The sequence below is a fragment of the Miniopterus schreibersii genome (genome assembly GCF_964146895.1).
Source record: "Miniopterus schreibersii genome assembly, chromosome: 7".
Classification (NCBI taxonomy): Eukaryota; Metazoa; Chordata; class Mammalia; order Chiroptera; family Miniopteridae; genus Miniopterus; species Miniopterus schreibersii.
Window position 1 is genome coordinate 30,628,330 of NC_138108.1, and position 144,179 is coordinate 30,772,508.

Consider the following 144,179-nt stretch of genomic DNA (forward strand, 5'->3'; position numbering starts at 1 on the left):
AATGCTAGTATAGGATATAACACTTATGAGGTCAAGTAAAAAGACCCATGGTTTGACTTCAGGGATCAGCATTTTTTAAGTATCTACAAGTGCAAAACCAGGAAAATACTACATACCTGGTAATTCTTAATAGAAAATCAGATTGTCATGGCTACCTATGATTTTAAAGGAAAAAGTTTTAATTTAAGTAAAAGATATATGAATAGTTAACATTTGTTGAGCACTTACTATATGCCACACACAGTATTACCTGTATTAACTCGGCTACTCCTCCCAAGTCTTATTAGATGGGTATTATTATTATTATTTTCATGCCCTCCTTACCAAAAAGAGAACTGAGGCACAAAGTTCTTAAGCAGTTTTCCCAAAGTCACACAACTAACAAATGGAAGCCGGGCAGTCTGCTTCAGAATCTGAGTTTTTACCCCTAGCTACACTGCCTTAATCATGAATTATGAAATCTAACAAAAAATATAATCAAGACTTCAAATCACAGACTTCCTAATTGGTTTTCCTTAATGCTTATATCAGCATTTTTAGCAGTGTATGTTAAATAACTAGTTGACAGATTGATTTTGTTTGAAACGAAGTAAATGGCAGTTACTAAAACATGTGGTAAAGACTGCTGTTCACATGACAATTATTCATTCTTCTCTCTCACATTAATACAAATCCTACTTTAAGATGGACATGTTGCCAAAAGACCATAATATATAACCACATTTGCAGCTATTTGGTCATGTGACTAAGTACCTCCAGTGAGACCTAAATGGAAATAGGATGGTGACTTCTGGGAAGTCTCCCTAAAAGAAAAAGGGGACCCCTTTCTTCTCTTTCTTCATCCTGCTCTTTGGAGTATAGATGTGTTGGCTTCCATTCCCTGAGCTGAGACTCACACTTAAGCAATGTAAGGGCAAAAGCTGAAAGCATTGGGATCTTTTTTTCTTTTTTTTAATATATCTTTATTGATTTCAGAGAGAGGAAAGGAGAGGGAGAGAGAGAGAGAGAGAAACATCAATGATGAGAGAGTCATTGATGAAGCCCACAACCCGGGCATGTGCCCTGACCGGGAATCGAACCCTGATCTCCTGGATCCTAGGCTGACAATCGCTGAGCCACGCCCGGCTGGGCAGCAGTGGGATCTTTTTAAAAAAATAAAAAAATAAAATAAATAAATATAAATATAAATAAATAAATATAAATATAAATATAAATATAAATATATATATATGTGTGTGTGTGTTTTTATTGATTTCAGAGAGAGGAAGGGAGAGAAAGACAGAAACATCGATGATGAGAGAGATTCATTGATCAGCTGCCTCCCGCACGCCCCCCCATCGGGGACTGAGCCTGCAACCCGGGCATGTACCCTGACTGTGACCTCCAGGTTCATAGGTAGACACTCAACCACTGAGCCACGCCAGCTGGGCAAGCAGTGGTATCTTTGATGATGAGAAGCCACTGCTAGCCTTGCTTGGGGTAGCTTTCTCCAGAATTCTTTTTACCGGAGAGAGTAATGATCTAAATGTTTAAACTACTATCTTGGGGTCTTTGTTAAGTTACTTATAGCTGAACTTAATCCAAACTCATATATAAATCTACGGTTACCTAATTTCCATTCAGATTTGTGGGACATCAAGTATCATTTAAAGACTTGCTAATTTAACTACTTCTCTTATAAATTTAATAAGGAAGTAACTGAAAAAGACTTTATCTAAATGACTATCAATTCTTATAATGGATTTTTACTGCATCTGTTTAAGGCAGTGTTTCCCAACCGTTTTTATGATGTAGCCTCTGGCAAAGAGCCGCCTGTTTTAAAGGGTACTATACAATTATAATTTCTTATTATTCACCTACTCATCTATTGGTTCTATTTTCAGCAGATTTCCTTGACTCTGTCTTTCAATTCTTGTACTAAATTTTTTATTATATTTTTAATTTCCAAGAGCCCTCTGCCCTGTTTTCTTTTGCTTTTTTGTTTAACAACAGATTTTTTTTTCTTCCAGTTTTATTGAGAAATAATTGACATACATCACTGTATAACTTTAAGGCATATAGCATGATGGTTTGCTTTCCTGCTTTTTTCTTAATTGTTCTTTCATCACAGCATTCTGCTTTCATTTTATGTATATAAGTTCATAACTTTTGAGGCTGTAACTTAGCATGTAAACAATATTTTTTATTCTCTATAGTTCCCTCTTGTATTCTATTTTCTGTTATCATATTGATGCTTCTGCTTTAGGTTAGAGGTTGTCTTACATGCTTGGTGGTCTTTATTTTTATTTTATTTTCCCCCCATTCATATTTAAGAATAGGGTACTAAAAAGCTGATGAGAAACTCTACGTGGGTGGGTAGCTGTTATAGAGTGATGGGCTTTATGATGATGGAGAAAACATTTTGTTTCTTTTCTGGGGCTGTTTAGCTTTTTCAGAAAACATTCCTCTAATTTCTTTTCTAGGGAAGTGACTTTTAAACATTTTTCAAAGTAAGAAATGATTTTTCATCACATCCCAGTCCATACACGTACATGTATAGATATATAGATATGCAAAACAGTTTCATGAAACAATATTTACTTTTTCTAAATATAATGCACTCTGTTTTCTATTTAGTCTTTTGAATTTTATTTTCTTTAATATTTGTGACATACCTTGTAATGTACCAATCAGATAGATCCCTTGTAATGAAGGACTGATTGCCCAGTCACTGAGATTGCTACTGGTGGGCAGTCTTTAGCTGCCAGCCCCTTCAGGGACTGTCTCAGTGCAGAGAGTGGCCATGCCCAAGGCCACACTTCAACCAGGGGGGTTGCATTAATTTGCTAGGGCTGCCATAACAAAATACTACAGACTGGGGGACTTAAACAAGAGAAATTTATTTTCTCACAATTCTGTATGCTAGAAGTCCAAGACCAGTAGTACGTTTTTCTACTGGGGCTTCTCTCCTTGGCTTGCAGATGGCCACCTTCCTCACATGGCCTTTTCTCTGTGTTTGCATGCCCCTGGTGTTTCTTCCTTTTCTTATAAGGACACCAGTTACACTGGGTTACTGCTCTACTCTAAGGGCCTCATTTTAACTTAATCACCTCTTTAAAGACCTTAGCCCCAAATAAGGTTAAAAGGAATAAATGCCTGGCCATCTTGGCCTAATTTGGGACAATTCTGAAGAGCCATTTTAGAGGTCATTGGGCCTTGAATCACAGTTCCACTTCTTTCTTCTATAGGTGTTGATCCCAAGGGCATACCCTGATAAACATTCTGAACTCAGCGCTCTCTCAGAGTCTGCTTCTTGGGGAACCCAACTCATGACAATGTTGGCTATGACTCATGATTCCCTAATCTACTAATCATAACTGATTTCATAACCCACAGTGTGAAAAACACTGGCCTAGCGGTAAGTTGCTTAACAGTGCTTTGATTGTATGGCAGGGGAGAGAGTACAGATAATCCAACCATTACCTGCATAGACTTCCAACTCATTTAGCTGTTTACATCCCCATGCCTTATCCATGTTTTCTATCAGCCTGATTTCCCTGATGCTCAGGCCTTTCCTACTGAGTGTCTCCAAGAAAGAATCACCCCATCTCCTCTCCTCTTGGGCCCGGAGCGAGTAGCCTGGCTGCTGATTTTCTGTGCCTGGGGGTAAAAGAGTAGTTGGCTATCCAACATATAAGCTCTCAATTTATCTCAGTCTTTGCAACCCACACCTCACCTCAATTTCCTCCAAATCTGGTGCCTCCAAGTCCTGAGCATATCTTGTTTTCAGTATCTCCCACTATTCTATTCTTTTTTCATCAAATATTTGTTGCTGTCTCTCATCCATTCATAACCCCTCTCTTGGTCTCTACAGAGAGGACCTATATACCTATGTTCATTCTACCATTTTTAGTTGGAAGCCAGCAACTAGAAATTTCATGGCAATAATATCACCACAGCTGTGGAATGGGCTAGGAGGTATTTGTTTCTTGGTTGCTCTTTTGCACTTTGCTTGCATCATTTTGTGCAAGGAGCTTTTTATGTAAGGAGCTCTGTGTGAGGATATAAAGTTAAATCATACAGAGATCTAACTTAAAAGTTCTTACAAGCCATGAAGATAAAATACGATATATCAGAGAAAGCGATAAATGCAAAGGGAGCAGACCCAGCATTGTGGAAATTTAAAGAAAAGAGTAGCTCTCCTCAAAATAAAGAGTAAAATGCTGGTGGGTAAAATGTAGAATAAAATGGGCCCTAAGGCTCAGTGCTAACATGAGGAATTACCTGGGATAGGAAGCAATTTTCCAGTCATGAACTGAGTGTCCCTACGTGTGAGGCATGGTGCTACACCTCAGAGCCATAAATGAGCAGGAGAAATGGTTCCAGCCTTCCTTTGAAGAGTTCACATTAATTATAATATTGAGAATGCCAAACAAAACAAAACAAAAAAATACCAACACAAATTCAATTGTGCAATCCTTAAAACCCATTATTATGCTCATATTTCCTATTAAAGAGTAGATTTGTAATATTGCAGAATAAATTTTGTTCACATCATGTGGCATATAATCTAACTCCTTGAAAAGATAAAAATAGTTGCCATGAATGGAAAGAAACTCCAGCAATATCTTTCTACTTCTTCATACTTTAAATATTGAGAAGGTTCAGGAATTACTCTCAGTACAAAGCAATTTTAGACATAGCAACATCAAGGTGAAGGTGCTTTGGGGAAGACCTTTCTGGTAGCCTTAAAACACACACACTAGTAGCAGAGGCTGGCTTCCCCACCTCACCTGGGGTGTGCCCCACAAAGTGGAGAGGGCTTGGCAGGGCTTCGATGAGCTGGCTGGCTCCTATTCTTGATGTTGGCTCTGGAATTGCTCCATCATAATTCACAGTCAATTAATCTTGTCAAGCAGCCTGTTGATTCCAGCTATGGTTCAGACACTGTCATTACAAATAACCAACCCATTGAGCTATTGTCTCGGTGCACCCATTCACTTCAAAATGTGAGTAAAAGATTTCAATTTGGACAAAAGATAAGGGCATCTGTTTTCACTGAAAAAAGTTACAACACTCTAAAAAGTGCACATACATTTTGGTACAGTTTTCAAAAATAGAAAATCCAGTTATTGTGTATGGGGGAGTTTTGAAAACATAATCTAGTAATAAAAGAACTGCTTATCAGCTGCTCATTTGTGGCTAGAGCTTGTTAATTTAAAAAACCCACACTATAATGGTCATTGGGAAAATTCTTTTTTTCCTTCCTAAGCCATTATTGTCCTTTGGCTGCTATGCAGTGGGAGTGTGAATATGTCTATCTGTGTGAAGGAGAGAAGATGAGTGAGTGGATTTGTGGGAGAACAAAGCAGAGAGTGGATAGTGGGTGCCAGGTCACTGAGTGTGTGTGTGGGAGGAGGCTGGGCCCATGAGTCAGCGAGGAGTAGGAGGCCAGGTATGTGTAGGTGATGAGTGGGCCAGAGGAGAAAACAGTACAAAGCCATTTTTCAAATGTGAAGGTTTTAAGAAAATATCCATAGAAGCATACAAAAAGTGCATTAGAAAATAATTCATTAGCAATTCTAATTTTCAAAAGTAAAAGTTTCTGATGCCATCTTACAGAGAGCAGTTTGAACTTTTAAATTTATGTTTTTAAGAATTATTTTTGTATTATTTAGCCTGATAATTGGTGGAGAACCTGCCAATGTCATTGCTGAAGAATGTTTCAACTTTTATGTAGTTTTAAGAATGATCTCTGAGTTGTCTCCATAAACAAGAGTAGCCCAAGGCAGTGCAGGGAAATGAGCTGAAGACTCATAGTTGAGGTGAGCTTCCATTTTCCATCTAAAATAAGCCTTAAAATCCCAGGAAGAAAGGGGTACTTTTCTTTCCCAGTTAACCAAAGGCATTTATATTAAGTTCCTTTTGTCAGTATAAATGGGATTTTTTAAAACCCTGCATTAAAGTCTGAAACTGAAGCACAGATTCATGTAATTTTAGGATAAAATAGAAATCATCTTGAACAACCACATCTACAGAATGAATTAAACTAAGATTCAGAGAGCTAAAAAGGACTTAGCCAAGGAGTGTGGTAGGGAGTCCATGAAGTTTGATGAATGAGTGAATGAATTGATCAGTGAACATGAATAAGATACAAGGGCACTGGCCTCCACCCACAGTGGTCTCCTGGAATAAATGTGAAGTGGGAAACTAGGAGGCAGAAGCTGAGGACACCACCAAAAAGACTGGCCGGTGGACTGACACCACCAAGAGGACTGGCTGGGAGACTAGAAAGAGCTCCACTCTGGTGCTGAAGGCATTTCTATGGGCAGCTGGGAGGGAGACTGGGGACACTTAGTAACTATGTAACAATGGGAGCTTCCTGGCCTGGAGGTGGCCTTATCAGACTGGAGTTTAGCTAATGAGTTCCTATCCCATTTCTATTGGTCTTAGCCTGTGTTTTCCCTTTGAGATGATTCAGATCTGCTGGGCTTGCTTCTTATTGAACTTCCCAAAGAAGGAGAGGACTGTTTGGATTTTTTTTTTTCCGGTCAGCCCAGTGAATTCCAAACCAAAGATTTCTTGTCTTTCTCTTCTCTTTCACAAAAGTCCTTTAATTTACCCTTTTAAGGCTAGCTTTTCATGCAGATGTTTTCTATGTGTTGAGGACATAGTCAAGGGCAAGATGAAACAGTGGGCAGCAGTAACTATGCAGTAAAATAAAAACTAAGATTCGCCTGGCTGGTGTGGCTCAGTGGTTGAGCGTCGACCCATGCACCAAGAGGTCACCGATTCAATTCCTGGTCAGGTCACATGCTCGGGTTGCAGGTTCAACCCCACCAGGGGGCGTGCAGGAGGCAGCCAATCGATGTTGATGTTTCTCTCTCATTGATGTTTCTCCCCCCACCCCTCCATTCTGCGCTCTCTAAAATCAATAAAAACATATTTAAATAAATAAATAAATAAGATTCCCTTACTTTTAAAAAATAAAGTTGGTAGCCTCTGAGACTCTTGCAGGGGCCACTAAAATAGAAAATCTATCTATCCACAATACTATTACGTAACTAAACTCATTATACTATGAGAATAGCTGTGATGTTATTTGTAATACTGGTATTTTCGCATTTATTTTGCAAAATATATAAATGCTTGTATTTTATTTTAAAGAAATAGACATGTATGATGTTATGGGCTGAATTGTGTCACCACCCCAAAAAAGAAAAATTTATATGTTGAAGTCTTAACCCTAGTACCCCAAAATGTGATTACATATGAAGGTAGGGCTTTTAAAGGAGTAACAGACTTAAAATGAGGTCTTATGGGTATGCCTTAATTCAACAGGTCTGGTCTTATAAGAAGAGATTAGGACACAGACACACACAGAAGGAAGACCATATGAAGACACAGGAAGAAGTTAGCCATCTGTAAGCCAAGGAGAAAGGACTCAGAAGAAACCAACCCTGCTGACATCTTGATCTTGGATGTCTAGCTTTCACAACTTAAGGAAATAAATCTCTGTTGTTTAAGCCTGGACCCAGTCTGTGACACTTTGTTATGACAGCCCTAGCAAACTAATACATATGGTCTTCATTTCCCCTCTGGTGTTTTCTATCTGAGAGAGAGTGAAGGTTCCAGGCAGAGATTACCCTCTCCCACTTCTTGGGTCTTCTCAACTAGGGTGATTGGAGAAGGCTCTGTTTGAAATGAATTATCCTTGGAGAAAAGGTACTGAGCAGAGCGGAGAGCATCCCGCTCCAGAGAAAAGGGTGTGCAGGGTCCTGGGGAAATGGTGGTAATGGGGTCTGGGAACCTCCCCTCCTCTTCTTGTTCGATAGCATTCAAATGCTTCATAATGAGTACAGCTGTGCTCCATCTGAAATATTTATACAGTGTATAAATTCTCTGGATACCTTTCGCATGAATGATTCAGATTTCTGATTTTTAAATATACTAAACTAATAATATTGTGCCAACACAAATACAGTATTTCAGTACTTAAAAATAGCCTGAAATATGAAAACTTATTTGGATTCTTAATACCACCCAGAACTCAATCTATTAAGCTTACAGTTGACAGGATTAAGTCAGAGTGGTTATACCTCCTACACACCTGGAGGATCAGCGAGGTGAATGAACTGAATCTATAATAAATTCATGGTACTACTAAACAACTTTTAACATTCTTTTTGTCAGAAGTTAACAGATGTAAATTTCTTGCCCAGAGTAGGCTCTCAGTAAATATTTGTTGAATTAAAGAGAATATCACCTAAAGTCAAGATATCACCAACAAATGGAATATTTGTCCAGATGTTCAAAGATTTAATCCAGATGCCCAATTTGTTTTTAAAAGAAGATGATCCATAATGGTTAGAGAAAATGTCATATTTTCTTTAATTTTGGATTATTTATGCTGTTAGAGTATAATTTTCAAAAAGATAAAATGACTAACATGCAAATAGTAAATGAATCATAGAAAGCTTTTGTTCCACACACTAAAAACGAGGGAGCAGGTACAGCACAAGGAATATCCTAACTTTGTACAGTGACAGATGGTTGTTACATATATCATGGTAATCGCATCATAAGATACATATTTAAATGTAGAATTACACTATGTTGTACATCTGAAATTAATCTAATATTGTATGTCAACTCTAGTTGAATATTTTTAAAAATGAGAGAGCGGTAAGATGTTAAAACCAGTTTAATGAGCATTGAGGAGCTAGGTGTACGTAAGCAGTTGACTAAAGGAGAGAAGTATGATCTGGTGGTGGTAACTAGCCTGCAGCCACTTCATTCATTATTTTCCTCTGCCCACTGCTCCCAACCCTCTTAAATGTTCCTGTCCCCACAGCAGGGAATGCCTGACTCTTACCTGCAGGCTCATAACTTAATTCAGTACTCCTTCCAGGCTGGAGAAATTGAAGCAGTTTTTGTTTGAACACTCTAGAACTCAGCAGTTAAATCACCTGATTTCTTATTCTGCCCCAAATTTATGTATCAGGACTTCCAAGTGGCCCCCTGCCCCACATCCTGAGTCTGGCCCACATAATATACAGCAAGGTTGGTAGGTGCCTTAATCCCTGTGCCTCACTCGCAGTCTCAGAGACCTGGCTAGAATTCCCACCTCTTCAGGCTTAAGCACCTGCCTCATTCTCACCATTCTCCTTTCTAGAAACTGGTGACTTGTCCCTGAATTCCAGAACAAAGGTAATTCTGCAACTCACTGACAGCTTTCCCAGGTGCCAACTACCTTCCTGGAGCAGCCAAACCTCATCTACTCCTGGACCCTCTGTCAGGGACCAGGGTCCCCTCTCCATCTACCTCTCAGGACATATCTGTCCTTTTTTATGACCCTTCTCCCCTTACTGCTTGCCTAAACCACCATCCCCCTTTGTTACTATTTCTCAAGAAATAATGTCCTCTTAATTGCTAAATTTTATCTTACTAGATTTTCCTCTGGCATTGGGCTCTGCTGACTACTCTCTCCTTGAAAATTCTCTACCCTCGGCTTACGGGAGACTCTGCTCTCCTGGCTTACTTCTCAGGTTCTTCTTTTTCTGCCCGCCTTTTAAATGAAACTGCTCTTTGGGGTTCTGTCTTGGCTGTCTTCTCATTTCACCTTTTCTACTCACTCTGGCAATCTTTTATTCCCATTCCTTTGGCTTTAATTAGGACCTAAATTGTGCCCACATCTTCTTCCTAAGCTGCAACTCTCCTACCCAAGTACCTACTAGATGTCTAGCATATACTTCAAAATTACTTCCATACAGAATTCATTTTTTTTCCTCAACTTGTATTTTGTTTTCCTGTTCTCCATAAGTGGAACAGATATTCACTCAAGCCAGAAACCCAAAACCATTTTCATGAGCAATTGAAAACCAATTCCTGTGGATTCTAGCTGCATCCCCACTGCCACTGCCTTGCTTTATATTCTAATTGTTCTGACCTGTCTGCACTCTGCATGATCTTGCTGTATCTCTTTCACCACCCTTCCTCCATACTGCCACCAAAATAATTTTTTTTTCAATTTTAAGTGCAGTCCATTAGGTGTTGTGCAGCCTATTTAGTGGATTGCATTAACTTTTCCTAGGTGAAATAGACCAGAATGGAAACATAAGGATAAGTAAAGTTTCATTAAATTTTCAATTCTTATATACATACTGGCAGAAAGCAACAATGATTTGAAGCAACTTCTGGTGAAAGTGAAAGAGGACAGTGCCAAAGCAAGATTGCATTTGAACAAGAAGACAAAAATCCTGGCTACAGAAGAAATTCACAAATCTAACACAAAAAAAAATTGAAGTCATTAAAAAACGTTGTCAACATTGGTTCAGTCATTAATTCAAATGGAGACTACAGCCAAGAAATCAACATAAGGCTGAGACTTGAAAGGGCAGCTATGGCAGAATTAGGAAATTTCACCAGGAGCAAAGATGTGTCATTAGAGACCAAGGCTAAGATTATCCACACCCTCATCTTCCCAATTACTATGTGTAGTTGTGAAAGTTGGACAGTGAAGGAGGCTGAAAGGTAAAAAAATGATTCATTTGAAATATGGTGTTGGAGGGGAACCCTGTGGATATCCGGACAGCCAGAAAGATGAACAAGTAGGTCCTAGAGCACATTAAGCCTGAAACATCGTTGGAGGCAAAAATGACAAAATTGAAGCTGTCCTACTTTAGGCACATCAGGAGAAGGCAAATTCTTTGGAAAAGGCAATAATGCTGAGAAAAATAGAAGTCAGCAGGAAGGGAGGAAAGCCAGATATGAGATGGAGTGACTCTGTAAAAGAAGCCATAGGCATGAGCCTACAGGAGCTGTTGAGGACAGGACATTATGGCCATCACTTATTCATAAGGTCTCCAAGAGTCAGTCAACTCATTGTCACATAACACACACACACATATATATATTTACATTTTCATATGCATACATATGCATATATAATATATATAATCTGTATGTGAATTGTCACGTAAAATATATTTCTTACTGTAGATGATTATCAAAGAAGTTCAAAGCCATTCCTCTAAAATACAAATTCACTTTCTCTCTTGAAATGCTTCATTAGCTCCTCAGTGTCTACGGATTAAAGTCCAAATATTTAGCAAAACCTTCCAACTCCCATGATGGAGCCACAGCCTACTTCTCTCCACTTCCTCTCATGCTTTCAAACTGGGGAACACTTTAGGAGTACATGGTAATATGCCAGGAGGCACTAAAAGCCATTGGAGAAACAGTCTAGGTCTCCCTGTAAGAACAGTTTTACTTGCTGGCAAGTACGGAAAATATTCTTTTTATATTCAAATAGCATAGGTATACTGCAAAGTAGAACTTAAAAATTGCATGAATTTATTTATTTATTTATTTATTTATTTATTTATTTATTTTTAATGCTTACCTGAGAATATTTTTTCCATTGCTTTTCAGAGAGAGTGGAAGGGAGAGAGAGAGGGAGAGAAAGAGAAACATACATGTGAGAGAGACACATCGATTGGTTGCCTCCTGCACTTGCCTCAACCGGGGCCAGGGATCAAGTTTGCAACTGAGATACATGCCCTTGGCAGGAATAGAACCTGGGACCCTTAAGTCCCTCCCCCCCGGGGTGTGTGTGTGCTCTAACCACTGAGCAAAACAGGCTAGGGCTTTATTTTTTAGTTTTCAAAGAGAGAGGAAGTGAGAGGGAGAGACAGAAACATCAATGATGAGAGAGTCATTGATCGGCTGCCTCCTGCACGCCCTTTGCTGGGGATGATCCCACAACCCGGGCATGTGCCCTGACTGGGAGTCAAGCTGCGATCTCCTGGTTCATAGGTCAATGCTCAACTGCTGAGCCATGCCAGCCGGACAAAATTGGAGGAATTTTAATACTAAAATGTAATGAAAGACTGCCTGAAGGTATAAGACAGGACTCTCCTCTCTGCTGCTCGGAGTGAACATTGGAGTAACACTGCCACAAGCACCAGAAATGCTCTCATACTGTCCTCTCACATCTACGGTGAATCCAAGGTACTCGTGTCCCGAAACATGTAGGTGTACTGATGCCACATGGAGCTACTCGGTGCTGCATGTGACACAAAGCTCACTGCTGAAGCTGACTTAACTTGCAGGAAAAGGCAAACCATAGCGTCTAGAGCCTAAAAACCTAGGTTCAAATGCCACTCTGTCACATACAGACACTAAGGAGCTAGGCAAGGCTCTCAACAGAGAGATCTACCTACAGCACCTGTCACCCCATGGTTCCTCAGGACATATGAGACTGATAGAGCTGGCTAGGCAGGTTATACTTCCTCCCATGTGCTGTTTGGGGATCTCTCCAAAACTGAGCATTCTATGAAAGAGTAGACCCTTTACACATAGAGGTGGTAAGAGTCCTCCCTGCTAAAATCTTCTATCAAGTCATTTAAATCTTCTAAGCTCAATTTCTTCTTCTGAAGAATGAGACTCACAATAACAATACCTTCCCTAAGAGGATCATTTTGAGGATGAAATGAAATAATATATGTGAAAATACTGTGTAAACACACCTCCTCTATTACAACAAGATTATTATTTTTATAATATTCAGCTTATAACCTGCTTTGTACCAAAGTTTATATAAAGTTGGTTTCCATTAATATCTAGAACATCTCATTTCTTTAACTGGTTTAAGGGCACAGGAATTTTGTCTGTTTAATTCTACTAGAATTAGACAAAATATGCTGCCCTAAACCTCTCAGAGGGCTTTTGGACACTGAGACTACATTCCCTAAACCCTGCTGAAGATATAATAAAATTATCAAAGCTTAGGAAGTTATTAGCAGTTTACCACTTCTGATTCTTGTGAAACTGTGAGTTCTACTTACAAAAGGGAACATTTTAAATCTATTTGGTGGTTTCCGGAAAGAGGGCTACAACAGCAGCATAATTTTAAACCCAAATGTCAACATAAAAACAGAGCAACAACTTAGCAAAATCAAATATCCATATACAACATTTACTCTGACACTAGATTACAAGGCATCTACTCAAACTTCAAAGTACATGTGAGTGAAGACAAACCACCAATAGCCAGCAGACCTGAATTATATCAGCATCTTAACAGGAAAAGTACAGAAGCAGTGAAGTTTGACAAACTTTGACAGAGTTGAGAAAGGGAGGAGCTCCAAAAAGCAGTGACTATTTACTGGAAAGTATGTGGTAGGTTTTGCCCAAACCAGTCGATGGTGAGTACAAGGGTCTGTTACAAAGACTGAGGGTGCTTAAGAAGTCTAGGCCTATGAGCTCTCTCTACAGACTGATCTGCCAGCACTTCCTTCCAGGACAGAATATCACACTGAAGAGAAATGCTGAGAGTGGGATCAAAATTGAGCTGGACAGAAAATAGAATAGATAGAGGAAGCCCAGATAAAAGTGAGGGAAGGGAAAAGAACCAGGAAATCTCATAAAGCAAGATGACTCTTCTTAACACTACATGAAAACAGCAGAAGAGGAAGTTTGTGAACTTAGAAAAGCTACTCAGCCACATCTCCTACTTAAAGTTCTGGAAAACCATTTTCAAATAAAAATGAGAAACATAAAAGTATTGAAACCAAATCCTTTGCAAAATTATTTCTAAGAAAAATAATGAGCAGAATAATATTCCCATATCTAAAAAACATGCTCACAGAACAAAACTATAACCTTGTATCTCAAAAGAAGCTAAATACATTTTAAAAGGATACAAGACATGAAATGAAAACATTAAAATTTTTAATACTCAGAACAGTTAAAAACTCTGCCAATAAGGTAGCAGAATTCAGGAGATAGACCTTTTTGAGACATAATTTCAGAAATGACACTAAACTAGAAGGAACACAAAAGCAAACATAATAAAACAGATTATAAGAGAAATAAAAGGTAAAAGGAAATTTCTAAATTAAAAAATTTTTTAAAATAAATATTTGAGGGAAAGTGAAAAATATTGTAGATGGATAAAGGAGATTCAAGCACAAATAACCAAATCCTTGAAGAAGAAATACTAAACAAGGGGACAAAACAAATACTAAAAACTATAATTAAAGAGGACATTCCTTAAATAAAAAACAATATGAAACGACATATGGAAAAAAAAAACAGTATGTAGCTGAGAAATTTGACCCAGAATAATCAATACCAAGACGTATTTCTGGTAAAATGAATGAGCTTTAAAGAAAAATAAACTATTTCATCAAATACCCAGTCAAAATTAGATTATCAGGGTGTGTTTTTTGACAGCTATACTTTATGGGATAACACAGTTAAGAAACACAAGGAATAAAACGTGAACCAAGGCTTTTATACCCTGCAAAACTGACTTTCAACTATAAAAGGCACAAAACAAGTTATCAATATGCAAGAACTCAGAGAATATTGTTTTTATTAGCCATTCCTGAAGAATCAGGTAAAAGATGAGTTGTAGACAATCAAAATGATTAAAGAGACAACAATATAAGGATTGATGATATGCATTAAACCTTGTTATCTAAAGAACTAATATTAAATGAGAGTTAAAAGAAAATATGATATGTAAAGGCTATATTCTCACATAATGTCAATATAAAACAACTATATTCTTCAACAGGTAAATCATAAGGAAGAGAAGCAGGAAGGGTGAACCTGTAGAATGAGAGATTTAAAAAACATAGCCACAAAACGTTTTAATGGGCAAAATAAAGTGTCTATGGATGGGCACTTGGATCATATAACTATAAAAAAACACATGGGAATAATTACTGTGAAAATCAGAATGGTGTATACTTTGGGGGGAGGGAGGTGGTTTGAAATGAAGATGAGGCACAGGAATAGCTTGATTTGGGGGTTGACTATAAGGATGTTTGTCTTATAATAACTCACTAAGGTATACATTTATTTTGCATTGTTTTCTAAACCTTTTATTTTACAATAGATATGATTAAAAGTTACAAACTATTTAACATAAAGGATAGCTATCACAACAAAGGGAGAGTTTCAACAAGTTTCTCTCATGTGTATTATTCAAGATTGATAAAGCATTAAAAAGAATATTTCCAGATTCGTATGCCTGGCAAAGAGAAGAAAGAGGGAAAAGGCAATAAAGAACGTGATGAAATGGAAGGCAGGACGAGTAACCTCTTAATCTTAAAATAAATCCAAGAAATATTACGGGGTTTAGGTGAACATTTTTTATAAAGTGGGTTTCGATCTTACATAGAGGAATAAATCTTTATAAAGCCCCAATCACTGGGAGGGTCTGGCCCTTTGAAACTCAGAGCCTAAAAATTTCCTTGGCCTATTTGAACATTGTTTTCATTATTGCTGAGAGAAGTTGAGAGCTGTAAATATTTAGATGGATTATTTTAAAGATCATTGTTAAGCAAATTATCTTTAAATTAAAAAAAAAAAAAAAGGGAGTGCCAACCTATATGAGCCTGCATTTCCCGGGACACACCTACAATGTGGTTAGGACAGACAGATTCTAACCTGCAAAATGCATGCCTGAAAAAGGAGTTGACTTCCTCCCCCTTTCCTTCTGTTTGCTCCAGTGTCTTATGGCTTCTCTTCCCCATCATTCCAAGTGGCAAGTGACCTAGTTAACTGAACTCTCACATTAGACCATCCAAATTAGTCACTGCTTATTCTACTCTTTCCTTGCTTTTTCCCTCTATGATTCCTATTATCTTCTCCTTACTTTCCCCATTGTAAACCATACTCTGTCTGATTTTTCTTCTCTTTCATTATTAGAATGGAAAATATTTGCTATTTAGGAAACTGAATGCTTTAGAGTAAGGATGTTGTGTAAATCTACTAAACAAGACCAGCCTGGCCAGAGTGGCTCAGCGGCTGAGCATCGACCTATGATCCAGGACATCTCTGTTTGATTCGGGTCAGGGCACATGCCCGGGTTGGGGGCTCAATCCCCAGCAGAGGTTGTGTAGGAGATGGCTGATCAATGACTCTCTCTTATCGTTGATGTTTCTATCTCTCTCTCCCTCTCCCTTCCTCTCTCTGAAATCAATAAAAATATTTTTAAGAAAACAACGAGATCAATTGAAGGCACAATATGTACTTGATAAACAAGCAACTCCCAATTTGAGTCAATGTATAAATTTCAAAAAAGAAAACACATTTATCAAAGTTTAGAATAATGAATAAAACTCATTGATCAAGTCAGCATAAAACTTCAGATTACCATCTTCAGACACCTATGAAGGCTTGGGAGCTGTCAAACGTATCGCATAGCCCCCTGGCCATCTTGGCTCGGCTGGTTGAGCCTCCTCTCATGCACGGAGAGCTCACCAGTTTGATTCTAGGTCAGGGCACATGCCCAGGTTATGGGCTCGATCCCCAGTAGGGGGTGTGCAAGAGGTCAATCTATGTTTTTCTCCCTTTCTCTTTATCTAAAATCAACAAAAAACATATTTAAAAAATACATATCACATAGTGTTTTGTCCCTATTTCTGTTCTAATTTTTTGTCTTCTATGAAACTATCTCTCACTGTAGAGGCTGAAAATGCCAGACACCCACTCCACCCAATTTATCAAGGGCCAGGGCTAATCACTTGCTAATGGGACCAGCAAGGGAGTCAGACTGCTGAGAGGGTGAAGGTGAGAGCTTCTAAGAATGGTTTTACTTCTCTGTTTAAGGGATAGAAGGGGAGTTAGTACCTGTTGCCTTTGGTCACAGTTGTGGAGGACACAGTATCAGCAATAATGGCAGCTTTTTTCAGGAGAAAAGCTTCAGGACAAAGTCCAACAAACTGAGCGTGGTAGAGCAGAAAGCTTGAAAACAGTCTGAGACCTTCATAGCATGCTTAAGCTGCTAAATCATCCTGCCCTGGGACTTCCTTCCATATGACATAATAAATGTCTTCATTGTTTAAGACACTTAGTTGAAAATTCTGTTACTTGTAGTTGGAAACATCCTAATACATACTCTGATAATACAGGTAGACTTCTAGACCCTGTCAATATGGACAGGGCCTGTTAATCACAGCAAACAAATGTAGTGAAGGGGGGGGGCAGGTACTGAAATGAACTAAGTTACGACTACTCTTTTTCATCTAGTTTTACAGACTTTGCTTAATATATGCAAAAATATATCTGATTTCAGGCAGAAAGACTTTAGAGGCAAAATATGATTAACAACATTAGCAAAAATTAAAAGCATATTAGTTGAATTATTTATACTTTCTACTCTTCATAATCTCTGTTGAAACATGACTGATCTAGAAATTATGATTTTGTTATAAAAACAGTTCAGAACAGATAGATTCTTGTGTCAACTTTCTTCATTAAAACAAAATACTATTTTTTATTACAGATAAAACATTATAAATTTCTTCCCAACAGTTGCTTATACTTTCTTTCCACTCCCATGATCAACAATAACATACTAGGAAACTAAGGGAGTAAAAAATCTATATAACAACTCTAAAATACACTTGGGTCTCACCAGATATAGAATTAAAATAGACAGCAATATTGGAAATAGAAGTTTTTGAGATCTGGCTTGCAGTGAGAGAGCGAGAGGTTGGGGGGAAAGAGGAGGGAGCATACAAGCAGAAGAACAAAATATGAGACTGTTATATTTATCTCTATCTCTCAGCCCCCGCATGCCCTTTTTAAAAAAATACTTGAGTTCTTTCCAAAAATACATGAAAGAAAATAGACTGAAGAATTTTCTGGACAGACTGTGACCACTGAGGACATTATGAAGTACGTGACCAGGAACTGAAAGCAAGAGGAGAAAATCCCTGTTTTAACTGAATTGAAGGACTCCTAAATCATACACAAATCTTTTTCATTGCCAATAAATGACTAAAAAAGCAGTTAAAGAACATAAATGAAAAGGATATCTGCAGTTTATAGCTTTCCCTAAAAGAAAAAAAACCTTTCAAATATAATTATCTTACTGCAAATTGTTTTAATGAAACTTAATCTGGTGGGGGGTGGGGGGACCTAGATTGTAGAGAATAACCAATTGAGCAAAAATGTTTCCTAAGGGTGTGTTAGCTGCAAAGAAAACTTTGGCAGGGACTCCTTAGGAATCAAGTGGAGTGGTGGAATTGGATGGTATCCAGGTAAGATATAAACTATGGTCCCAATGCTGGGAAAATGTATCTACAGTGAAATACTAAGCTTATTCCCTGTAATTTAAACCTATTTCTTCCTTACTCTTTTTTTTTTTTTTTTTTAATGTAACAATTAACTGGTGACCAGTTTTCGGTATCCTATTTCCTTAAATTAACTCTTAGAAAGCTTTAACTCTTCAACCTTCTTTTCTTTGGATTAACCAAGTACATCAATCTTTTCCCACAGATACTATTTTCCAGCCATATCAACTAATCATCAGTCACTTTTGAATATTTTTTCCCACCACTAATACAGTATGGTCAAAAGACTATTTGCTTCAGAATCCTAAATATAGATTGCCAGGCTATACACTGAGCCCATTGAATAAAGGTCTTTGGAGATGCTACTCTTATTCACACCAAAATTTGAGAACCACTACTTTAAAGAATTTCACTCTCAATTGCAATTTAAAGATTTGAATTGAATTTGACCAATTATTTTTTTTTTACAAAGGGCTTTAGCAATTTAGTTTAGAGAAGATATTATCTATTTCTTGATAATTTTTTATTCTAATTCCTCCCAATATTATTTATTCATACTGAAACACCATCTTTCAGTTTTGACATGAATTATTATTAAAGCTACTGAACTAGTAGTATATGGCAAGTCAATTTCAAAGTATTTCCTACATGAAATATGCTAAGAAAAACATGATCCAACACGTCAACTTCTATTTTTATTCTTTTCCTTTATGGAGAACTCTCAAGTGGCCTGTTTTTCTTTCTCCATATGTAAAATTCTAAAAGTGGGAACTTTTTAAAGGAAGAAATGATAACATACAGCCCCTGTAATCTTTATGGCATTGGCAGGTATCATTGTAGTAATAGACTAAATCTTTCTTTATGAAAAAACCCAAAGTAGTAGAACTTTGCCTTTTTTCTTCTAATTCATTTAATTAAGTGTTCTACCTACCTAGAAACCAAGTGAAAGTTCCTAAATAATTTCTGACATGAACTAAATTTTACTTCTGATTCATAATAACTGGTTGTACTCCTGTGACAGTTATGGAAAATTAATTAGTTATGAAGAGCAAGAACTCTAGGAATAAGAAATGCAGAGGCTGAAAATTGACTTGTAATCTTTTTCATACCATGTGGAAATGGTTAAATGGAATTCAAGCACTCTGGTCATTAATTAATATAAAGGAAGCTCTTTATTATACAGTGCTCTTATTTTCAATAAATACGTGTCATATTATAGCAATCTGCATTACTTAAAATGCACGCACAGTATTTTAGTTGTGATTGCAAACTTATCTAAAATGCTACTTACTGTCAGGCATGAAACTTGTCAAACTCAAAATTTAATACTAATGTTTTTGAATCACTTGGGTAAATATTAAGGCACTACAGCAAATGGACTGAATCAGTCTCTGGAGAGTATGCCCTGGAAATCTGCATTTACAATGCTATACATTTACTTATTGCCCACACTACTAGTATTCTGGTAAGAGTGCTAATGTTCTCACTCTCTATGAGATCCAGATCCCCCAAGCATCAGCGCTTCTGGAAAACACAGAATGTTTTCCAGAAGTCCACAGCTAACATCTGTAGGCACAACTGGGCAACTGCTTCAAAGAGGCAGTGAATTTTGTCCTTTCTGGTCATCCCTTTTGGTGTTGAAATTTATGGGCTGGTGTTAGTATCCAGTTACAATTGTCTTATGTTTTCTGGGCAAGTTTAATGGTGAGCCCAACTACGACTTTCTCACCCTACTGACCCACTGATGGGCAAACTTTTTCTCTATTTTCTAGTGGAGAGATAGGAAGCAAGTCTGCATAATGTCCTAGGAGGCTTTCAACAAAAGATTCTGCAGGTCTACTGTTTACATGGGGTCTTGTTTTGTTTAATTAATTTAGTTTGTGTCCTAGAAAGAGATACACAAATGCTGCTGTAATTTAAGAACGATAGATTGCAATAATCAGTTTGTTAATCCCCTCTGCTTCTCGTGAGAAGGAAGCAATGTTCCATGATGATATCAAAGGACCTACAAGTCTTCCTAAATCTGACCATACTCCTGATTCTGTCTTCCCTTATTTCTCCTTCTCACTGGTGTCTTTGCCACCACAAAGAAGCTTAGGCATGGTGCTCACATGTTAACACCTTTAACACAGGGTACTGGCCTAAGTACTCTAAAGTTCTTTATACAGCTGTAACTTGACTTTGAAATAGGACTGTGCTAAAGATTAAGTGTAGTGTCTTCTAAACTATGTATGCTTGGGATGTTAATAGATTTTATTTTGGAAAAATAATTATCAGGCGTACATTTGGGTGGAGTATATGCACAAATCAAAGGTGTCATCCAGAATTCCTCCATACCAAGAAAGATAGATTATTATGGAAACACCACAGCCTCAGTAGAGTAAAAACTAATCCTTAAATCTTAACACAGGGTAGGAAAAGTTAAACTAGTTTTATATTAGCTATCTATTGTTGTATAACAAATTACCCTTAATCTTAGCAAGTGGAAAGAGTACACATTTACTGTCTTACATTTTTCGAGTGTCAGGAATTTAGGAGCAGCTTAACCAGGTGGTTCTGGCTCAGTGTCTCTCCAAGGCTGCAATCAAAATATCAACAGCGTTGAAATCATCTCAAAGTTCTCTTGGGGAATATCTGTTTACTCACATGGATCTCTTCACAGAGCTGTCTGACAACGTGGTAGCTGGCTTCCCCCAATACCCAGTGATCCCAGAGAGAGTGAGAGAGCAACCAAGAAGGAAGCCACAGTCTTTTTATAACCTAATCTTGAAAGTGGCATCTCAGCACTTCTGCCATATACTATACATTAGAAACAAGTACATATTTGCAGCCCACACTGAAGGGGAGGGCATTGATTATACAAGGGCATGAATACCAGGAAATAGAGGGGATCACTGGAGACCATCCTAGAGGCTGCCTACTACAAATTTATTGACTTCAGAAATGTTTAAGTATTTAGTATGCTATTCATCATTGTGAACATCTAAGGGGGATAATACAGTAAGCTGTATTTTCCCAATTGCTTCATCTTAGAATCCTTCCATCTGCCCTTATTCTGCCAGTTTATCTACAGGCTTAGTGTTCTAAGGATTTGCTGCTCAATGACAATCCTTACACCACCCAGGAGTTTGTTAGAAATGCAGAATCTCAGGCTCTACCCTAGACACACTGAATTAATGGTAATATTCCTTGTTGCAGGGTCTACTTTATCTGGTATTAATGTAGCCACTTGACTTTCTTTTGATTGGTGTTTGGAATATCTTCTTCTGTCCTTTTCTTTTTAATCTACATATCTTTATATTTAAGGTGTATTTCTAGTAAATAGCATACAAATAAGTTTTTCCAATCTGACAGTGTCTGCCTTTTAATTAGGGTTTTGAGACCTTTATATTGAATATAATTGTTATGATTGGATTTAAACCTACTAATCTTTTAAGTTGTTTCTATTTGTCAATTTGTTCATTCCTCCCCCCCACCCCCAATTCTTGCCTTCTTTTGGGTTTTTTATTGTTTCATTTTTATCTCCATTTTCCATAGTACCACTCAAAATTAAATTAAATTAAAATGGATGTGGTTAGGAAAAACAAAACAAAATCTCAAAACGTTGTGCAAGAGGCAAGTGCACATCAGGCTCTGCCATTTCCCCTGGAGACACTCTTCAGGGTCAGATAAGGGAGTTCAAGTAATAATAATTTACTTGTAAAAACCATTCCTGGAAGAGTTCTTAACAAGATTTCTGAACTTTCTAAAAGCCATATATTGGTGTGTACGTGGTGTCAGGGGGTTGAGGGCAGTTAGTCAACCCTTTCTTTGAAGCCAGGGAAAGGCTAGTGAGTCCTACTCAGAGTTTTAGGGAAAATAAGACTGAGCTATTTTTAGAGGATGATTACTGTCACAGTTGGGTTCTCTGAGGTACTTTAGCAGAAGACCAGAATTAGAAAAGAGGAAATGACCTTTTATTCTAGTAAATGTTTAATATGAAATATCGAATCACATTAATGGGTTTCCAGGGCCTGAGGAGGGTCTGTTCTTAAAAAAAAAAATTAAAAATGTACAGTGTAATATTATTTACAGCTGCAAATTCTATACTAATTTTCAATATTAGTATTGATAGTTCTATACTATTTTTATTCAGATATAATTGACATATAATATTGTATAATGTTATATTAGTTTTAGCTGTACAGCATAATAGTTTGGTATGCATTTCAAAATGATCATCAAAATAAGTTAGAGGAGAGAAACAAGATGGCGGCGTAGGCAGCAGCTGCACCCGCCGCCTCCCGCAGCCACATCAAAATTACAACTAAAATACAGAACCACCGTCACTCAGAGCCTCCTGAGATCCAGCTGAAGAGAAGCCCCACAACCAGGGAGCTGAAGCAGCACCGAGACCGGGAGGTGGGGCGGAGACGCGGGCGGGTCGGGGCTGAATCCCGGAGACGCGGCCGCGGGCCCACACCCGGTACCGCAGGTTAAACCCCGGAGGGAATCTTGGCGGCGGAGGTTTCCTGGAGGAGTGAGGGGTCCCAGCCCCACAGCAGGCCCCAGCCCAGGGCTCCAGGGCCGGGAAGAGACGTCCCCACAACTCCGGGCTGTGAAACCAGCGGGGACTGTCGCTGAGGGTCCTGGAGGCTGCGGGAGCCCAGCAGCTCCTCTTAAAGGGCCCGGCACGGACTCACTCAGACGCTCCCTCGGAGCCCAGCGCCGGGCAGCAGCCGGAAAGGACCTGGGACACTCGGGGAGGAACTAACCTGCCTGAGATCCGGGCCAGAGCTGGAGGGCGGCTTCCTCCCGGGCAGAAGGGCTGGCAGAGGCCATGGTTCCTTTGGGGAGTCCTCCTGGCACACAGCCCGGAAGCAGACGCCATATTTGAATCACCAGCGCCTGACTCACACCTTTGGCCCTGCCCCGTGATTCCCGGAGGCCCCACCCCTCCCCGCCTGCAGCTCATCCAGGCCATTTCCAGTGGCTTTTCTGTGCAAGTGGCCTCTCGAGCCTCATGCTTAGGACTTTCCCAAAATCTCTCAAACAAGCAGCAGCGAGCCCCATATGGCTTGATAAGTGGCCCCAGGCCTGGCACTAGCGGCAGCTGCATTGGCTCATAGCTTGGCCTCTCCTGGACACCTCCAAACCCAGCACAAGTAGCAGCCATCTACTGTTTGCTGTGTAGCTCATGCTGGGTGGCCCTGGGCAAGGCACTGGCATTGGCTGACTTTGCACCTCCCAGGAGGCCCCAGAGACAGTGCACCTGGTGGTCAGACTCGACCACGTTGCATTATAACCCTACCACATCCACGAGTGACACACTCGGGGCGAACTTGGTGAACACCAAAGCCCCACTGAAGTAAATCCTGATCCATAGGGGTGTCTCCAGCACAGCAGCTCTTTGGCTATAGTTGCAGCTGGTCCTCACAGCTGATTGGCCTGGGGGTCAGTTCCTCCCAGTGATGCCACCAGCAACCAAGGTTCAACTACAACAGGACAGTGCACATAGCCCATGCAGGGGAGCACCTAGAAGGCCCAGCTCAGGTGACTAGGGGGGCTGAGCCACTGGGCCCTACAGGACACCTACTCCACAAAGCCACTCTACAAATTCCAGGAAACATAGCAACTCTACCTAATACATAGAAACAAACACCTGGAAGCAGCCAAAATGTGGAGTCAAAGAAACATGTCACAAAGGAAAGAACAGAAGAAATCTCTAGAAGAGGAACTAAATGAAATAGAGCCAAGCAAACTAACAGATACAGAGTTCAGAATTTTGTTTATAAGGATGTTTAAGCATACTATTAGGGAAATAACTGAGAAAATCGATAACATAATAAAGTACCAATTTGAAATGAAGGCTACACAAACTGAAATGAAGAATAATTTACAGAAAATCAACAGTAGAGTAGAGGATGCTGAGAATCAAATCAGCAATTTGGAACATGAGGAAACAAAAAACACCCAACCAGAAGAGCAAAAAGAAAAAAGAATCCAGAAATATGAAAATAGTATAAGGAGCCTCTGGGACAACTTCAAGAGGCCCAACATTCGTATTATTGGGGTGCCAGAAGAGGAAGAAAGAGACCAAGAAATTGAAAACCTCTTTGAAAAAATGACAGAAAACTTCCCCTACCTGGGGAAAGAAATAGACTTACAAGTCCAGGAAGCACAGAGGGTCCCAGAAAAGAGAAACCCAAAGAGGCTCACAGCAAGACACATCATAATTAAAATGCCAAAGGTTAAAGACAAAGAGAGAATCTTAAAAGCAGCAAGAGAAAAGCAGTTAGTTACCTACAAGGGAGCACCCATAAGACTGTCAGCTGATTTCTCAACAGAAACTTTGCAGGCCAGAAGGGAGTGGCAAGAAATATTCAAAGTGATGAAAAACATGGAACTACAACCAAGATTGCTCTACCCAGCAAAGCTATCATTTAGAATTGAAGGTCAAATAAAGAGCTTCACAGATAAGAAAAAGCGAAAGGAGTTCATCACCACCAGACCAGCACTACAGGAAAAGTTGAAGGGTCTTCTTTAAGAAGAAGCTAATGAACAAAAGAATCTGATGAACTAAATAGATCCAGGGACACTGACACATGCAACAGACGATCATATTTCAGAGGAAAGAGGGAAGGGGGGGTGGAGGGTGGGAAGAGAGTAACCAAAGAAGTTATATGCATATATTCATAACCCATGGACACAGCCAATAAGGGGGTGAAGGCCTGGGGAGGGGGTGGGGGGGAAGTGGAAGGGGTCAATCGGGGGGGAAAATGGGACACCTGTAATACTCTCAACAATAAAGATAAATTAAAAAAGTAATAATAATAAGTTAACATCCATCACTTCACATAGTTACAAAATTTTTTTTCTTGCGTTGAGAATTTTTAAGATCTACTCTTAGCAACTTTCAAATATAACATACAGTATTGTTAACTTCAGTCACCATGCTGTGCATTACACCTGAACTTTTCTGAAAACCTTAAGTTGGCACCTTTGATCACCTTCACTCATTTTGCACCCCCACCCTCGCCCCCAACCACCAATCAGTTCCCTACTGTCTTTTTTTTTTTTTTTTTTTTAATGCATGGTAATTTTAAGGGGTGTGTTAAATTGGTGAGGGAACGTTTTCCAGCCTCTTTATACTGAAATATGTTGGGTTTTTTTTGAGCTTGACATACAAGTTAATATTATTTAAGCAACCAAGTCGCCAAGTTGTTTTTGCGTGTTACAAAAAGGAAAATAAAAACCAAAGAGGAAAAATAAAGAAACTGACTTTACTTCTAAAAAGGGAAGTTGCTGAAGCGCCTTCCCCGCCGGGGAGCTGCCCCCGCCGGGAGCTGGGAGAGCTGAGCCCTCCCCGAGCCGGGTCAGGCACGTTCCAAGCAGCATCCCCGAGGCGGGGCCCCTCCCGCAGCCGCCGGCGCCGAGACCCGCGCGGAGGCCCGAGCGCGCCGCCGGGGCGAGGCCCGGAAGCCCGAGGCCGGAAGCGGCCCAGACCGAGGTCCCCGAGCCGCCGGGCGGCCCAGGAGCCCCGCGGGCGGGCGGGCGGGCGCCCCGGGCGATTCCTCCCGGGCCGCGGGAGGCGGGGCCTCGGCCTTTCCCGCGTCCGGACCTCGCCGCCCCGCCCCCTCTTCCGCCCGGACCGCGCGATCTCTGCTCCCGCCAGCTGAGGGGCCTCGGGGGGTCGCGCCGCCCGGGCCCGCACCGAGCTGACCGCCGCGCGGAATGCGGCCGTTCCCCGCGCCGTGGGGGCTGCTGCTCTTGGCCACGCTGCCCGCAGGCGCGGTGCCCTGGGAAGAGGCGCCGCTGTCAGGTAACCGCGGGCACCGGCGCCCCGACTGCAGCCTCGCGGGTCCGCGCGAGGGCGCTCCGGTCCGGGCGGCGAGGCCGGGAGCCGCGGGGCGCTGCCCTGCCCGCGGAAGGCGCCCGGCGGGCGCGGCCTGCCCCGCGGCGGGCCCGCCTCCTCCTCTCTGGGCTCCCCTGGCTCTGCCGGGACTAGGACCTTTATGTTTTCAGGACTGGAGGCAGCCGCGGAGTCCCGAGCCTGGCCAGCGCTCCCTGCAGCAGCCGGAGCTCGGGGCGTTGTGGTCGGTCCCAGGTGACCCCCAGCCCCCCGCCCGGCTGGCAGCACGGGCGTCGGGCTCAGCACGGCCGTCGGGGCTGAAAGCCCTGTTCTCTCTCCAGCTTCAGCTTCAGCATCTGACTGAAGTTCCCCGGCCCCGCACTAGCTCTGTGACCTTAAGCGAGTCACCTTACTGGTCAGATATAAAACAGATGATAATACCGCGCAGGCTCCGTGGCATGTTCAACGTGTGTACGGTGCCTGGTACATAGGAAACAGGCCGTGGCAGCTGCTCACAGTGGCGCGGTTACCTGTGCAGTGCTCTCGGGGTCCTGGCGCGGATGTGGAGGTTGGGAGTTCTAGCTCCACAACTGCTACTGTTTGCCATGAGCTTAGCATTTCTAAATTTCATTTTTCTCCCATAGCATCCTTTAAAGGATTTCCTGGAATCACTGCCCACCAATTTCTCTTCGTCGCATTGCCTACCTCTGGTTGCATGGGAGACCAAGTGCGGTCTTTTAGCTGGGCACCCCTCTCCCCCCAATAAATCAGGGTTCTTTGTCCAAGGATGGAGGCAGTTATCAGATTCTGCTACAGCTGCCAAGTCAGGAAAGTTTTGGTTAATTACCATGGGGAACTGTTTTACACTAATTTACATTGAACAGACATTTGTTGAGTGCTTACTATGTGTTAGGCAGTGTTAACGTGCTTTAACGGCGTGGTCTTATTTAATACCCATAGTAGTCGTATAGGGGGGTAGGTAACGTTTATAAACCCATTTTACAGATGAGAAAATGAAGGCTTAGTAAGAAATGAGACCAGTATATCCTGATGAGAAAGTAAATCACAGTACTGCCAAGAAAGAGGGTTTCTGAGCATGGCAACAGCCAGAATATTTTTAGTAGCCCTGGACCAACATCCAGAACCTTGAGTTCTAGTTCAGTCATTACATTCAGCCACCCGCTTGTATAATTACTTTGGTCCAGGCACATAATCTTTATGGACTGTAGTTTTCTCATCAGTAAAATAAAAATGTTCTATTGCTCAATGGTTTCCAACATTTTCCTCACCTTTTTATTTGCCTCAATGAATCCAGTGTTTTTCGAGTTTTTGTCACCAGATTAGTCTTAACAGTTCACTTCTCTATTTTGTTAATCAAAGGCATACCTAAATGCCTATCAGAGTTTCTGTTCTGCCTGAGACTTGAAGGTGCCCACTGAGTTGATAAAATTCTAGCCCACAGCTAAAAAAAAAAAAAGGCAATTTATGAGCCTTATAGTGACACTCACCATTCCAGGTAGGCTTTACAACATGGACCACGAAGCATCCTGGGTCCTGTGATGTGTCAGTGACACTGTGCTGAAACCTCTGGATTACACTAAGTCTAAGAATCATTGCTGCTCTAAAAGTATTAGTTTTAATGAGGAACCCTAAGATCAAACAGCTGGCACTTCCTTTCATAAAATAGGGCCCATATATAATGTGAGAGGCTTGGATTAGATTATCCTTCCTGTTCTAAATTTCCGTCTTGAACACACACTAAAAACCCTGTCTTGGAATGGAGAAAATCTAGACTGAGGCCAGCTTTCTGTCACCCTATCTGATGTAAAGTCAGGGGCAGGTCTGGCTGAGAGGAAGAGAAACTTCAAGCGAAGAGTCACTAGTGGTTTGCAACCAGTGGGTGAGGTTCATAAAAACCGCGTATTGTCCTGTGATGCAGTTCAGGCCACTGCATTGCGTTCCCAGGCTTGAACTATAGCAGTAGGCCATTCGAAACTACAGTATTCAAATTCATCTATGGGAGAAGAAAAATCAGTACTTGAAGTTGAAATCATATTTGAATATACATCAGCGCGTGCAAATTTCAGTTTCATTCTCTGTTATGCATGCTCTTGGAGAAATAAAAAATCTAGATTTATATTCAAGTCATGTTAAAAAACAAAACAAAAACTAGGGTTAGTAGAACAGAGAAGTTTTCTTTGTAACTTTGGTGCTACATGCTAACTCCTTTGACAATGTGAATTTACAATATAATGCCCCCAAAAAACCCTTTTTCCATTTGAACTTTCAGGAGTTAAGGTTTGTTGAGTTTTTGCTTTTTGTTTTTCCTGTTCTTCTGCCTCCCTTTTCTTGTACCAAAAGAGGAGCAGTTGTAGTCAAATGGAGAAAATGACAGTATAAGTGATTTTATTATTGTTATAGTCTCACCTGAAGATACTTTTTTCTCATATGAGGACCATGTAAGCTTAAATTTTCAGGAGGAACATTGCTGAAATATTTTTATGTTGGAGAATAAGATCTACTAAGATATGAGGAGTGTTTGTGCCTTTTATTTTTAGCATATTCTATAAGTAGGTTTAAGTACCACCTGCCCTTTTCTGAAGTTTTGACTGAATATTTTTACCTTATGTATGACTAAACTCTGACTTAAATACATCCTTATACATTTAGGAAAACCAGTAAAAGAACTACAAAGGAGTGATTTTAAATTTATTAAATGAAGTGTTATGCAGCTGTCCTTTTTTATATTATAATATGTAGTCTTAGATTAATTCAATATTTATAAATTGAGTGGTATTTTAAATGAACTAAGGGATCTCATTGGTTAAGGTAACCCTGACTCGAATCCTTTGGTAATGTAAATAATTGTGCTTTGTCTTAGCATTTGGGGCACAACTGTCCAGAAAAATACTGTTCTCTAGAATTCAGGTTTATTAAAAGGATAAGAGAGCCTGCCAAGGACTGTAGGGAGTTAAGGAAGGTGACACTTATTCCATGGCTTAGAGACACAGCCTTGCTGGGGTAGAGTAAGGATGGCACTCAGGGTTGGTCCCCATATACTCCTAAGTGCTTGGGAGATGAGCCAGAGCTGGGATAGCCCATGCTTCTAGATCTTTCCCCCGATCTGAATCAGGTTTGAGGAAGTAAATACCTAGGTTATGGGGTACCGTCCAGGGTGGAGGCATATTACAGCCTCAAATGGAAGCACTAGCTCTCCCTAGGCAGCTGTTGTTCTCTCCTGACCAAATGAGCTATTATTGTTGCATTTTTATGAATCCCTAGAAACTCCTCTTTGTTTTCTGGACTGCACTATAAAGGGATTTGTTGATATTATTGTGAACCACCAAGTCCCTTCCTAGTGAAATGAACCAGCTGAGACTGAGGCTGCATGAATAAATGACACTTGCAAACAGGCAGGCATGTTCACAGCCTTCCATGTCCTGAACAAGTGATAGAGTTCAGATAAATTGTGAAGCTGGCTGCATTTTCTATTTCCCACCCTCAGGTGGAGATAGAGGAAGTAGAAACTGAACAATGCAGTTTCTAGAAGATCACTGAAGGGAGGAGAGGCCTAGGAAAGACATAACCTTTTAAAACAATCTAAGGTGGTGATTTTCAACATTTTTCATCTCATGGCACACATAAACTAATTACTAAAATTCTGCAGCACACCAAAAAAAATATGTATAATTTTGATTCATTCACACTGGATGGCTGTTGTTATGGTGGCTGTTGTCATTTAAAAAAAATTTTTTTTACTTGACAGTCTAAGGGGAAAGAGGCCAGTGTCCCTAACTAAATAGTGATGTATTGCATGTTTTAAAAATTCTTGTAGCATACCGGCTGAAAATCGCTGATCTAAGATAAAAAGATCTGGTTCTCTCTAAGAAGGCAGTAGGCCAGCCACAGTAACAATCTTAACTGTCACAAATCACTGTTTTATGTCTCATCCAACTAGCCTATGCCTTACGGTTCACATGAACGCAGTTGGAGATAGGCTTGTGGCTTCTTGTGGCTGTGAGTTTCTAATTTCTTAGATACTTAGGAATTTTTGCATGGGTTGGTTGAAATGCATTCACTTTAGGAGAAAGGTGATAACAATGAGGGCAGCCAGAGGATACCATGAAATGTTGACACATTGTCTGTAATGTCTCATGTATTGTATAAATTTGACAGCAACTGCATCTCAAAAGCCAGAGGCTACTCTGGAGATTTCCTGGGGCGACACTGTTTGCAAGTGCTTTTAGTAGTGTTCCTGTCAGTGGGGCAACCTACCTCCATTTGTACTTTCCTTAAGCTGGTTGGAGACATGAAATTCAAAGCAAGTTCTCCCAACTGGGAGTACCCATGCACAGAATACACTGATGTACCATATACGAGCAAACAGCAAGTAGGAAAATTGGAAGCATCTGGAGGACAGGAGGGTTTGTGTGGCTGGAGAAGCCTAGCGGAGGGAAAGTGAAAGAGAAAAGGTCAGAGGTGCCTAGGTCCTTGGAAGGGAGGGTTGATTTTATTATGGGTTCCATGAGAAGTCATTGGAGGGTTTTAAGTAGGTCAGTCATGTGTTCTGATTGATGTTTTTGAAAGATCTATGTGCTGATTAGAGAATAGGTTGTGAGAGAAAATCATAGAGGCAATTCTAGAAGCAGGGAGACCAACTAGAAGGCCATTACAGTATTCCAAGTGCAAGAGGACTGTGGCTTGGACAACAGAGAAGCATTTACTCCTAAATTCAAACTATTGCACTATACTTAAATTACATCATCTTGCTCTTAAGAATTACAAATATCAAATGATTTAGGAGACAGTCTTACGACCAAATGGGAAAAAACACACACCTCAATTTGAAGATAGCATTTATTTGCAAAGCTCAGACCCCACAGAGGATATTCCCTTTGACCACTAGCAAGAGGGTGGTTCACTGTTCTTATGGGAGGTGAATCAGCCCTTTAAGTGGTGGTGCCCACTAGGAGAGGGGACAGCAGGGAGGGACCCTGGTGGCCCCAACAGGAAAAGCCCCTAGCATTGAGCACATGTGTGGTAATAGAAGAAATTCTGAAGAAAGAATTGGCTGGAAGCTAACATTCTTTTAATGATCTGGGGCTGCTGGGGTCTGTGGACCTTAGACTTCATGCTCTTCACCTGTCCCACTGGAATTTACTCCCTTTCCAACAATAGATGGGAATCCCTCTCTTATTGGAACACATATGTTCATATACACACACGTGTATGTATCTACATCTCTCTCTAGTCAGGTTTCTCCTGTGCTGCAGACCAATCTATGTTCACTTAGTCCCACCAACCAAAACTCACTATGTCCAAAATTGAACTCCTCTCCCCATTCCCTGCACAAGTTTCCCCCCAGTATTCGTTATCTGGGCGAAGGGCCTCACCATCTCCGTTCATCAGAACCTTCACATCATCTTCTTGCTCTCCCTCCTCTAATGAATCCCTGAGTCTGTTGATTCCACTTCCTAAGTGCTCTTTACTCTGTTCTTTCTCCTCCTATTTAGTTCATTTCTTGCTGAGATAGCCCTTAGTTGTTCTTCTGCTTTCAGTCTTCTTCCCCTCTGATATTTCATATTGCTTATAGATTGCTCTCTAAAACATGACTATGCTCCTGTCACTTATTGAACTGTTTTTCTCCCTTTGTCCTTCCCTTGCCTGCTCAGTGCCTGGAAATTGACTATGGTTCACATCACCTCAGCTTTTTTGCCCTCTGGCTTCCCATTGGGTTTAGCCAGTGAGAGGCACCATTGGGAGGGCAGGAGAGACAGGCTGAGGTACCCATACCTCTCCCGGCCATTCCACTGAAATTCTGATAGTGATTACATTCCATTAGGCTATTAGACTACTGCTCCCCTTCACCCCACCCCTACAGTGGCTCCAGTAACATCTGGTTCTCTCTTAGCCATTTCAGGCCTAGGGGTGTTGAAGGCTTCCTGCTGTTGATTCTTTATTGTCAGTGCCTTAACCCTGCCCACAGCTTCCTTGAAGTCTTCAGTTAAATCCTTTGAGTGTCAACAGTTTCCTGCTAAGACTTTGATACTTACCTAAAATCCTTCAGTGTTCTCCTTTCGGCATGAAGTCCATACTCTTTAGTGTAATAGTAACCACTGCTTACCTCTCTAGCTGCAGGTGTTAAATGTTCTCCTATGTTCCCTACACTCCATCCTTGTGAATGGCTGAACCACCTCTGTGATTTCCCTCATCTGCATTGTTTTGTACGTACTTGCCACCTCCACCCTGACTTCTGTTTCATTGCTTCCAACTTAATTCTTCAACGCTTCACTCACATTTCCTCTTTTCTGGGAAGCTACCCTCAATTCTTTCCCTCTACTTCAGGAATGAAGAAGTGCCCATTCTTCGTGCTCTTATAGTGTCCTCCAAATGTTGTAAAAGTATTGACACTGGACTGTAATTTTTGGTCTGTCTCCTGCTAGGTTGGAAACTGAAAGACTATAATTACCATGTAGAAGAATTTTTTGGTCATAGAATATAAAAACAGCTACTGTTATCTCTGTGAGTAAAAAAGAAAAAAAAAAAGATAAGATTCTGAGCAATTAAATGTTTAGGGAATATATTATCTTTTACATTTTTCAGTTCCAAGGTGCAGAGCTTTGAAGGAAATGGATTTAATTAAGACGTCTTGGTCAGACTGTTACTGCTACTATCAGAATTCCCAAATTGAGTGGAAATACATATGGTCAACTCTGCAGGTAAAAACATACTTTTAAATCATATCTTAGGAACAGAGAATTAAAATGTACTATTTCAAGAGTAGAAAGTAGCTTTTGTATGACTTAGAGCTGTGTATCAGTATGAAAGCTGACTTGGGATCATACATAGTGGTTCAAAGAGGAGGGGTGTGTGGGAGGAGACATTCTCTATTCTCTTCACCAGCCCCTCTCCAAACCACTCCAAATAGATATACTACCTAAGTGAGTGCAGTGTACTTGCTGTTTAGACATAGCTCAAGACAACACCTCTTGCTTACTTTCCAAAATAATTCCCATCCCAAGCCCCTCTATATAGAAAATCCGCAGTTACCTCTGATACCAGGTATGGCCAAGATATAGTAGTTACTCTCGATAGCCTAGTACTTTCCCTCATTGGACATTTAACAAATATTTATTGAGCACCTACAAGTGCCAGGAATTATTCTAGGCTCTTCAGATACATCAGTAAATCAAACAGATTCCTGTTCCTGTAATGTTTACACTCTTTGGGGAGTGGGGGGGGAGTAGAGTGGAGTAAGCCATAAATGTAAAAGAAGAAAATTATAAAACTAGTTAGGTGCTATAAAATAAGAAAATGTAGAGTAAGATAAGTGGAGTGAGGGAGATGGGGGGCAAGTTGCAGTATTTGAAAGAGTAGTCGGGGTAGGTGACATTTGAGTAAGATTTCAAACGAGTGAGTGAGTTATCCAAGAAGGTATCTGGGCAAAGAGTATTCTAGGCTGCTGGAATAGCTAGGATATATCGGTAGGCACATGATGCTGATTTGTACCATTACTGATGATTTATACCTGCTTTGATCACTTGGTTAAGGTAGTATCTGTCAATTTAGAGTTTTACAGCTGTAAAATGACTGTTTTTGCCTCTGTAAGAAGGAATATATTCAGCAGATAATTTGAGACTATATAGAGATCCTATTCCTCATTAAACTTTCACCACCTAGTTTTATCATCCATTGATGGTGCTTGCCTGAATCAGTTACCATGATGTTTGCCAGGGGGTGATTTTCTAATTCCACTGTTCCTTCTACGTTCATCAGCATTCTTCTATAAAGAAGAATTTTTCCTCCTCCAGTTTACTTAGATCCATAGAATCTCATGGATTACCAATTCATCCACTGTACTACAATCTATTATTTTGGATTTTTTTATACGTATTTTGATATTCAAATTGTCTTAGACTTGGCCAGTAGGAGCCCCTTCAAACTAGCTCCTGGCCTTTTAACTTGTGCCCACTATTTGAGCACTTCTTTACCTCTGGCAAACAAGATGTTCCAGGTTATGTTATAATTTCATAGACCCAGCCCTGGAATCGTACATTTTTCCAAGGAGCATTCAGGGTTAGTTGTGTTTATTACTATTGCGATATCATCATATGTGTTTACACACACATACACACCCATTCACCTGCTCACATATCTCTCTCTACCTATATCAGAAGCCATGAGTTCTGATATCTCTAATGCTACTGGGTTAGTTCTAATCTCCCTCCTTTCCATATTTGTAACTTCCTTCCCTGGGAAACCTGGTTCCCATTATCCTCAGTATATTGATTTATTTGCCTAATCCTAGAATACACTGAAAGTAATTTCATATTTGCTAAGCCACACCATTGTGTAAAACAAACCTAGTAATAGGAGTTCAATATTCTTTTACACTGTGTTTTCTCTTCAGTTTGAGGGTATATAATGTAAATACTGTGCTCAAAAGTTACTTGGGTTAATTCATTTCCACCGATCGCCCTTCAATATGGGTATAGTATTCATTTGAAATATATTTGTTTCCATTTCAGGGTTGCTTTTATTATTATTTTTAGTATGTACAGTGTTAATATGGCTGGAAAAAACTATACACAAAGGTATTTTCAGAGTGTCATGGCCCCTCATATTTCTCTACACATTCCTACCAAACCCTTGTAGGTAGTCTTACTGGTTTTTTGGTGTATCTTTCCTGTGTTTCTTTTTGCAAAAGTGAGTAGCAATGTATATTTATAGATGGCACTTAAAACCATGAGACTAAGGAATGAGTTTATGTGGAGATGAGAAGAGTACCAGTGACTGAGCCTGGGTCTTATTTTAAGAAGAGGTCAGGGAGGAGGAGGGGCCCAGCAGAGGAGAGAAAGAAGGAGCAACTAATGAAGATGTCCAGGAAGCCCTGGGGGAAAAAGTGTAATAAAGAAAAGGAAATGATCAGCAGTGCCTAATACTGTTGATGGATCACATAAGATGACTAAGAATGAATTGATTGTTTGATTTAGCAACATGGAGGCCACTTGTGGCTGCGTCAAGGACAGCCTGATGGGAACGAAAGCCTAATCGAAGCTGGTTAAAGAAAATAGGAGGAGAGGAAGTGCAGGCTGTGGGGGAAAGTGGAGACAATAGAAGGCTTTTTTTATGGGAAAGACATCAGCATGTTTGTATGATGATAGAAATGGTCTAGTAGAGCAGGAAGAAGTACTGGGAGGGATGTCCTTGAGTGGGCAGAGGTGGATCAGATCAGGTGCACAAGTTGGGGGGCTTGCCTTGAGAATGGAGCATGTAAGTCTCTGTGGCAGAAATTTCCTCTCCACAGGCCAGAAGCAGAACATGTGCCTGCAGATGCTGACGGGTGGGGTTATGGGATAGGAGGAGGTGTTGGAGCATTGGGAAAGGAGATGTTGTGAGATCATGTGGAAGAGTGGAAGAGTGACTAGACAGGAATGTGTGGTACAATTTCCTGCAGCTTTCAGGTCCCACTTCAGGTTCACAGTTATGGGTTTGCAGTGAGACCACAGTGTGTTTCTCCAGCAGAGTCAGTAGCACAAATGCAAGAATGGAATAGGTGGAGGGTTGGATTTTGCAGGTGGATGTGACCGAAAAAGAGGAATGCAGAAGAGTCAAGGGTACATGTAAGGGAATGATTCCTAATGACGCATTTGGAATTTAGCTGGATAAGAAGGGGCTGACTACATCAAGGGGGTGAGGGTTAGGGTAAAGATGCTTGATCCATGGTAGGGGCAAAGGTTTTCTGGGGTTGGGATGTAAATGGGCATCCTGGAAAGATAGGTAGTGGTCAGCCAGTGAGGTGCATGAAATGCAGCTTGTGTTTGGGGCTTCATTTTGGGACTGACAGGGTCCAGTGTGTGGCCATGGGAGTGATTAGCTAAGGAAGGTAGGGGACAAGAACATGAGGATAGGAATTCAAGGAACAGAGGCCAGTGTATTGGAAGGAGTTTGGTGTACATACTGTGTATGTTGAATCCCCAAGATATTTGAGAGCGAGTAGTATTGGAGAGAGAGCAACAGTGAGCCAGGGGCTAACGTCCAAGAGAAATGAGGGGTAGGTAGACAGTGGGTGATGTCACTTGATGCCTGAGATTCAAAGCTGGTGCTCTCACTCCTTTTCAGGCTTGCCCTAATCTTGGACAAAGAAAGGAAATAGAGAGGGACGGACAAAGGCAGCATCAAGGTTGTCATTTAATGATAACTGGGCTGTCACCATGTACTAGGCATTGTAGCTAGTGCTTCGTTGTGAGACTTGAATAGGACCTAAGGTTGGGTTCTGGTCCTTCATGAGGTGTGGTGAGAAAAGCTAGAATTACATCTGTTTGCCTGATCCAGAAGGAAATGCTTCTTCTCAGTCATAGTAGAAAATGGTAGAGAGATAAACCCTATTCTCATATGTTTATAACCAAATAGTTTGCCATCAATTATTTTCTATTTCATCTTTGCTTACATGTCCCTTGGCCACAATAACTCACTAGAAGAAGGAGTTTAATCAACCACAACTGAGGGGAACAAACATCCACTTTCAAAAGTGTCTATGCTCCAGTGTGTAGGTCCATCCAGGGCATCAAAACACCGCCACATACATCTGTGTGTTCTTCACACAACCAATCTTGGGCTCTCTTTACTCCCGTGTATGATTTTAAGACGATTTTAAGGAATTTTAATTTCTTGTGTTTATGGAGTTGTTCATTCTTGTTTTATAGGTGAAAATTGCCAGTTCGGGCCTGCTCAGTATTGTATATATCACAGAAAGACATAATTGCCAGGATCCAGAAACCATTCTTTCTGTTATCCATTGTGCAATTTATAAATTTTGGACACCAAATGAGTCTCATGAAATAACTTTAAACATCAGTCCGTATGGGGAGACTGTGTGCTTCTCTGTGAAGCCTGTCAGAAATTATACAATACACGTGAATCGAAACAGTAAGTCTGTTTTCATTATATTGGATTTTCTTGGTTCAGTTTTTCTGGAGTGACATTTCAGTAAATTGACTTTTCTTTTTATTCATGAACACGACATTGACACAAAATCTTTGTTTTGCTTATGTATGTCTTTTTTACTCCAGTTGTGGATTTCAGACTCTTCCTTGTATTTGTGGGAGGCGTTTTCCTCTTCTTTTATGCAAAGACCTTGAGTCAGTAAGTATTCATTTTTACTTTCTTAACTTTGTGAATCAAAAAGAATATAGGACATTTTTGACGCTGAGCTAAATATTTCCACACTAGTTTATAGGTAGGTCTTGCTTTAGGTTTTACAAACAATAGGTCTGAAGCTTGTGCTTGAAAAGCCTTTAAAACCAGTAATAGTTATGTAGTTATGATATGTAAATGTTAGACTGCTTTCACATGCATTATTTTGTATTATGTATTAATATACATTATTTTAATTTATTTGATCCTCTTAACAAGTATGCGTACTCTGTATTATTCTCATTTTGTAGATGAGGAAACGAATACCTGTCATCGCATGACTAGTTCTTGCTGGGGCTGAGATTTATACTCAGGTTTTTTGATGGCTGATGCCTTGCTCTCTCTTACATTCAGGTGGCCTCCCAGACTTGTGGCTCTGATACAGAAAGCTGAATTTAACAAATATCTGATAAACGTATTATTCTGATATTTTGTTTCTTACAACTTTGCTAGTGAAAAAGGAATCTCTTTCCAGTAATGTTTTAATGTTTTACTCCTTGGCTTGCTGTTAACATTGTTTAGTTTTGAGCTTTTCCTTGTAGCATAATCAGGTGTTTAATATCATCCGTGGTCCTCATAAACTGCATGTTGTTTGTGTAACCTGAAGGGTAGAGCTTGGACTCAGGAGCTGGGCCGCACGCCTAAATCCTCTAGTCAGCAGACGCTGACTCGGGGAAGGTCTTTACCTTCTCAGAGCCTTAGTTTCCTCCCGTGTAACATTTAGACATGAATAGCTGTTTCGCAGGCTGTTGTGAAGGCAGGTAAAGCTCTCAGACAAGTGCCTGCTACATGGCAGGTGCTCAGTAATTATTGTTGGGTCAGATTCTGAACAGAAGATAACTCAGACATTCTGTTTTGAGTTAGTGGCAAGCTATTTACCATAAATTTCAGGTAGAGATTTCATTTTTTAAGAGTATAGGATGTAATTAAAGCTGCCATCTGAGTTTTTCTTTTTAGTGTTCTTTATGGCTACTGTCCTCAAGTTAAACATGTTTTTCATACTAATAGTGTGACTTGGCATTTAAATGGCTTTTATCTGCTTGTCTTGACAGAAGCCCTACTTTCTATTACTCTTCGGGGACTATGCTAGGTATTCTAATGACATTAGTCTTTCTCCTGCTGCTGGTGAAAAGGTTAATCCCTAAGGTAGGTATATTGTGTGCAAATGAATAAAAAATGGAAATCAGGATCTTTGTAGACATGAAAAATTGGTCAAAGTAATTCACATTGATTATGACAATTTCTAATTCAAACTATATTTCTGCATTGTATATACTGGCTTTAAAATGTATCTTTTCTAGAGATTCCATATTTATTTGTTACTGTAGGTAGGCTTAAATATTAAGTCTCGGTGATACTTTTTTTTTCCTTTTTTATTTTTATTTTTTATGTCTTTATTGATTTCAGAGAGAGGAAGGGAGAGGGAGAGAGAAATAGAAACATCAATGATGAGAGAGTCATTGATCGGCTGCCTGCTGCACACTGCATGCCCCCCACTGGAGATCGAGCCCACAACCTGGGCGTGTGCCCTGACTGGGAATCGAACCTCGACCTCCTGGATCATAGGTCGATGCTCAACCGCTGAGCCATGCTGGCCAGGGTTAGTGATACTGTTTTTGAGACCATTTTATTTTCTAGGTAATGTGTTTTTCTTATGAGTGACAGGGACTGATTTTATGTTAAGTGAAAATTTCTCTTATCTTGGCATAGTTGAGGACTCTCATGATGCTGAACCATCAGAACTTTGAATAGAAGCATTGCTACACCTGGGGATTTCTTCATTATTAATAGTTCCCCAATGTTGCAGTTTCTCTGATTAAAGCTTGCAATTCCAGCATTATTTTGAGATAAATTTATTCTCTAGAACAGTGCTTCTCCAACTTTACTGTCTATGCAAGTCACCTGAGGATCCTGCTGAAGTGCAGATTCTGACTCAGGAGTCTGTGGGGCCTGAGAGTGCATTCCAGCAGCTCCCAGTGATGCCAAAGCTGCTGGTTCATGAACCACACCTTTAATCAGACTCTATAGAGTGTTGAATTGACTTCAGTGCAGTTTGATGTAGAAGTGTCTAATGCAAAAGGTTTATTTGTTTACTTCTATTTTTATGAGAGTGAATGAACCAAAAACTGTGTCATTTATTTTCTTCCACACACAGTATAGCACCTTTTGGGCTTTAATGGTTGGTTGTTGGTTTGCTTCAGTTTATGTGGTGTGCCAGTTGATGGAAAATCTGAAGTGGCTGTGGTATGAAAACAGAATATATGTATTAGGTAGGTAAAATTTTTTAAAAATACATTCTATTATTGGTAAAGCTGAAAAGTACAACTGGAGGCCTTCTTTTGACATATGTTTCCAGCATCTAAATTTTTATTTTGAACTAAGAAGTACTGTTAAAAATAATATTTTATTTTGTTCCCATAGTTGGTGATTTTTAGTTCATTAGATCTCATTTTAGAGTCTTTACCTGTGACATCCTTCTTAGTTTTCTATACTAATGATCAAAAGAGCAAAAAACTATTTGCCCCTTTTGACTACATATGCCTTTGAATTGTGGTTTAACTCTGACCACATCTAACTTGTAATGAAAAAATTTCTCTAAAATGTGGCTCTTTATATCTTTTTCTTGATGTATTCAGTATGAAAGGTGAGAAATCCTAAATATAAATGAAAACTTGACTTTTCAGAAAGAGAGGCATTAAGAAACCCCCTGTTCCTCCTTGTTTCATGTTACCAAAAAACACCAACTTGTTCTAATTGTTTTAATTGGGAAATGGTGGAGAACGGGAGAATTGGTTTTCTTCTAACCCCTAACCCCAAATTTCTCACATAAGTTTATCCACCAAAAACAAAAGCAATACATCTTTGTTTCATGTTAAGATTTTATGTTTTTAGTTCATTTTTCTTTTTATGCCAAAGTATTTTTTAAAGTAAATTATCAATATTATGGTATATTCCCTTAAATACTTCACTAAACATCTCCGAAAAACAAGATCATTTTCCTCTATAGTCAAGTAAGTATTAAATCTAAAAAAATAATAATTACATAAAATCATCTATTACCCAGGCCATGTTTAAATTTCCTAAACATCCTTGATGGTTGGTTTGTGTAAGCTAAGATATAGTCTAGAATCACATTTTGTATCTGTTATGCCCTGTAAGTCTCTTTTAATCCATAACAGTTCTTTTTTCATCACAGTGATATGCTGAAGAGACCAAGCTAGTTGTCCTATAGAATATTCCACTTTTTGGATTTCTCTGATTACTCCTTTGTGATATAATTTAACTTTGTTTCTCTCTCCCTTGTATTTCCTGTAAACTAGAAATGAGATCTTGAGGCTTTCTCAGATACAAATGAATTGCATTTGGTGGGATGCATAAGAGGCCATGTGCACTTCACATTGGATCACCACAGGAGACGCAGAATACCTTACCATCCCTCCATTATTAATGCTGAAATTGAACACTGGATTGCGAGGGTGACAGCTTGATCCCTCCACTGTAAAAATACATTTTCTCTTTGTGACTAGAAAGTAAACAAACAATAGGGTTTGTAGCCCACTGTGACATGTGCTGAGGCTTTTTCCTGACCAAAGCAGCCATAATGACATTGCCCTTCTAGGACTCTGGACTAAAAAATAGACACATGTTATAATAATTTATGATTATTCATCCTTAATTACTACAAGTCAGCCTAGTATCTCACATGGAAGGAATAATGAACCTTAAGTGTTTTTTTCAGTTTTACTTCATTGGAAAAAGAAAACAAAAATGAAGGTTTTTTTCTGGTGTTTTCTTAGCTCTCAGTCAAGGTTTTACACATAAATTTTCAAGTTCAGATTTATATTAGTTTACATTCTTCTGCTTTTACAGGCTATGTCTTGGTCGTTGGATTCCTCAGCTTTGCTGTCTGTTATAAACACGGGCCCCTTGTTGATGAGAGGAGCACACGTCTCCTGATGTGGACACTGCAGCTCCTCTCCCTGTGTCTGATCTACTCGGGGGCCACTGTGCCTCAGTTCGCATACACAGTCATGAGCCTCATCCTGCTGTCCCAGGGTCTGCACTACCCAGAGAGAGCATTCAGGTATATGAGGTGGTACGTATCTTTTTTTTCTTTATAAATTTGACATTTTGAGCTCTGGTGTTTTTTATCATTTTGGAGAGTTTTGGGACATATCATATTTAATCTCATAATTAACTAACTGCATTTCATCTGGAGATTTCCCTCTGAGAGGGGAGGGCAGAGGACAGAAGCATCCGATTTAATCTTATTTCGATTGTAGAGGTGCACCACCGTAACTGGCTAAGTACAGCTCACCCAGAATTCACTAAAATCAGTGACAAAATTACTTGGGCTCTAGGTTGCCTGAAATTTCTATATTTTCTTTATTCTATATTTTCTTTCATTTGGGCCAAACACTGCTTTAAAGGTATTTGTTGCACTTATGAAATAAGAGTTAGGGAACAGAAATGAATCATAAATGTTTGAAAGATATTATTTATATTTAGGACTTTCTTTTCTCTTAAATTAAGGCTTAAGCCTTTTGAAAATACAGAAAGATGAAGCAACTGCTGTCATGACAGCTTTGCTATGTCTCTCCTCATTCATTGAGTCTGACTGAACACCTGTTTTCATGTCTGCTGCACAGATTAAGGAGATGGTCCCTACCTTTGAGGTGTACTTGTTGAGACAGAGGCATACATTGTCATACATTTGAAGGCCTGCCCAGGGACTATCGCATATAAAGTTCAGGAAAATTTCTGGAGGAGATATTACTGTGCTGAATCTTTTTTTTAAAGATGTTTTTATTGATTTTTTTTTTTTTTTTTTTTAAGAGAGAGAGGAAGGGCGAGGGATAGAGAGATAGAAACACTAATGAGAGAGAAACACCATCAATCAGCTGCCTCCTGCACAACCCTCTGCGAGGATTGAGCATGCAACCTGGGCATGTGTCCTGACCGGGAATCGATCCATGACTTCTTGGTTCCTAGATAGATGCTAAACCATTAAGCCACACTGGCTGGGCACTGGGCTGAATCTTAATGAGTCAAAATAGCCAGATGACTAAATGTAGGAAGGGCTTTCCTGACAGAAATCCCAGTTCTGTACCATCATGAAGCACGTGAGCAAGGTGGGCATCGGACAGGTCATAGAGGCCTCATAGGCCATTACTAATAAATCTAGTCTGTATACAGTGGAAGGAGGTAACCAATATGCATTTTAGTCAGTGTTCCGTGATGCCTAGACATGAGTTATGTACCCAAATGCTTGGGGCCCTGGCAGGTACTGAGTGCGTGACGCCGAGCATGAGGACTGTTGGGAAATTTTACAGTGCAGCTTCAGTGAAAAGGGGCAGTTACCACTCAGCTTGAGCAATTGTTGCCATGTGGGAATGTGGTTCCTGCTTTGCCAGATCTTCTGGTTTTCTAGAAAAGCTAGGAATATGGATTACAATGTGAGTTCTTATGCTTTTTAAATGTTGACAACTAATTTGAAAAGAAAAATATTCAATAAGCAAAAACCAAAGCCAAGACCATCAACACCCATCAGGCAGCAGGTGTGTATAAGGGGGAGGTTCTGGGCAGGAGACCAGACATCAGACATCACAGAGGTCTGGGGGAGAGATGAGGACCTGAAGGCAGTGAGACCAAGACTGGAAGAGGGAGTTGATAAATATTTATGAGGCAAGCTTGGCTGTAAGGAAGGAAACTGTGGTAACTAACTGGTAGTTTATGGGCCTGGTGACTGCATGTGTGGTGATATCACAGGTTCAAAAATGGACCAGTGTCAGGACAGAGCCCCTGTGCAGAGGATACTGGCGAAGCTGAAAGGCAGCAGGGCAAGGATGGAGAGGCTGATGCTGGCTGGTCTCTCTACCCCGTGTCAGAGCCGGATAGTGGCAGGTCCCTCTGCCGGGAGGAGGCTGACCACTTCACATCCTCCAGGCCTCTGGTCATTTGCCAGGCTTGCATCCTGAGGAACCCAGAACAGAATTTCTTCCTCTTTCCCTTTAAACATCCAACTGCCCTGCCAAGGGCAGAGTGTGTTCTGTCAGCTGCACGATGGTTCTTTTAAGCACTTGCTGTGTATTCTGTTATCATGAATGTAATAATCAAAATGTAGTATAACTTCCTCAACTTTTCATTTTGCTAGTGAATAATTATGTGAAGATAAAACAGGAACTTAATAGGTTAAATAATAAACCAAAGAAATCATACCTTGATATCTAGAGTACTTTCTAGTTTGCAAAGAACTATTTGAATATATTTTTATAATATATGGTAGCTATCTTTATTATCATACTTATTGAACACTTACTATGGGCCACTCACTGTGCTAAGCACTTTATACAAAATATCACCTTTTAATCTCTACAGTGACCTCATGAGGTAGATGCTGCTGCTTTCAGTTTTTTCATATGAGCAAATTGAGGCTCAGAACTATTAAGAAATTATCGCAGTTCACACAGCACGTGAACCTCAAAGCCAGGACTGTGCACAGTCTTCTGTTCAGGGGCCAGGCTTTTCCTCTAGGAGACCAGGCTAGGTATTCAGAAAAGGAGAAGGAAATAATGTCAGTGCTTCCCTAATCTAGCATATCAACCACCAGAGGATCTTTAAAAGTTAAAAGATTTTTCAGGTCCCAATCCTTAAGAAAAATACAAGTTCAAAACACCTGCTGGTATTCTGATGGTCATTCAGATTTGGGAATCGCTGGTTAAATTAAAATTCAGACTACCCAAAATCACTTTAAAAACTTATTTATAAATATATATGTTAAAACCTTATCATCATTACCATTTTTTATGAGGTTCTTCCCTTTAGGACTTACCTGGTAGGAAAAAAATTCCAGTCATGAGCACTTCAGCATGTGGCAAAGCAAGAATTATTATAAATCATTGTACATACACAGCCCTTGTACATTATTCACTCCCTCTCTCCAGGATTAGTCAGAATCACTACCACTAGGTGGAGGTGATATCCCACAAATCCTCCTGCTTTTCTGTCTAGAAGATAAGTGGTGAGTGATTTTACTGTGTCTCCATAAAAGGGCATCTTAAAGGCTTGCTTCTGTTAGTGCCCAAGAAAATCAGAAGGCCAAGCATAAAGAAGCCAGACTTTTGTCTGACTGTATGATTAGAAATCACCGAGGAAGAAAGATACAATTAACATCTCTATTGGAAATTGATCCTCAAATGCCTTAGGTCATTATTTAGGATGGTCCAGAAGAGGGGAAATGTACTAGCAGGCTCACACTGCATGTTCCAAGTACCTCATTCACGATAGCAAAAATAAAAAGTATAGTAATATAAAGGAAGTTAAGAAATGCTATTGCTGTCAAGGAAATATATTTTCAAAATCTTAAGGGTTGAATTGAATAATCAGAGATGGCCAGGAATCTAGCAACCAAATGCCACATGTCTTAGGAAAATGAAGAAATGGTTTACGTCAAGAAAGCTGGCAGTTAAGTATCTTACTGAAGATGAATACAGGGAACAAGCTGATGCAGAAACCACCAGTGCTTTGGAGGAACTGCGCCAAGCCTGCCGCAGACCCGACTTCCCTTCCTGGCTGGCCATCTCCAGACTCCAGGCTCCTAAAAAGTAAGCCCTGTTCAGCTACTTGGACCACAGCTTGGGTTAGAGTTATTGTGAGAATACTGTGATGGTTGGTACAGATACTTCAGACTAGAAACAGACTACTTCCCTGGATAACCTGATGTGGAGGCTGTCAGAGGTTCTTTCTCCTCAGTGCTCTGACTTGCACAGTAGAACGGCTAATGTCAGTAAATATTGACCTGACCTGTTTTATGGGGAAGGCCATAAAGATAACTTTCCTATGAGAAGGAGAAAGGTGGAATGGGCTATGTCACCTGCTTCTCATTCTACTGGTGTGGAAAATATTTTTCAAGTTCACCAAGAAAGGCATCTCTGTCCCAACATCTTTTCCCTTACTGCTTTCCCTTCTTCATAGTTTTATTCAAACACCAATGCACTCAAATTAAAGATCGGAGGGGGAAAGTATTGACACTAAAATAATAAATAAATAAATATAAACTAACAAGAGAGAGAAAAGAGAGGAATTAGAAAACATGAGTGGGTTCTTTGGCAGCACTCAGTGCTTATGTCTGCCTACTTCTCTACCCTTCCCTTGAATATCTCGAGAAGGATCACATAAGCCATTCCTGTTTTACACCCATTGTATAAATGCCATTCTCTGTTGCCACAAAATCCAATTTAATTAAAGAGAATTCATAGCAAGGGAACTGTTATCTTGCAAATAAACCTTTCCATGATAACATTAACTTTATTTAAAACAACAAAAAAATACTTAATAGGTTTGCAGACTTTGTTCTTGGAGGAAGCCACTTGTCACCGGAAGAAATTAGTCTTCATGAAGAACAGTACGGCCTTGGGGGTGCCTTCTTGGAAGAGCAGCTTTTTAACCTGGGGACTGCTAACAGTCTACCTGCACGTTGACTGCATTCTGGACCAGGAAGTGTGTAAGAGCCAAGGATCCTTTTAAAGTTCTAGGGAACGGTGGCAAAAGAATTTGCTATGGAGAAAAATTAAGTCACACTGGACAGGAAAACTAAACTGTATTGAAGATAACTGATCATCTTTGGCCAGTTCTGCTATTTATTGTACTGGAGGTGGCCACCAAGATTCTATGACTGCCATAACTACTTTCCTTGAATGAAGATTTTCATTAGGAACAAGGGAATTGTGTTTATCTTCAAGGGGCCAGTAGGCAGGAACAGGTGCCTTGTCAACACCAGGGCATTAAATCCTCTCAATCCCCAGAACCTGTGTCACAAGACACTACATTGACCTTCCTAAATATTATCAATGTAAGTGCTGGCAGAGACTGAGATATGCTGGACTAGTGTTTTCCAACCTACTGTCCACAGGTGCTAATAAGCATTAGTCAGTAAAGGGATTCTGAGGTCAACTAGGATTGACACAAAGTTAAACAAAAGTACTGCAGGACTTCTCAGAACCTTTACTAATGCTAATTAACATTATGAATCTAAAGAGAAATTGTGTGTAGCAGTTTCTGACTTAATTTGACCACAGAACCATTTTTCAGATTAATATTCCTTGGCACACATGCTGAGAAAATGCTAATGATGGAGGAGTTGAGGTTTGGGGAGGTTAAACAACTTGTTCAAAACAATAAAGCTGTTTAAAGGCAGCCCTAGCAACTTGTTGAAGACCATAAAGCTATTTAAAGGCAGCACTGGGACTGGAGCTTCAGTCCTAGCCTTTCCTATGACTCAGGTAAAAGAGACCTTTAAAGGCAAGCCAAGAGGTCATCTCCCTACAGCCTTGGGTCTCACAATATTGGTGACTTTTTTTAAAATAATGGCCAACTAGCTGTTTAGTAACTGTGATGAAGGGAAACATTTCCTAAGATTATATTTTAAAGTTTTGATAAGACTTTTATAGACATATAATCAGGATTAGAAATTAGAATTACTTTTTGTATTTTTTTGTGTGTTGAAATTGAAGGCATTTAATCTCTTGTGACATTTTGAGTTGACTCGTTCATTTTTAAAAATTTGTTTAGTTTTATATGTTGGTAACAATTTCCTACAAAACAGATTTGTGATCTTTCATACAGAGAACAAATCTGTTGCTCTTGGTTCATCATATGTAACTTCAGAGTGAAATGAGAGACTAACTGTGAGCTTTGACCCTGAGCAAAGGAGGCCTAACCATAGGTCTAAGAAAAGATCTGGACATGGCAAAATAATCCAAGCGTTCAAGATGTTGCTAAATTGGTTCTAAGAATCAAACTTCTGTTTCTTTGCTGTGATGGGACCATAAAGAAGAGAGGCATAGAGAATGAGCAGTCTTTTACTGGAAGAGAGGTTGCAGCGGTGAGACTTGTAGAGAATTTAGGCACTGCTTTCCTGAGCCAGATTTAGTAAGTTGTTCTAAATTGTTGAATAAATAGTGCATCTACCCATTTGAAACTTTCTAGATTGGTTTTCAAATGACACTTCCTCTTTAAGCAGTGTGTCAATGTTTCATAGGTCTGTTTTTGCCAGACCCTTTTAGTATTAGAAGCTCTGTTATTTTTGTGAAATGCACTAAATTCAATCTGTGCATTCACATAGCCTCTGATTTTAAAAATCAGAGTCTTCCATTCAAATTTATGATGGTGATGTTTTATAAGTGTAAACAATTCTAACATCATTTTTGTTATAGTTCAATCTGATTTTTTATGATTATATTTATTGGTGACACAAATGTATCAGGTACATCAGTGGTTGTGCTCACCATGTTCCTCTCCCAAGAGGCAGTCTGTGTCCTACAAAATATGTGTGACTAACATGTGAAGAGTCTGTGGAGTCCCCAGGAGACATCCCCCCAGGACAGTCACTAGGCCTTACCCGTGCCAAGGGTAAAGAGATGCTGACCAAGCTGGGAGTAACCATCACAAAAACAGCTCAAGAAGGAGAAATAGAGCAACAGTCTTCCAGGATGTTGTTTTTCATGTTGTTGTTTTTTTAGAGGAAATCATGGATTTGTCAGTGTCTGTTATTTGAGTACTGTGAAAAGTTAAACCATTAAAAACATTTCTTGTAATATATTTGGTGGATTTCTGTTGTGTTCATTTGATTTGGGGTTTATTATAGTGCTGATCACAGTTCTAATCCCCATCAAGCAATATACAGATAACTCCCATAAGAATCTTTCCCCCTCCTTTTCTTCTCTCCCAGTCTCTTCCTCCCTCCCCTGCTTTCTTTCTTAAAGGCCTTTAAATGGGTTAAATGACCATTCAGTAAAATAGCTCTCTTCTTCGCAGGTGGTTGCAAGTTTGCTTTGTGCTTCACAGTCAGAGGTGTGCAACTGCGGAGCCTAACAGAACTCTTTGTTGTGTCATTGCTTACACTCGCTCAGTGCCTCACAAAAGCTTACTGTTGTTAGCAAGTTGGACTATTTGAGACCAAAAAGTGTGGGTTAGATATAGCGGAGGTGGCCATGCTTGAACAATTGTATCATTCAATTGCTATTTTTAAAAGTTTTTAACATATCACAAAAAAATGCCTTGCAAATTAGTTATATAGTTTGCCAATAATACTTAGGGGTGAATTACAGGGGAGTGTCCATCTGACATTTAGAATGATATTTGAATTAATGACTTTTTTTAAAACCTAAAAACATCTTTTAGATTTTAAGAGGCTTATAATAGATGATGGGTTACATCAATGTATCTAAACATGTAGGTGAATTAAGACCCCTGAAATGAGGTCAATAAAAGAAAAAGGATCTTATATTATTCTGTATGTGATTATTCCCTAGAGTTAGAGAAGTATAGTTTTTGGGTTTTTTTTAAAGGTGGAGCTTAGATCTTTTTTTTATTTTAAATATATCTTTATTGATTTCAGAGAGAGGAAAGGAAAGGGAGAGAGAGAGAGATAGAAACATCAATGATGAGAGAGTCATTGATCGGCTGCAGCCCGCAACCCAGTCATGTGCCCTGACCGGGAATCGAACCCTGATTGCCTGGATCCTAGGTGGACGCTTAACCGCTGAGCCACGCCCGGCCAGGCGAGAAGTGGTTTTTAAAATCAGCTTTTTTTGTCCAGCTGATAGAAGGATCCTGTGCATAGGTAACATAATGGATATGGAATTTTGAAGAAGCCTGCAGTGAGAGGTATTTTTAGGTGATGCCAGGAGCCAGCTGCTTTCTGAGATAGCCCACTGGGTATGATATTGATGATGTAACCGTATGGACGGGACTCTTGGCTTTATTGATTCAGAACCTTGATTTTTGTCATTGCACCCTAAGACGACCTTTCTCATATTAGCCAATTCATATAGCCTGTCCATTTAGTGATTCATGGCCAACAATAGAACTAGCATAAGGATAAAACAGTTGAATTGATATGACTAGCAGATTCTCTCTCAGAAGGCAGATCCACAAGGGGTCAAACTGTAGTAAGAACGTTGCTTGGTGAACAGAAAGAGGACAGAGGGCGTCTGCTGTATTATTTGCATGTTTAATGTCATCAGGCCAAGAAGTTTAATGCAACACCCTCCCCCCCCCACAACGGGCTAACCTTACTGAAGTGATGAGACACCCAGCCTGCTGGCAAAGACCACGCCTTTCTTTGTGCAGGCCCTGACACTTTTTCCTGTGATTCTTTTTCTAACCTTTTGGTATTGATCAATATCAGAAACCCTTTCTAGTGGGCATGTTCTTCAGTAAGATATGGTAAAACCTTAAGTCTCCCTCTGGCCTACAAGCCTGGTTGTCTTATGGTAACTTTGCATATTTTTGCTATGATCCCTGCACCTGTTACCTTAATGGGTCACCAGAGATTAGGGATGAGTATGTATTTACCAGGATAAATCTTAGGAGGTGCATTCAGCGGGACAGCTGCTCTTGCTTATTGTTTTAATAATTTGGGGGGATGTTTGTTTTTGGATTTGGTCCATTTTCCAAAAAAGCAGTGATGAAAAGGAGAAAGGGGGAAAGTATTAGTATTTGTTGGAGATCTATCAGGCACTGTACTAGATACTTTCGATGCCTCTTCATCTGAACCTCATAACTACTCTGTAAGATGTTTTAGTATTGTTTCCACTTTACAGTTGAAGAAAGATTCAGAGAAGGTAAGAGAAGGTTGCAGAAGGACATACATAGCTAAAGTGGTAGAATCAGAATTTGAGCCCCAGAGTGTCAGTGCCCACGCCCTTTCTACTTCCTCTATTGCTGTCTTTAAGAACAAAAAAAAAGTTAGTCAAGGAAGTGGCCCCATAGCTAATCCATTCAAGAGATGACTGCATCTGTTGATGTTATACATATGCCAGTCATATGTGCCTTGTAGGTTTGTGTACAGTATATCATGGTCCACAACAGTGCTTCTAAACTAGCTGGGGTGATGGACCAGTCCCCCATGTCCATCACAAACAATAGTTCTGTAAAATACACTAAAAATTAGAAAAATTAAATAATTTTTTAAAAAGACACACCAGATATAAATCCTTCCTGATTTCTGTGGCACTGGTCTTCCGAGTCCCTGCCAACCTCCGGGTCTTCTCTGCCAGGATGTCAAACCAAGTCGCCTCCAGAGTGTGTGGGGTCTGGGACTCACAAGTAACAAAGCAGCTGGATTTGAAGGTGCTGGATTTCCAGGTGTCTGGGAATATCTAGAAATCCTGAATGTAAACACATAAGAGTACCATGCACATGAGGTAGGGGTTCAGAGTAGGGCTGCTTTCTGGTTGTTTGACACCGAAGCAGGAGTGGCCTCCATGCCTCCTGGGGTGGAGGGCGGTCTGGTAGACCTGCGCTGTGGCATCAGGTTTGAGTTAGAATCCTGGCTTTGTGACCTTGGCCCCAGAACTAAGCAGTGTTAGCTCCAGAAACCTCCTATTTAAAGTGGGGACAGTGACAAGGATAAAAGGATCATCTCATCAGCACATGAAGAACCACCCAGTGACTATGGGTGCTGTTCCCTTTTTCCTCGGTTCACTGCTCGACTCCGGATTGGCTGCAAGAAATACTGTGTAAGTAATGGTCCTAGTGCCAGCAGCAGCGCCCGCTCCATCAGTATTGGAGGGACCGCAGATCAGAGGGAAGTGCTTAGCCAACTACCGCTGCACAGGGCCAGTAAAGCAGCTTTCTTCCTATGACTTGTTTAGGCTTTTCATGGGGCTTACTGGCTAATGGAGCTATATGCTTCACAGTCATCTATTATTCTACTTAAGGCTTTGAGTAGTAGTTTAATAATTAGCCGCTAACATCTTTGCATCCACATAAGCTCAGCACTTTGGGTAGTTCCCTTTTTCTACAATCACAGAGGAAAAAGTATGAAATGAGTCATTAAGGCAGTGATTACCAACCTGGGCTTTGTGACACCCCTCGGTATTTCCGGGAAGTCTAAAGAGGGGTTATAAAGTTCTCAAATCAATTTAATTTGAATTCACTTTAATATGTTTTAAAATGGCACTTGGAGGACAGGAAGAAAGGGCACAAAGTCCACAAACCCATGAAAGTGTCTGCTCTAAAAGGCTGGAAATCACTGCATTAGTGAAGCAGCTCTCACAGGCCATGTTTCATAACAAAGTCCTGTTGAATCTGCTCTTATTCACTCCAGGTAAAGGACTTCTATTGGTTTGGCCATTTCTTTATCATTTAAGAAATATTTAAAAATGGTATTTATTTTTATCTCAACATTTCAACTGTGCATTTCCAAAACAGCAGGCTTTTCAAATGAACACATCAGAACTGTAAACACAAGATACAGTGTAAGATTTTGACTGCCTACAGTCAGTTTCACAAATCCACATACTGTACATTCATAGGCGAGGTTCAGCCTGTCACACACTTCTTTATTTCTATAATTACATAAGCATAATAAATACATCTGATTTGTAAAGGTCACTTAAAATGAGTCATGATAATTTATAGTACAGTACGTTTCAGTTCAAGTGCAAAAATAACTATTTGCCTAATTCTGTTTCTTTCCGTTATTTTTGTAAGCTGTGTTTCGTGATGCTAGATATCCAAGCGTGGCATTTCTTCTCCCAGATGCAGTTTTAGGCAGAAGTATGATATCGTGGAGCAGCTCTTACTTTACAGTTGATCCTGTTTAAGCAGTCAGGGTCAGGGTGAAGGGCGGCGCTCTCTCTGAGTCTGTCCTTTTCGTTGCCCTCCTGTGCCCACCCACAGCTATTCCACACACACAGCGTAGCTGACCTTCCCTCCGCTGAAGCAGCGTTCCCTTTCCACAGGCTCCCCAGGCTCCGTTAGCCTCGGCTTTCATGTTTAGCAGCCAGCTTTATGCGCGTCACCCAGACATTGTTCTGACAGTAGCTGTAACATCTTCAGTAGCATACCCACATCTAGCTGTCCAGTGTCTGACTATGTCTTCCCGGGAAAGAATAGACTGAGATTTGTGTCTTCAGTCATTGGGAAGTATAGTTACTTCTTACTGTCCTTTCCAGTCCTGGTTTCCTATTCACTACCTTTTCCCCTCTCACCAAAAAGAGCAAAAACTGGACCCATTATGTAATTTTTAAAAACTGTATCCCTCCCCCAGGCACTTAAATCATATACTGTTATTTGTAAATAGTACTGCTTAATTAAAGAAACCCTTAGGAATTCAGTATTTTTTAAAAAAAAAATTCCATCATCTGAGTAGAGCCTGAATCACTAAAATTGTAAATAGTGACAGAGGCTATTTACAGTATCAGTGTATTTAGTAAACCCCTGTCTGTCAGGCGACAGGATACTGAGTTGGTCGGGTCTATGGAATATTCCCTCCTCTGGTCTCAAAGCCCATTTAAAACAAAAGGCATTTTAAAGCTCAGCCTAGCTTACAGTAGTCAATAACAGCTTTTGCTCAAATAATCAACTGTTTTCATTATATACCATACACATATAAAAATATATTTGCTAGAGATATGCCACGTTTCTGATGAAACTTTTTCCTTTTTTTTTTTTAAACAAAAGCATATATTCTTTTATCTGCTTACTGTATTTTTTAAATCGGACAATTTTTAAATGGTTCTCTTTAAGAGAAACAGAATTATAGGTGTATTGTTTCTTCCCAGTTTGCATTAAGAACCAAATAATTAGAATAAATAATCAGAAGAGGGAAATTATGTCAGCACTCACCTCGAAACACTTTCTTTCCCTCCACTTACTTAGTGTAACTGCTAGCTTCAACTCTTACTGCCCTGGCAGAGAGGTCCTGTAGTCCTTAAACTAACCAACCAAAGAACGGAAAGTCCTCGCTGAATTCCATTTTCTCCTGTGATTCCAGTGGGATTATGGAATTTTAACTCTTTCTGCCAATATGTACTGTAGCTACTATGTGTGTATGTTTTCCATGTTAATGGGTTCAGATATTTAGAAGCGTGTATGTGGTGCGATGCTCCTCAAGGTGAGGCGTGTGCTGGGTTCGGGACACCTCTCCATCTGTCCTGGCAGAGGAGCCCAGTTCCATGCAGGGTGTGAGACGAGCAGGCCCCCTCAGTGTCCCCTAGTGGCAGGCTGAGCCTGCTGGTCCTCACTCTCCTTTGCATTCTGGCCCTCACTCTCCTTTGCATGCTGGTCCACACTCTCCTTTGCATGCTGGTCCACGCTGGGGTGAGCAGAGCTGCTCTGCGTCTGAGATGTTGCTGTTTGAGGGGATGGCTGGTTTCTAGATGAGTCGGAATGAATCTCACTTGGGACAGGCCGGGCTCCACCAGCTGGAGAATCTCCCCGATTCTCACTGGTCCCCTGGAAGGAAAAAAAATGGGAGATGGCTCATGGTCAGCGCTAGCAAACTAACCCATCATCTTTTACAGGAAACACTGGGAGATCATCCTCAAGTGACTACTTCAGGGAACAGGTAATAGAGGAAAAAGGGTAGAATGTCTTACCTTTCATCTCTTTTCCTATGTGCAACTGCCAAAGCCGCATGAAAAACACAAACACTATAAGCAGACATATCTTGTGGATAGAGGAACATTACTATCAAAATGCCTGTTACTACTAGGAATAATACAATTTACATCAGCAAATATTTACGAAGCTCCCACCAGCCATCGTGGCTAGTCACTGGGCAAGCGGCACAGAACTGAAACTCAGGCCACTTGCTGGGACCACAGAATTCAGCAGTTGGAAGGCACCTTGTCTAAAAGGAAGTAAGGCATTTTCAGTCTCAGAGACGGCCAGGAAAACAATGTCCTGCAATTTAGAGTCCTATATATACTTGGGATTTATAGGTATACACTAAAAGTTAAATAAGACATAACATTCACATAAAAAAAGGGAATGTAAACAAGCATGTAACAAACTGTAAGTAACTGAGTCCACACTCGCTCTAGCACATCACCCATAGCATGTCTGTAAATGCCACACTGCTACCTTCCATGCCACACTCCTGATTTTTACAAATCAGGACACACTTTTAAAAACAAACAAACAGGTTTTCCTCTGAATTAATACCTATCACTTCAAATAGCTGAACACCAAAAAATACAAACAACTATTTCTGTGATTGATTCTAAAATGAAAAAAAAATCTTAATAATGGCTTCTTCATAAGACTGAGCCATACTAGCCAGTTTTTATTAACATATAATCTTAACATACCAGAAAAAAATTTAATGATACTTAAGCCTCAGAGGCTTCTGTGAAAATGATGAGTGGTACCCAAAGTAATGAAAACACTGCTGTTCAAGCAGAAGGTATCCTTTCTCCTGCTTCACCTCCTGCTTTACATCTCGTATACGTCCCCTCACCCGACACTTTCCTTCCTAAGAGGATTTGTGTGTTTATTATCTTAATAAGTAGGATCATGCACAGACCAGAATGCATTATGGTTATCAATGAAGAATGAGGTTTGGTTTAAATTATAAAAATATACGTTTACAAAGTTGTGATAAAGGTAGTTCAAATTTTCTAAAAAGGAAGTTACCCAAATTACTCTTTAAGTCTTTCCCCTTTATTGTTTTTCCTGTGTGTCCTCTAAAGCTACTCTAGATACAGAGCTGACATGACACAAAGTAAAAGGGAGTGATTAACATAAACACAGGGAAGTGGGCTCATTACTTTGGCCAAACTGTTCATAGAAGTGACACTTAATCATTTTCCAAAGGCAGTATATAGCTTCAGTTGTAATTGCCCACAGTTTTATCAACCTGATTTGACTTTACTCAGGAGAGATCATACCTCCAAGGATAAGAAAAATCTCACATTTTATCTTTTATGTGAGGCCACCAGCAAAACTACACTTCCACTGAATTAAATTTCCTTATCAGACTCATACAAAGACTCAGTGTATTCATTAATTCATCAGATATGATTTAAGATCATATTATTTACACTGCGCCCACTAGAATTTTAGAATTACAGAGATTAATTTCCCCCAAAGCAAAAGACATATATCCTCACTACAACTGGTATCCATCAATACTGAAAATTTAAGGAAATCTACAAAATCAGAAGAAGATGTTTCCTTTCTTTCAAGAAGTACTGTCTTCTCTGTGAAGCCTTCCTGTACTCCATAAGGCAGAATTTTCCCTCTATGGGACGTTGTACACAGCTCTACAATGCACTTGCTACAGAGTACTGAAATTATCTGTCTACATGTCTGTATCCCCCACCAGACCTTCCATAATCTTGTTGAGTGAATAACTGAATAATTAAAAGACTGAGCCCACTTCAGGTAGGCCAGCAGAGGAAGTTTACCTGCAAAGGCTGGATCTCAGAAGCATGGTTTTCTCTTGTTAGCTGCATCATCTCTTTAATTTGGTAGAGTGCGTAGACGAAGGTCACCCAGGGAGAGGAGCTGACTCCCCAGGCTGGCTTGTTCACATCCTCCTGTTCTTCCTGGTGCTTGGTTTTCCTGGGAGGAAGTCTAGGCTCAATACGTGGCATGACGTCTTCTGTCTGCTGCTGTACCAAGTCGATGGTTGCTATGGGAACAGGACTTGATGGAACAGGAATCCTTTCTGCCAACATTGTCTTGTCTGGAGAGAAAATCATGTTTAAATCATTTTTCAGAGTTTTCTACATATTTAAACAAACATAAAAATAAATGGACAATCCCATAAGCCCATTCTACCATGCTTGGCGACATTAATAAATTGCTGTACACTAAAGGCTGCTTCTTTACTTGGTGTAGTTCTGAGCAAATGAACATGAGGTTTATCTTCCAGGGTCTCCTTATAGGGCTTAATAGACATTAACTTCTATTTACTTATGAAATGTATTGTTCATTTAACTTAATATAACATTTGTGGGGCATAGGTTATAGTGAATAGTGCCTAAGGCCCACTTATAGGATTGAGATTTTAAAGATAAGCATCAAAACAGAAAAAGCCGTGTGAGAGCTATTTTTATTGGCCTCTTACTGAAGGCATGGAAATTAAGCTGTGTAAGAGATATGATCCAGTTAAGATCATAAAAGAACAAGAGAAAAACTAGTGTCGGTCTTTCTTTCTGAATATCTTGTTGAAATTAAAATCTGTCTCTGGAGTTTCTATAACAATCTAGTTTTCCTAACAAAAGCACCCCAGGTACTTGAAGCAATCACCACTCACAGGATAGAATACAAAAGAAGATGAGCCCTTTCTGGGACCTAAGAGCTAAGCAGGAATATTTCCATTCTACTGGTAGGCCTTCATTAAAAAAAAAAAAAAAAGTTGATTTAAAAAAGTTGAAAATGTGTTCTCATCTAAACATTATAGTTGATGTAATTTTCTTTCTATATAACAGTTTTAATGAAGGCCATACCTAATTGAGGGAAAACTTCAAAGTTAAGGTTTAGACATTTTTTTTCAAAGGAAGATAAAGTCATAGAGATAATATTACTTCCTCTCCCTAGTAGGAAAGTTACTGTATAGCCTTATATCTATTGATTTAAATTTGAAATACCTTTAGAATAGTAGAGAAATTTAAAACCAACACTTCCAATACACCAAAACAAAAACAAGAATATCCCAAGCTACTTAAGATGATCGATACTCTTTTCAACACAGTAGGTAGCTTCTCTCCATCAACGGTACACAGGAGTCGACTGACACGCCACTGAGACAATCTAGCCAAGCAGGGCTACTGTACACTGTTGCCCCCTCTGGGTTTCTGAGGGTGTGTGTGGAATTCCCCACGGCTTCAACCTTTAGAACCACTAGGAAGACTGGACATGTCTACCTTCGTCCTCATCTGGCACCGCCAGCCACTGGATCAGGGCAAAGAGCAGGAGGATCACCAGGCAGGCCATGCCAATTCCTCGGAAGGTTGCAGCAGCCCCTGTGAAAACAAGCAGCGCTCTGCAGGGTGAGTCCACGAAGGGCAGGCAGCCCTCCTCCAGAACTGTCCATGTCCCAAGTTCAGGGCAAGGCAGCAGGGCTTGGGGGGAACCAGAACATGGCAAGCGGCCATCAGCTTCACACAGTGGGAAACACACAGGGCTCGGTAGGTGTCAGGAGACCCAGGGGCTGGTACTGGATCTGCCATTGGTCAAATTTTAAAACTGCATTTGTAAACAATTCTCTCTCAGTGCCTTTCACCGTAAAATTCAGTGGCGCTCTCTTCTTCATAAAGACCATTTACCTAACAAACAGCCCTGTAGTTGGAGCTCAAATAGCGCTATAAACTCAGACATCCAAGGGCCCACCTTCCACAGATAACTGAGCAGTGAAGATCCTAGAACAAAATAATCCCATCTTCACCCAGCCCCTGTATTTCCAATAAGGGAGATCTGACAGGGCAGACAGACTGTGCTGTCACAGATGTAGTGACATTACCAAAGTCAGCATATAGTTAGGTTTTTCTGGTTCAGAATCTCCTAATGGAATAATAATGATGGATTTCCTTCCCTGTAACATTATAATCAGCAGGTTAGGGTCGCTGGCTTCAAACCGACAGCACATGTGCTTATTCATTTGTTTGGCTCCTTTGAGGTATCTGTGTAGCATCTCACTGAGCTGTTTGTCAGAGAAGTGTGCACAGTTACAGGCCAGCTCTAACCATCTCAATGACTTAAGCACACTGCTTTACAATTATGACGACCATGAAAGCTAGGAAGAGAATATGGCTACAGGAGTTTAGGTTCTGTCAATCTCCAGGACTAATTTGAGTGTTTACTGAGGTATTGCTGAAAAATCGTAAGTTTTCATCAAAGAAGAGAGGGGAAAAGAGAAAGCCATTCTTACCAAAATAATTGACTAACACGCCTCCAATCATGGCACCACAACCTCTCCCCAAACCCAGGTGAAGGCCCTGCAGGATGCCCTGAGCAGACGTCCTCAGCTCAGGGGGAACAGCTGCACTGAGATAGGAAATGCAGGCTGCCCAGATGGCCGCATGAGTCACTCCTGCAGAGGAAGAGGAATGGAGGGTTGTCTGAGCAGCACTCCCCAGGTTATTTTTTCAAATATGAGTCACTCATTAAAAAATATATATATACACACACACTTATCTGTAAAAGATACCTTTTATACATAACATAAAATTTACCATTTTAACCATTTTTCAGTGTATAGTTCATGGCATGAAGTACATTCACAATATTGTACAGCCGTCACCACCATCCATCTCTAGAACTTTTTTATATCATCCCAACCTGAAACTCCATATCCATTAAACAATAACTTTCCCCAGGCCCTGAGAGCCACTATTCTACTTTCTGTCTCTATGAATCTGAGTATTCTAGGTACCTCATATAAGTGGAACCAAACAGTATTTGTCCTGTCTGGTTTATTTCACTTAGCATAATGTCTTCAAAGTTCATCCATGTTGTAATATGTGTCCGAATGTCCTTCCTTTTTAAGGCTAATTATTCCATTGTATGTGGAAAACACATTTTGTTTATCCATTCATCCATTGATGGACATTTGGGTTGTTTCCACATTTTGGCTACTATTGCTAATGCTACTGCTATGAACACTGGTGTGCAAGTATCTGTTTGAGTTTGCTCACAATTCTTTTGGGTGTATCCCTAGAAATGGAATTACTAGGTCATATGGGTATTAATATATTTAAAACTCTGAGGAACTGCCTGTTTTCCACAATAGCTGCACCATTTTACATTCCCACCAGAAATGCACAAAAGTTCCAGTTTCTCCACGTCATCACCAGTACCTGTTATTTTTGGTGTTTTTCATAATACCAATTCTAATGGGTATAACAGATATCTCACTGTGCTTTTGATTTGCATTCCTTAATGACCAGTGAGGTTGAGTATATTTTACTTTATTTTTGTGTTTATTGGACATTTGTATATCTTCTTTGGAGAAATGTGTATTCAAATACTTTGTCCATTTTTTAAATTGGATGTTAGGTTGTTTTGGGGGTTTGGAGGTTTTTTTGCTGTTGAGTTGCAGGAGTTCTTTATATATTGGGCACCTATACTGACATTAAGATTATTCCCAATTTTTTTTCATTATAATTAGCAACATGATTAACACTGTTAGAGACACAGCTTTTTATATATCTTAGATTATTTACATTGGCTATAATTCTACAGGTGAGGTTAACTGTTCAAGAGACATAACAATTTTTATGCCAATTTGTTTTCCAAAAGAGTGTAGAGACCATTTACAATGACTCGTTACCAGTTTAATTGCAGGGAGGGAAGAATAAAGATAACTGGTAGGAAAAAAATTTGGTCATTATGTTAATGTATAGCAACTGCACATTGTCTGAATTTAAATCTTTATTAGAGCCCTGCTTTAAATGTAATAAAAAGATAATGACATGATAGTTTTCATGAATGGAAGGGATTAAAAAATTGTGTGTATAAAATAATACTGAATATAAAAAAAAATTTGTTATCAGGAAAGAAGGTAGAGATATAGTCTTAAAAATTGGAGGGAAAAAATCATGTGGTTCTGCCTAGACTAAGTCATGGACTTGCTCCCTGAAAAATAATCTCATTTGGAGATAATATCATCAGAAACTCTTAACCTATGTTTTGGAAAATTAAACTAAAAGATTAGTGTAAATTTAAGACTTAATCTGACATTAGTTTGCTTCTGGCCAAAATGTAATTAACAGGGACTGAACTGACCCTCCTTCCTGAAACAACCAAAACCTGGACAAAATATATGAAATAACAGTTCCCAAGATACCGGACATCACCAACAAGGACAGTAATCTCTGAGAAGGGGAAAAAATGAGGAGCCCCTGTTTACTGCCTGGTTAGAGTTTGAAAGCTTCAAACCACTGGGTTGAGGAGATGGAGTTGACAGTCTGCAGAGACCAAGGCAGCTAGAGTTCCAGGAGAGAGCACCAGAGAGGAGAGAGCTTCAGAGAGAAACTCCAGAGACCTGCAGATGGTTTCCCTTAAATATTCAGCAGAGTACTACACTACTAATCAGCAAAAGCATTGTAGAAACTCTGCAAAGCCAGGGAAAGAGCACTCAGAAGCATTACAGAAACAGTACTCAGAATCCATACCGGGCCAGGAATAGTACTGGTTTCACCAGCCAAACTGGAAAAACTCGATTGCTGGGATTGATAGAGTACTCAGGACAGCCTGGTGTTAGTATTATGAAAGAATTAGCCCTAGTCTAAACACTGCTCTGGTTTAAAAAGCAGGCTCTAAAGGATCATACTGTTTCTAAGTAATTTAGCTGTGTCCCAGAACAAAGTTCAAGAGTATAAGACTACAAATATATCCAGCACCCAACAAGGTAAAAATTCACAATGTCTGGCAAACAATCAAATTACCAGGGATGATTTTACTTAAGTAGATCCATAATGGAATAAACACTATTTTTACTGGTCATGTTAGATTATATGACCTATAGTTAACAGAAAAACATCAAAATAGTTTCTCTTAGGCTTATATATGTTTCAGCAATCATTTCAACTAGGTTATTTTTTTAAACTAGAAATATGGACTAGATGATTAGAGGAAGTATGCACACTTATGTAATTTACACATAAATCAAATAAAATATTTGCTTTATCTGGCTAAACAATTTCAGTGCCCTAGCTAATGCTGACTTTCTCAGAACTGAATAATGCCTGTATAGAATCTTAATTATAAAAGTTGACACAGTACTATTATTAAATATATTATTAAAGGTGCTGTCAACTCCATTTCTTTTTCAGATACACATATTTTTACATTAACAACACTAAGGAAAAACTGAAAAATATTCCAAGAAATAAAATGAATTTATTCAAAATTAATTTAGATTCAACAGTAACATCCAACAGAGCTTTTGGAAATCATTTCTTAAAGACAAATCATCAAAGACCTGAAACCACATCAAATGGCTGTAAATAAACTTTAATGGTACCGCCAAATTTATTGTATCCACGTTTGAGCAATCAATTGCAGGATTTACAAGTAGAGAAAGATGGGCCTATGTATTTATACAACCAAAAAAAAATAACAAATATGTTTTTGCTATAATTTTAGATCAAATATAATTCTGGCAGTTATTCTCTTAAGTGTGAAGGCTTGGGCACGCACAAAATCTTCCAATAATAGGGTTTCTTTCTTTCTTTCTTTCTTTCTTTCTTTCTTTCTTTCTTTCTCTCTTTCTTTCTTTCTCTCTCTCTCTCTCTCTCTCTCTCTCTCTCTCTCTCCTTTCTTTCTTTCTTTCTTTCTTTCTTTCTTTCTTTCTTTCTTTCTTTCTTTCTTTCTTTCTTTCTTTCTTTCTTTCTTTCTTTCTTTCTTTCTTTCTTTCTTTCTTTCTTTCTTTCTTTCTTTCTTTCTTTCTTTCTTTCTTTCTTTCTTTCTTTCTTTCTTTCTTTCTTTCTTTCTTTCTTTCTTTCTTTCTTTCTTTCTTTCTTTAATTCTAAGAGTTTTCCAAAACTTTGAGACTTCTAAGATAATTAGTCTTTCCAGCAGGGTAACTTCTGTCAGGATACTTTTAAACTATTCTTAGAATTTGTTGGTTGGCATTAAGTGGCAAATATAAAGGATTCTCTATAGTTAAGACTGCTAGAGTTTCCTTAGTGCTTTTCTGAGACTGATTAGATAATGGGAACTACATTCTGTAAAGCAGCTCATGTAGTAAAGCATACAGTAAAAAACATTTTCTCTGGTACTAAAAGTAGACAGATGAAAGCCACTCTGCCTGTATACACCAACATTTTCCAAAGCAGATGTAGAATTTAAATTGGCTTCTCTGAAACACCTTGTTTCAAAATGTCATGTAAATGGAAGAATCCATGTCGTTTCATTGAAAAGAAACTAGCAAAACTAAGCAATCCACAAGAGGTGATTGGGTTGGTAACATCACCTTTGTACACAAAAGACAACTGTAGAATTATGGTTCTTGTTCTTAAACTTGAATATGCAACCTTCTAGTAATCATGTTAATAATCTGAAACTCTGGCCAATGTTTTTACTACAGTGTGTTCTGGTCCTCTAATTTTAAAATAATAAAAAAGCAATCTAGAAATTTAAAACCCTCCACCATTTTACCTATTTGTAAGACAAGAAAGGAAGTCTTGATAATTGTGCTACCTAAAACAACTGTCCTCTAAAATTTTGTGGGTCAAATGTATCATAAGCTGGGAAAAGAAAATGCTTCTACTTTCTTTACTTGTTATTAGAGAACTGTGAAAAAGTAGTAGACAACTGTTCTCCATTTGATGAAATAAATGAGCAAATTTATTCACTGGCATGGGTAAATGTGTTTACACTGGAGCTACAATTTTTTAAACCTTTTAGTATGAGATAACTAAGTTGGTGGATCAAACAGTAAGAATAAAAAGATGTTACCTTCCCCACCTCTCCACACACACACTGACAGCAGTAACAAAGGCACACAAATGGACTCTCCGGGCAGTATGTGTTAACCCTTCCGTGGCTACTTGTCACAAAGCTACTAATATTTGTGAGTGATCATTCAATACCATCTCATATAAATAGGTGCTTCATAAGTATGTTTGAGTGACAATTCAATGACTGACTCTCAAGGACCACACAGGTCACAGAAACTTAGATCCTCAGTCCTTCCTTACCATGACTGGGTTTCTCAGGATTATCTTCAACACCTAACAGAAACGTAGAGGTATCTTCATACCACCTACTGCCAAAGACCTTCACTGTTTGGGGACACACTAACATGTGAATAACCTAGAACCACTAGAAATAATTATGATTACCGTCAAGTGTTTTTCATTAATAATATTGCTGCATCTTAATCTAAGAGGAACTGTGCTGTGTTTTACACAGATTATCCCATTTATTCCTCCCAGTAATAGGCACTATTTTTTTCTTCATTTCCCAACAAGGAAACTAAGGCACAGAGAGATTCAAGTCTCTTGTCCAAAGTCACACAGACAACAGGGTAGTAGAACAATATTTGAACCCAAGGTGTGTAAGTTTAGAACTTCAGTGCTTAAATACACTATAAATCCTCATAACAACTACTGAGGATAATCTATAGTAAATGTAACCATCTACTGTGAGAGGTTTTGTTGATAATATCAAACATGCCCAACCATCTATCAATTTTTAAAAATGTATATTCTTAGTACCTTCTTTCCCCCTTCCCTAAAGAGCTCACATCATATATATTATCAATATTTTTTATGCCCCCAAATAACTCTTTACCTTACAATATTCAACACAGGTTTCTGATTCTGTAACATGAATTTCAAGATTGTACAGTCTTGGCCCACAAGAATGCTTTATTGCAATACATGGCGTATAAGAGCAAGAAAAATATCCTTTCTTCCCAAGTTGACAGTTGCTCTTTGTAAAATTCTGCTTGGCTTGGGCAAATCACATCATAATGCCTGGGAGGGGTGAAAACTGACAAAGTACTGATGAACTAGAATTTCTGTTTTGTTTTTCTTGTTCTGTCACAAGCTTCTGCTCACTGAACAAAACATAAGTATCCTTTTAGCACTAGCACACTGAATCAGTTGTGACAAACCCTCTCCACTGATGACCAAAGCCTGCATTTCAATTAGTTCAGTGCACTTCTCAAATGCTGGGATGAAAAACAGCTTCTGAAAGATCAACCTGGTGAAAATCAGTAAGAGACTTAATTTTCCTAAAAACAAACAAAAAGACCTCCATTGGACAGGCAATAAAGGAAGGAGTCTGTATGAGTTAAGGTAATTCTAGCTATTGTAACAGATAAACATTAGAATCTAGTGGTTTCACACATTAGATGTTTTCTTGCTCACATAAAGTGTAATGGGCAGGAGACAGGGTGAGTAGCATCTCTGCTCCTTATAGTCATTCAGGGACCCAGGCTGCAGAGACTCCACCATTTTCAGCGCCTGGGTACCCTAGGCACCAATATCCAGCTGGCAGAGGAGGGAGGAGAGGAAGGCACATGGGAACATTTATGAGCTGGGTTTAGAAGTGACACGTCATTTCTGCTCACATTCCATTTCTGCAGAATCAGTCATGTGGTCATATCTAATTGCAGTGGAGACCAGGAAATAGAATCTGGTGTGTGTTTGTCCGTGAAAAAGAGGAAAGAGCAGGTTAACAGCAAGCCAATATATACGCCAAAGTCAGGGCCACCAACAGCAATGGACCTTCCAAAAGTAGCAGGGGACCCTACCAAGAGCAGTGGACCTTGCAGCAGCTGCATGAACCTTCTGTGTCACGTAGAAGAGACTTTATATAAGACATACAACAATTTTGTTGCAGTCCAACATCCACCACTGTTACAGCACTGCAAGCATCTCCTTCATGCATTCATTCAACAGCCCTTGTTGAGCCCTGCTCTGCTCTAAGAATATGACGATATACAAAACACATCCCTAGCCACCATGGGGCTTATAGCCGGACGGGTGACAGGGGGCAGGATTTACATGGAGGAGCAGAGTGAGCTCCTTGAGGAGAACAAACATAGCACCTAGCACAGGGCTTGACATGTAATGACAGCTGAGCAAAAGAATGGTGAAATGAAACTAAGGCATGGTCTGCATGTTGGGATATGAGGAAGAAAGCACTTGTGGATAAGAGGTACCCTGGGTAAGGTTGGAGAAAATACCCAAATCTCATGTATGAGTAAAAATAGACAGAGGAAATAAAGCTTCTATAAGCTTCACCTTGCAAGTTTAAAAAAAAAAAAGTTGCTTTAAAAAGTCTGTAATGATGATACATTTTGGGGGCTCTCATGAATTCTGCATACTGGCAGTATGCCTTTGGCATACCTTAAAGCAGGTTTTAGGAGACTACCACCTGAAACTGACTGTGCTTACTGTCAAAACCTGGCCACAATGATTCTTCATGATCAGTTTTTCCCATCAAGTCACATATGAGGACTGATTTGATATCAAATCCAGTTAAACTTTCATTTCCCCAGTGATAACTTTAAGAACAGTGTGCACTGACTAGTCATTTATGGCCAGGCTTTTAATGAATAATTGCAATTTAACCTCTTAGAGCAGAATCTTCTAAATTATACAGGGTTGGGCAAAAGTGGGTTTATACTTGTGAGTATACAAAACAGTTTTTATTCTTGTATTACTATTTATTAATTATTGTATTGTTTTCTATACGAACAACTGTAAACCTACTTTCCCCCCACCCTTTATTTCCCTGGTACTGATTTTTATTTATTTATAATTTTTAAAATTTTACCTTTGTTATTTTACATTATTTAACATTTACTGAGGGCTAACTATGTGCCAAGTAATGTGCTAAATAAGTTGCATGGATTAGTTTATTTAATACTCATATCAGTCTATTCCATAGCATAAGAGCTTGAGGTTTAAAGAGATTAAGCATGTTGCCGAAAGACACAGAGCTTTTAGACTGGGGAAATGGAATACAAAATAATCTAATTCAAGCCTAAGCACTTTATAGTTTCCAGATTACAACGTACTTTGGTTTAAGCTGCCTCAGCTAATTGAATAGAATTATAGAATGAGGTAGGAGCATAAGTAAATTATTAAAATACACTGATGTTTTTCAGATGTACAATGGATGGCAGGATGGTATCTTAGGAAAAAGCAATCATATTAAAGGGTCAGCCTTTAAATTTAGCTTTCAAGTTTTCTTCACATATTTATCAGTTTTTGAGATAGAAATTCCTGTATTACTCAAGAGCTTTAAAAATTAGAAAATATCGACTATAGTACGTTTTGCAGGGAACTGTAAATTCAATCAAACAACAAACATTTATAGTATATCTTACTATGTGCATATCTTTTAGAGAATTCAAAAAGTACAAGGTATGGTCTTTGCATTTAAGGGTTAAAACTAAGTCAGGAAGTAAAACTAGTGTTTGTAAAATAAGTGGGCAGCAATTAAGTGCTAAACCATGTGACACAGTCCAGAAGTTTGAGAACAATTCTGAAAAGAGCTAAGTGTAGGATGCAATTGCCTTTTTGAAAAGGATTCTTAGAGCAGAAGACATTTAAAATGAATTCTAAATAGACAAAATAATATCGATTTTGAAGAAAAGTTTATATAAGAACTTTTAGTAAGTTTTAGCATGGGAGTGACAAAGAATAAAATTGCTCTATTACAATTTATAAGACTATTCTGATTAAAAATTAATTTCAACAATAACAGCAATGACTTTCATATGCCAGTTTATCAATTCAAATGCTAAACTTAGACCATCTGTCTAGCTTGCATAGTCACGTGGCAAGCTACTTATGTTTCAAGGGTTAAGCCAGACAGAAAATTTCCAATGGATGGGAACAGACAAATCATGTCTAGAATTTCCACTGTCACAGATAAGGGTGTCATAGTAATCCTTCCACAATTTCTCCATGTTCTTCCAGAAGAAAAACATGGTTCTTACTCAGCTGAATAGGCATACTAAGTGAGAGAGCAAGCTTCATGTCAGTTCAAGCCCTCCTACTGGTGACATTAAAAAAACATCTTTCACCAGAATCTCAACCCAGCCCCCACTGATCCAGCGTCCTGCAGAGGAAGACCTGACATAGGCCTCATTTTCACCCTTCAGTACTGGAGCCATTAATTCAAGCACCTTAAAAGCACCTCTGTAGTTACAGCAACTCCAGTCTGGCCTTACTCAAATATTTTAACAGAAAGAATAATTTCGATTACAGTCTTCTCAAAGTCTTTCAAGGGTTCACAACCAATACCTGCATAGGAAGGCACATAACAAATTTGGGCTTTATTTTTATCAAAAGTGTATATTCCTGACCACAGTCTGGAATGTTTAAACGCTTCTTGTACAAAAGTAAAGGAGAAAATTCTTATGGGCGTTTAAAATGAGATCTTGAGAAATAAATATAAACTATCACATCCCCTCCACTCCACCCAGCAATGCTTTTAGGCACTTAGACACACTGTCTCTTCTTAAAATAAATTATAGGCTCCTTATGGGCATCCCTGCTTCTTTATATGGTGCTACCAGTTGCCTACAGAACAATATATCTGCTGCAAATGGTTGCTTGACTGCTAAAAGATTAAGTCTGCAAAAGAATATTGGCTACTAAATGTGAGAAAGATTCTGGGTAAGAAGCATCCTCATAATTCCCAGCAGCATCCAGCAGTCTAACCTTGATCCCCAAGTAACCTGCACAGCCTCCTTTCTAGGGTCCTAGAGAGGAGAAAACCTGCTTGACCCCCTCCCATCTGCTAATTAGCAGCAACATGGCCTGAGGAAACTAACGCTGAGGATGACCAAGAGCTTCAAGGATGAAGGGTAACGAGGAGTCTTCCTCCCCTAGTCACGCCACACAAAAGGGGAAGAGGCTGGTATTGGGAGATACCGAATGAAGCGCATCTCTCCCCTCCTCCCCTGCGGCTGCCCACTAGGTGGTACTGGTTCTCAGGGTGTTTGGGGACGAGGCAAGGGGAGACAGGACGGAGAGATGAGATAGACCCTCCTGTGTGAAGCTGGCTGAGAATCAGAGTGGAAGTGTGACTGTTCAATGTCAAGACGGTCAACATCATCCATGACAAGCGCCCACATGCCATTCCCCGACTCTCCCCCTCTTCAGACGAGGGCTTTGGTAATCATCTGGCAACAATTCCAGTCAAGGGATAAAGGGGCAGCTAAGAGTGTCCTGTAACTACATCACTCACTGACTGTCATCATCACTTCTTGTCTTTACTGTGTTCTAAGTAGAGGTGCCTTAGGCACAGGGCTTTAAAGCTGCTTGGATAAGCCTTGCAAGGATCCAGACTGGCAAAACAAACCTTTCAGTCTGAAGCATGTGCCTGTGACACAGGATTAATGCCACATGGATGATGTACTGTTTTCTGTGGGGAGGGCGTGGGTCAAACAAAGGCAAGGGATTTTGTTTTTGTTATACAGCCGAAATACTCAGCACTCATTTCTGCCAGGGACTGAAACCATCTCTTCCAGCTTTAGACACAAAGAGCTCTGTGGAACTGGTCACAGGGCCGTCTGTGAGACAAGGAGACTCTTGTTTTTATAGACCCCCCTTTCTACTTGCTTCAGATCAGTAAGTGGGTTTCTGCTGGCACAGGGGAAAATGAAATGAAGCACAGAGGTATAAATTATAGCCTGACACAGGAAGGAGAATTCCTGTTTAGGTTCAGTCCATGGCCAACTCCCTGCACCCGGGATAACCGCCCGGAGGTACATGTAAGTGTTACAGCGCCATGTCCCGGGCAGCAGCTGGGAATGGCGAGCCGTGGAGCCCCAGCCCCGGCACACCTCGGAGATCTCCTGAAGATGCCACTCTGCTTCCCGCTTCTGAGCTCTGGCACACGGCTCTTCTCTAGGCCAAAATGCCCGTTCTCTTTAGGCCACCTGGAGGATCCCACTCACCCTTCCAAATGCGGCCTGGATGCGGCTTCCTTGGGGCATCTTTCAGTATCTTCATCCGCCCACTCCGTTTCACAAGCTAATCACTCCTTCCGCGGAGCTCCTTCTCTGTTCCCTGTCACATTTTCTGATTCCATCTAACATACTGCACGGTAATTATATGTTTACACATCTGGCTTCTAGAGCAGATGGTGAGACCTTGGGGCCAAAGTTAATATACGGCTTTATTACATTCCCAGTACCCAGCATGTTGCCTCTTAGTAGCTACTTAATATACCTTTTCGATAAGTTTTCGATTCACAACAGCATTTGTTTTTTCCCCTCATAAAATTCTAGCATTGTTCCTTTAACCATTTCGTTAAAAAGCTTCTCTCCCTTATTCTTTTCTTGAGTCACTTATATGCAAACAGTCCTTTTAACATAATTCATATTAAAAACAAAAGGAACACTGGCTGGTGTGGTTCAAGCTCGAAACCCAGGCATGTGTCCTGACAGAATCGAACCAGTGACCTCTTGGTGCATGGGATGACGCTCAGTCCACTGAGCCACACCAGCTGGCTGGGCTATCTTTTTCTTCTCTGCAACCTCTTCGGTCTGGAACAATCTGCCCTTTTTCAGTAGGATCCTCTCAGTGTGGCAGAGAGAGCTCACATACGGGTTAATCCGCCCATGAGCTCTAAGTTCTGCGCTGCATCTTGGGAGCTTTGTTCACCTGGATGTGCTCAATGACCAGAGAATCTACATCTAAACCCTTAAGTTCAACATTGCTCTCTGCCTTTTTAAGCATGTGCAGCAAAAGTTCAGCACTCTTTTTGGGCCACCAACCCTTCGTCCATCCCCCACTCTTTGACTTGGACACACCTACCAACTCCACCATTGTAACGATGGAATGACATACATTGTTTCTGTAAAGTGACATCCTTCAGGTACTTGGTGGCTTTTCTGATATGCATACCCTTGACGGCCTGGGCAGTTTCATGAGAGTTCTTAAACTCAACACAAAGATTTTAACCTCTTGATTTGCATAATTCTGTACAGTTTTCTGGGTCAAGTGAATAGGGAACCATTTTCAGAGGTCACCTTAGCCCTCTTATGGGAAGAGCCAATTTTGAGTCTTTCATCTTAGATATCATGACAAGAAATTATGTTGATCATGTTGCATTTGCATCCTCAGGGTCAGGGAAAATGATAATAGCAATCTATAAAGCTAATGAAATTGTATATAATCACAGACTACTTAGTACAATAATGATTTAGGAGCCCGGGCTGTCGCAAAAGACCTCAACTCCAATGACCTTGTCCTGACCTTTATTTTAATCGTAATGCCAAGCACTTAATGGTTTAGCCTAGCTGCTAACAGGGATTCTCAGTATACAGTCTGGAAATATCTGAGCTAACATGGCAATGAGCTTAGAAGAGATATCAATGTTTTCAGTGCTCTTAACCACATGGAAAGAGCCTCCTAGGAATTTTTTCAAAGTTATATGTTAATGGAAAACAGTGCATTAAAGCAAATAGAAGAATTCAGGCCAGCATATCTGAGCAAAGATTTAAAGGGAAAACAACAGCCTGGCTATAGCTTTAGTATAAATCACTAGATATGACAAAAATAACTGAAGGTATAAAATAATTATATAACTCTTTTCATTAAGTGTAGTTAATATACAAAAACAAAACAAAATCTTTAAAAGATAAATCCATTCAATTTAAAAACACTTTTGGATGTATACGCCTAACAACTGTACATAAGAGTTTATTCTAGAGTTCCTCTCTCTTTGTTTAATCAAAGGGTGTGAGTCAAATCCAGCTTTGTTTTGCTCAACACAGAACAGCATTCAGAATAACTTAAGAGCCAGCCCCACTGATGTCACCTCTTCCTTAACAACCACCTCAGAATCAGATAAAACAGCAGATCCACCCTTCCTTTGTAGCGTCGGGTGCTGAAGGCCACTCAACTTTTACTCAGTCATAGCACAGTCAGGTAGCAAAATAATTATAATTCCAGCTGTTAACTTACCTTGAAGAACTTCCATGGGGAGGACAGTCCAGGCATTTTCCAGATAGGAAATATAAATATAGCGAGCCGTATTGCAAGCCAGGCCAATATACAGAACCCTGAAGAAAGCAAAAGGCAATAAGTCGGGGCCCCAGTATAAGATACAAAACATGCAGATATTACTTATATTTTCCCCTGCCCAAACCATCCATCTTCCAGCAGACAGTGTTCCAAACTTAGAAGGGGGAAGTGAGGAACTCCTAGGAATAAGAAGACTGTTTCTAACGTATCTGCCCTCAGCCTTTCAAAATGTTTGTTAATATAAAGGCGAACATCACCCTTCCTGAAGCTTAATTAGTAGCAGAGAGGATGCTTTTTTTTAAAGATAGGCTGGGCACACTGCCATCTGTAATGACATTGCTGGCTTCCTTCCAGGTGGCTGCAGGGTAAACATGCCTGGGAGCGTAGCTACTCCGCCACGACAGGATGAAAATAAGAACATATGAATATGAACATGGCCTCGCTGGCAATTCCCAAGGCACCAAGCACTTTCACAAGGAGACTCTCAAGGTCATCAAAACTATCATCCAATGATGAATAATAAACTTTGGAGATCAAACACTTTTTCCTATTAGTTCAATTGTTACATCTTTATTTTTATTTTTTTAAGCATGAAATCATATGCCACTTTCCTCCCTCATAATCACCACTACCAAAACTATTAGTAAAAACAAAATAAATAAAGGCCCAAAGTGGTGTATCCAAGCATAAGGTTACAAGCTCTCATTCTGAACTGGATGGGCTGGGTTGGAAGCAAATGGTGGCTGCTTCTCTGTACAAAACACCACCTGATGGCAGAGATTTCTCTTCCTTGGTTGTTTTCCATTTTCTGTTAATCTTCCTAGCCTTAATGCTTTTCTCGTTTTCTAAATTCAGGTGGATGACGTAAAAGAAATAAACCAATATAACAATCACTGGTATTTTCCTAACCTGCTTGCTCAACTATACTTTTATATTAAAATCATTCCTATAAATATTGTCCTTTTTTCAAACACTGGATCAAGGAAAGAAAATGCTTGGAGGCATCTGGCTGGTATTAACTACAGATACGGAACAGAAGGATGGGAGAAAGACAAAAAAGTTTGAGGGGGTGGGAATGGGATAGGAAATGGGTATTACAAAGGAAAGGTCTGGGTTATCATAGTCTGTGGACACTACATTCTTTGTACTTGTATGTTTGGGGTGGGGGGGAGTATATGTTTCAATCCTCTTTGATAAAAAATTTGTTGACCAAACTTGCTATAGATCCATCAACCAGGGTCCCTCCGCTAGGAAACAAACAAAAAGGACCACAGGAAATTAAATGCAAAATACACTACACAAACATACAAGTTACACAAACCTGTGTCTCCTTTTTAAATTCTAAACCAGCTCTGTTGGTAAACTTGACTTAGCCTAACCCAGGGGTCAGCAAACATTTTCTATAAAGGGCCACACAGTAAATGGGCTCTGTAGGGCTCTTGCAACTACTCAACTCTGCTATTATAGTGTGAAAACAACCACGGACAATGTCAATGAATGAGCATGAATGGCTGTGCTCTAATAAAACTGAATTATAAACAATGAAATTTAAATTTCATGTGTCACAAAATATTATTATTATTGTGACTTTTTTCAACCACTTGAAAGTGTAGAAACCATCCTTTGTTCAGGGGCCATACAAACATGGGCAGCAGGCCAGATGTGGCCATGGGGTACAGCTTGTCAACCCCTGGCCTATATCGTTAGTTTTTGGGGGGTTTTTAATCTATTTTTATTTCAGAGAGAGGAAGGGAGAGGGAGAGAGTTGGAACATCAATGATGAGAGAGTTGTCATTGATCAGCTGCTTCCTGCACGCCTCTGACTGGGGATAGAGCCCTGACCGGGAATCAAGCCACGATCTCTTGGATCATAGGTCGATGCTCAACCGCTGAGCCACGCCCAGCCAGGCAGTTCTTTTAAATTTTGGCTGTACATCAGATTTACTCAGGTAACTGTTAAAAACTACAGATGTTGAGGCCCACACTACTTTGGTAGCCTCATTATTATTATTGTTGTTATTATTATTTTAAAGGAGAGTAACCAAGTACCCTTTTGTTTTCTGAAAAAATGTTTATTCCAGGATTCTAAAAGAGAGAGGAGCACTAGCATTCCTTCCTCACCAGCCATTCAGGGGAAGCAGGTGACTTCAAGAAATCAGCAAAGGTAAGATTATGGGCAGAAAGGAAGGCAGTATTTTGATCTATGAAAAGGGAAACATGTTGACATATTTATTGAACAGTCACTGAAAAGTATCTCAGTAACCTAAGATTTTCTTTACTATCCAAGTGAAATATTTAAACTGCCACATTATTCACTATTCTGGGGCAAATTGTGTGTCTCCCCCCACCCCCCAAATACATTCATATGTTGAAGTCCCAAGTCATAAACCCAACACCTCAGAGTCTAACTGTATTTGGAGATAGGGCCTTTAAGATGTAATTATGGTAAAATGATGTCATATGGGTGGGCACTAATCTAATATGACTGGTGTCCTGGTAAGAAGAGGAGATTAAGACACAGGCACACAGGGAAGACCAGGTGAAGACACTGACGCTAGGGAGATGGGTCCTCAGAAGAAATAAACCCTGCTAACACTCTGACCTTGGGATTTTAGCCTCCAGAACTATGAGGAAATACATTTTTTTTAAAGCCATCAAATCCATGGTGCTTTGGGATAGCAGCCCTAGCAAATACATGTACTCCCATGAAATTAAGGATTTGCTAATAAACTAGAATTTTAATGTGATTTACTAGATCACCTTCTGGACAATCACATTCTTCTATTGTTTTTTTCTCCAATCAAATTCTTTATGTTGCATATAGAACACATGTTTAGGGTACTAGAATTTTCCTGGCCACTGTGAAGTTTAGAAATATAGACGAACAATCTGAAAAGGCTTCTCAGGGAGGTACAGATACTGAACGACTGTAATGAAAAAGCTCAGAAACAGCACCGGCACTTTCCTATCTCCTTCCTACAACAGGAAGTCAGCAAGTATAAAGGTGGGCAAGAAATAGAGGCACTTTTGGAACAGGTGGCCGGCGTATGTGAACTCTTCTATAAAGAGGAACACGGGCAGGGGTCAAATGATTCAGCAGGAGACACTGCCCAGGGAAAACCCAAATCGCTGGTCACACACCTTGATCCTCTATTTGAACAAAGCCTAACAGGAAGAGAAAAGGTTTATGAGATTCTAATATCTTATACAACCACAACTCAGAGGACACAACAGCAGGACAAACTGACTGGTGGTAATCTTATAATAAAAGTGGAACTTCTTTTTCTAGCCAGACAGTATTTAAATATAGATAAAATTTATTGTGAGTCATTCTGCAGTTCCCAACAGAGTTTAGGTAGTAATGACACCCTACTTTTCTAACTGTAACCATCTATAATAAGGCTCAATGCTCCAAGAACCTCTCTAAACCACAATGAACATGAATTTTGCTCAACAAGCATTTACTGAGATACTGCTATGTACCATATACACTATGCTGGATTCAAGGGGGGGCGGAAATGAAGAGAAATCTTCTTTACCTTCAAGGAACTTACAGTCTAGTGGTGAGACAGATATGAAAGCAAGTAAGCTGAAAGATATGCACAAAGTGCTGTGGGAGCTCAGAGGAGAGGCTGTTAGCTGTTCCTGGGGATTCAGGGACCTCTGGGTTAGAAACAGTTGGATCAAAAAAACAGAAAGAGCATGACAGGCGGAGGGAACAATGGGAACAAAGGTTGACTGTAAAACCCCAAGAGTTTGCAGAGAGGGAGGGTGTCTGAAAGATATAAAAATGAAAGACATAAAAAGGATCAAAGTCTAAGGATTTATGAAAAGATGAGTGAAGCCCTAGCCAGTATGGCTCTGTGGTTAGAGCATCAGCCCGAGGACTGAAGGGTCCTGGGTTTGATTCCAGCCAAAGGCACAAACCTCGATTGCAGGCTCGATTCCCGGCCGGGATCAGGGCTTGTGCAGGAGGCAACCAATCAATGTGTCTCTCTCACATCAATGTTTCCCTCCCTCCCTCCCTCCTTTCCTCCCTCTTTTCTTTCCGCCCTCCCCCACCACTCTCTCTGAAAATCAATGGAAAAAATATTCTCGGGTCAGGATTAAAAAAAAGACAAGTGAAGTTTTCCAGTCCAGTCAAATCTGGAAATTATTCTTTATTCCAGAGCCAGTACAGGGTATGAGCAGCAAAGAAAGACCTAAGCAGGATTATCCTACAACGCTCAGATCTGAGAGACAAAAGAGCAGCACCATGCAGGGAGAACCCAGTCTCGGCCCAGTGAGGAATTGCAGGGAGCATTTTGTAAAGCCTCTACCGGAAAAACGTAAAAGTTCCTCAAAAAAACAAACCACTGGATAAAAACAAAATACCTTGAATTTTTTTCAATCAGAAGTGAAGTATCTAAGGTAAACTGAAAATTCTCTGCAATCTGTGTCACAAGACGCACAGGTTCCAATGCATAGAACTGGTACTCAAGGGCACCGTGGGAAATGAAGATAGACTAGCACCAAACCGAGATTCAGAACGCACCAGTTCCAACAGGTTACAGGTCACCCAGGCAGTTTCCTCAGCTACACCCGGCAAGAGTTTTCACCAGTTCCTAATGAGGAAGACTGGTCATTAATACCCAGTACTTGCAGCACAGTCTAGAGGCTGCCTCAGATATGACTCAGCTTAGGTTTTCTGAATGGTAAACAGTACGTCTCACACTTAGGTCAGGTTCCATGGTTCCCAGCTCATCCTTTACGGTCTATACAAACTTGTCATTGCGGATAAAAACTAACATTCCTTCAGGTGTTGTTAGAGGTGTCTTTCTAGACCAGGCAGACATCAGCTGCTAACTGCAGTCAAGATTCTGGTGTTTAATGTAAGCCTTCAATGTAAGCAGTGCAGTCCTCCCGGGAACGAAGCTTATTTCCAGCACAATCACTGATTCCTACTGATGACCTTAGTAAAATGACGCTCCCTATGGTTTGTTGAAGAAGGTAGGAAAATATATACATCCAAACTCTTTAGAAAATAATTAAAATATAAGGTTTAGGCCTTGAAAGAGTTAAATTTTAGTCTAGAAAAATCCCTCTTTTCTCATATCCATCTCCCTCCTCCCAACGAACCTCCATGATGTAATGTTACTATAATTGTCCTGTCAGGGTTTCTACGCCCCTCTAGCAGAACAGGGTTTTATTGTAACTATCTAGAATCGCTTGTCCTCTCTCCCCTTTCTTGTCCTCTCGTGGTAGCATTTCCTGCCATCCTGTGTCCCACTCCCAGGGCTGGCTGGTTTAAAAGGAACATAGCTGGCATTCCCTGAGCTACCATCATGGTACTCTACTCATGCCACAGTGGCAGGAGAGCAGTCAGATGGGGGAGAAGACACAGCCGCAGAGTTAGTGACCTGAGCACCATGTGGCTGGAACTGCCACGCCTCATGCCCAGACTAAGCACTTGGCTCGACTTGGCAGAGCTGACGACATATTTCTCCCTTTTTCCAAGACACGCCTCCTGGCACTGGTACCTCTAATTGTGAGAGTCCTGTCTGTGAAAGGAATCATTCCTTCCAAGAAACCTCCCCAGATGTCTCCAAGTATAACTGGTCCTATCTCCCCCTGTTCCTCTGTTATACTGTTTCCATTACAGTAATTGTCACAATCTTCGGCAGTTGCACACAGAAGATTGTAAGATCCTGAGAGACAAGGACTGTGTCCTTTTTTATCTTTGTACTCAAAAGGAGCCTGCCTTGCTCAAGTGCTCAGTGAATCTATAGTAACATAATTTAACATAATCTTACATGAACTGATAAAACATGAAGGCAAAAAGAAAAACTGTTTCTTGAAAATGGTGTTTCTCATGTGGCCACTATGATTATGGATGGGGTAATTCTTTATCGTAAGGGGCCCATTCACTGCAGGATGTTTAGGATCCCCGACCCTTTACTGAATTTTCCCCCACGCGTATATCTACTTTCTCAGAGAATGAACAGAGATCAGCCACCGTGTTTCACGTAGCTATAAACAGACACAGTAACTGACGTGTGATGTTTGACCAGCGGCTCTCCACCCTGAAGGGATCATCACCTGGGTTTCTATTTTGGCCTAAATACAACACGACATCCTAGTGAAGTGAACATTCAACACTACTCGGCTCTTTGACTCTGCTGTGAGTGGCTGTGAGCAACACACACAGGCACAGCCAGGGTGAGGAAAGGTGTGCGAGTCAGCACGGCCGTCGTCGCGTGCTTCCTGGACGGAGAGCGTGGGGTGGGCACAGACCGACGCCGAGAGAGGTGCCCGTCTGCTCCACGAGCCCTTGGAACGCAGCGGCGCCCTTGCCCCAAGCGGCTCAGAGAAAGCGGGATTCCACTCCCAAACACCTTCCCGGCTCTCTGCCCGCCAGCCCACGACCGCCAAATGGACCCACTGGCCACACTGTTCCCACTCGCCCCTGTGTGACCTGATGTCCCACCCCTTCTGAGCTCACTCAGCTCCTTTGTTTGTGGTCACAGCATCACATGCCACTCTGCCACCTCAAGTGAAAGGAGTCCTAAGTGACACAAGCTCTTCGCTACCTTGTGAGGAAGCAAGTTCCACATCACCAGAAGCAGCCAGGCCAAGGCTGAGTAACCACCTCCCAAGGATTAGGGGGAAGGGACTGAAACTGGGATGAAGCTGGGCCTATGTGACGAGTCACTGGGGCTACCGTAACAAATACCACAGATGAGGCGGCTTAAACAACATAATTTATTTTCTTATAAACCTGGAGGCTAGAAGTCTGAGATCAAGCTGTCAGCAGATTAGTTTCTTCTGAGACCCCCTCCCTGGCTTGTAGATGGCCACCTTGTCCCTGTGTCTTCACGACCTCTTCTCATTAGGACACAAGTCAGATTAGATCAGAGCCCATCCTAATGACCTCACTTTAACTTAACTACCTCTTTAAAGACCCTATCTCCAAATGCAGTCACACTCTAAGGAAATGGGGATTAGGACTTCAACATATGAATTTTCAGGGACACAATTCAGCCCACAAAAAATGACGTCCTAGGTTACTTATAACTCCACCATTAAAGCAAAATTTAGTGAAAGATGCTAGTGTTTTATTCAAGAGCCATTTACTCCTCGGACCAGAAATAAAATGTGTGATACGAGTGGCAGCTTTTTTGGGCCTCTGAAGTAGTGGCTGCATCCTCAGAAGAGGATTGTTAGCATTTTTTACAACCTAATCTGACTATGTTTACTCATTTACGTTATCTAGGGGTTGTTGTTTAGTTTTCCCCGTGATTGCTGTAAAATGAAAGTTTCTGACAAACAGTGCCAATTCATGTTTTCACAATGGTCTGTGGCACATGCTGCACCCTGGCTGAAGTGGTGGAATCCAGGACACAGGCATCCTGGAAGTGGATTTTCCCCAGGAATGGTCCTAACTGTCTCGGTTATACGATAGGGGTTTTGAAAAGATCAAGTGAACATGTAGGGTAAAACTGCAAAACATGCAAATGTGTAAGCTACCATTAAATAAAATGCTAATATTTCAGCAAGAGCAGCTAAGTCTTTTACAAATTCCATCTGAGCCAGAACATGGGTAAATGTTTAAGATTTAGGGTTCTAACTTCCATTCAAGTCCACTGGCTTTGAAGAAAGAAAATTCTCTATTCAGATTCCAGCAACCGCTATCATAAATCACATCCCCTATCAGCAACTAGACAGCGTTGTCAGGGCATGGCGTGGATGAGCTTATGTTAATGGCTTTGTGCACACTTCTGACTTATCAACAAAAACCATTTAAAGTCTGAGTCCTTGGGGTGGTGAATAGGGAAGGGTGAGGTCTGATGTGTGGTTTTTCACATAGTAAAACCAACCAATGTAAAAAGTTGGATCATGAGAGAACTAGAAGTCACAACCCCTTTATTATAGACAGACAAGGAAATAGAGGTCCAGAGAGGTAGAATGGGCCCATTTTATAAATGAGGAACCTGAGGATTAACAGAGTTAAATGCTAACACATACCCAAGGTCAGGCATGGTGCAAGATGTGAATCTAGGTCAAGAGCACACACGCACATAGACATAGACACACACACACTTTCACTTTCTCTCTCTCTCTCTCTCTCTCTCTCTCTCTCTTTCTAGGTAAACAGGCAAAAAGAAGAGTGAAAGGAAACAGGATAACTACCAGACTACCCAGCACTCCTACCAGGGCTTAGGAAGATGACTGGATTCAAGGCTGGACAAAGTGGCTCCCTTCTCTTTCTCAGTCTCCTAAAGGGAATGAAATGCCTGGCCAACACCTCACAATCATAACCAAGGACCGCTGCCAATGCTCCATCAGCTGAGGGTTCCTCACTGTCCTCAGCAGTCAACCGCAACACGCAGAAGCATGGTTCAGAGATGTAGGACTTAGACAAATGTAACCTAGTGTTGATTCTCTCTGATAATGTCTGAGCTTTAATCTACATGTTATCTTTTTAAAGGAAAGAAAAAGTTAACAAGCTACTGTTTGTCTGTTTATGGATTACTATTCAAAGATGCTGTTTTCAGCAGAGAAAAAGCAAAGAAAAGACGCTAGATAGTTCAAATATAAGAATGGAGTGGTATTCTTGCTTCCAGTTGGAAAGGCTTCGGAGAGGAATGCTATGAAGTAAGCGAAGAAAATTTCTTATCTACTCTTCAAAGTATCCTACGAAATTATTAATTGCAACCTACCAAATATTTCTATGGGTAAGTAGAAATATGGTTAGCCAGATTACTTGGGTTTTTTATTTACACCAAAAAAGGGCAGTAAATTGACACTGTGGGATTCTAGATATTAACAGCTGGTGCAAACACCCATACTCAAAATCACTGCCAGTAATAAACTTTGTGATCTTTGGGACGTCACTTGGATATTCTGGTAGCTTGATTTCTTTTTATATAGAGAGAAATATTATAATTACTATCCAAATCAGGGTTGTTGGATACAGTTTGGTATTAATTCCTAATGAGATACTATAAATCTGCACCTGATCTCATTTTAAAGAAAGGTAAATAAAACCTGAGACCCCATGGTAATTATATAAAGTAGACTTTTAATCATTTGTATTTATGCTACCGAGGGAAAGCTATATGGGCAATGTACATATTAAGAGCCAAAATTTCAGTATTTACCTGATATATTTTGATACATCTCTTTAAAACACACACATTTGACTCTTCTATAGGATTATTATATTGATCCACTATATGTATATTTAAGCCTCAAGCTATTTTCCAATAGAAAATACTAAATATAAATGTAGAGACTACATATATCTAGCACAAGAATGGAAAATTATGTTTTGCCATATTTCCTTGAAAAAATTAAAAACTATAGAGAAAGTGTAGGTTCCCCTTGTCTTCTTTGTTCCCTCTCCCAATTTCCTTCTTTTTATGTCCTGTCCAGAAAGCTGGGGCTAATATGAATTTGGGATGTATTTCCCCTCTGCAAATTTAAATGTCTTTCTGTACATGTAGGTGTATCCATAAAATATGTGTAACTTTTGAAATGTGTTATTAAAATTTTCATAAATGTACCAAAATGTGTATTATTCTGAAACTTGCTTTTTCCCCCCCCCTTCAACATATTTCTGAGAGCTTTCCATATTGACATATTGATCTAGTCCATTCCTTCTAACTTCTGCATAAATTCCATCCTATGACTCATACCATATTGAACATATCCATTCCCCAATTGATGGGTATTTAGACTGTTTCCCCTTTTCATTATCAAAAAGCTGCAGTATGCAAGTAAGCATCCTTGTACATGCATGCAAGTGTCTCCAGGTATATACCTTAAAAGGCAAATTTCAGGCCATAAGAAATGTCCAACTTCAGCAATTCCATGGACGGCTGAACTGGTCTTCACACTGGCTGTCAAGGTAATGAATCTGTGGGAGCTGTCTTTAGTCTGGTGCATTCCTCAAAGACCACTACCTCAGTGAGATGGTGAGAGGGGCCGTCCGCAAGCACAGAACCTCCGTTCATTTGGAGTTAGCCCCGCTCTCTAATTCAGTGAGCGCCTCCATCAACCCAGCCACCAAAAGTAGGAGAGAAACAAACCAAATATGACACCAGTAACTAAAATCCCTGGATTCACTTGTACTACCTTGCGACAATGGCCTCTGTTCTGAACTATGAATAGCTCAGTTAACAGTAATGCTGTCATTAGCGGGTCAAACAGCTACGACACAATATAGAAATATATTTCTTTGCAAAATGTTCTTTCCAAGGGACTATAAAAAACAGGTTACACCCTTTCAGCTCTTGATCATCAGATCTTCTATTTTTGAGACTCTACAGCTTACAGTTTAATAATGAGAATCTATACTTGAAGTAGCTCTAAGAGGCTTTTCCTATAAAAATTAGTATCAACATCATTGCAGGGAAAGTGGGAAAGGAATAGAAAAATAGAAATGTACCCATGTATAAATAATAATAGCTATAATTACAATCATTCTGTATGCCAACTATTACAGACTTGGTAGCTCACTGTCATGAAGCCCTAAAAAGCACACAAAGGATAGCATAAAAAATCTACAGTCATCATAAATTAGGGGGAGAATACTGCAATTTGACCAAGATGGTTTTGAGGGGGAATGTTAGTTATTTTGAAAGCCACAAAGATTTTAACTTTGCAGCTTTAATGATCTGTACACTTCTGATATTATACTAAGTCACCGTATTTTTATCAAATTCAATGGGTCTTGTAGTTAGGATCAACATATCAGAAGACTGACAAAGTAATAGTAAAAAAAGGACTGAACTCTTCCTATATGCCAGTCACTGTTCTAAAGAATTGCTATGTTTCATTTCACTTAGTCCACATAAAAAGACTAAGAGGTAGATACTAACACTATGCCTATTTACAGATGACAAAACAGAGTTATATAACTTGCCCAAGGCCACAGGGTACACGTGGCAGAGCCCAAGTTCTGAACCAGGCAATCTGACTCCAAGTCCATGCGTATAACCACTGGGTACAGCTGCCTTTCATGACAAAGGACAGGAAGAACCCTTCCCTAGGAAGGACAGCTATTTCTTTCCACCTCTGTTCCTTATATTCCCTTTACTTTTCTCTCTCCCTTGATACGTCGTCAGTCCACTTACAAATACTCACAGAGGGTGCCTGGCTCAGGCGATGGCATTGGAGGGGTGCCCAGAAAGTCATTTACTCCTGAAGCAAGATGTGGACACAGGTTACAGTAAATAATATACAACACAATCCCTCATAACACAAAATATTCTTAAGTATGAGGATACTTACTTTAAACAATAAAGCACAGACCAACACTTCAATAAGATCAAAAACTTGGGAGTAAAATCTTGGAAACAACCACAACTGATCTTTTTCAGCCATTTCTCTTCCTCCACAATATCTGTTTGTCAATCTTTTCCACGTGCCTGGTTTGAACTGCCCCAGATCTGTATCCCCAACCCTAACCTCTCTATTAGGCTTCAGGCTTGTAATAGTCAACTGTGCTAGACACTCCAACAGCTTCCAACAACAAATCCAACACTGAATTCAAATGGCTTCCCCAATTCTGTATCTCCTTCTGAATCCTCTCTTGGGTTTAGTGGGACCCAAGATGGAAATGTGGGGGTATCTAGCTCACTTTCTATGTCCAAACAGTTCTGCCAGTTTTACCTTCCAAATCCATCCCTTCCTCAGTTTCTGTTGCCACTGCTGCAATTCAGGCCTGTATCATTTCTCACTTAAAGACTATTTTAAGAACCTTCTCAGTGGGCTCCCTCTTCAGAGTTACCCACTGCATTGCAAATATGTCCAAAAAAAGTGAAAATCTATGGCCCTTCCCTACTCTACACCTTGCTAGGGTTCACCACTGCCCTAGGAAAAAGTACGTGTTTCCCATTCCAGCACCCACCTGGCCTTCATCTCCCCCATTTTTCCCACCCCCATCTGTTTTAGTGCTCATCTCTGCATCCTATTAACCTGGTATTCTCTAAGCCTCAATAACTGTTCAACTAACCTGAACAGTTTTTAAATGACACCGAGTAATACTTGCTCCTTTAGAACATGTACAACTTATAATTTTAAATTTACTATGAAAACTAAGTTGTTACATTTTTTTTTTTATTGTGGTAAAGTTGTTTTTAAGGAAGAAATAATATTCCCTTAAGAAATGAGAAGCAAAAAAGAGTTGGTTAGGGTCTACGATCTCTTTGTCTTTTAATCAAGAACTGAGCTATTCTGTTTCCATTCTGCTCCTTCACTGTGGTGAAGGACTTCACTGCTATCAGAAGTCCTCCTAAGCATGAGTCAGGGTCTAATAAGGGAAACAGGCAGTAATATGTCTTAATTCAAGGTTAGATACGTGACGGAAGAGCTGGGAAGCCAGAGCATGGGGGAGAAGCACAGCAGCCTCCACAAGGTCTAGGTTAGAAGGCCAGGTTAGCAGAGCTCAGGTCACCCACCGTGGGTGGAGCCACACTGAGATGCGGCAGCTGTCAGACACTGCCTGACAGGGCACAGAGGGCTCCTGAGTTGAGGAGACAGGGCCGAGAGCCTGGAGAGAAGGCAGAGTACAGGAGTCGAGAGAGCTACAGAGAGAGCTGCAGAGGGTTCCCCTCGAGTTTTCAGCTGAGTACTGATCAACACATGCATGTGTGGAAACCAGCAGAGGCCAGGGGATTAGAGAGAGCATTCTCCTAAGCTCACACAAGACGCTGCACGAGCTATGTTTCCTCCCCGCTCTAATCCTCCATCTGTACCTTCCCCAACTCAGTGGTTGTCAACCTTGCCTGCACATTGGAATCAACTGAGGACTGTTAAAAAGTATGAATGCCTGGGCATACTCTAGAGAGCCTGGTGTAATTGGTCTGGGTATTAGGAGTTTTTAAAGCTCTCCTGGTGAAGCAACTGGTAGAGAACCCCTGCATGAGCTGAACCCAGGCAGAACCCAGGAGACCAGGCCCTGGGAAAATCAGACTTCGGCAATCAGCACCCTGCCCTGCATTGTGAGGAGAGGTTCTGAGAGCCAGTGGATCCAGGATCAAAAATGGCCCAAAGAGGAAATAAGAAAAAGAAAGAAAGAAATTATAATCATGATCTTCTCTAGATCCTTCAGTGGCCAGCTCAAATTCACCTTTCTCTGTACAGCCTTCCCTGATCACTCCAGCTGCAGAGTTTCCTCCCTTTTATATTGCTAACTGCTCTTCCTCCAAAGAAAATATGTTTATCTCGCATGTCCTCAGCTGGTAGCCCAGCATCTTGCTATCTGTTCTGGGTCTTCCTGCAGGACCCCACCAGGAAAGCCTGTTTGTTCCTCCGCTGGCTATTGGCATCTGAGTTTCCTTCTTTCCCAAGCTGATTGGCTAGCTCATTTGGATACCTCGCTACTATTAAGTAGTAATTAATGGCTAATAATGGTTAATATAGTACCCCTTCCAAATAACATGTGTATGGCAAAACTGACCTGCAGTGTAACAATTTCAGGGCAAAGTCAGAGTTGACTGAGTAGATTTTTGTGTGTCCCTTAAAATGTAAATAAATTTAAATCAAATAACATAGGTGATGGCCTAATATTGGATAGTAATGATTTACACATTTACAAATGATTAATTGCAATGTATTCTGATCACAAACCTACTCACAGCTGTTGAAACATTCTGCAAGGTATTGAATATACCCTTAAGATACATTCATATTTCTAGTTAAAGACACCTAGTTATCATCTTTACAAAAACTAGTCTAGAAATATACTTGCTGTAAATTCCAAAGTGTGGTGATTTCAAATAAAAAGAAATTGACCTTTTTTAGTGGAAATATTAAACACTGTCCTATTTACCTGAGAAAGCCACTTCCCATAGAAGAACAAAATCCGAGGTCAAAATCAGAAATCACATACTCTATTCGTGTGTGTGTGCGTTTGTGTGTGTATTTAGACTGATAGATAGGTTATTCCTTGAAAAACAGGGCCTAACTGTCAGAGCTATTAAAATACTAAGTGGGTCAAAATTGAACACTGTGTTTCCAAAAATTATTTTCTGATAGGAATTTTTATTATGAATATAAAGAATTTGTGGAAAATCCACTTTTGACTACATTAGGATGTTTACAATTTTTATGGTAGTGCTGACCCCTAAACACAAACTCCCAATGAAACAGTCACAAAATATTGAAAAAACCTATATGCATAGGTAAGAGCTACACAGTGATCCCTCCTTATGGTCCAACAAGGAAAGCATAAAGACCATGAATCCATAAAAAAATAACTTCTGTTCATCAGTTACTTAATGTATAATATTTTTCCAATGAAAAGTTTCAACTGTCACCACCAAATTTCCAAACCCCCAAACCTCAACCACCACCACCTGATTGGGCTCCCAAAATTCTCATGCACAAAAAACACACATATTCATTCTACCTGAATATGTGGGAAGCATAGTCTCACTACAGCTATGAGAATCATTTTTACAGTGGTTAAGACAATACACTGTAATGGACAGAATTAAAATCCAAAAGAGGTAAATGATCACAGATTGACGGAATCACAGTAGGCTCTTGGGAGCAACAACGTGACCACAGAGCCTTCTTCCATCACATCATTAAGGAAGATGCTTATTGTACATAAAACCAGAAAAATTAAGTAAGCTGTAGGTTTTTAAGTAATGAGTAACTAATAATGCTTAGGAAAAAAAAACACAAGTGTAAGCTCATATAATTACCAAAATTAGTCATAAACATGCTAGGATTTTATCATGAAAAAATATTCCTCTGACAAAAGGCAAAGACAGAAAAGAAACTTCTTTTAGCATGTGAGAAGAACTGGACAATTTCTTTGAAAATAGAACCTATACACATATTGTGTACTCAGTCAACATTCAATTAATTCTATTGACTGATTAAATAATGACACCTGGGAATTCCTCTCACTGGTGAGACCTAACTGGGTAACTTTCTGGAAATAAATGACTGATTTTAATAGCTGAGGAGGAATTACACTCATACACCCGATCTGAAGAGAAATGTCTCGCACATTTTGTCAATCTACACAGCTCAGAGAAAGTAAACATGACCTGAACAAGGTTAGAGGCCATTCCAAGTCCTTAATATTATAAAACTCTTTGCAGGTTGGCCCCACTGAAAGTGCCTTGTGGACTCTGGATCTGGGAACCATCCACACAGTGCCTGGCTTTGTTTAGTGACAACAAGGGGGTGAACGATTTGAGAAAGAGAAGGAACAGGGCACAGCCTCCCAAAGCAAAGCAAAACCAAACCAAACATGGAAAAATATTTATAGTTGTTTGGGGAAAAGAATGATTCTAGTTCGTAACTTTAAATTAGAAAATATTCTTTTCGGTTAGTAAAAGGAAAATTAAAAGAAAAGAGATCAATGTTTCTCACATCTTGTCAGTATCTATTTCTCCTTTCTAATTTCTCATAGAAACAGCAGATATAAAGATTACCATATACACACAAACACACAGTTGCTTTTTTTGTTATGGCAACTTCTAATTTTAGGAACAGACATGTATTTTCTATGAGGTAAGAATGGTTTTAGTGTAGCTAGCTCTTCATTGTAGAGCAAATGACAAAGCAAAAGACTTATAAAGAGCAAGGTACTGTTTGATCAACTTCAGACAAACATTGATGGTGAGAAACATTACAAGGAAGAAACACTAGGCATTTAGAATTTTTGATTAAAGGATTACATGCGAAAGTTTAGGTAGAAGGAAGATTTTTTAAATGTCCCATGTCTTCATGGTAGATAAAAATACAGAAACTCATGTAATAATCAGGAAAATATTATATAAGAATTTTCCCCCATGTAATATCATGAATTAGGGATTATGGTGGGTCACATCACAGCCTTATTAAATATAATAGACATCTTTATACAGCGCATATTCAAGGTCTATTTGTGTCAGCAAGTGGCTGAGAATAAGTGAAGGCTGAAAAAACATAATCCTCTTTATGCACTTAAGCCCTCCTCCATAAATGCCTGAGTTGGGTGAATCCTTCAAGGTCTGTGGGTAATATAGCTCATTAAATTGATGTTCCTATGCCTCAAAACATTTACTGTAAGAGTCTCTTAGCATGCTGAGAGGAAGCAGCGTATTTTGTTTGTTTGGTTTAGATAATCCAATTAGGTTCATTATTTCCTTTCATTTCTTTTTAAAAGAGAAAGCAACAGAAAGCCTTATTCCCACCCCAACACAAATTATAATATCCACAAATGTGATCAAAGGAGCTAAAAAACTATGAAAAGATAGGTTCAATTGCTATGGGGTAGATGTAGTAAGGTTCTTACCTGATATGGCCAATCAACTCAATAAGCTTGTGACTAAAAAAATAAGCTGTCAGCTCAGACACGTGACTCAGGACTGAACACACTCCAAAGAGGGTTGTGGTTCCATTCAGGTCCTCCAAATGCCAGTAGAGAAAGGTGAACACAAAGCCGTATCCAAAGCCCATAAACCAAGCCACGAACAGCACCGAGCCATACTGCACACTGCAAAGCAGTCTGATTAAGTCCCAAAAGCTGACAGTCTGCGAGGGGCTTGTCGTGGTTGGTGTCTCCTCAGAGGACTCAGTGGGGCTGTTTCTCTCCACCTGAGGGATTTCCACCTCTTTTCCTTTATTGCCATTATTTTTGAAGTGGTTGTAGCGGAATCGGAACTGAGTCGCGACAATCAAGGCCATGGTCATGAGAACTCCAAAGACGATGAAGACAATCTGGTAGTTGCGGTACTCAGGGGCCTTACACCCCTTTCCGTAAACCAGCACTTCTATGTGGGTGTAGTCAATCCCGATGCCCACGGACAGCATTGCCAGGCCCCAGCCCAGGGAGCCCCACATGCGCTGCAATCCATACCGGTCTCTGTGTTTTCCCAGATACTGGAGGGTTATCGTGTCCACAATGGTGACAGAAGAGGCACTGAAAAATTCTCCTATAATGACAACTACTAAGATCACCAAGAATATAGCTTCTACTTCTTGTTGATCATAAACAAGAGCGACTTGGTCAGAAGGTAAAGATTTGGTGGTAGTGATGACAGGAGTGGTTGTCTCTCTGGTTACAATTTCGGGGGGGGCAGGGGTTCCAGCGCTTGGATGCAAGGTCACGTCATTAATCTGGCCTGTAACTTCACCTGTCTGAGGCTGCAGAGTGGGCGTGCTGGTCTTGTTTAGAGCCGTCGAGAAGATTAACGTTTCTGTGACATTGGGCCCTGTGTCTGCCATCACTGGCCCACTGGAAAGCAGCAGGTTTCTTTTCTCACGCGTTCTTGGTGATGCGGTAATGGAAGACGTAACGGAAGAATTCACTGGCAGGATGGTTATCAGGTGACTTGAATTGGCGGGGCGAGCTGTCGGGGGGATCTTTGGTACACATCTCAAGGTAGCAGGTTTGACGAACCCAATGCCCAGGTTGAATAAAACCCAACACAGAAGAGAAAAGAGGAGGACAGTTTTGCCTTTTTTAAAGCGATCTGCAACTACACCCCAAAAGGGGGCGCTGCAGAATTCAATGAAGTATCGAATACCTACTAGCAACCCACTCTGGCTTGGTGACATTCCCAGCTGTTTGTAATATACGGGCAGAAGTGGGTAAAGAGAGCCATATGCAGCGTAAAAGAAAAAGTAGAAGACCTTGGAAATGAGAAGATCATTGTTTATTTTAACACAATGTTTCTCTATCCAGTCTATTTCCTCTTCAGGAATAGCATTTGTTTCTGTGGAGGAGGGTGTTTCATTAGAAGGTGGCTCTTGTTCCCTGGAAATACCATTAAAAGGATCAGCGAGCACGTATTTTCTCTTCTGTTCCTCCTCGTCATCAGTTAAGATGGCAACTTTATCATCGGTCGCCATGGCTCGTCACCACCATCAGAAAGTGTGACCTTCACAGTCTTGATTGTTGATCTGTAAAGTAAAATTTAAAAAATGGCTTAGTGATGAAATTGACAATATTGAACTATAAAGCTTCATCTTGCAGGAAACAGGAGTTTCAAACTACAGCTGAAAAACAGTAATTGTGAAAGTGAATTCTCACCATTTATCACTTGCAGCCATATAATACTGATTTTAAAAAGCTTTCAAAAAAATCAAATATCCTTTGTGGCCACTGACTGGCTAATTACATCTTCCAATGACAGGTTTATAGCTCAGGTTCATTCGAATCTTTTCACCGATTCCTACGAAAGATGTCCAAATGATAGGGATTATGTCTAAACCAAATATAGGGAATTGAAAAGAAATAGTATTTATAGTTTCTTGGTTTTACTGTTCAAAAATATCCACTGAACTATGAAGTCTAGAATTTTTAGACAATAAAGGTAGCTAAAACTGTTCAGTTTCTAGGAAAAAAACCAGAAAGTTCTTAACTACAAGCACAAATGCAATGAGAAACAGGGAGTCAATTGCATATTTGCAACAGAACTTGGTCACTACAGCCATGACACGGACATCCTGGTAAGGAAGCAGCCTTCTTATAGCTTATATTACATACATTTCTGCAGATATGCTTTTTTTTGGTTTTGTATTAATCCTTGCCTGAGGATATTTTTTCCATTGCTTTTCAGATAGAGTAGAAGGGGGGCAGAGAGAGAGAGAGAACCACTGATGTGAGACACACACATCGACTAGTTGCTTCCCACACATGCCCCCATCGGGGCCCAGGATCCACCCTGCAGTCAAGGTACCTGCCCTTCAGGCTGCAGGCTGATGCTCTAACCACTGTACCACACCAGCTAGGCCAGATGTGCTTTTATGGATTGCCATTTAAGAAAATGAAAACCAAAGACAAAGAAGAAATCTGGAAAACCGTGAAACAGGAATTACAACTTACCAATAGGGGGAAAACGACTCCCCAAATCACAATTTCTTATCAGAAACCATGGACACCAGAAGGAAGGGGCACAATATTTTTAAGTGCTGAAAGAAAAGAACTGTCAACCCAGAATCCTACATTCAGAGAAAAAGACAGTCCAACAACCAGAAAGCTACAGAACAATATCCCTTATAAATACAGATTCAAATATCCCCAGCAAAATATTAGAAAAGAAAATTTAGCAGTCTCTAAAAAGAATTATACATTATGGCCAAGCTGGATCTATTCCAAAGTGCAATATTTGAAAATCAATCAATGTAATTGACCATATCAAGATGCTAAAAAGAAAAAAAATATGATCCTATCAACCGATGAAGAAAAAGCACTTGACAAAATTAAACACTTATTCATGAAAAGTCTCAGAAGAACAGGGAAAGAGGGGAGCCTCACCTTGATAAAGATCACCTACAAAAATCTGCAGATAACAGTACACTTAATGGTAAAGGACTGAATGCTTTTTCTCTGTATCGGGAACAAAGCAAGACTACCTGTTCTCACCACTCTTACGCAACATAGTGCTGGAAGTTCTAGCCAGGGCTATAAGAAAAGAAAAGGAAACAAAAGTTATGCAGATCCAAAAGGAAGATATAAACTGTCTTTATTTGAAATGATTGTCTATGTAGAAAATCCCAAGAAATGTCCAAAATCTTCTAGAACCAATAAGTGAATTAAACAAGTTCACAGGATACAAGATAAACATACAAAAAATTAGTTGTGTTTCTATATACTAGCAATGAACACATGGACACCAAAATTTAAAATATAATACCACTTACAGTTGCTAAAAGAATTAGTTATAAATTGACAAAATGTATAGGACTGTATGCTGAAAGCCACAAAATCCTGATAAAAGAAATCAAAGGTCTAAATAAATGAAGAGACATATCATGTTCACAGATTCAACAACCAACACAGTAAAGATTTCAATTCTTGCCCGGCTGGGCGTGGCTCAGCGGCTGAGTGTCGACCTAGGATCCAGGCGACTGGGGTTCGATTCCCGGTCGGGGCACATGTCCCGGTTTCGGGCTCGATCCCCAGTTGGGGGCATGCAGGAGGCAGCCGATGAATGACTCTCTCATCATTGATGTTTCTCTCTCTCTCTCCTTTCCTCTCTCTGAAATCAATAAGGATACATTAAAAAAAAAAAAAAAAAAGATTTCAATTCTCCTCAAATTTGTACGCAGGTTTAACACAATACTTATTTCAATCTCAGCAAGACTTTTTATAGCTATAGACAAGATTATTCTAAAATGTATATGAAAAGGAAAGGGAAGTAGGATAGCTAAAACAATTTTGAAAAAGAAGATTTACTATACAGCTACACAGAGATCAAGACTGTGTTAATACTGACAGAGGACAGGCCCACAGATCAATGGATCAGAAGAACCCAGGAATATATCCACACAAATATTCCCAACTGATTTTGAAAAAGATGTAAATACAGTTTAGTGGGGCAAAGGTAACCTTTTCAGCAAATGGTGCTGGAGCAATTAGACATCAATAGGCAAAAAATAAACATCAACCTAAGTCTGGTACCTTACAGGAATATTAACTTAAAATAGATCATGGATTTAAATGTAAAATGTAAAACTATAAAACTTTTATGAAAAAAAAACACCTAGGAGAAAATCTCTAGACTCCAGTGCTGGGCAAAGAGTAGTTCTCTAAGTATCAACGGATGCAAAGTAGTTCAGTAAATGTTCCTGTAATATAACATTCAGTAACTTTTATACGGCTGTCACATTCAGTAACTTTTCTATGAATTTCAAATCTAAAAATACAAACAAATCTTTTAGCTTCAATTCAGGTTGTTAATGTTTAGACTTAATATTTCCAGGTCATATTTAGATTTTGATGAAAAGGGACTGAAATAATCACATTGTAAACATAGAAACAAAATAAAGTGTAACTATATGGGCATCTGTGTAACCATAGAATTAGGGCCAAAAGAAACAAATGAACCCCCCAAAACCTCTGTATTTTAATAAAATTAAAATATGTTCCAAAGTAGGGCATGCTTTGGCTGACTTAGATTACATTTAATCTGCCATAAGGATTGATAGAACAAATATAAAGGGCAGTAAAAATATTTACATGCTGGATGAAGTAATTAATCTGCTCACAAATCAAGGGGAGGTTCTGTTTATTAAGTTCTCCACCAACATAAACCCATTAAGCTTATATGTTGTTTTAAATTTGAGTCTTAAAGATTTTTTGAAAAGAAACTTTAAAAAAAGAGAAATGACATTTCCAATTGTATACAGAATTAAACATATGAACTCTGAGAAATCTCTATTGTAGGTTTATAGTTCATCTTAACTAAGGAGGGCTTTTGCTTATTTTTTAGAAAAGCAGAATAGTTTTCTCACCTATCACTCTGTAATGATGGTAATCAACAGCATTATTTTAAACATTTAACACAGGCTTTTAAAACCTGGACAGACATTTTACCAGTACCTACACTTAGTCATTCAACTAGCAGGCATTTCTCAATTACTGATGAGAGACAATGAAATCATTCTTGTTAAAACTGATAGCTCTGCCTGGCTGGCGCGACTCAGTGGCTGAGCACTGACCTAGGATCCAGGAGATCGTGGTTTGATTCCTAGTCAGGGCGCATGCCTGGGTTTCGGGCTGGATTCCTAGTAGGGGGCACGCAGGAGGCATCTGATCAATGACTCTCTCATCATTGATGTTTCTCTCTCTCTCCCTTTCTCTGAAATCAATAAAGATACATTTTTTAAAAAACAACTGGTAGCTTTATTAAGTATTTAAGTTAAAATTGCTCAAACATATATGGAGTTATTCACAAATATATGAGTATGGAAAGGGAGTCCATTTTTTAAGAAAAGAGGCCCTTAAACCTGAATATATTATGTTCTTAGCAGATATTGCCTCTCCATGCATTGAGCAACTACTAGACAGGGATGCCAAAAACTCGGTCTTGGTCTTGGGTCTCAAAGACTTGCTTTATAATTCACAAGATGCGTCCAAAACACAAAAGATTTAAATGAAAAGTCGGAAGAATAACAGAAGAGAAACTACACAGCACTGCAGAATTAATTAACAAAAAATATCACAGAGAACGGGGTACTTCTGGAGATCAGAGTAGAGAGCTCAGGCTTCAGACAGGAGTTGTCAGAAGTACGAGGGCCTTAACTCGAACCTTGAAAGATGTGTAAGATGTGCCTTAGGCAAAGATGATGGGAAAACTATTCCCAGATAGGGGAAAGAAAAGACAGAAGGAGATCCTTAAAAAGTTAATACTGGGGCCAAAGGGCCTATGAGACTCTCGGATAGCAACAGATTACAGAGAGCCTTAAATATCAACCGGAGGGATGATAGGAAAGAAGATAAAATACTACATTACAGAGTTATACTGAAGATAAAGACATTCTTTTTTTTTTTCTCCAACAACTATAAATTTAGCACCAGCCACTGGATGGAATGTGTTCTTGGTGATCAGTAATTCAATGGCGAAGAAGCACACGCAGTCCCTGCTATCGAGTCCGGCGGTGGGAGAGAGGGACAGAGGTAAACACAAGCACAACATACTGTGCTGACCTGAAAACAGGAGCAAGCCCGGGAGATGCGGGGGTCTCCGGGCGGGCCTGGAGATGGGGTGCAGTCTTAAAATGAGTAAGAGTCCCCCGCAGGAGGAGGAACGAGGGAGGGCCTGCTCAAGAAGGGCCTTCTACACATGACTAAGGGGTTCCTGAGGAGGGGGTGAGAGCCTGGCAGGGCCTGGAATCCCAGCTCTGTCACTGACCAGCTCTGCGGCCTTGGGAAAGCTAGTAACTTCCCTAATTCTTAGTGTTCCTCATCTACGAAATGAGGAACCTAATAATACTTTCCCGTTAGGGTAGCTGTGAGGATGAAAGAGCATAATGCATGCTGACCCTTACTCAGCATAGTGCTTCATCATATACTAAGAACTTGTAGGTATTATCTATTTTTAGCCATACAGGGAGCCACTGAAGAGAATTAAACAGGAAAGCAGAATGGTCACATTTGTATTTTACGAGATGATTACAACGTCAGTGCGGAAAACAGACCAGCAGGGTTTTGCTACTGCATCCCCTACTAAGGCTTTCCTAACATTTGCCCTTTTATTTTGGTGTACTAGTCTTAACACCAACTGTACACACTAATATCCTGTGATAGAAACTTCAGACAGTGTTTTCTTAATGACATCTAGTGCAATCTTTTATAACACCTAGAAACAGAATAAATTTGCAATAATTTCCTGATTCCTTCCTCTGCTTCTGAAGATTGCTCTCACACCTGACCTATTGTAGGATTTATGGGTAACTTTATTGCTCTTTTTATAGATACTTCCTGTCTGCCCAATTAGATTATAAACTCTTTCAGCAGGGAATCCAGTACATAGGATATTACTCTTTACTCTTGTAAGCTCTTGGTAAATATTGGTTATTTTTAACAAGCACCTGATGACAATATACATATATGGCTTTACTAAAGTTTAATGTGACCAGAGATTAACTAACTTTGAGAAATACAGAGAGAAGTTTCAGTTGCTCTCCTGGCTTTGACAAATCACTGCCTCTCTGAGCCTCTTTTTCGTAAAATGGGGATTAAAAACACAAATTCAAGTCAACTAACTTGCAGAGGGTGTCTAGGTCTTAACAAAGAAATAATGTATAAAAAAGCGTTTTTCTAACTCAGGAGTTTGCTAACATATGAACATTTGTTGTTAGTTGTGGTTGTGGTCTTAGAATATTTCATTAAAACCCTGGGCCTTATTTTGCAAATATTCTAAAGCATTCTTCCCAGCGAGTGTTCTAGAATTCTCTGGCACCACCCCTGAACTAGGCTAGAATTTGATCCAGCAATGCTCATGAATTTATATCCATATGCATTTCCACGTCCACAGCCTAAGAGGGGGTGGGGGGCCCTGGCTCCCCAGAGAACATATTGTTGGATTATGGACTGGAATGATAAGTATCTCCAGGCAAAAAATAACCATTCATTTAAAATATAGTCCCCTGTAGGAACATTTTAATTTTACTTGTAACATAACAAATGTGAATAAGAGGGTAAAAGGAACAAATTACTTTCATCTCTTAAATGGGAGGGAGGAATAACCTTTAACCCTAAACATGGCTTTAGTAAAAAAAAGCCAAGCAATTTTCACTTTCACTTTGTGAAATTAAATGTCAATAAAAAATTTTGTAATTTAGGTCCTTAGACCTTATCAACCATCACGGAAATAGATTCCTATTTATTAGTTCAGGGCTTTTGATTAAATATTGTGCCAATAGCTTATGGTATAAACTTGAAGCAGACCCCAGGACCTCATTTCCTTCTACTTCTCAAATTGATTTCCTGTCTTAAAACAAGCTCAGTGTGAGGGAAAGTAACAGTTCACATTACAGCATGAAAAAAAAAAAGTTTAAAGAAATTATATCTTGTGAGTTTTTTCAAAAAAAAATCCAACTGGTGTTCAAAATAGGAAGAGAAATTAATTGAATATGCTGCTGGTGATACTCTGCATTTATCTGTCAAGAAGAAAAACAATGCAGGAATTTAAGGAGGTCACAGCAGCTTTATAAAAGTAGAACCAATGCATAGTTATTCCTCTCTAAACAAAGATCAACAGCCAAACAGGGAAATGAAATTGTGCAGAATAACCAAATGAATGAACAGGCTGAGCTTCCAATATTCATTATACTTCAATGTGTAGAAACCATTCCCCCAGTGAAAGATTACAAATAGTGGTGGTACACAGACTACTGAATAAGAGTGCTAACAGAACCTAAGAATTACAGAGTGCATAACTTTTAAAAGGAAATTCTTTCTACTTTTCAATCTGGGGTGCCAGTAACACCGCTCCCAAGACAGGCCCACCCAGAGCTTCCCTACCCATTTCCCTCCAGCCAACAGCCAGGGCAGTGGGCACGCAAGCACCAGCCACTTGCTTCCTCAAGGGCAACGACTGCAACCTGTGGGAATCTGGAGACGCTATATGTATGTGTCACACAAATGCATTCTACTCAATTTCAAGTGTATATTGATGGTAGCACCATAAATTCACTTCTCTAATAAATGTTAATGCAATTCTTATTAGCTTTCCATCTTTATGTATTTCTCAGATCGGGGACCCTTACAAATGCAACTATTTTCATGAGGGAGCCTGGGAAATCTATCAACATTGAAATGGTGTCTTCAAATTCCCTCTAAGTAACAGAATAGGTACAGGGTTAGAAAAGAAGAGAAAGAGGGAGGGGTGAAACTTGGTCAGCCCCAGCAAGGGCTAAAGGTTTTACAGAAAGATTTGCCTCAATAAATTACTGCTTGCTATATTTTGGAAGCAATTTATATAGAATATATTTTAGTAAAAAATTAGTCCAATTCTATTAAAATAGTTTTTTGTTTTATCTTAACCCTAGTTACGGGAATTCCTGTTTTATACACATAGACGCACATACACACTTTATGGGTTTGTTTTTCCCCCCAAATCTTTTCAGAATAGGATTGACTTGCGTAAATACAATTAGTATAGAACTATCGGTACATGTTTTATGAGTATTAGGAACACAAGAAAAGCCGACTATGGAAAAATAAGAATTATAATGAGAAATAAAAAACAACTCCAGGAATTGGTAATATAGCATTAGGTTACAGCACTAATACATGTATTGTATTTGTGACATAATACTATATTTATAAGTGATTGATAATGCTTATTCAATAAAAGGCTGGTGTTATTACTTGGATATTCTGACACTATTAGACCCTGAGGAAGTTAAGAGGGTTAAAGAAAGTACAATAAATTCATAAGTCAAGCCATTTAAAACAGAAATTTAAAGGTGCTTCTTTCTCAGACACATCTTTTATGATTTTACAATTTACATCAAAATATAAACCTCAAGCCCAGCAGGTGTGACTCAGCTGGTTGACCATCACCTTGTGCACTAAGAAGTCGCCAGTTTGATTCCTCATCAGGGCACATGCCTGGGTTGCTGGCTCGATCCCCAGTAGGGGGGCCGTGCAGGAGGCAGCCGATGCAAGTTTCCTCTCATTGATGTTTCTATCTCTCTCTCTCTCTCTTCCTCTCTAAAATCAATAAAAACATATTTTAAAGAATATATATAGACCTCAAAATTTAAAATATATTTTTCTATACATTTATAGTTACCATCATTATTTTTACTTATATCCCCTAAATACACTATAGTTTAAAACAATAATTTATATCCTAAGCACATTCCAGTATAGATAATCTAAAATTGTTTTATTTCAATTTGCTGTTAGGATTCTAATAAGTTGAGAGTTACCATGTGCTATCAGAAAAATATTTATTACCTAGCTCATTAAAGACAAAAGATTTAATGTAAATGCCATACCAATACTTTTGAAAATATCCAAGCTGTTTAAGGATGAACACTGACACTCTCAGTAAAATTAGGAGTTACTCTTATACTTTACTGGATTTTTTCCCAATGAACATTTATCACTTTAAAAATACATACAGGCCTACCTCACTTTATTGCACTTCGATTTATTGTACTTCACAGGCACTGCCTTTTTTACAAAATTGAAGGCAAGACCCTCCACCAGCAAAAACATTGAGACTTGCTTCATTGTGACACTCACTTTACTATGGTGGTCTAGAACCTAACACACAGTATCCCCCAGGTATGTGTGTTCTAAAAAAAACACTGCTTTAAATACAAGGCATTTGAGGGACAACTGGGACATCCTTGATCCTGAAGTTCCTGAAAGGTCATGGGGAGTTGCTAAATTGAAGTCTGCTTATCCTGCAAACCAGTACAAACGACGGAAAGAACCTGTTGTGAGAGCGCTGAGACATTCTTAACAAAGGTCACACCTCCAAAATACAGGGGACCTTGCTGTATAGGAAAGAAAGTTAAAATGTGTATCATTTTTACTTTTTTGAAAGTTTAACAATAAAGTATTTTATCCAAAGCCCCTCATAAAGGTGAGTTTGGGTTCCATTTGAGCATTAGAGACCAATTCCACAGAAACTATTTGAAACAGAATTAAGAAGGCACTCCATACAGCTACAGAAGCTTGACTATGCGGTGCATTTTTAAAAAAGTCAGAGACTGTGTGCATGCCACTTTGTATGGTTCTGGTTTAGGTGTTTAAGGGGACGGGGGCTTTGCTCTGTTGAGAGAGGCCTTGTTTACCTTGGGCCCAAGTGTGTTCCATCTTAACCTAGTCCCTAAAAGTTCCCAGAGCAGCTGTGAGGGATGAATTCTCCACAAAGCCCATAGGGACCTACTCCTCCGCTGTTCTGGGGCTCAGAGGTCATCTGGGAGTCCTGAGCCCTGCTGGCCACGTCTCTGCTCTTCACTGCACCTGGCTGTGCAGTGAGGTCTCCCCATAACCACACAGGGAGGTAACTGGCAGCCCAGCCTCCTCACTCACTTTCCCTTGGCACAGTTAACCCACAAATCAGGCTCGTTGAGACAACATCAGTTCCTCTTCCTAGTTCTCCTTTTATTCTCTGTAAAGCCACACCAAAGCTCCCACCGGCCACTGCTGACTCATGACGTCCCTGTCTCCTTCTCACCCCTCAGTCCCACTCTTGGTCTCAGATCAGAATGTTTCCTCATAGCCATTCAAAGCTGGACTTCCCTGTTTTCTATTTGCAGAATGTTCCCTGAATTTAATTTGTCTCCCTTCTCAAACACATGTCAGAACAAAGGTCACAAAAGATGTCTCAGCAATCCCTGACTCGATCCTATTTCATACCTCTGAAATATGGTTTGTTTTTTCATTTATTTGGGGGAGGGGGACAGAGGGAGAGAGATTTGTTGTTCCACTTATTTATGCATTCGTTGGTTGATTCTTGTATGTGCCCTGACCTGGGGTCAAACCAGCAAGCTGGAAGACATTCTAACCAACTGAGCAACCCGGCCAGGACAGGAATATGGTTTTTCTACGAGCCTAGATTTCTTCCCACCTGCCCCAATATCTTCCATTCCACCCCCACACCCTAAAATGAGGAAGCACACCAGGTCATAAGATGACACAGGGCTCTCATTCGAATTTCCGCATCTTAACATCCCTCCAATACAATCACCAGCACATCCACAGCACATCTGCAGAGATAGGATACTTAAAATGCAACACTGGGGGTAGTTTCCATGGGTGCTGAAGTAGGGTATGTGTATGTTTGTGTGCTATATAGAGCCACAAACAACCAAAGTTGCAATCTCTATAGCAGGCATACACAGTTCTCAAGGTGTCGGTGTTTCACATTTTTTCTTATTTGTTTTGGTTTGGCTTGGTTTTCTGTTGCGGGCTTGGCACCAATAAATCATTGTTTTAGCAAATGACTCTGATAGCTTCCAGAAACTGCCTGGCCATCTAACTTAATTTAGACAAGGCCATTTTACAAAAGAGTAAATAACTATCTTCTAAATATGGGAGCAGAAACAACTACAATGCAAATGCTACTGAAATCCAAAAACAGTGCTAAGTACTAGATAACATGTCATTCAGGATTTAGGTCAACAAATGAGGCTGACACAGGCCCTTCTCACCCTCCAAAATGCTAGTAAAATATAAATGGCCACTGACGGCTAATGTTAATTAACCATTGAGGAATTATACCCAAATAGAATGTTCTTGATGGAGACATTAAGGTGTTTTCATTGCCGCACACGTAATTCACATCTGATATTTGTTTGCCTTTCCCGGGAATACAAAATGCTGTGCCCTGGGAAGTGCCACATTAGTTTTGCTTTGGAAAAATGTTTACCTAAATTGGCTTAGTAGTAGGGAAGGATTCTGCCCTTGATTTCTGGGTTTAAAGAGAAACTATTGAGCAACAGAACTTCTTAAATCAAAAGCCTGAGATTTCCCTTTGCCCCAAACCTATGAACCTTAAATGAAATGTTGGATGACACCTAAAATTGTCAGAATATCTCTTCTGCAAAAACAATTTTACAATTCCCATTTCCTCAGGATTGTCTATCATATTTAAAATAAACTTATTCAGATTCTATTCATGTACAAAAACAGGGAGAGTGTTTTCTTAATTCTGAAAGGTCTGAATGTATTTGGCTCTAGATTTCTAAGTCTGAGCAGGGAAATGCATTAATTTTTAAGGATGCTAAGCAATAATTTTTGTTAATATTACATAAAACTGAGAATTGTGGGATTATATCATAAATATGTATGTGCATCAGAGGAGATTAACTTGATGATAACTTGCTGCTCCTGAAATTATGTTAGTAAAACGAATTACATTTGAAGTCATCCAAATGCCATAATTTCATGAAATGACACAGCAGGCAAATTTACTTCTCCTACTCCTACATAAAGAACAGCCATGCTTGCCCAGCCGGTTGTGGCTCAGCAGTTGAGCATTGAGCTGGGATCCAGGCGATCGGGTTCGACTCCCAGTCAGGGCACATGCCCGAGTTGCGGGCTCAATCAATGACTCTCTCATCATTGATGTTTCTATCTCTCTCTCTCCCTCTCCTTTCCTCTCTCTGAAATCAATAAAGATATATTAAAATAATAACAATTTAAAAAAAAGAACAGCCATGCTTCCATAGACAGCCACCACTAACTAGCAAGACTAGGAAGAAACTCTTATCGCTCAGCCTAGCAGATAAATTGTTGTGTGTATCACAGCACTTTTATTGAGGAGGGGAAATGGGGGTGCTGTACAAGATATACTGTTAGAAAAGGTAGAAATCAGTCATCTAAGACTCTCCACCCTTTGTTCCCACACCTGCAATTCCTAGAATACACCTTGTTCTTTGATCTCCTGAGTCTCACTTCACTTTTCTAACATTTCAGAGTTTAGGCACGTTCCACTTTTCTTTCTTATTTTGGATTTGTATGAAGTGAATCAGTTCCACTCTTTCTGTTTCTCTGTTTAGTTTATATAATAAAATAACATGTGCTTGTTGCAATTTTTAAAAAAAAGCCCAAACATAACTTTATAAGGTAAAAAGTAAAAGCACCCTCTTCTCTTCATCCCATCTCACTTCCTTCAGGTAGCCACTGTCAACAGTTTGGGGGCAATGAGGTATATGTATGCCTGTATGCAGTTTAAGTATGTGCACACTACAAATCTCTTCCGCAATTTCTTTTCTTCAATTGCTGTACCTTGATTTTTCCCAAGACAATGCACCAAAGCAGCTAACAGACACTTCCACATTATTACATTTCTCCTTTCCCTGCAATGAGGTTGCGAAATAGAGATGTCCTGACTATCAAAACAAGCAAAACAACCTGTCAACCTGATACAAGTATATCTTTGGTTATATTAGTTTTCACGCTTGCCTTCGACATAAAAAATGGTGAGAAAGAATGGGTAAGTACATAGATGTATTAATATATACTCACTTTAAATATATAGAATACCTTACGTAGATAAATGTTACCATATGTAATACATGTACGTTTGAATGAAGTTCAAAGACCAGAAGCAACGGATGGCACCTGTGCAGGTGGTGAGGCTTAATGGGTCCTGAACAGCAAGGACAGCACAGGGAAGTTTCCTGGGCTTTGAAGCCAGAAACACGGGGTCAAATCAAACACCCCGTCTTACTGATTGTGTGGTTTGTGTAAGTTCCTTAACCCTTCCTTCCTCTGAGCCTCCTTTTCATCATTCACAAAACTGGCGAAAAGACTCGTTTTTCAGAGATTTAGAAATTAAGTGTTTAAAAGGCTGTCTGCAACACAGTAAGTGCTCAAGAAGTGCCTTATTACTGTTAATAATCCAGAAACTATACGCGATAGATGGTGATCCAACACCTTATTCCTGCAAACCTTTCTCCTTCGTTTACCTTTGTCTTACTTTGCCTTCACGTTTTTATATTTACCTTATTTGTATAGACACAAAGTGCCTTAGAAATTAATTACTGTAAACATGCTTAATAGCTTTAATGAATTATTGAAATATGATCCTCTCTCCTCATACTCCCCCGGAGTGTCTTGCACTGGGCTCATTAGCAATGTCCCAGCCTCCTGCTTGCTAGGCAGTCCTAAATTTTACTTACAATTTGTGATAAACGCCTACCATCTGACTACCTAATAACTGAATAACTGAAAGTATCTTCCATGTCTGCTGGTGACCAGCAGCTTAAAAGTGTCAAAAGCCGACCTTCCTTCCCAATGAAGAGGCTTCCTCTCCTCTCCTTTTACTTAACAAGGCCATCAGTGACGCCTACCCCTTTAGCTGGCGAGTGGCCACATCTCGGGAAAGCCGTGCTCTGCAGACACCGGGATCCATCAAACACAAGTCTGCTTCTGCCACGTGTTGGTGGTCCACCCACCCTTCACATTCAGCTATACTGAAGATTTAGATTAGAGTTAGGTTAGATTTCCACAAAATCCTACACTCCTAGAAAACTTGGCAACTCTACTACCCAACCATGTCCTTTTACATGAGACAAAGCCGAGGCTCAGGCAGGCCCATGTGACAGGCCCATGAGCAAACAACTATTTAGACAGCGGCTGGGATTAGGACATCAACTCTTTAATTTTGGGTTCTTTCCTCCGATTCATAGGCAAGGTTTTATCTGTCCCAGCAGCCCTGTAAGGTGTTTATTAAGTATTTTTGGGCGAAAGGAAATGTTTGAGGTTGCCCATGTGTGTAGGAAAGGCACAATGCACCGTGTGCCAGCCTTGGGGCAATTAATCCACCTGCCTGCCCATGCGGGGGCAGAATAAATGAGGGGGAAAGTTGCATTTGGACTGTTTCAGCACCCTACTTAAATTCACAGGGGGCTGTGTGGGGAACAGGGGACCCAGATGACTGGTAACACCCATCCTCTCTCGAAAGGGCCCTGGGGACACGTGCGACCGGCTGAAGCAGCAGGAGGCGGGGAGCTTCTTCCAGGATGGAGTGGGGGGGGGGGTGAGGGTGTTTCCCCCGTTTCTTAACCCGGGGAGCAGGCCTGTCAATCTCCTCCCCTCAGCACACAGGTGCCCGTCCTGGTCACGGGGCCGCCTGGGCTTCTCGCTTCCTCCTCCCCCGGGTGTTTACCGCAAGGACGCGAGAAGGGCCTGGACACCGGGGCCCAGCCCCTCCGGGCGGCCGGGGCGCGGGGCGCAGGACCCCGCGGCAGGGCCTTTGTTTTCCCGACTCGTTACGTTTGCGGAAGTGCCGCCCGCGCCGAGCGCCCCGGGGGTGCCGGCTGCCGCCTCCCCAGCGCCCCGTAAAGATGACAGCCGGCGCAGAAGCCGAGGGCGAGGCAGCGGCGGCCGCGGGCTGGGCACCGCCGCCCCGCACCCGCCCCCGCCCCGCGCGGGGCCCTCCTCTCACCCCTCCCCCGACAGCAGGTGTGCGCGCCGCGGGGGCGGGGGCTCGGGGCGGCAGCCCCGGGGGAGGCCAGGGTGGGGCCCCGGGCCGCCCCGCCGAGCGCGCCCCTTCCCCGCGCGCCGGGCCCGACTCACCTGCTGCGGCGGCGGCGGCGCTTAGCGGCGCGGGGCGCGGGGCGCCGTCTCCCCGCGTGGCGGGGCAGCAGCTAGGGGCGCCGGCGCGGCGACCATCGGGCCCCGCGCACCATCTCCCGCGGGTGGCCGGCTCCCTGGGGGCTGCGGCGGCGAGGCGAGGCGAGGCGAGGCGAGGCCGAGGGATGCGGCGCGGGCGGGCCCCGGGTCGCTCGCTCCCTGCTGTCCTGCGGCCGCCGGGCCTCCGCAGCTCGCGACCGGCCGGACCCGTTCTGGGCAGCGCCCCGCGCACCCGCCGCCAGGTGCAGCGCTCCGCCTCCTCCTGCGGCGGCGCCGCGCCGCTCCGCCCGCTCCGCCCGCCGGGCTGGGACCCGCGCCGCCCGGACGGCCCGGGGAAGCGGCCCCGCGCCGCGCCGGCCCCGCCCCGCCCTCCGGGAAGCCCGCGGCGAGCCCCGCGGGGAGCGGGGGCCGCGGGCCGGGGCCGGTGAGAGCTGCGCGACGCCGCCTGGGCGCGCGCGCGGCGCTAACGGGTCCGAGCGCACCCGGGTCCCCGGCACCCGCGCGGATGTGCTCAGTGGACCCGGGCGAGGGGCGCGGGCGGGGGCGCCGCGGGGGCGTCGGGCCGAGGCGCCCTTCACGTGGGGAGGTGCTGCCCAGCCTGTGGGCCGGCGCCCTGCTGTGTGCGGCGCCGAGGCCGTAATTAAAGTTGTATTTCTGGTTCGACGCGAAGGGAGGGTGGGGAGGGTGGTTGGTTCTAAAAGGGACGGTTCCTCCAGCAGGTGTTTTCGTGTCTGCGATGGGCTCTGGCGAGGCTAGATGCTGCTCTCAGGGAACTTAGGGTCTCGTTCTGGCAACAACAATAATAACGGCAGCTAGCATTTATAAACATCTTATATATGAAGCACTGTCTAAGGTTTACCGTAGTCCTAAAAGTATAGGTAATATTATTCCCACTTTACAACTGAGAAAACAGAGGCTGAATTTCAATGTGACCTATCCAAAATTACTCAACAGTAAAAGGGAGAGACGTCGTCTTTAATCTCTTAACCATGAAATCATACTGAGAATTTTGTAGGCCCTGTAGGCCTTTGTAGGTTTTAGAATTTGAGGTCTCTCTTTAGAAAGAATAAAGCAGAATTGCAAAGTCGCACCAGCCCCTCCTGGAGCCTAGGAAGGGTCCTTGAAGCTTAAGCTCCATTAGTTTCGTGATAAAGCCACTTTCAATACTGATCAAAGCAAAACCATTAAAGGTAGTGAGTGCTAAAGTTTCAAATGAAAGAGCCTAAAGTGGTCGTTGGACTTAGAATGACAGATTTGGGTCTCGTGTGGCCTCCAGACAGCTGCCCACTGCGTTATTTGAAACTGAACAGCTCATAAAGACCCATTTGGTAGCTGTCATAATAGAATTCTCCTTGGTCTTATCTGTCCAGACATTAAAGAAGCAACTTATTTAAAAAGAAAGAGACAAGAAAAGGAAAACTGTGAACAGACTCCAGTTCTAACATGGCCCAGGTCTGTCCTGCACATGGAAGGGGTGGGGGGAGGAAAGCTGGGAGAATTTAGGGGGGGCAACAGTGGCTCTTGACTTACAGCTGCTCAAAGGGAGCTCCATGCTGAAAAGTAAAGCCAAACCTTCCTAGATTGAAGCTGGTGATTCTGTTTCAAATAGGACAGGATAGCTGCAAGGGTCAGCATAACAGAAGATGTTTCAATTGACCTTGTTAGGGCATGAATTTTTTCCTGGCAGCCTCTTTCCTGTTGAGTGTAACTCAGGAGAAGATGCAAGCACACATAAAGACAAAGTGATCTGCCACTCCTCCTGGATCTCCCCACCCACAGTGAGGCAACTAGTGGGTGTGGTGTGGAAATTAGCTTCCAAGTAGACAGCCAGGCAGGCTATCCCAGAGGTCATCGCACAGAAAGGCTCAAAGGCAAAATTAGGATGTTGAAATTACGTGGCTTATTGAATCAATTGAAAATGAAGTGTGAGAAGCTGCAGGTGGGGGGAGAGGGTAGATTAACACACTTAGGATAGCTAGATACAGCAGGTGGTGTATTTTGTGAAACAGGCATAGAACCTGTGTATTTCTCTCCTTTTCACCTCCTTCTCCCCCTCCTCCCTTTCTCTCTTTCTCTCCCTCTTTATCTCTCCCCTCTCTCTTCTCTCTCTCTACTTCATCAGCCTTCCCTGGCTGATGATGTGGTTACAAGGACCAGAGTTGAGGTTGAATGAGGCGCCCTGGCAGACAGAGGGTGCCTGGTGCCAGAGCCAACACTTGCTGTCTCTGCTGAGAGACAGGGGCAAGTATGCTTCACCACAGTTGTAGATCACCAGTTAGCCTTACGAGTAGCCAGAGATTTCATCTGCATTTCTCAGCAGAGAACAAATGTGTAGGCGTGTCATCAGTGAGTGGTCATTAGCCTTCCTGAATACTGAGTGCCAGATATGCTTCCTGAATAGTTACTGTACCAAGAATATTTGGTGCCTACTGGGACCTCCCAACCTTCCTTTTCATGTTCAGCTCATGTACGCACTACTTACTTTATCTCACAAACTATTTGCTTCTGCTTTCATTTCATTTCTCCTCCTTATGTTTGTTTTTCTTATCTCTTTTGGCAGAATTGATTTTTTTTTTTTAAACCCTCACCCAAGGACATGCTTAGAGAGAGGAAAGGAGAAAGAGTGAGCGAGAGAGAAATATCAGTGTGAGAGAGAAACAGCCATCGGTTGCCTTCCGTACAGTCCCTAACTGGGGACCAAACCCACAGCCCAGGTATGTTCCCTGACCAGGAATCGAACTGGCAACCCTGTGGTGCATGGGATCATGCTCAGCTAACTGAGCCACTCCCGCTGGGCTGAACTGGTGATTCTTAGATAATACAGCAAACACAGCACTGTAGGTAATAATAACAGCAGCAGCTAACACCAGATAGGACTTACCCTGTACCAGGCGCTGTTCACAGCCCTTTCCATATACTTAGTCATTTCACCCTTTAAAAAAATCACATGCAGGTGGGTACTGTTATCCCACTTTACAAATGAGGAAACTGATGCATAGAAACGTGAAGTGACTTCATTAAGGTGATACTACTAGTGAGGGATGGAATCTGCTTTCACACCTGGCTGGTCTAGCTTCAGGGCCCTGGCTCGTAACCATCCTGTTTCTGCTTTCTCGTGTAAACACAAACACGTATATTCACATACGAAAGGGGAGGGGTGTTTTTATGCAAAGATGTCATCCACCTTTCACTCTGTCAGCAGCACTGGACACCAGTGACAGTCCTCCCTTGAAACTCCCTTCCGCTGACGTCTATGACCCACAGGCCTTGGGTTTTGCTCCTCCGCTCCGGCCACTCCCCTTTGTATGCTTCACTTTGTTCTAGGCCTTTCTTCTTTTTTAAAAAAAAATCCAGAACATGTTCATTGGGCTGGTCGCCCACTCCCCTTGATTCTGCGTGCGCTTGGTGCTGCGCCTCCTGAAGGGGCATCGTCCGGGAGCCTGGCTCTCCTCCTCTAGTCTGAAGAGGACGGCGGAGCAGCCAACACGCAGAGCTGCCGTTTGTGCCCAACTAGAGAGGGCGGGGATTTGACAGCAGCCTGGCATTTCACATGCGTGAAGTAGGCACCGGGGCTCTGCACCAGGCGCTTCTTGTGTCTTCTCTTCACTTCTGGAGAGGGGTGAAGGAGACCCTTAGCGAGAGGCATGTTCTCGCAGGGAGGTCTGCACTGCCGGAGGGGCTCTAGGCCGGCAATTTTCAGCCCTTTTCATCTCGTGGCACACGTGAAGTAATTACTAAAATTCTGCAGCACACCAAAAAAATAGGTACAATTTTGATTCATCCACACCGGACAGCTATTGTTGTGTTGGCTGTTGTCCTTTTCTTTTTTTTTAATTGACAACCTTAGGGGAAAGAGGTCAGTGCCCCTGGCTAAATAATCAGGTATTGCACGTTTTAAAAATTCTTGCGGCACCCCAGCCTGCCGCGGCTCACCGGTTGATGTCGCTGCTCTAGGCCTTTCTTCTGTTTTTCCTGTGGTTGCTCTCACTCCCTCCCTTGGCTTCAGTCAGAATACTTGAGGATGGCCTCACACCCCTCTGTGAGGCAGCCTCTCCCGAGTGCGGATCCAGGCAGCCGGCTGTCCAGTGGGTCGTTGCACAGGCGCTCCCGCCTCACTCAGTGCCCCGTGAACGCTTCCTGACCTGCTTCCCCCCACTCACTCTCACATCATCCACCCGGCTGTACAAGGCCCTTATGCTGGATGCTCCCTTCACCTTCACCCCTACACCCAGTACATTCATTTTCTATTGCTGCTATACCAAGTTGCCACAAACTTAGTAGATTAAAACAACCCAGGTTTTTCATTTACAGGTCTAGAAATCTGAAGTCCAAAATGGGTTTTCCTAGGCTAAAGTCTCGGCGTCTACAGGGCTGCATCCCATCTGCAGGCTTTAGAGGAGAATCTGTTTCCTTGGCTTTTCCAGCTTCTAGAGGCTGCTCACACTGCTCAGTCATGGCCCCTTCCTGCATCCTCATAGCCCATCACTCCACCCTCTTCTTCAGTCGTCACGTGGCCTTTTCTGACTCTGGTCTTCCTGCCTCCCTCTTCTAAGGACCCTTGTGATTACATTGAGCTCACCCCAATAATCCAAAACAATCTCCTTTCAAGAGCCTTAACCTAATCAGAACTGAAGTCTCTTTTGCTATGTAAGGTAATGTATTTATAAGTTCCTGGGACTAAGACATGGGCATCTCTAGGAGGTAATGATTTTGCCTACAACACCCAGTCAAATGCCAAGCCCTCTGGAGTCCATCTTTCAAAATACCTCTGCTCTCTATTTCTGTGCTATGTTAACCCATGAGGTTCCCTCTCTTCTGCCTTATGGCCTCAATGTGTTCTCTCATACAGTCAGTTTTCTCTGTTGCAACCAAAGTAATCTTCAAAGACATCTGACCACATAATTTCTCTGCAGTCCCACAGGCTTGCACAACACCGTTGGGGTACCACTCCCATTGCGCCGCACCTCCGGGATGTGCTGCCAGCAGACCTTACTCCTCAAAACCCATCCAAGGACCCCTTTACTGTAACAGATTCAAAAGTCTAGTAGTTAAATAAGATTAAAGAATTTTTTCTCATCCAACAGTTTGAAGTAGGCCAAGGCTGATAGTGCGGCCCTACCATCCATACAACACCTGGGTTCCAAGTCTGGTCCAGAGAGCACTTTGGGTCTCACCACACGGGACGAGGGGAATATAAGCCTAGTCACTTAACCCCGGCATCTGCACGCCCTACCCATTCATATCTCTTTGGCTGAAACAGTCACATGTCCAGATCTGGATGCAAAGGTGAGAAACATAGTCTTTAGCCAAGGCTGTACGCCCAGCTAAATTCTATTACTACAGAAGGAGAGTGGATTGGGGAGTCAATTCGCAGTCTTCCACAGCGCAGAAAATTAGGTGCTAAGTGCAAGAGAAAAATAAAGGAACTGTAATTTAGATCAGAGGAGAGGGAAGGCATCTTTGAGGAAGTAATAGTAAACTGAGACCTGAAGCGTAAGTAGGAGATGGCCAGGAAAAAAAGCTCTGGAAAGACGTTTTCCCACAGAAAGAGCAGCCCTAAGCTGCAAGAAGGTAAGCATCGGTGACTGCAGCAGAATGAGTGGTGGGCTAGGGGAAAATGTCAAGAGATGAGATTGGGGAAGGAGGCAGGAGGCAGGCCAGACAGAAACCTGTGCATCGCGTTAAGCATTTGGAATTTTAACTTATATTCAATGCACTCCATTGAATGATGTTTAGGAGGTCGGACTTGTGCCTTTAAACTGTTGCTATGGTTGCTGTGTGGAAAACGGCATGGAGAGGGCAGAAGCGGAAATGAGACTCATTTAGGAAGTAACTGTCCTTGAGGAAAGGGGTGAGGTTCAGTGGCTTGGACCAGGGGTAGCAGTGGGGATAGAGACAAGTGGATGGATTTGAGAGAGAGTTTTTGGAAATGTATCAGCACACTTGGCAATACATTGGGTGTGGGAAGCAGGGAAAAGGAGGTGTTAAGAATGACTCACAAGTTTCTGGCTCCAGCAACTGGGTGGATTGTTGATAACCTTTACTAAGAGGAAGACTCTGGGAGGAGCAGGCTGGAGGGAAGAAAGGAAGAGCTCACAATCTGGCATAAGAAGTGTGAGATACCTGTGAGACTTGGAGGTGGGGCTGTGATGTAGGCAATTAAATACGAATCCAAAGCTCAGGAGAGAGAGCTGGACTTGGAAATCATCAGCTTTGAGGTGCTGTTGAAAATCACGAGGATGAATGGAATCACCTGGAGAGAGAGACTGTATTGACAGAACTCTGAAAAAAAGGTCAATGTTTACCAGGCCTACCTCAGCCATAGAAGTAGGAGGAGACTCAGGAGAGTATTGTCTCTGATGCCTGGAGAACAAATTTTCCAAGCAGAAGTAAGCGAATAATATTCTACTCCTCCAGATCCCAGATGGAACGTTACTGTCTTCCACAGACGAGGCTCGTTGCCCCTCGGTGGCTCCATGTGCCACATGCCTCCTCTAACACGGCGTTTGTCAAACACTGTTGTAATGACTTGTTTTCCATGCTGGACCCTGAGCTCCTCAAAAACAAAGAGCAATCTTGTCTTGCTCAAGATTTGTATTATTTTGTCTTATTTGTGTTAGTTTGCAGGTAACAGTCCACACACAGTGGTTTAAACAAGATAAAAGTGGGTTTCTCCCTCATATACAAGTTTAGGTAGATGGGTGGCTCAGTGGGGTTGAGGACCAGGGCATTTATGCTCTTTTGTTCTGTCATCTTCAGCATAAAGTTTCCTTCTCAAAGGCCAACGCGGCCGCTCCGGCTCCTCCCATTGTGTTCACATGCCAGTCACTGGGAAAGAGGAGAGGAGGAGGGGAACGTTCCTCCCTCGTGAGAACATAAGAAGTTGTGCATGTCACCTATTTTTCAGTTCCAGTGGCAGAGCTTGGCTGTATGGCCACATCTAGCTGCGAGGAAGGCTGAGAAGTAGAGTTTTTAACTGGCACCCAGGTGCACTCTGAAAAGAGGGCAGAACGGATGCTGGGCGCAGCCAGCGGCCTAGACGGGCCATTGTGACGGCGGAGCGGGGCCTGGCTGTTGGAATATGATTGTATGAGTACTGAGACCGGTTTGGGGGATAAACATCATGCTCTTGACATTGATTATTTTATATGGGAGGAAATGGGAGGGCCCCGGAGGGAGAGTTGATAAATGTTTATTGAATAAATGGATGATAATAAGTGAATAAATTCAGTGGTGACCAGAGTAATGAGGTTGGTTCCTTTTAGCTCCCCCAACCTTCCTCCCTTCTTTCCTTGGCATTAGTTTCATGGAGAAAATAGGACTTACTCTGGACTTAAAAGGTGACTTAAAATGTAATTAGGAGGCTATCTTTAATTCTGAGATCTTTCTGTTTAATTCTCTTTATTTTTCCAGAGATGAATGATTATATCAACTTACAGATAATGATACTGTGGTCTCCTTTCCAACATATATGTGTTTTTAAAAACATTATTACACTGACAAAGCAATCATAAATATTCACGATGATCAATAGTTGCCCGCTTGTCTTATTATTTTCTTTATTATGAGTGACTCTTTTGTTTTACCACTGAGAATGAGGCTGGCTATTTTTTGAATACATAATTCTTCATTAGTTTACCAAAGTATCCTTCTATACATGTTTAATAAGAGTCTCTAAAATTAATAATAGGTGTTTTAATTTCCTTCATGTATTTTCCGAGATGTCTTCTTGTCTATTCCTAATCCAGTTCCAAATCTTTTGTTGTTTTTTGTCTTCTAATTATGGTCATCTTAAATGACAATAAATCTATAGTGGAGCAGAGATAGAAAGAGTATAAAACCAGGTTCTTCCCATCAAGAGGCTTGTAATTTACTAGCAAATTCATGACTATAAATAGATCAATTATAGAGAAGGTAACATATGCTATTAGTGATACACGGGTTAACTTTTCAAAAATATCAGTTTTCATTATGTTCCTCCCCTCCTAAGAAAAATTCATTAGATCCTTATGGCCTAATACATAAAGTTTCAAATCTCCAAACATCTTCAATCAAACACTGAAGTCTTGCCAATTTTATCTCTCTAATACTTTTCATCTTAACCATCCCTACACATACTACTCTAAGGCCCTAATGCAACAATCTCCGTAATGGCTTCCCTGTTTCCTGCCTTGCACATGCATCAAATACAAGCCAAGGCACTTAAAATGGATCTCAGTTATGTGATTTTAAAAATATACTTATTTTTTAATTTATAAAATTTTTATTAGAACATAAATACATTCAGAAAAGTGCATGTCATAAGGGTAAAATTCAATGAGTTATAATAAATATAATAAAAACTTTGCCTAATCACCTTCAATACCAAAAAACTGAACATTACAGCACTCCAAAAAGTCCATTTGTGACCCTGACAAATTACTGCCCCTCCCTTCTACCCAAAGGTAATTATCATTCTGATTTCTAACCCCACAGATGAGATTTGCCTGTGTTTGAACTTTATATAAATGGAATCAAACAGTATCTAATCTTTTATGTTTGATTTCTTTTGCTCAAAATTACATTGCTGTGTGTGTGTAGTTATTTCATTTCCAATACTCAAAGAAACCACGTAGTTGGTTGTTGTTTTTAATTCTTCTGTTGATGGACATTTGGATTATTTACATTCTTTGGCTCACATATACATGAATATCTGTCGTATATGCCTAGGAGCATAATTGCTAAACCGTAGGATATACAAGTTTTCACCCTTATTAGTTAATACTAAACAGTTTCCCAAAGTGGTTGCAAGAATTTCTACGCCTACTGTCAGTTCTCCTGATTCATATCCTTGCCTTCGCTTGGTATTGTCAGTCTTCTTTCGTCTTTTATTTTGAAATAATCTTATACTTACACACAGAGAAGATAGAACAGAGAGCTCCCCTCCCCCTACTTCCTCTGATGTTAACAACCTACACAACCACAGTACGGTGATCAAAAGGAAGATACTGGCATTGCTGTCAATGCCCTAACTGAACCTAACACCGGATTTTGATCTCATCAGTCTCCCACCGAAGACTTTCTAATCCAGGACTGCCTTCTACAGTAATTAATTGCAATTCTCTTCTACTGAAATGTTTTCCCTTCTTCCCCACTTATTTACTTATTTAATCATTTACTTATATCAGTATTGGTTTGTGGATATTTATTATTTGACATGAAATTCAATACTATCATTATTTTCTTTCTCAAATCATTCTATCTTTTGCTGTTGGTTATCCTTCAGGTCTCTTGAGCTAGACAGATTCTCTATAACCTGTTTATGTCAAGTGTTTTCATCCTTTTGCTTTTAAAATATTATGTGATAAATAATGTTTTCCTTTAAAGCAAAAAGCCCGATGGAGTAAACATAAGTTTTTGTGTTGCTGTTGTTGAAAGTTTGATTGCAGTATCACTATTATTCTGTGTATCCTAAATTAAAAATATTATGACACGACACATAGAAAATATAAAGGGAACCATAATTCTGTCTATTTTCACGCACCTAAATTTAATATTACTAAAATAAAATAGGAAAAATGTTTACATCCTTAAATATTAGGTCATTATTTTTATCATTGATAATAAATAAGTAATGAAATATAAATAATCAAGCAATTATCCAGTTAATATTTATTATGCACTCAAAGTCCTGGTACAATCTCTACTGAAATGTAGTGATACAGAGCACAGAAGGAACATGCTGTGATATTAAGGAACTTACAGTCTTAGCAGAGAAGTAAATACATTTAAAGCATATTTCAGGAATGTGTGTTATTTGAGGAAAAGCCTATGTCTATATTCAAGTGATCCCCTTTACATTTTTTTTTTTTATAATACCAGGTATAATACTCCTTCAGAGATAACTAGATATATGAAACTAGCTCCAGTGTCTTAACATTTTGTCAGATATTTTTGGGAACGTCATTCATTTAAACCAATATTTACTAAGCACTTACTTACTCACACTGTTCTAGGTGCTGGGAACATAGCCCCATAATAATAATAAAAAAAAAAAAAGGTCCCTAGGCTCATCAAGCTAACATTCCAGAGAGTGTGTGTGTGTGTGTGTGTGTGTGTGTATATATATATATATATATATAACTTATAGCCCAAATGTTACTTTTTTCTTAAAGAAATGTCGTATCAACTTTATTTCACTGTTTCCCTAGTTATAAAAGTAATTGTTGTATATTAAAAACAATCTACAGTGATACAGAAAATGAAGATTCTTTTGTAATCCTACCCCTTGGCATAATTACCATGAATAGTTTGGTGTATATACTTACAGACTTTTTAAAAATATTTTTTTAAATTTGCAAACTGAATCATTGTTCTATAAATTGTTTCTGGGTTTTTTTCCACTTAGCAACACATATACCAATATAATGTACCATGTATATGTTTTCATAACAGTGCATCTAGACCTAACTCTCCCTTTTTTATTGGTTGCATAAGTACTATTACATATAGACTATCATTTATTTTAACCATTCTTTTTTTAAAATCCTCACCCGGGAATATGTTTTTACTGATTTGAGAGAGAGAGAGAGAGAGAGAGCGATCCATTGGTTGCCTCCTGTACACACCCAACTGGGGACTGAACCTGAAACCTTTTGGTGTATGGGACAACGCTCCAACCAACCGAGTCACCCCACCAGGGTTTAACCATTCTTCTATTGATTATCATTGAGGTTATTTCCAGTCTTTCCCTTATGATCATTAGTGTTTAAGAAATCTTTGCTAAGCTTAAGGTACTTTCAGATTCTCATTGTGGGACCTGCAGTGAGACAGAGAGAGCTGCAGTTTGCAGCTGTCCCACTGGACTGGGGAGAAAGAAACAGGAGTGTGGGCAGTGAGCCTGGTGCTCTGCATGCAATTTCCCTTCAGGGCTTTTCCAATTCCTAAGTTGTACGTGCTCAGGGTAGAAGGCCAAGAAACCCAGCAAAAAGTAGCTCTGCTAAGAGTCTCAAAATCTAAGGAGAGATTTTTGACAATTTCACCTGCTTTTCTTTCTTCATGTCCTTAGGGAGGGTGGGGAGATAGGAAGAAGGCCTTGAATGCAAAGCTAAAGCCTAGGAGCCAGTAGAAAGTTACCAGTGGGTTGTGAGCGAAATGAGGGCCTGGCTAGGAATCAGTTATACAATGTTGGCCTTGGAAGGAAACTTGTGCCTTCCTGCCAATGAAGAGAGTGCAGCAGAGCCCTGCCAGGCATGGCTCAGCAATTGAGCATCGACCTAGGATCCAGGCGATCGGGGTTCAATTACAGGTCAGGGCACATGCCCGGGTTGCGGGCTCGATCCCCAGTCAGGGGTGTGCAGGAGGCAGCCGATCAATGACTCTCTCATCATTGATGTTTCTGTCTCTCTCTCTCCCTCTCCTTTCCTCTCTCTGAAATCAATAAAGATATATTTTTTTAAAAAAAGAGTGCAGCAGAGAGTAGTGCCCCACTCACAGTCTTAGTCGCCCACAGTGGCAGAGCTAAGACTCGACCCCAGCCAAGGCTTTCTTAAACTCCTGCAGGCACCTCAAAGCACACTGGTCAGGTGCGTGCAAGGGCAGGTCAGAGGAAAGGAGAGGTCTGCCCAAAAGTGGTGAGTTGGAAATTTGAGAGGTGAAAGGGTGTTAGAGGCCAGGAAATGGGGAGAGGGCAGGGAAGAAGAGGGCAAGGATGAGAACAGGACCCCAGTGCTTTCCCTCCGGGAAGGATGTGGAAGGGGAGGCCTAGAGTCAGGAAACTAGAATGCTGGGTTGGGTGTGGCTTCTTTCACTCAGCATTGTGTGCGGAGATCAATCCATGATGTTTCATTCCATTTCGGTGTACCATCACATACTTGCTCTCTCTACTGTCATTGAGCCTTTGCTTAATTTTTAGGGTTTGTCTATTATGAATAGCGTTGCCGTGTATATTCTTGTTCTGTCTTTTGATGTACATGTACATGCATTTCTGTTGGGTATATACCTAGAAAAGGGTCACAGAATAAACATATGGTCAGCTTTATTAAATATTACCACATATTTTCTAAAGTAATTGTATAAATTTACTCCCACCAGCATTGTAAGAGACTTTTAGTTGCTTCAAACTCTCACAAAAACTTGATATTGAGTTTTAGCTATTCTGGTGGGTGTAATATTATCCTTGTGTGGTTTTAATGCATTTTCCTGATGACTAGTGATGTTGAGCAGTGTTTGATAGTCTCTTTTGTAAAGACTCCTGTGGCCATTTTTAAAATGGGCTTTCTGTCTTTTCTTGTTGATTTGTAGAAGTCCTTTATATCTTCTGATACAGGTCCTTTGCTAGATTACATGATAAATATTTTATCTCACTCTGTGGCTGGAATTTTCATTCTTTTATGCTTAGAAGGAAAACAATTCTAGGGAAACTGACTAAAATATCAATAGTAGTAGTGTTGGATTTTCCTTTTACTTTCCCATATTTTCCAGTTAAAACACATGTAATGAAAATTTAAAACACAATAAAAGGAATGAGTTATTTAAGGAAAATGGTGCACTTAAAACATGATGATATAGCTTTAAAGTGACCCATTGGAAGCAGTTAGTCAAGACAAGAATTTTGCCACAATTTGCCTTTAATGTTTCCCTGTGCCTGTGCAAATCTGCTAGAGACACCTGGTGGAGAGTGTTGGGAGTTTACAGAAGAGAGCATTTGCCATCTTTCCTGCTCCCTGGCCTATGTCACCAATTTGGCTCAAACTGTGTAAATTTACTCGTAAAAATGAACTCTTGTAAAATTGTAAAAAAAAAAAGAAGCTTACAGGAAATGTTTGAAAATGCTGAAATGTCTTGAGATGTTACAGCATAAAGGACCAGCTTACTTACCAGGTGAGAAATGTACGTAAAACACACTGGTTCTTTTATATCAGTTTTCCAGTAACTAAAACGATCCTTCAACTCTCCAGTTGGGGTGGACCTAAGTGTTGTCATGCGACTAGGTTCTGGTCCTTGACGTGAAAAATCACCTACCCTTTCCTTCTTCTCCCCCCCCCCCCCCATATCTTGCTGCCTACAATGCAGATACGGTCCCAGTCCATGAGAACAGCCATAGTCTGGGGGTGGGGGAGCATTGAAATGGAAGGAGCCTGAGTCCCTGAGGACTTTAGGGTAGAGCCGCCTTTCAGCTCTGGACAGCTTATCAAACCACTTTCATCTTATGCAGGCCATTGTTATTTTGGCATTTTGCCACTCTCGGTTAAACCTAAGGCTTACTGATATAAAGTATTACTGCAGACTTCTCCTGGCCGGACTCTATGAGACAAAAGGACTATCTTATGGACTTTATACATAGGTGCAAAGCTCTGTTTCTTATACTCCTATCACTGTAACATAGCAGAAAGCCCTTTACAGAATACTCGCCTCTGGGAAACTCAAAGTCTCAAACACGGTCCTATAACTAAGGGGACAGAAGCCAGGGCAGAAGATTCACAGCAAACAAAGTTCATTAGAAAGCAATGATGCCTAGGACTTTACTCAAGGTGGGAGCCAATCCTTAAGAACAGGTGGGTGAGTCAGAGGGGAGGGTAAGTGGAAGCAGTGGCTGGTGTAGAGAGTAACAGGTGAAAGGAATTTGTAGAAAATGTTTTAAAAAGCAGGTCTTGAAAGATTATTTTATTAGTTTATTAATTTAGATTTCTTAAATGCAAGCAAAACATCTAGTCAGAGGAAAAGACAGTTTATGCTGTGGCAGCTGGGGATACACAAATTTTGCTCATTATTTTAAGTAAAATAATGCAAGTAAATGTCAAACACAGCCCTTGGAGTATAGGGCTCAATATATGTTTGTTAATATAATATTATGTTATATTACTATAAAAGAATTAAGGCTATTAACAAACTGTCTGAATTGGTGAATGAGTAAAGTAAGGTCTCAATTTATTTTGTCACATTCTTATTTCCTGATACCGTTTAGGTTGACTGCATTATACATGAATAATAAAAGCATTAGTAGCCGTGTCTTATTGAGCATCTCCTACGTTAGAGATGTTTTACATACATTGTTTCATTGCTTCTAACAGTACTCTTGAGAGATGGCATAGATCCTTCTGCCAGGTGAATAAACTGGGATCCGAAGACATTACATGGCTTAGTCTCGAGCTTAAGATCACATCATAGGTGGCAGCGAACCCAGGTCTGTTTATTCCAAAGCCCAAGCTCTGTCCCTTACACCAATTTTTACTCTTTGCTTGGTGGTAAGGTATATGTCAGGTTTCATTCGTGGTTCACTTTGGCCTATGAAACAAAACAGCAGACAAGAATTTTCCTGCAGTCATGTTACTTTTGACAGATTTTAAGTCAGTGAAGATACAAGCAGTTAGTATATGACTGCTTGAAAGAAGGAATAAATGAGTAGTTATGGCATGGGAAATGCGAGAAACAGGATAACAAAATATAAATGAGTAACTTACAGGTAGGGCCTAGAAAATAAAACTATTATTAAATATTTATTAATTACTTTTATTAATGAACTTTGTACATTAGTGAACTATTTCTTTGCTATAACATCATCAAGTTGCAAGTTAAGGTACTTTATTCCAAAATTTAAAACTATTATCCCACTGTAAAAACTGAGTTATAGAGATCTCTATAATGAATTGCATTTTATTTTTCATAAAATACAGTATATATTTCCACTTACAGCACATCTCAGTTCAGACTAGTGACATTTCAGGCGCTCAGTGGCCACCTGAGGCTAGTGGATGCCACTTGGGCAGTGCAAGTCTGGATCGCCTGCAGGGCGGGTCACGATCCACAGTCAATCACAAAGCACAATTCTGGCTTTAAAAATTATAACCCTATTACCAAATAAATTGTTGAATCTGCTGTATGCAACAAAATACTATCGGAAAGAGTTGTTATTTTATTCGTTTGTAATTGTAAAAAAAAAAAAAAAAATGCTGCAGAAATAAACTCTGACCCCCAGAGGGCGCAGGGTGAAAGAACGCAGGGCTGAGATCTGATGCCTCTAGATGGCAGCAGCGCCCCCTGCCAGGGCTGCGGAATGAACAGCAAGCGAGGACACTCAGGAAGGGATGCTAGGAGAGCAAGGGCCCTGTATATTGAAATGTACGTGTGTGTGTGTGTGTGTGTGTGTGTGTGTTTTCCCCCCAAGATCCATGTCTAATTTTTAGTTAAGGAAATACCTCCTGTCACTGGGGGAGGTGGTGTTGTCCAGAGCTGAGCAGAGGGCTGATGTGGGTCATCGTGTGTGTGCAGGATGAATCAAGGCTGTCCTCCCACTTTCTCCAGGACTGTGCTCTGGTGCCAGATACGTGTGTGGGTGAGGGGTGGGGAGAGGATGACATGGTTCCTCGGGGCACTGAAGAGCTCTAGGAGCAGCCCCAGTCCTGTGACCACCTCTGGTTTCTAAGGTGTAGTACACATGCAGAAACCTGTACTCTGTCCCATTCCACCTTACCTACCAAAATGGAGTGTGAATGGAGAGAATTAGTGAGAGAGAAGTAGAGAGAGGGAGGGTATGTGCATATGTATGAGTATTAGAGAGAGTATGTGCATGTAAAAGAGGGTGTGAGAGTGTGTGTGTGTGTGTGTGTGTGTGTGTGTGCGCGCATGGGGGGGGGGTCGGAGGCTCTAGGCTTTAATTCTTATAATGCAAGAATACTGTTGAAAGTACATGAACTTGGCTAAATCAGGTGTCAAATTCACGGTTCTAAATGTTCTGCCAAAGGCTAAAGCTGCAGACTTTTTCCCTTGAAGCCAGGAAACAAAATGCAAGCACAACCCGCTCTTGTGCTCTCCCCACTATTTCCGAAACATCCCACTTATTACTTAGGCGTTTAGAGGAGCTTACTAACTGGGCAGGTTTTCCTCCTCTTCAGTACATTATTGAAATGCTTCAGGCAACACTAATAGCACAATATTCACTGTGAGAATTTCACACATCGATTGCTGCATGAGTGTCGTTTATTTACTGAAGTTAACATTATTACGAACACGTAATGGAAAAATACTCCTCAGACGAGGGAGATGAACGCTGACCACCCATGGGACAAAGCTATCTTCACACGACAGACGTGGGAGACAGCGTCACAGTCTGGTGTGTAAGTGGGCCGAGGAAAAGACTGGTCTACGTGTGTGCGTCCACAGGCGCCAGGCTCTGGGTGAGGCGGCTCAGGAACGCCTCCAGCTGCTCGCTCGATCGGTAGGCGATCAGCCCGCCCTTGTTGGCCCAGCGATCCACGCCGCTGGTGCCTTCGTTTTCCACGTGGTACACCAGCTGTGGCCAGTCGAGCCCCGTTGCCGGGTTTCTAGCCAAGCATGCTTTGAAGTCCACCATCCCCCCACCCATGGCCCTGAGGATGGCATGAGCGGCACAGGAGTCCCACTTGAACGTGGTGTCTTCTGAAAAGATGTAAACATCAACAAGGCCCTGGATGACACACAGGCTCTTGTAGCCAGCCCCGGCGGCCCGGAATATGCGATCTCCGCAGACTCGAGACAGTGCGGCTTTGATGGGCTCCTTTTCGCTTGTGCTGATGACAGCTGAAAAGTGGTGAGAGAAGTCGGCCCCGGAGCCAGGGTTTTCAGTCCGTGGGCTCCGAGGTTCGCTGCCGTTTCTTTTAGAGACGGGGGGCTGGAGCGAATGGATGTTGGTGCCCATGTAAGACAGGCCCCAGTAGCACTGGCCTTTCCACCTGCAGAAGAGAACTTTCAGTTTGTGGAGGTAGGTTATCACACTTGTTTTTTAGTGTTGCTTTCCAGCTTCATGATGTGAAAAAAATATTTAGTGTAATGAGTCTCAATGCCCTTAAGCCTAGAAAGAGATATCAAGTAGCTAACTCATTTCTAGAAGTTACTGCTTGGCGTGCAGCCGCCTGCGTTGTTGCAGATTAGGAATACTTTCAGGTTTTTGGCATCGTCACCTCAGTCTAGGGCAAGGCTAAAACATTTGTGGGACTTCTGGGCTCTAGGAACACGGCAAACTTTTATGGCCACTTTGGCATTTCAAGTTTAATAGGGGAAAAGATGAACAGATAGATAACCTGTCTTTTCAACCTGCAAGTCGTTTACGATCCTTGTAAGTTTTTCTTCACCTGGAAAATCCTTTCCATTGTCTTATCCACAAGCTCCACTTCAACTTTAACACCAAGAAAGATGGACTCATTTTTTGGGGGGGGCAACAAAAATAATAATAGTACCTATCATTTCTCAATGTTTAATTTACTGTCTATGTTGGGTGACTTACTCTATTGACAGAAGAGGACACTGAGCCTTAGAGAATGTGAGTGTAAGAAGCTAAGCATCACTCCACAATCTGTGCCACCAACGACTCTGTCAACATTTCTATGCCATGATTAGGTCTGCATCCAGCGCCACCTCTTTTACATTTCTTAATGACCTTTCAAGATAACAAACACATTTTTGGTTTGGAAGAAGGCGGGGTTAAAGGAAAAATGTCATAATCTCAGAGGTGTAGTTCAACACTATTAAAGAGCAAACAATTCTTAGTTGCCTGAAGCAACTCAAAGTTCAATAAAAAAAAATACATAGTCCTATACACATAAAACAATATGACCTACTTCAATTAAAAACCTGAAACCACAGGAGGAAAGCTGCTTGCTTCCCCTTGGACTCTTCCATGCCCTGGAGTCAATCCCAAAGCACAGGCCACTGGCTCCCTCCATGCTCCGCACAGGAGTCCGTGGGAGGGCAAAGAGGGAGGGGGCTGACACATTTACAGGGACGGCACCCCAGGGTCAGGTTCTAATTCTGGCCACAGCTATTCTTTTCATTGGATAATTTTCACATTTTGCTTCGAATTTCTTCTACAATTGTATAAAAGTTCAACTGGCTATATAGTGATAGCATCTATCTTACTCCAAGTGTGCTAGGGACAGTGTTACCACTGTTCTATTAATCTGGTCCTGAATGGATTCTAGCTATGGGGAACAGGGTGGCTATATTCCAAATGCTAAACAGTGATTTCTCCAAGATACCATTTCTTTTCAAAGTTTCTACCAGCATGGACCCAGGCCCAGACACAATTACGCCAGTAAAATTAGGCCAAATTAAAGAACATTAATTCAAACAAGCAGACTTTTAGTGGGAACATCCCAATATATGGAGTCATAGGAATGCCACATGGAGTGATCATCTCGACCATAAGCAAAACTAAGGTTGTAAATTCTAAAAACCATAATGTACCAGAAGTGTTTATCTTTTACCTGAGGGTGTTTAGGTCTTGTGATACGAAAGGCTGGTTGATGACTCCCATCAGGGGCACCCCTGTCTGTACATCATAGACACCAATTAAAATGGTGACACACTGAAGTCCACTGGGGAAGATTCCGTGGTTGGATTTAACGTCAGCTGAACCTTTTATGTACTGATACGTTGAATCTGAAAATGCAGCAAATTTGTTAGGATTCAGGTAATAATCATTAGAAAATAATGATGAATACATCTCTAAACTCTGTCCTATACCATTTCTTTCTTCTAACTTAATAACTGCTATGGTCTGAATGTTTGTGTCTCCCCCAAGTTCTAACCCCCAAAAGGGATGGTATTAGTAAGTGGGGACTTTGGTAGTGTTTAAGTCATGAAGGTGGAACTGTCATGAATGGGATTAGTGTCTATTAAAGAGGCTGCGAGAGATCCTTAGTCCCTTCTACCTTATGAGGCCATGGTGCTGGTTATGAATCAGGAAGACAGCCCTCCCCAACCATATTGACACCTTGACTTCACTTCCAGCTTCCAAAACTGTGAGAAATACATTTCTGTGGTTTATAAGCAACCCAATCTATGCTGTTTGTTACAGCAGCCTAAACGGACTAAGTAACCATCAGTTTCACCTTTGGGTGTCACTTGTACTGACTAGTTGTTGGACCTCTTATACTTTGCTTTCAAGCTACTTGTTTTTCATTTTCCTGATTATATGGCAACTTGAAGGGAGAGGACACGTCTGGTTCCGGTGGCATCTAGCACAGCACCTTGCATACGATAAGCACTCAAATGTTCACGTCAAAAGCGTGTAAAAGCTAGTAACTCAGGACAACTAGTGGGAGTTTTTTAGACTGCTTACTAGTCAGAGGACAAGTCCAATGGGATGGAAAAGCCCAGAAAATCTGTCCAAGGTGAAATTCCCCCCCTTTTTTTGGTCACTCAAATTAGGAGGGAAGAGACAATTATAGTGGCACAAAAGGAAAAAATTAATGGGGCTCCTGTGAAAAAGCAGCTGAGGAGCTAGGTTTCTTCTGAAGAGATGTACATGCCAGCAGCTGTCTGCCAACATTGAGTGAGTTAACACGTCATAACACACCCACAATTCTTCATTAATCATTTTAAAACTTAAAAAATTTTTAAACTTCCAGGAGAATTAAACTATACTCAATATACCCCAAAGAAAAGGATTACTAATAAGAACAAATGAATAAAAGCAAACACACTATCCTCTACTTACCTATAGGATCCACCCAGATTCCCAAAGTGTCCTGTGGAATAGTGATCTCTACTGAATCCAAAGTCGGGTCAGTAAAGGTAACATCCTGATGAACGACCTTGGCTAATGCTTCGGAGGCCAACTTGTTACCATTAAGGACTTTGCTAAGAAGCTCCACTGTTTCTTCCTCTGTTGAACACAGTCTCAAGATAATCTTTTCCCCTAGAGTAAAGACAAACTAAAAGTCATTACATTTCAAGACTGTCAGGGGAGAAAGGACAACAGACGGGTGGGGAAGAGCAAAAGCTGTGCACCTAGATGCGGTGAGAGCAACATCTGTATCAGTGGTTCCTGACCCGGCTGGCGGCCACAATCACATGGGGGGGGGGGGGCAGTCATAAAGTCACAGATCCTGGTGGTCACTCATGTACTTAATATGAACAGCGAGGGATGGGAATCCAGGAATTACACCTTCTCCCCAGAAAAATGCCCACATGGGCACATGCACACAATTCTGTATCCAGCTGAAGGGGCCCCATGGACCAGTTAAGAACCCCTGAATCCTGAGTCCTTGATAATCAATACTTTATATATGTTTTTTGCCTTTTGACTTTTAATATACACAGGTGACCCTGTTGTGTTTGAATATGTCGTTGAAAAGAATGGTGTTTTTGTCAATACTCCAAAGTGCCTCTCCCTCTTCTATGCTGCTGCTTTTAATGAAAAGTTGTTTACTCTCAGTTCAGTACTAAGATGGAGTGTACCAATCTTTAAATGTCATAAAACTATGTGACTCTAAATGTCATACATAGACTAGCTCTCCTCTGTGAAACACCTGAAACCAGGGTGTAAGCAAAGCTGTTTCTCTAGATGAAACCACAGTTTGCCACATCAGGTGCTTCGCCATCACGTTACACAGGCTTCCGAGACCCTCATAAATGTGGTCCGAGCTCCCAACAAAAGTGAGGAAAGAGGCTGGCAAATTAACAACAAAAAGTGACAGCAATGAAGAACATAAACTTTTAAATATTAAGAAAACACGGCAGTTTGCGGCCTTTTCGGTATATAGACAAGTACTCCTAGCTGCCTGAGCCATTCCGAGGACCAGCAGCATCTGCACCACCTGGGGGCTTGTTAGAAATTCACACCTTCATAATAATTGGTAGTTTTGAAATAGTCACGGGATGTAAAGCACAGAGTAGGGAATACAGTTAATATTGAGATAACCATGTATGGTTCCAGGTGGGTACTGAAAATATCAGGGGAAACACTTTGTGAAATATATGATTGTCTAACCATTATGCTGTACACCTGAAACTAATAAAAAATAATATTGAATGTAAACTGTAATTGAAAAATAAAATATAAAGTTATTTTAAAAATAAAAAAGAAATTCAGAACTTCAGGCCCCATCCCAGACCTACAAAATCCCCAGGTGATTCATACAATCATTAAAGTTTGGGAAGCGTAGTAGAAATCTATTACAATGATGACTGTGAATCAGCAAGAAACATTCACTTCAGTTAAATTCAAAGTAAATTAGGCTATTAAGTTGAGGAGTAATAATATTAATCACTGCCACTTATTAAGCATCTACTCTGGGCTCAGTAGAGTCTTGGGATCATTCAAAGGAACAAGTCACATCACTCCTTTGCTTAAAATTCTCCAGTGAATTCTCATCACAGGAGGAAAACCCAAACTTTGTCCTACAGCCTTCCATGACCTGTCACAGAACTAACTGCATCTTAACACATAGCCCGTAGAGACAAAAAATTTTTCCAGAGTTAATCCAGAAATTAGTTTTTTCCTTAGTAAATGTGCCTCTAGATGTTTAACTTTTTGTCACAAGATTACTATTTTAATTTTCTACCTTGAGCAAACAAAAAGCTCAAGCTAAAAATAATTTATTTCTCTGAAAAGAATCGGATGGAGATTTTGATATTTTTCTCTATGCCGCAGGGAACATGGAGTCCCATCAAAGGAGAATCTGGCACACAGGAAACTAATTAAGTAAGACTTAAAACTTGGTATTCAAAGTAACATTTTAAATTAGTCCAACTCCCTTTACAGAGGTTCTGAGACCAGAGAGAATTGAGGTGATTTGTTCAAGATCACACAGTATTTAGGGGCAGGGCATCCTCTACATTCTCAGCCAAGGTCCATGGACTCCCCAGCAGGTCCACAGATGGGTTTACACCTTGGACCTGAAATTATCTGCACAGTTGTGTAGAAGTACATCTTTCTGGGGCACCTGTAACCTCCATTAGATTCCCAAAGGACCATGCAACTTTCTGAATAGTTAAGTCATACATTATTTAAATGTTACAGATTTATGTCTATAATAATACATGTGGATTTGCTAAATAACTCCAAGATACCACATTTCCCTAAGTTAAATGGCCTCATGTTCTGAGGTAGAGAATGAAGCTTAACATTCAAATATATTGTCGTTTACATGAAAGGCTTCCAAACATCCATTTACTTTATAATGCAAGTTGAAATTAGAATAGTATGTGATAATTAAGTTACAAAAATACATTAAGATTCATATACTTACCCAAATCATTAGTGAACTCATTGGATTCTTCTCCAAAAATTCTTTTTCCCAAGCCTGGAAACTGAATGATTGAGATTATACAGCAAACCATAACAATAACAATAAAAACAACAACCATATATATACATGTTCAATCCTGAACAGATTTCCATTTTATATTTCAAATAAAATGGCACAATTAAATATGAAAGTTAGAAATTTACAATTTTAGAAATCAATCTCAGCACAAAAAAATGAAGTCAACTTGGTTCAGTACTTAATTTTCTAGTATTTTCCTGCTCCTTTGCCCTTATAAAAAAGTTCAAATCATGGCAGAAGTCTGGCTTCTTTATGTCCTGTTGAGTTTGCAGAAGTATTTCTAGAAACTTCATCTATCTACTTGAGGACCATAGAATTAGGATGTTTTCAAAGGAAATATTTTAACTGTTGCTCTTAAGTAGCACCCTAGTAGCTTATACAAGTTAATATTATTGATCAAGTATTAAAATTATTACTTGAGACTAGATAGAAGGGATTAGAAAATAATATTATTTTGTTTTCATTTTCAGGTGTGTTTTCTGCACCTGTTGGAGGTATCATTCACCTTCAGGGTAGGAAAGTGATATAGCAAAAATAGAAGGGAAATATTTTATTGATCAATAATTTATGCATCCATATAGAATGAAAAAAGTGGAGCTAAGTGAGAGTCTTCTCTCATCTTTATATGACCAGGAAGCTTTCAGATACATTTTGCTTCTGACCTTCTCTATAGAAAAGATAATTTTTCTCAAAATATGTGCTGAATTATGATCTGTGTGATGTTTCAGGGAACAAAAGCAAGGAAATGCTTCAAATATTTGAACCCAGTCACTCGCAGATGGCCAATAGCTCGAACAATGCCCACAACCACTTGTTATTTGTTCAATTTTGACAAACAGTGAGAGTCAACAGGGCTGGGAGTAAGCCTATTCGAGGGCTGAAGCTCAGTTCCCAAGCCCGCTTGGGGACCTGTTTCTGAGGCTAGAGGATATAAGTCATGAAACAAAGATATTTCATATAGTCAAAACTGAACATTTATTTGTTTAGAAGTCCTGGCATGTACTTCATCAATGAACAATTGCCTGACTTGTTATAATGCTGTGGGGTAAATATTAGCCCATAAAAATTAATGTTGGTACATTTCTACTCCAGCTGCTCAACCATCCCTTGCAACCAACTATCTTGATCAGTAACAAAGAATAAACTTGCTTCATTTAGTATACTGGAGCCATACATTATAGGGCACGAAAAAGTATAGTTTGTAGAGATTTCAAAGAGTGGTTCATTCTCTCTTTCTGCCTGTGGTCAGGAATTCACTTAAAGGATTCTTATTGATTCCTAATATTTTGAGAATTTCATAGAAAACTATTCTAATATTTCATAGTGCCTTTTGTCATAAAGCTCTATAGTCCTAAATCTAATATATATATATTTATTAGATCATATAAAGGGCCATATATTATTGCGAAGAGCACAGATTCTAGAGCCAACTTGCCTGTGTTCAAAACTGGCTCTGCCATTCACTTGCTGTATAACCTCAGGCAAGTTACTTAACCTCTCTGTGCCAGTCTTTTCTCACCCATTACATAGGATTAATCTTCATAAAACTGTTATAAGAATTGAAAAGTTAAGTAAGCTGTTAGGACAGTGGGTGACACACAGTAAGCATTTATAAGTGTCTGCTACTGTTGTTTGTTATTACTATTTATGGATACAGTTACCCCCAATCAGCTTAAGATATCTAGAGTCACAATCATTGTTAGTTATAAATAATTTTTTTCTATTAGAATAAAGGAGGATTTTAAATCTCCAGAACTCTACAAGCCCACAACCAAGGCAACCATTAGACGATTATGTCAAAAAGGTGGGATTTCATATATCATATTTTTTAAGAAGTTATAAAACAGTATTTTCTCATTTCTATTGAAATAAATTATATGTGCCACGCACACATATGCACATAGAAGGACAACATTCTAACAATCCTTAACCAAACAGAGCTGTGGTTTTCTCTAGTGGTGGGATTAAGAGGATCCTTATATTTGTTTAATTTCCAGAGAATGCCTACTATTTATTAAAAAGAAACTCAATCAATGGGAAGCTCTCTCCCAAAATGCTTCTCTCTAGCTATTAGAATCGCGATTGGTTTTTATTCCCTCCTCTGCTTTTCTGTGCTTTTACACGTTTCTGCAGTGAGCACTTTGGCGGTGCTGCAGTGGCCACAAGGGGGTACAGCACCGCCCCCCCCCCCCCAGCTGCTCGCTCGGGGGAGCCCGGGCTGCGCTCTGGGGAGGGGAAGCGCGCCGCTCCCGCCGCAGCGGAGCCTCCAGCACCGCCCCCCCCCCCCAGCTGCTCGCTCGGGGGAGCCCGGGCTGCGCTCCGGGGAGGGGAAGCGCGCCGCTCCCGCCGCCGCGGAGCCACCAGCACCGCCCCCCCCCAGCTGCTCGCTCGGGGGAGCCCGCGCTGCGCTCCGGGGAGGGGAAGCGCGCCGCTCCCGCCGCCGCGGAGCCTCCAGCACCGCCCCCCCCCCCCAGCTGCTCGCTCGGGGGAGCCCGCGCTGCGCTCCGGGGAGGGGAAGCGCGCCGCTCCCGCCGCAGCAGCGCCACCAGGGCAGCGCTTGGCAGGGCCTGGGCTGCGCCCTCTCACCTTGCTGTCCATGTTCTGCTTTATGACTTCCTGCACCAGGACGTCCGCCAGGGTCTTGAAGTCGAGCGCGAACTTCTTGTTCTTGTCGGCGCCGGTCTTCTCCTGCACCAGCAGCCGGAAGAGCGCGTCCTGCTGCCGGCAGGCGCGGGCGATGTCGGCCGCCCGCTCGGCCGCGCGCAGCAGCTCGCGCAGCACCGCGGCCATCGCGGGCCCGCGTCGCGCCGCCGGCCGGGAGGGGCCGGAGCGGGGCAGAGAACGCAGCTCGGGGCCCACGTCGAGGTCACGGGGCGGGGGGCAGACGCGGGTTTACAGCTGTTCTGGGGAAACGAGCACAGTGATTAACGGTGACACGCGCCGCACCCCGCTTCGCACCCCCGCATCTGGAAACCTACTCTGGCTCCGCCCCGTGGATCACCGCCACACCGTCGGCGCGGCAGCCTGGACATCACCCGAAATTTGAAATTTATTTTTTTAAATCTTTAAGAAATAGTCATAGTCTCAAAAATCCATTAGGCAAAGAATTGACTTCTCGGCGAAAGAAAGTCTCTGGATGAGAATCTGCGTTGTATTTATAAATCCCCCCGCAGGCGGACGGGCGAGCACACAGCCCGGTGCCGAAAGGCGAGCGGCACTCGGCCGCAGCGCGACCGCACGGCCCGGCGGCGGGTCCCGGCAGCAGCGTGCTTTCCTTTGCTGGGGGGGGGGGAGCGGGAGGGGATTTATCCTGTCCGTTCTGGGGCAACTTCCTAGAACACTAAGCACTGCTGTCCCGCAAGAGTGAGGCCACTCATGCGCCAGCAGCCCAAGTAATCGCCCAGCCAGCTCCCCCACCCCCATAAAAAAATCGCACTGTCTGTGCTGCTCTCCTAGTCAGAAACAGTTTAATTAATAACATGAAGTAAAACATGCAAGTTGTTGGGACTTGAAACGTTCTGGCTTCTAAGAATAGGCCATCACACCTTGATAGGCCTGTTGCCTAATTGGGAGAGAAACAGTTCTCATCTTTCAGTAGTAACTACATTTTATTGAAAGCTTTAATAACTGCTACCTCGTTATTGTGAGAATTATGGTGGGGATTATCAGTCCTGTCTTAAAGTCAAGGAAACTGGAGTTGAGAGAGGTTAAATAACGTCCTCAGGGTTACACAAGACTAACCGGCGCGGCTCAGCAGTAGCCCACGTTCTTTATTATCATAATAAACACTAAACTTCTTTTTTCTAAAGCTCCCTTAATAGATTTTGGGAGGCTGAGAACTAGTATCACAATGAAGTTGTCAATGCAATGAAGTTAACCGTCAATTGTCTTAGCTGGTTTGAATTAAGCAAGTTTGCTGAAAAATATGCAATATTCTTAAGATTATGGGTCAACCACCATGAGAAAATATGTCCAACCTCCAAAGTAACAAAAGGAAAGTGAATACAAGCAATGCAACATCCTTCTCTATGAAGTGGACAAAGCTGTGTTTGAAGTTAACATTCATTCTCGGAGAAAGCGTGGTGAAGCCGCTGCTGCTGCTCTGTAATGGGCTTGCAGACAAGTGGGTTTCCGAAGGGCGATCTGATTTGAGAAAAATGCATCAAGTTCCCCAGAGATGTCACTACCTTAGCAGCCAGTAACTCTAGTTCTGCCTGAATCTCTGTTAAAAAAGTCAGAGTTAAAATATTTCTGTGCAAGAAGAAATAATATTATTTACAGTAGCAAAAAGTTGAAAAGAACCTTAAATATTGGTTAAATGTAAGATAGACTACTATGTGGTCCTTACTCATGTTTTTGAAGGATATTTAATATGGAGATATGTGAGTGCTATAATGTTAAGTGGAAAAACAACCTATGACTCTCTCTCTCTCTCTCTATATATATATACACATATATATGTTACCATTTTGTGTTTATATGGATATATACACAAAGACATGTATAAGTAATATATCCAATATATCCATACATACAGAGAGAAAAAGAGAGATTAAAAGACTAGTAAGTAATGTTTTAATGGTAGTTAAATAGATATTTAATGGTAGTTACCACTGAGTACTGGAATTGTGGGTGACTTTTTTCCATCACGCTTTTCTATAATTTTCAAATATTCTACAATAAATATACGGTATGCTACTTTCATAATGAAAAATGACATTTTAAAATCCTGGGACATTTAAACATAAAAGACAAGAATTCCTCAACTCCTGGATACAGCTGTCCAAACAAAGTGATACTATGGTAATAACACAAAAAAAGTCAGGTGGTAGAGAGAATGAGTTAAAAATGAAACAAAAACACCTGTCTACTAACTGCCCTTTCTTTCAGGAATGAGTAATATGTTCAAAAATTCACTTTGGTTTACTTGAACCTAAACACTAAGAAAAACAGTTACAGTTATATGGCTGAGGCACTCTGACTTGGAAATAATTTGCCATTTGTATGCTATAAATTATAAGTTATATAATATACACACAGAGATACATACATATCTTAGTAGAATATACAAGTCCCAAGAGTATAAATTCAATAACTTTGATAACTTTGATTTCTTAGTAAATTTTCTGAGATTAATATAAATACTGTACCGGGAAAAGAAACAATGAAACAAGTTCTCTAAATAGCTTTTTATCTTAAAGGCAGCCTGAAGATTTTAAGGAGTCCAATTTGAAAGTTTTCTAGATAAACCGTATCAGTATTATCTATTTTACTCAACTTTGTTAAAACCAATTAATTTTTTTTCTAAAAGAAACACCATTGAATAGCCCAAGAAACTTCCTGTAGCACTGAGAACACTCAGGTGAGCTCGGCACACAGCTTCAAGCTCCGGGAACCACCCACCCACCCACTCCCTCACACAGCAGCTTGACCACTGGGAAAGAAATGCCAGCTTTAGACTGCAGTCCTGTAATTAATAGGTACACAGATCTTAGGAATTTTAGGAATTTGTCATGACACAGTAATCAGGGTTTTCAGTTCCAAAGTTATCCTGGAGTTCAACCTTAATCACTCTTTATTCTGACCCTAGGTAACACTATTGTATTTTGTCAACGCCCAGTGTCAGCTTGAAACTAAGTTTTCTCCAGCCATCTTATACGAACCTCATCCTAAACAACCCAGCATTTCTTCAGCTAGCTCCCTTTCTCTGGGTATCCAGCTCCCTAAAAAAAACCCTCTCATAGCTATTAGCATCTACATGCAAGGCTTACTAATTAATTTGCACAGCTAGCCTGCTACTTTCTGACTGACCAGACCATTTCCTCTAAAGGAATCTAACCATTCTTTGTGCTCCGTAAGCAGCTTCTTTATACTTTGTATCTATCTCTTCATCTGTCCTCAACTCAGCTTACTCAGGCAGGCTACAGCCCTGAGAATACTGAACAATTCATCCTCACCTTGAATGACTCACCTTGAGATTGTCTACAGAGAAACTGAGGACTATATACAACACAGAATTTCTGCAGGTTTACCAGTAGCTCCTATTAATACTTGTGGAAATTATCTTTTAGATGATTTTTAAAAGCAATTTTACACACTCATTATTGATCTAAATTTTATTTAAACATTTCAAATAATTTAGAATAAAAATTATTATGGACTCATGATTAGTGAGTTGTGACATATACCATAATTTAATAGCTTTGAATATAGAACTCCTTTCGATCGGTATTTTTTTAATGGGTGTTCTGAGAATCATGGGTGTCAGAATACCCAAAGTGCTTACTAAAAAGACAGATTCCTGGCCCTAGCCAGTGTGGCTAAGTGGGTTGGAGTGTCGTCCCAAGCACCAAAAGGTGGAAGGTTCGATTCCCAGTAAGGGAACATACCCAGGTTTCGGGTTCAATCCCCAGTCAGGGCCTGTAAGGGATGCAACCGATCAATGTTTCCCTCTCCATCTCTCTCTCTCTCTCTCTCCCCCCCTCCCATCTCCCTTGCCCCCCCCCACACACACTATCCCTCCCTCCTTTTTCATCTCTCTAAAAAAACTCAATAAAAACATACCCTCGGGTGAGGATTTGGGGGAAAAAAGACAGATTCCTGGGCTCCAGCCCAACTTAGTGAATCAGAATCTCTGGATACAGGGCCCAGAAATCTGTGTTTTTGTCAGTGTCTACATGATGCTAAACACTGAGATTTAATAGCTACTGTTCTTCTGGTTGCTTATTCTAATTTAACACTGTGCTGGCAATTTTGGGAGTGGGGGTTGGCACTTGGTGGCAGATATCTTGGTGGAACCATGTAGGTCAAATGGTTCTGCTATCACTTATCTATGTACAGAGACAAGACCAAGTTAAAATATTAATAGCTAACATTTATTAGGTGCTTGCTATATCCTTCTAAGAACTTTACATATATTAACTCATTTAATTCTCACACAACCCCAGGAAAAAGGTACTATTCTCTCCATTTTATAGATAAAGAAACCGAGGCACAGAAATCTTTTGATTTCTGACCATTCTATCATCAGAACACCAGAGGTTTAAAAATCATATCTGAAGAGTTTACACAGACTTCAGCTGTGATAAACAGTATAGTGGCAAAGGCAGAGGCCTTGGAATCAGATAAACCTGGGCTCAAAACCTGGCTCTGCCATTAACTAGCTGTGTGGCATCAGGTAACTTATTTTCCCTCTTTGAGCCTCTTCTCATCTGTAATATGAAGATAATACATACCTTGCAGAGACACTGAGGATCAAATGAGATTTTTCTGGAAAAGGACCCAGCACAGAGCTTTGTGTATAGCAGAAAACAAATGACAGCTGCAACTATTAAACTCAACTTCACAGAAACCCCAGTCACATGTCCTTACTTGAGAAAACAAGAGGTCGGCAACTTTATATGGGTCACTGAAATCTCTTTTGAATATTTACTAGTCCATTAAATCCAAAAAGGCTGGGAACTACTTGTGATTCTCTGAATGACCCGGAATAAAGTTCCTTTATGCAGGCCAGATCTGATTACCTCAGTTTCTGGGCGTCTGGATGGAAACTTGGCTCCTGGAAGCTGCAAGACTACCCTGGCTTCGTGGTAAGCCATCTGTGGGGGCTCTGCTAAGGGGATATTTTGTCAGGATATTTTGTGGAGATTCTAGGGCCGGGGGTGTCCAGTGCTGTGTGAAGAGCCCGGTTATACCAGAAGCTGGCCATGCCCCTCTGTTGTTCACTGTGACAAAAGTGTGACGATACAGATAAGCACCCTCAACAAAACAGAGCTGCTGTCTAATAATAGGCAAGTGGGTCAAGGCATTTCCACTGACATTCCCTTCTTCCTGACGATAACCCACTACTTCTGCAGAGCCTGCATTTTGGCCTAGTATACAGAGACTCCACCCCCCCACCCCCACCCCCATTCGCATCCTGAATGCCAGTCTTTCATTTACTCTCTAAGGAGTGGCCATTTGAAGCTATTGTATGGTGGCCCTGTCTGACAGTTATTGCTGTTGGGAGAAAAGGCCGGATTCCCATGAAATACCTGGGAGTTTTACAAGAAGGTGTTTGTGGTGACCTCTCACCAGGAGTCTCAGGTGGGCACATGCTGAGGGGCTGGCTCAAGGCTCTATTTAGCTCACGCTGCCATCGTAGTGTGTCGGTCTCCCTCCCTTTCGCTCCATTCTTAGGGCTGATTTAGGGAGTAGTTTAAACGATGCAGGCTGCTCAGCAGAAGGGAAGGGGAACATAAGTGGGCACATATAAAATATGTGGGGGGTTCAATTTGCTCAGCTTCCGGAGCAACCAGGGATGGGTGAAGTGCAACTTGCTAACAGAAGCTTCCCATGACATCCCTATGAGATGCTCATCCGCCCACCTGGTTACCTGGCCAGAGGGAAACTACCATAAGCCTCACTAGGGATTTGAAATGCTATCTTTTAGCTCATTGGAAATGAAACTGTCCTTCCAGTGTATAAACCTTGTTCAGCTGTCAGATATTTGACTGCCAAACATTTCTCAGAATCCGTGAGTAGGACAGTATGGGGCTGACTGTACTTTTTTGATGTTATTTTACTTCGATCTGTGTAATATCGCTGTCATCACATCAGAGGCTCTGATTAAATGTAGCATTTTAGTAGCTGATTTCCCACTATCTGTCCATTTACCCTCACACTCTGTGCAGACCATTAATTTGCACATGCTGTTCCACCTGGGTGACTTGCCTTCCTTCTGCCTTCTGTGCCTCATGTCTGCTTACCCTCCCGAAGCAGTTCAAGGGCAAGAAGCTCGAATAAAATACTTCATAAATGAGGTATTCAAATGACCAATAAACATATGGAAAGATAGTCTACCTCATTAGTAATCAGGATAATGCGACTTAAAATCACAATACCATTGCAGTGAAATAGCTACAATTAAAAGCTGAGAATTTCAAGTTTGAGTGAGGATACACTGCTGGGGTGAGTAAAACTGTTACACGCATTTTGGAAAATTATTTGTAATTTGTTGAATATAAGCATAACCTATGATCCAGCAATTTCCCTTGTAGATATGTACCCAACAGAAATTGGGTATATATGGATATATACATGAAAAAACAAGTACAGGGTATTTATAAGCAGCATAATTTGCAATAACCTAACACTAGGAATAATCCAAATAACCATCAATAATAAAACGGAATTAACTGTGGCATATTTACATATTAAAATACTACACAAGCAGTGAAAATGAAATAATTACTGCTATAGGCAACACTTGTGGACGAATCTCACAAAAAACATGCTGCCGAAAGAAATGTGCTGTGCAATTTAATTTATTTGACATTCAAAAACAAGCAAAACTAACTTAAGGTGTTAGAAGTCACAATGATGGTTATCCTCAGAGAAGAAGGAAGGGTTATTGATGGGGAATATGAGGGAAGTTTTTAGGCACTGATAATACAGGGTGGGCCAAAAGTAGGTTGACAGTTGCTCGTATGGAAAATAATACAATAATTAATAAATAATACAAGAATAAACTGTTCCTCATACTCACAACTGTCAACCTACTTTTGCCCCACCCTGTATTCTGGATCTGAGTGATGGCTATATGGGCGGGTTGACTGTAAATTCATCAAGCTATACATTTAGGACTTGCATACTTTTCTGTATTTTTAATTTAATAAAAAGTTTTTTAAAGAGAGTATTGTACGTATGAGCACATGCAAGTGCATGCGTGTGTGTGCACATGCTCACGTGCATAGAGAGGCGAGTCAGTTCAACAGCTGGCTCCTCCAGGAGCCATTCCTGACCCTCCTTCATCCTGAGCACCTGGGCCACGGGAGAACCAAGGCAGGCCGCATCTCTACTCCAGCTCCCCAACACAGTGTACATTAACTGTGTGTGGTTTCTTATGAGTCTTAGCACATACCTCAGAGGTGTTCAATCTTGGCTGATGAATTTCCTCCTAGCTTTGTAAATACAGACTTCATCTTCATCATATTATTTATCGTACTTGGATTTTATCAGCATTTCCCAGGTGACGTTAAGCATGTGGGCCCATATTTATTCATTGAAAAGTCTACCTATACTCTGTAGATGACTAGCAACTGAACCACATTTTTTTAAAGCACGAGTCAGATTCTGAAATTATTCTCTGTCATTTAGAGGTGAACTATCGTTACAAGATTAATTTAGTTGATTAAAATAGTAAGTTTAATTTGGTTTTGTTAGAAAAGACATTAAATATGGAATATGTAAATCCATCTATTTAACCTTAACATTCCTCCCTTCCCCATTCCTAACCTTCAAATAGTGTTGACATACACGCAATTTCTAAGCCTATCAGTTTGCTTCACCCTAGTTCTACTAAGGCTACAAATGGACCACGTTAGCCCACATATTTGCTCACTGATGCTGCTCAAAGCAAGAGACCACAAAGATGTCTTCTGTTCTCAAAGGCTGCACTGGCAGTTTGTAAATGCAAGCTTGTGCTGAAGCAGCGTTTTCCAAATTAGTGACATCAAGAATTAATTGGAATGCTTGTTAAGCATATAGATTTTTGGGCTTTTCCCCTGGAGATATTGATTTAGTAGATCTAGGTTGAAAAACAGGGAATGTCATCTGAAATTGTAAGGAAACACTAGGTGCAACAGTCAGCTCTGTCTCTCATTGGTTACTTAGGAGCAGAACAGGGAACCCTATAGCTACTGCAACTAAGAATGATGGCCTTGGTCAGCTAAGGCTCAACTTATATTGCCATATTTGTAACAAAAATTAAATGCTGAAGAAAGGTAAGTTGATATACGTAATAAATATTCTACACTAGCATAATACTTGTATAAAATATGCATTTTAAAGACTTCTCAGAACTCATTTGAAAATTATGAAAAAGCATTCCATTTAAAAATACTTTTAAATTTGATAATGACCCTTTTTGCCTTTCTTCTCCATAGTTAGAACATTTTCATTAAACAGAAACTCTATTCAGGTAGTTTTTTATCTGCTGTTCTCCAACTATATGCTTAAACTTTTGTATGCTAAGAGATGTTTTTAGAACAATTGTGGTGTCACAAATGAAGTCTGAAATCACGTAGAATAAAATAAAAAGCAGATTCAGTGTAATTATCTGAACTGTAGAAAAGAATATTTTTTAAAATACAAATTAGCATAATTCAAGGCAAAAAGAAAAGACACACACGTATGGCTTGTAAAAAAAATCTTTTGCATTGAGTAGTTTATAGTTTTGATCACTATTAATCAGATTCTAGAATCTTATTAATCCTCAAGCCCATTTTGAATGGTGTTTTTTTTAGTAAAACATGTTTCAGTCATTAAGGGAGATTACCAGATCAATTTATCTTTCCATCTGAACTCTTGCAACACTTACTTTCGACACCAACTCACTTAGCACTTGCCTTTCATTGTGTGTATGGGCCACATGGGTGTGTGGTAGACAGAGCTCCCGTTTAGGCCATAGGAGAGCTGCCTTTAACCAACCAGGTGTGAAACCTTGGCCACATGACTCAAGCTTTCAGGGCCTTATTTTCCTCATTTTTGTAAACATAAAAAAAAGATAAGAAAGGAGGGGGCACAGAGGTTGGATGAGATTTCTATGGTCTGTTCCAGTTCAAAACTTCCTTGTTTCGGTCTCTACTTTCCATACAAAAGAGCTTAGGGAATATCATACAGCTGTAAGAAGGAATGACATTCTGACACATGCTACAACATGTGCTAAGGGTGAAAACATTATGCTAATAGTGAGTAAGCCAGACTCAAAAGAACAAATATATGATTCCACTTGTATGAGGTACCCAAAATACTTAAATTCATCGACACAGGAAGGAGAATGGTGGTTACAGGGGCTGTGGGAGAGTAGAGGGAGTTCTTGTTTAACGTGTACAGAGTTTCAGTTTGGGATGAAGGGAAAGTGCGGGAGATGGGTAGTGGTGATAGCTACATGACAATGGAAAAGTACTTAATACCACTGACTTGTACCCATAAAATTGGTTCAAATGATAAATTTTATGTTATATAAATTTTACTATAATTTTTTTTAATTTTACTATAATTTTTTAAAGAATAAAATGCAAACAAAATCGCAAGTTCAAAAAAATGCACATTTTAAAAGCTTTTGATATTGATACTTATCATCTACCTAACAAGAGCATATTGGTTGATTGAATGAGGGGGAAAAGAGGTTACGGTAAGGGCATGAAAATTAGATTGAAATAAGACACTAGGCTATTTGTCTTAAAGTTGATTTTTCATAGCAACCACACTGGGTTTTACTTAGGTTGTATGTTTATATACAGTGCTTTGAGTGTGGGTGTCGGTAGAGGGGTTCATGAACATTGTGAGGAGGGCCTAAACCCCCTCCCCCAAGCCACTCCTTGGCACCATGGTTCTCTAATAGATTTCAAGTTGCTTGAGAACAGGATACACATTTTTCCATCTCTTCATGACTCATCGTGGAAGTTCTGTATATGGATTGATTTTCATTACATTAGAGAGATATGTTTAAAAGGATTTTCTTGCACCAAAATTAATCTGTAAGGGATTATTTATTATGCAAATTTTAGGATTATAACTGTTAGAAAACATGACTCAAAGGAGTTCTTTTATTATCATTTATTTCAGTAATGATAAATTATATGATCTAAAATATATTCTCCAAATATTATAGCAAGAAAGCAGAAGTCATAGATCACATCATGTATCATTTTGGCAGACTGGGGTTAGCAGAACATCTCATCATTCTACTTCTACTTTGTAGAGGCAAATGCTTCTTTTTAACAAATATATACAAATGTTGAGTAGAATAAAAACGAATACTGAATGTAGCATTTACCTTTAAAGGAACACAAACTGATAAAGTAATACTTATAGTACCTTTTACTTGAAAGAGGTCAAAGTATGACAAAGATATAAATGGGTCAAAGTACTAAAAAGATATAAATGGCTCATTAAAGCCACACCAACATATAAATACCAACATTCTAAATACTTCTGCATTCTTGCAGATCCTGCAACCATACATAAAATGTCTAAGCTGGTTAATTTTTACATTCTTGGCCCTATTCTTATTTCTGTTTTCCTCATTCTTTGATATTCATGAAGCTTACAATTAGCCACATTTTTAAAACATACCTTAGATTATTCCCAGATCAAACTGCAAGTATATGGGGTTCTTGCAAATTTCCAGGAATTAACTAGAGGGGTTTCCTAGAAGTTAGAAGGTCAGATCCTATTTTAAAAATACTGATAATGAAAAATTATGATCACTTTAAATAAGGTTTTCCTTAAGCAATATTAAAAGTACAGTTTCTTTTGGTCATTTGAATTTAACTCCTTTGATATATATTATAACTTTCATTAGCATTAAGGGAAACCTACCACCATCACTCTGTAAAGAAAAGGACAAGTGTAAGTATCTATGCATTAAATTAGCAAATATTTACATTAATTTAAAAGTGGGTAATTTAGGAGATTTTAAGTCTTTAGTTGATTAAAAATCAAAACAAGCAAGCAGACAATCTTCCTCACCCACCTCAAAAAAAAAAGAAAGAAAAAGAATGGAAAGAGAAGGAAAGGAAATTGACACTTTCCATTGTAGTAATTTATCTTAACAAATTCTTTTATAGATGTTTAATACTCTATTTTGTTAAGTTGTTTTTATATACAATTGACCATGTTCTATACCCAAATAAAGGGTTTTTTTTCCTTTTTTGGATGAGGTCGGGTCATTTTAATAAAAGCTATGAACAAATTATCAAAAATTTGCATACTTGTTGAGTTCCAATCAAGACGGCAGAGTAGGTAAGTGCTGTGCTGCCTCCTCCCATGATCACATCAAAATTACAACTAAATTAGAGAACAATCAACTTGGAGAGCCAGCTGAAGACTAGCTAAATGGAACTCCTATAACTAAGGATATAAAAACTAAGCCACCTTGAGTCAGATGTAGTGCTAATCCACAGACACTGCTAGAAGAAATCCCTGGATATGTTTTCTGCTGGAAGGGTATTTGAATGAAGCTGACTATAAGATTTACCCAAGAAGTTTCTTTGAATGGTTTGGAAGAAAAATATCAGCCAGCATCGCTTGATAATGATGATCCTAGCAGAAACCTCTGTGGAAACCAGTATCAGGGTAGGAAAGCCTGAACTGTAAACTGATGAATCAACTCAGAGTGTAAAGCTCCATGAACGCCCACTTTTTTGTGAGCTTTACCTCCTAGAGCTCTACCAGGTTCTCCTAGTGGTAGAGAAATATTGGAAAGTTGTAAAGGGGTATAACCAAAGTTAATGTGATTTTTCCCCACAACTGTTCACTGAATAATAGAGGTCCTGGTACTTGTTGATGCTTTGAGGTTTTAGTATGTCTATTTTTGTGCAACAAATATTGTAGAAGTCTCTGTATTAAAAATTATAAGAAAAAGATGGAGGAAAAGTAGCAAAAATATTGGAGAGAAACAGGAAGTAAGGGTTAGGTAAGTCTGGCCTTTCTTCTAGTTGCAGGGACACGAGACTATTTACCTTTGGCCGAATCTTTCTTGCAACACTAAGTCACAGAATTAATATACCTATTTTTAAAGTATGCCTTATTCCAAGATAAATCAGAATCTGATTGAGGATAATATGCCAAACCAAGCACCAGTACCTCATTATTGTCATTGTTTTTCAAGTACTGAATAATCAGTATTGGTAAGAGTCAGCTGCAGTTGGAGACTGCCTAGTAGTCATGTTTACGTGAGGATGGCCAGTGATACAAAAGCTAAAGTAATCCTAGAGCTGATGACTTTCCTAAACAGAGATTGTCCGTTTCCACTTAGCCTCGGGTCTCATACCCCAAGTATGAAAGGGCATCAGACACTATGACTGGGAGTCTGAGACCTCAGCTGCGTTGTTATTCCTGTTCTATAGTTTTTCTTGGAGCCTAATAAACTTTATGCTGCATGAAGATGTGGGTTTTATGAGTGCGATTGTCATCAAAATCCAAGACCGCTATTGCTAAAAGAAAATTTGAGCAGGGAGACATTACAGTAAATATATTGAAAACTGTTATGGGCCCCGGCTTGGTAGCTCAGTTGGTTGGATTGTCATCCGGATTAGCCAAGGTTGAGGTTCCATCCCCATTCAGGGCACATACATGAATCAGCCAATAAATGCATAAATAAGAGGAACAGCAAATTGATTTTCTCTCCCTCTCCCTTTTTTCCTCCCTTCCTTCCTCTCTCTCTCTCAGAAATCAATCAATCAATCAATAAAAATTCTGGAACAAAAAAAAGAAAATCGTTATGATTCTCCAGGTCCATGTGAGTCACTGAACAGACAGGAAGCATGTTATATACATTCTGCATCCTGAATGACTAGAAATTTGGTTATTAAATAAATGGCTTAGAAACATGAAAAAAAGTTTGCACATTTATCTTTCCTAAATACAAACAAAGAAGAGGTAACAAATAAATGTGCTATATGAAAGAAATGATCAGGCACAGTATTTTGCTATGGCTTACTAGTCACAGTAATCTGCATTAAAAATCCTTTAATAAAATGCTCTCAGAACATTAAAAAACTTGAATTAACACTGCATACACATAAAAGAGACTAAACATGCAAAAATGTTTGCTAAGCTCCATCACCAGAAGTTCTCACTACAAAAGGATATAAAAGCTTCAGATTCTCTAAATGGGTGACATTATCACATTAGTAAAACCATAGTTCCCATTTAAAAACATTTTATGTACAGGAATGCTAACAGGTTACGTCAGCTATTTATTCCAGCAACAGTTCTTTTCCACCTGTGTTTTGAAATCTTGCCTTTTGTGTTTGTTTTGGTCTGCCCTTTTAAAATGTTATCATCTGGGCCTATTTTAATTCTTGCCTTTCCCTTAGAAATTTTGATTCAGGAAATCCCAAGTTGCCACCTGGGAGTCTTTTTAAGCCACTATTATCCACCACCAGGTAAATTATAAAATTAGGTAAGCTTGGGAAACACTACACTAATCAGGAGAGATGGGAAGCAAAGTGTTGTCAACTCTGCTTTTATTTCTAAACTCTAAACTGAAAAACAAAAAATCAGAGAACGTTTTATTAGCTTCATCACAAGATTCAAAACACGGAGTGGGGCAAAAATAGGTTTACAGTCATATGGAAAATAATGCAATAATTAATAAATAATAATACAAGAATAAACTCTGTGTTTCTCGTACTCACAATTGTAAACCTACTTTTGCCCCACCCTCTACTTTAACAAGGACATTTGTCAGGATGCATATCCAGAAAAAGTTCTCACGTAGACCATCCTCACCTTTAATAAATGAAGAAGACACTTGTTTTTATTAATCACTTTAATAAATTACCTTTTAGGCAACTTATCTAGAAGATGAAAGAGAATAAGACATTTTCTAATTGTTATTGGAGACAAATAAAAGGGGAAATACATATATAATAAATGTTTATAACTTTTTTCCACAGGTCTTATTATGTCAAATAAGGCATATTTTCTTTTTGTTATGTTTTCAGGACTACCCCAAGTGTAGCTTTAGTTTAAATCTGTAATAAGATATTTCACATTAAATGGCCTGAGTCCAAGCTGCAATTTCCAAGCAAGTGGTGGTTTAGTCCAAAAGCTTGCAAAGAAATGGTAGCTTATCCTAGGCAAAAAGTAAAGTGTAACTTTATGCATATTATATAATCCTCTTCATGACTAAGAACTAACTTCAAGAGTAGTATAAAAATTGACAAAAGCTTAAAAGTAAAGCAGGTTCTAAGTAAAAATGCAAATATCTGCATTGAAAAAAATCAACTCTTCCATTGCCTTTATTTTTTCCCTTATAGTCCCCATTTAGAAAAGTGAAAATGAGGTCACCAGTCCACAGCAGTGCAGTGGATTATTTTCATCATTAGACTATTGTCACACTGAGCAGGGCCGATCCTTATCAATTTCTTTGGTTACAAAGCTAGGCATCACAGAAAAAGGGGCCAAAAAATTGCTTTATTCAACATGCGGGATGCCGTTCAGTGGAATGTCCATACGGCCTTTCCCCACTGTTCTTTTGCAGTGAAATGTCATTCACACAGTGGGCAAATGTCAGGTTATTCTGCTTTAAAACCAGCTTTAAAATTAGCTTTAAAACTGGAAATCTCTAAAATATACACCTTGATTGTTTTTAATGTATTCCTCATGGATTTATTAAATAATCTAGAGACTTGGTGCCTAACAGTATCCATGATTCGTCCAAATCCAGGTTAAATATTTTCTCCCACCTCCTTCTCTGCTCACACCAACGATGCACATCTCACAAAACCGCCTTTCAAAATGCAGAGAATTAAAAGCAAGGCGGTGAAGGCTTTTCTAAGTACAGTCCCACCGTGTCTGTCTCCCGCCCGCGCAGCGGTAGGTCAGCAGCGGCGGGCGGGAGCTGCGGACCCCGCAGAAGCATCTTGCAACGCGGAGCCCCCGGGCGCTTGACGGCTACGCCATCTACCTGTTGAACCCAGGTCACCGCTCTCGGCAACTGTCAGGTCAGCCTCTTCGCCCAAGAAGCGCTAAGGATCGGTGAACAACAAAAGTAGTTTGCCCGTCTTTCTCCCCCTCCACCGCTCTCGGGCGGTGGCCGCGGGGCCAGGGGCCAGGCCCGCGCTCCGGCCGCGGCGGCGCCGGGCGGGCCGGGCCGGTAGCCTCGCCGCCGCCGAGCGCGGTCATCACGGGCCGGGCGGAGCGCCAGGCGTCCCGAGGCCCAGATTTACTCACCCGCCGTCCGGGGCGGCGATCGGGAGCGGTGCCGCGCCGGGACCGGGGACCCGCGGGGCGGGGCGGGGCGCGGGGCGCGGGGAGGAAGCGTCTCACCTACGCCGGGATGCGAGCGCCGAGGTCGCCGCAGCCTCCGCCTCCAGAAACGGAAGGGGCGGGGGCGGGGAGGGGGAACGCGGGGCACGGAGGCCGGCGCAGGGCGCCGGGAGCGCGGCGCGGTCACCGGGGCAGGCGCGGCCGGGGCGCTCCCGCCGGGCCCGGGCTGCTCCCTCGGCCTCCGCCGGGCCGCCCGCCCCCCGGCGCGCGCGGGGGCCCTGCGGGGACGCGTCGAGGCTCCGGGGCGGACCGGCCATCCCGCGCCCGCAGCAGCCGGGCGTCGGGACGTCACAAGCGGAGCGTGGTCATTCGGGGGAGTGCGGGCAAGAAGCGGCTCCGGAGCCGCCCGAGGCGCCGCTTTTGCCCCTGTAGCTGCCCGCGAGGTCGCAGTTGAAATCCTGCTCCCTGCCTGTGCCCTGTTGGGGGATGGGGGTTGGCGGGGGGGGGGGGGGGCGGGGGTGAAGCCGGGCCGCGCTGTCCCGGTGGGAACGCCGGGCGCCCGCCGCTCACCCGGCTGCGGCCGTAGGGCGCTCGCCTTAGGGGGTGCGGGCCCCCCGCCGCCTCGGCAGTGAGCGCGTCGCGGGCGCAGCGCCCCCTCCTGAACCCTGTGAGCTGTGGTCCTCAGTGTACCTTAAAGATGGTTTGAACGGTGGGTGGGGCTAGGAGTGGGTGGCGATGGGGTGGGGGGAGCAGGAGGGATTTTAAAACGGCGACAAAGTGTTGAGCGGAAGGGGCCCGGCTGGGGCAGGTGGAAGGTTGCGGATGAGCGCGCGGGCCGCGCCCGCGAAGCAGCGCTTCCCGCCTCCACGACGCGGCACGCCCAGGAAACCGCACCGCCCGCGAGCCCCCACCCGGGGGCGCAGGGGCTGCTCCTGCGGGAGCGGCTGCGGCCCCCCCCCAGGGCTGGGGGACCAAAACCTACAGGCCTGTAACTCCCTCCATGGCACGAAACCCGAAAGCTTTGCTCTCAAGTCACAGCTGGCAGGTTTTCTCACCTACGGTTTCCCAAACCACCCAAGACTGCCTCCTGGGATGTCCGCGGAGCGGCGAGGAACCGCCGAGCCTGGGGCAATAGACTTGTCACATTACGGGAAATGGTGTCCAAACCCAGCTGCTTCCTTGGTCTCCAGCCTGGGACAACTTCCCCGATTCTGCCCCTCCCCAGCTTTCACTCACTAGCTAGTCAGGTTGATTTTCTCCCTCAGATTCATCTTTTAGGCCCATCCCCACTGGTATTGTTTATTAATTAGTCTCATAATCGTATCTATGATGGCAAAATAGAAATCGTTTAAAAATTAAAATAATAGTTTAAACATGATATTTAGAAGAGGCAAATACCAAAATAGTTAGAAAGTGAAAGAATTTGCCTGTAGAGAGCAGGAATTTGGGGAGGGGAGGGTGGAGCAGGAGACTGTTTTTGTAACAGAGCAATATGATTAATGTTCTGAATCTAGTCCATTTTCCACTTTGCTCCCACAGAGATCATCCTACATCACACATTTCAATGGGTTCCTTGCTTGCTTAAAAGCCTTCACTGGTTTCCAATCACTGATATATTAAGAGTAAGCTCCTGACCTTGGCCTTCAAGGCCTATCTCCCCCTCCCATCTGTCAACCT

The 144,179-nt window shown here is 40.9% G+C and overlaps 3 protein-coding genes across 12 annotated transcripts; 1 reads left to right on the plus strand and 2 right to left on the minus strand.

Moving 5' to 3' along the window:
- The first annotated feature begins 25,624 nt into the window (after nucleotides 1–25,624).
- On the plus strand, nucleotides 25,625–47,700 carry NEMP2 (nuclear envelope integral membrane protein 2). 3 transcript variants are annotated; one of them, XM_081143200.1, is made up of 9 exons: nucleotides 25,625–25,666; nucleotides 32,509–32,624; nucleotides 36,612–36,834; nucleotides 36,978–37,050; nucleotides 38,154–38,247; nucleotides 39,257–39,371; nucleotides 40,972–41,197; nucleotides 44,529–44,705; nucleotides 45,440–47,700. In XM_081143200.1, the coding sequence occupies exons 2-9, from the start codon at nucleotides 32,535–32,537 to the stop codon at nucleotides 45,579–45,581; spliced, it is 1,140 nt and encodes a 379-aa protein (XP_080999326.1). In that variant the 5' UTR covers nucleotides 25,625–25,666; nucleotides 32,509–32,534; the 3' UTR covers nucleotides 45,582–47,700. The 3 variants fall into 3 exon arrangements, with proteins under 3 accessions (XP_080999326.1, XP_080999324.1, XP_080999325.1); XM_081143198.1 differs by lacking the exon at nucleotides 25,625–25,666 and adding an exon at nucleotides 25,685–25,875; XM_081143199.1 differs by lacking the exons at nucleotides 25,625–25,666; nucleotides 44,529–44,705; nucleotides 45,440–47,700 and adding exons at nucleotides 25,685–25,875; nucleotides 42,871–43,295.
- Nucleotides 47,701–52,241: 4,541 nt separating this feature from the next.
- Nucleotides 52,242–104,378, minus strand: MFSD6 (major facilitator superfamily domain containing 6). Of its 4 annotated transcripts, XM_081143195.1 has the most exons (8): nucleotides 102,616–102,938; nucleotides 86,629–88,238; nucleotides 70,287–70,384; nucleotides 57,770–57,931; nucleotides 56,766–56,864; nucleotides 55,302–55,582; nucleotides 53,490–53,514; nucleotides 52,242–53,346 (listed from the first exon to the last, which is right to left on the minus strand). In XM_081143195.1, exons 2-8 carry the CDS (start codon nucleotides 88,185–88,187, stop codon nucleotides 53,336–53,338), a joined length of 2,235 nt encoding a protein of 744 aa, XP_080999321.1. In that variant the 5' UTR covers nucleotides 88,188–88,238; nucleotides 102,616–102,938; the 3' UTR covers nucleotides 52,242–53,335. The 4 variants fall into 4 exon arrangements, with proteins under 4 accessions (XP_080999321.1, XP_080999320.1, XP_080999319.1 ...); XM_081143194.1 differs by lacking the exons at nucleotides 53,490–53,514; nucleotides 102,616–102,938 and adding an exon at nucleotides 104,330–104,378; XM_081143193.1 differs by lacking the exons at nucleotides 53,490–53,514; nucleotides 102,616–102,938 and adding an exon at nucleotides 104,203–104,378.
- A 12,776-nt stretch (nucleotides 104,379–117,154) lies between these two features.
- INPP1 (inositol polyphosphate-1-phosphatase) lies at nucleotides 117,155–143,169 on the minus strand. 5 transcript variants are annotated; one of them, XM_081142380.1, is made up of 6 exons: nucleotides 143,073–143,169; nucleotides 127,326–127,637; nucleotides 124,662–124,722; nucleotides 122,126–122,326; nucleotides 120,891–121,065; nucleotides 117,155–119,360 (listed from the first exon to the last, which is right to left on the minus strand). In XM_081142380.1, the coding sequence occupies exons 2-6, from the start codon at nucleotides 127,527–127,529 to the stop codon at nucleotides 118,793–118,795; spliced, it is 1,209 nt and encodes a 402-aa protein (XP_080998506.1). In that variant the 5' UTR covers nucleotides 127,530–127,637; nucleotides 143,073–143,169; the 3' UTR covers nucleotides 117,155–118,792. The 5 variants fall into 5 exon arrangements, with proteins under 5 accessions (XP_080998506.1, XP_080998503.1, XP_080998502.1 ...); XM_081142377.1 differs by lacking the exon at nucleotides 143,073–143,169 and adding an exon at nucleotides 142,467–142,607; XM_081142376.1 differs by lacking the exon at nucleotides 143,073–143,169 and adding an exon at nucleotides 142,467–142,607 and having other exon boundaries at nucleotides 127,326–127,642.
- Nucleotides 143,170–144,179: the final 1,010 nt, after the last annotated feature.

Excerpts from the sequence above, each read along its gene's own strand:
- NEMP2 (XM_081143198.1), top strand. The coding sequence starts at position 25,788 with ATGCGGCCGTTCCCCGCGCCGTGGGGGCTGCTGCTCTTGGCCACGCTG. Across the intron at positions 25,876-32,508 it reads GGAAGAGGCGCCGCTGTCAG|TTCCAAGGTGCAGAGCTTTG; the intron begins GTAACCGCGGGC and ends TACATTTTTCAG. Across the intron at positions 36,835-36,977 it reads AATACACGTGAATCGAAACA|TTGTGGATTTCAGACTCTTC; the intron begins GTAAGTCTGTTT and ends TTTTTACTCCAG.
- MFSD6 (XM_081143194.1), bottom strand. The coding sequence starts at position 88,187 with ATGGCGACCGATGATAAAGTTGCCATCTTAACTGATGACGAGGAGGAA. Across the intron at positions 70,385-86,628 it reads GAGTTGATTGGCCATATCAG|GGTTCTGTATATTGGCCTGG; the intron begins GTAAGAACCTTA and ends TGCTTTCTTCAG. Across the intron at positions 57,932-70,286 it reads CCCCATGGAAGTTCTTCAAG|GAGTGACTCATGCGGCCATC; the intron begins GTAAGTTAACAG and ends CTTCCTCTGCAG.
- INPP1 (XM_081142380.1), bottom strand. The coding sequence starts at position 127,529 with ATGGCCGCGGTGCTGCGCGAGCTGCTGCGCGCGGCCGAGCGGGCGGCC. Across the intron at positions 124,723-127,325 it reads AGCAGAACATGGACAGCAAG|TTTCCAGGCTTGGGAAAAAG; the intron begins GTGAGAGGGCGC and ends TCAATCATTCAG. Across the intron at positions 121,066-122,125 it reads AATCTGGGTGGATCCTATAG|ATTCAACGTATCAGTACATA; the intron begins GTAAGTAGAGGA and ends CTGCATTTTCAG.